This window comes from Prenolepis imparis, unplaced genomic scaffold (genome assembly GCF_030444845.1).
Source record: "Prenolepis imparis isolate NDT839.2.m4 unplaced genomic scaffold, iyPreImpa1.0 SCAF_3, whole genome shotgun sequence".
NCBI classification, from domain to species: Eukaryota; Metazoa; Arthropoda; class Insecta; order Hymenoptera; family Formicidae; genus Prenolepis; species Prenolepis imparis.
Window position 1 is genome coordinate 12,784,134 of NW_028141161.1, and position 105,156 is coordinate 12,889,289.

The 105,156-nt window shown below is 33.2% G+C and overlaps 2 protein-coding genes across 6 annotated transcripts; both read left to right on the plus strand.

Annotated features, from left to right (window-relative positions):
* The first annotated feature begins 2,512 nt into the window (after positions 1 to 2,512).
* LOC145933669 (tRNA dimethylallyltransferase) lies at positions 2,513 to 74,697 on the plus strand. 2 transcript variants are annotated; one of them, XM_083033633.1, is made up of 9 exons: positions 2,513 to 2,686; positions 19,142 to 19,279; positions 20,030 to 20,388; positions 41,470 to 41,605; positions 61,331 to 61,446; positions 72,902 to 72,998; positions 73,705 to 73,818; positions 73,992 to 74,177; positions 74,393 to 74,696. In XM_083033633.1, exons 1-9 carry the CDS (start codon positions 2,546 to 2,548, stop codon positions 74,525 to 74,527), a joined length of 1,422 nt encoding a protein of 473 aa, XP_082889759.1. In that variant the 5' UTR covers positions 2,513 to 2,545; the 3' UTR covers positions 74,528 to 74,696. The 2 variants fall into 2 exon arrangements, with proteins under 2 accessions (XP_082889759.1, XP_082889760.1); XM_083033634.1 differs by lacking the exon at positions 73,992 to 74,177 and having other exon boundaries at positions 74,393 to 74,697.
* Positions 74,698 to 78,124: 3,427 nt separating this feature from the next.
* On the plus strand, positions 78,125 to 97,318 carry LOC145933642 (CYFIP-related Rac1 interactor B). Of its 4 annotated transcripts, none has more exons than XM_083033534.1 (7): positions 78,125 to 78,884; positions 91,514 to 91,650; positions 91,990 to 92,214; positions 93,162 to 93,496; positions 94,462 to 94,541; positions 94,641 to 94,767; positions 95,017 to 97,318. In XM_083033534.1, exons 2-7 carry the CDS (start codon positions 91,566 to 91,568, stop codon positions 95,152 to 95,154), a joined length of 990 nt encoding a protein of 329 aa, XP_082889660.1. In that variant the 5' UTR covers positions 78,125 to 78,884; positions 91,514 to 91,565; the 3' UTR covers positions 95,155 to 97,318. The 4 variants fall into 4 exon arrangements, with proteins under 4 accessions (XP_082889660.1, XP_082889661.1, XP_082889658.1 ...); XM_083033535.1 differs by lacking the exon at positions 78,125 to 78,884 and adding an exon at positions 87,747 to 88,014; XM_083033532.1 differs by lacking the exon at positions 78,125 to 78,884 and adding an exon at positions 90,474 to 90,593.
* The last annotated feature ends 7,838 nt before the right edge of the window (positions 97,319 to 105,156 follow it).

A 105,156-nucleotide genomic window follows, 5' to 3' on the forward strand; every position in this document is an offset into this window, starting at 1 on the left:
ATGCAAAATTAAATATAGAAGCAATTGATTTAATGTTATTAAAGCGCTCGTTGTGCAAAATTAAAATAATAAATAATAAAACGCAACACTTTTATTATTTAGTCTGCGTCACGCTTTTTTCATTGCATTATGTTACAATACATTGTGTTACATTCGCGTTGCATCCACTACATTGTGCTGCATTGCATTACATTGCAAATATACCTATAAGAGTTTGAATTTGCATGACACTCGCGTTGGCGGCGTGCTCATGTGTTTATGTATTACGTTAAATAGTAAAAAATCGAAACGCCAACGTTCACCTCGCCATTTCATCCGCATTGCATTACGTTGCATTCGCATCACGTTTTACGTTATGTCGGCATTACGTTGGCATTGTGTGTCGCACTAACTAAGATTGTGTGTTGCAATTACGTCAACGTTGCATTACGGCGGTATCGTATTCGTATCCCACTAATACGTTGATTTGCTTTCTTATCTAATTGCCGATTTAACATTATTAAATATCGAGAGTGAGAGAGTGGTAACTTTTTGCGTTAACTTGTGCACGCTTATGTGCAACATCATATAAAATCATTAATCTCAGTTTACGAGTAACGCGTTCTTCTATGCCCACCTTTGACAGCAATCATATTTGTTTACATGACGTTTATTTCATAGACATAAGAGAGCGTTCTTAAATTATACATATAATTATATGTCAGATATACAAAGCGAAATATTTGTAAAAATTATATAATGATATGACAGTTTCATTTTTCTTGTTATTACAGTATAATATCTATAACCCAATGGTGCAGGAAAGATTTACTTCATTGAGATCTTTAATTATCTGTCACTGGTAATGGATTTTCGCTTGAATATATATTAGACTGCCATTCATAAAGCACTATTTATAAACCGACTATAACTGAATAGCTGCTTACTACAGAGATAAATGACACAACATAGTTCCGTAAAATCTAAACTGTAGGACTTCTGGTCTTTAGCCAAGAAATATTGAATACATCAGTACGAGGAATTAAATACTAGTAAAGATTTTTTATATAAGTAGAAATACTGTATTATAATTATATAAAAACTATATTAAAATTTTCCCTAATCTAAAGTAACAAAAAATTTGAATAAATCTAATTATTTGTTTAAAAAATCTTTATTAATTTATATTATTAATTTTCTTATCATTGTTAATTACTATTATTTCGAATTTATGTTATTGACATATGGAGATCGTATTGGAATATGAAGAATATGCTAATAACGTAATGTCATTCTTTATAGTGATGATATAAGACTTTATTACATACCTATCATTTATCGAGCGATATAAAAATGAATATCATTAGCATCTCATTGTAATTTCTGCGAATCTAACAAAATATAAGCTTTGGATAGCGCAAACATTTAACTCGAGAATGACGTGCGTCACACAATTCGACACACGTGTCAAGATGCATACGCATATAACGCAACGCACGAATGGTTTCAGTTATTTGCGCTATTTCGCACGTGATATTGCCTTCGCTGGTCACAAGTATAATTATACGCATATAGAATGATAAACACCGCTTTATTTAGCGTGCAATTTTATTATAAATAGTGCTGAAAAAATTCTCACATTTATGTAATGGAATGGTGGAGTTCTTAATATACACAGCCTATTTTTGGACCGCAAAATATCGATTTTATCAAAGATGTAAAGTAGGGAAACAATAATTTTTAACAATTTAAATATATGTTATAATGCTTAAATGGATTACAAAGCTTTAATAGACTTAAAAAATGTATCTTTATTAAATTAATTTAAAGTATATTTAATTTAAAATTCAACATACAAAGCAAATATTTAATTTAGTAAAAAAAGTTTCAAAATTTATTTCAAAAAGGGATATTGTTGCTTCTCTTTTATTCTTGTGCTATGCTCAATTTTCATAGCGGTTTGCGGATACCCTGATGAAGAATTTCCTTATTTATTGTTGCATTATAAATAATATTTCTTATGCAGATCTCTTGGTTTTGTTTTCTCAATACAAATCATATTGCCTTTCGAAATTGACGTCCGAAATCAATGCTATTCGTAGACGTTTCATCATCGTATTGTGTTTCTTATCAAAACCCGCATATTTCTATTATAAAATTCTTACAGTAATTAAAGTAAATTCTATTTGTCTGTAATTCGCGACGAAGGATCAATTTATCAAAATACTGAATATAATAATCTTTTTTAACGTTTATGTGTAATTGTAGTCGCACAGTTCAATGTACAAATTTATAAATACAATGTTATTTCTATATTGAGAATATTCTATATAGGCCGCCCAACAATTTTCCATCGTACTTACACACGGAACATAGATAAGACATTCAAAGGCATCGTCTTGAGTTGAGCGTCGCTCGACGCTGCCGATATTTAAAATTTTAAAATCCACCGCGCAGTTCACCTTCCACATTCCGTATGTGATGGAACGACGGACCTTGGGCCGAGCAGGCGCTCGGCGCAAAGCGCGGCGCATGCGCTCAGTACACCGTGCCGCGATCAGCCAGGATGGTTGATAGTAACGAAATAGAAATGTCGCGTGTGCCAATTCTAGTGATTCTGGGTGCCACGGGTTCCGGAAAATCTCGACTGGCTGTCGAACTGGCTCGCCGCTTCTCCGGGGAGATCGTCTCGGCCGACAGCATGCAGGTAAGGATATTGTATAATGCTCGATCCTCGACGAAACCTCACGACGAGGTTAGGTGAACACCTAAGCACGACTTTCCACAACGTGTTTATCGTGTTTGTGAAAAGCGATGGGAAAAGCGCTATTGTGCGACAAGTCTTGTCTCGATCAACAATTATTTCCATTAGATTTACATATTTATGTGAATATATAACTGTATTCAGAATTTTCCTACTCTCTATATATTTTCAACATTATTGCGTAGTTTTCAGTATCGATGTAATTATACGCCAAGGGTACTAATATAAAATAAGATAAAGTTACAACATAAATCAATAGCGCTTTTCATCATTATTTTTATCAATATCAAGCCTAATGCGGAAATACTCATACATAACGGAAATGCGATTTTCCGAAAATTAAAATGCTCTTCCGTGTATGTCGTGAAATTATATCTCCATTTTTCTAATTTAGGTCATTTTTTTAAAAATAATTATAATCTAAAATCAAAATCAGTATACCTTTGATAGCAAATATAAAAAACACATTAATTAAATTATTTATATGTGTGTGTTTATTATAAAATCTTATTTACTATCAAATAAATCAACTCTAATTTTTTATAATTTTTTTCATGACGATTGTTATGATTTATGACAAACCGATGTCGCTTATTGATAATATCACGAACAAGCGGAAATTACTCTTGTAAGTTAAATCCGTCCTAAGCAGTCTCTTTTTAATTTAATTTGATTTGATGACACTTGGTTGGAGCAATTCGCAGGAGATAGAAGAAATATAGTACTTTCTCTCTTTCTCTTTTATAAATCACGTTTCAACGCCAGTGGCGTTAAGTGATAATAAAACACACGTGAGAAAGCACTTAAACAGTGTTTGTTTTCCCGCGACAGTTATGCATCTCGTAACGATGTGAAACAATATGGTTTGTTTAGTATCAGCATGCCATTTTATCGTTATCGCATTCAAATTAATTTTCGTCATTGTTTTAATAGTGATAATAAATTCATTGAATTATTGCTATGGAAAAACTTACTATTTAAAAAAAAATCAGACCTAAAAAATTTATATATATTAAATAATTAATAATAAATAATATTAAAAAAAATGAATATTAAATATTAAATGATATATTAAATTTAATATATTAAATAATATATTAAATAATAGATTATTTTGCAAAAGTAAAACATTTAATTAGAGCCTGCGACAGATTCTTCGTCTTTGATTCAATAAATCTTTTTTATGAGATCGTAGAATCTCGTGTGCTTCGCGGAAACCGCTCGTGGCTCATAAATTAGCCGTTTTAATTGTCGCACGTATATATACATACGTTAACACACGAGTCGATAATCTAATCTCACGGCCTTGACACAAAGGTCAATCGCAATTGTTGTCCTTCATGTAAATTCATCGAATTCCGTCGACTCTCGACAGGCCTGCCGCAGAACTTCCGGTCAGGCAGAATTTCCGGCGAATTAATAAACGATGACGCTTGTGTTCGGGTACGGTCAAAAGTCAATCTTTTTTATATTTGTCTATTTTTTTATCTATTTTTAATAACAAATCAATTTTCCCTTTTTTTTTCTTTTTACACACATACATATAGTATTAGCAATTAATTGATAAACAATTATAGGAAATTAAGTTCTTGAAAAGGACAGTTTATATAATCGGATTTTATATATAATAATTTTCTCGAATGTTGATATTAATATTTTTACTTCTAACTTAAAAAGAAAAAATGATTTTTAACTAGGAATTTATTTACACGAATAACTAATTTGTATAAAAAGATTTTGCACTAAATTTTATAAATTGTTTCTGGACATAGCTTGTATTCTAAAAAAATCCATTTAGTTGGATAAATGAAAAAAGAATACATGTATATAAAAAATATGATATTATATAAGAGGTTAAATTATTTTTAAGATTTGCCTTGAGCGATGTACTTGGGAATTGATTCTCTCTATACCGCGTTTTTAAATTGAGATTTATTTGCAACTATTCACGCGAGTATCGCTGACATATAGCAGTCATTTTTATTGATATATAAGTTCTCAATACATGATTGTTAGTTTAATGATCTTCGAAGTTTGGCACGTTTTTTTTAAATGTCTCTCTAATAATAAATAAGAACGAATAATGAGAGAAGAGTGATCGTTAATAGAAAATATTTCGGAGCTGTCAATAATATATATAATATTCGTTTTTAGCTACGTTTTGCATTTTTAATTTTTATCTCGCTTTTTAATCTCGATCTTCATATTCAAAATTATATTTTTCGCCCATGAGAAAAACTCTATATAACGTATGTTCGTAGACTAATCGATAGTTTCTCGCCTTCACGTTTATTTCTATATCTTTTTCACACGGAGCATCGGCGGCTCCTATTTCTTTTTTCCACCATGCGTTACTTCATTCGTATATGCATAAATCACGCTTCCGGGCGGACACGGCGCGACGCCCACACACACACACGTGCCGGAAAAAAAATCTACAGATTTCCGCCCTCGCAGATTGTCGATTCGCACGAAACTTGAAACGCGGTCACACTCGGGGAATCGCTATCAGTACCGGGATTGTTCCTTCTCATGGCGAGAACGAGAACCCTTTGGGGACACATATCGCACGACCAGACGTCTCACGAAGATGTCTTTAATCTTCGCATGAAGCCTGGCTCTGACCGCGCCAGATATACATATACATAATAATAGTCATTCATTGAATTTTTACTAAGGAAAGACTGATTGCTCCAAAGTGGAAGGAATCTGGCCTGAAAATCGGATATATTAAAGAAGGGATTACTTTGCATAAATATATTTAATTACAATCTGGGAAAGGTCTTCAATATAATCTTGTCTTCTTTGTAATTAAATATAGAGCGATATAGAGAACATGTGTATAGAAAAGATTAAAAAAGAAATTTTATTCAATATTTTTCCCACCACTCACATATTTTCATTTTTATATTTTTATTTTTATAAGATATCTTTCCTTCACAAGTATCTAAAAAAATATCTAAAGTATTTTTAAAAAAATATATTTTGCTATCTGTTTTTAATCTTTTAATTTTATAACACATGAAATATACAATTAAATTTTATTCTATTCGTAATTTGATAAGAATAGCATAATGTTTTTGATTATTTCCATGATGAAGCCTCTTTCTGAATTAGTAAATTTGAAATTTCATCCAAATACCTAGGAACCTAATTTGGTTAGAAACGGGCCAGTCGGATGAATATACGATGGCCGAAAGTTATTCTCCTCGAAATACGATAGATCGGTCTTCCTGAAATATTCAGCGTGTAGAATTTTAATATTGCTGTTAAGAAGGCGTGCTGGAATTTTACTGAAATACTGGGAGCGAGTCTCTTGCGAATATCCATTAAGATGATTCGCCGGATAAAGTTAGTAGAAAACCCGACAATTCTTAGTGATTCGTAAAAATTTCACGAGATTTTATTGGAGCCTGTCCTTCAACTATTCTGGAAATCATGTCTCATAAAAAAGGTGACGATATAAAATCACAGATATAAAATAAAAGAATCTCAACCGATTTCTTTAAAATTGCGAGATTTCATTGATCAAATTTACACTTAAAAATCATGTCTTTTTCAAGGTCTTTTGCTCGAGATAATCGAGATAATCGAGAGTTACAATCTAAATATAAAAAGTAATCTATTCTATAACACACTAGAATTATATATGATAATTGCATAGCTAATTTCACACTGTAACTGTGTATAAGAATAATTACGAACTATAATTACATAAATCGAGAAACGCATAATTATCTCATTTTGTACATAAATATGCCTTTCAGCAATGTTAATTCGGCATTTTATTACGTGTATACATCGATATACATATACGCATCGATAAGATACCGCACATGCATGTATAACTACGAGTTATGCAGACCACACTTGATATCACATGGTATGAGAAAGTGAACGTTTAGGCGAGACCTTTCATTAAGAATATATACATATACGCGTGGGGAAGGACGCGTTGGCGTTCGGACAGCATGAAAACAGGCAAATGAAAGTATAATTAGTTTATAATTTTGTATAACGAACTGTACAATTCGAAAGGTTAATTGCATTCTGATTACTAATTTAACGTGAAGATTCATTTCGCAATCATCCGAAACGCGTGTATCGTCCCTTTTACGAAAGCTGATCGCGAGTGTCATTAATAAAGGAGCTATTTTATAATAAAATACACGAAGTTATCCTTCCTGAGGCTTATTCACTTTCTCTAAAGATAAATCTGCTTATATCCGGAAGGAGAGATGAGGGAGAAGGGAATAAAAATAGTGGGCTTCAAAATAATGCATTCTCACGAAATGTACGCCGGTAATCTCGTAATACGGAGCGTTTAGAACCACATAATAGCAAATTCGTTGATACTTTATCGCGGCGCTGACCCGCGGAAGGCAACGCACTTTGGTCCTTGAATTCAAATGGTGTTCGTGGTCTCTGGCGAACCGGCTGCGTGCCATGCATGGAAACTTTCGTTTTAACCCGCGAATAAAGCCCCACGTGCGTTACGTGAAAGAGAGAAACAGAATTTGCCGCTATTATCTCTTGCTTTCATGGTTGCAATTTACTTTACTTACTAAGTAAACGTTACGAGTATTTTCAATGCAATCATTAATTAAAAATTATCAGAATTTTTCATTCAATCTTTTTTTCATTCCTCTACATATATGTAGAGCATACGCAAAAAATATTTGAAAATTTATATTAAATAAAAAATGTGTTTATATGAGATATATTTTATTCACGTTTCATGCGTATATTAATTTAAAAAATTAGCAAGATTTAATACAATTATTATACTATTTACAATTATCACAAAATTGTAAAACATTTTAAAAATTTACTTAATATTTTAACATTATTATGGTAATAAAAAAAAATACGCGAATTAATTAAAAATTATTGATGCAATCAATATTGATTTTATTATCTAAATTGAAAGCAAATGGTAAAAGGGGGACAGCATTTCTCTCGCAAAGATCGACCTTGACGGTGATCGTACATACGGAAATGTTATAGTCGGTGCCCACGGAATGCGCTTTGACAGCCGCGACGGTGTGCGTTTCGTAATTGGACGATATGAAAATCGTGATAAAAATCGTAGGCTGCAGCTGGTTATATGCGGCAGGTTCTCCGGCTTAACCGGTTTTAAATTCACGGCGACGCGATGACGCGAGATTTACGAGGCTCTTTTGTCGACGCGGATGCTTCGGGATACTCTCGACAGTTGTTTTATTACGGCGCTGAGTCGCAAGTGCAGCCTTTATCAAGACGTCGAGTGAAACCTCGTAACGATTATGAAGGATTAATGAACGTACTTAAGTCTATATAGCGCTCAAGTGATGTAATTGCCAATTAACATTAACATCATTTCGCGTATAATATTAAAGGTTTATATAGGAGAGATATTTCAATAGAAATTTTTGCATTCGTTTTTTGTTCATGTAGAATTATTGATTTTAACTTTATATACGCAATAGTTCGGAAAAACGTTAATTCAGAAGTGACAGGTGTTCGAGATTGCATCAAAGTCGATTATCGGTAATGCTATTTAACATCTATTTTCGAAATTCGAATCTAGTCTAGAATTGACAGAATCGGGTCAGCTGTTCAATTGAATTCGAAAAAAAATTCTCTTTTGTAGAGAGACATTTTCCAATTCTACGCACATTTCCTGAATCACAAATCTTCTTTCTTATCTCTTATTAATTATGAAATGTGTGTAAGTTCTTTTAAAAATGTAGCGTTTGTCATCGATATTCTTAGATGTCTTGAAATAACGCGAGTTTCGATATTTATATTTACATAAATTACTCGTGGGATCGATAGCGACAAAGATCATAAACTTTCCCGCGTTTATCTGAATGGCGCTTATTGTTTACAAATTATGTCATAGCCAATTTTAAACTCTATATTTTCTGTAAAATCTCGTGTCTGAACGCGGAAGAGCTTTGCGTATATCGCCTCCTACAAATTATTCTAAATTTATCGTATAACACACAACTTCATTTATTTAAAATATTCCATCTCGAGCATTAATTAAATGCGAATACTTGTTACACAATATTACATCAATCTAAAAAAAATGCTTTCAAATATTGAAAAGCAGCAACGAAACCATTTAATCATTCTCAGTTTCAATCTTCGCTTTTTGTATTTTGTCACTTTTCGCCTATAATTTATTATCTTGACATATTTGTATATTTTTCTACTTTAATTGTGTTTAGCGATATATGATCGAGACATTGTAATCATTGAAATGTATAATCCGACAACTGTTATTAATTGTGTACCACGAGAGTATATCTTCTCTTTTCTTTTTGTGCGATGCAATTTGTCTGATATAAAGTTTAAATATGTGCGACTGATGTGTCATCTATTCTGCGATTAGGAGTGCTGAGAATAGATTGTCATACTTCCGGGACTAAGCCGGTGCGTTTGCTCGCGGTGCATTATGCAATGCAATCGCACTCGGAGTGCATTGCCATAATTGTATGATTACTCATATGAGATATCAGTGCTTCTTGGCGCCGAGTGGGATGACGTAAAGTTTTATCTAGAAAAAAAGAGAATAAATCGGTTCTCCAGTATTAACGAAAACTTATTTCTTTTGCAATTATTATCACCTGAATATTGCTAATTACTTTTATTTCAAAACATTCTTACGAAAATGTAGATAACTATAAACATTTGATTAAATTTCACAATTTTTTATATCAGGAATTTTCAGTATTTTTTAACTTTTTAAATTTTAAATTTTGAATTGAAATTTAAAAAATTGTTAAACATTAAATATAACATTTTTTTATCTATTTACATCCCTGTATATTATTTTTCAATTATTTATGGCATAAAAATTATAACTAATATTTGAAAAGGGGGGAAAAAAAAAAAAAAAAAATTTGATAATAAAATATTCACGATGTTGATTCTATACATCGTTATATGTGACTTGTTCTTATCATCTAATTAATTTTAATACTTTATAAAAGTTTTCGCCACTCCTAGGTCGCTTATCGTTACAAAATTAATCAGACTTGAAAATATTGATTACGGAAAATAGAATAATGAGATAAGATTGATAAAATTCGTTTGATCCAATTTGCGTTATCTTGGTGTTCGCGCGCGCATATATGTGCATATCTCGAGATTATCATTTGCAATTAATTTTAACTTTTTTCTAAAATTTACATCTAAGAAAATATAGTTATATAATACAGTTTTTAAATATAAGTATAAGAGAGTAAATATTATTGGACTTAGCAATTATAATTATATCTATCAAAGTCATATATTTTTTGAGCCTGTAATTTTTTTAAATCTTAGACATGCCATACTTATATCATATATAAGAGTTGTTTTTCTCTAAAGAAATGCTGCAACAGCATACGGCAACAATTTCTGATTTATGTCGAGGAATGTCGTGCTTAATAATAATAAGCAGTATAGAACAAGATGCTAACGCAGAAACTTGTCTTGCAGAAATAGAGCTTATTGTTAGCTTCTTGTGTAGAATTCAGTCTATGTACAATTTCATCGCATTGCGACAATTTCCGCGATCCTTCGAAGAGTTTGTATCACGAATGGAGGTTCAGAATAATTAACAATGTGTATGTGTGGGAGGGGGGAAACTGGCGTATCATTTCATGAAAATGCATAAATAATTAAAAGTTCTAATTTTATTTCCAATCTTATGTCTTATCGATAAATCGTATAAGATTAAAGTGTATTATTAAATTGACTCGATTAATTAATTCGCGATCATTAAGTTTTCCTAGACTAGCGAAGAACGATTAGTCGAACGATTAGTATCCTTTTATCAATTTTTATTTTACGTATTAGTAATCAATTTTCTTCTTAATTAATACCATGGACGATACGACTAGTTGATATTATAAAATACTTGTAAAGAAATGCAAAATGAAGAATAGTCAGATCCTTGTTACATTTTATTTGCCTCTTAATTATTACTTTATCACGTTCTGAGATAGACGTTCTGTCAGTGCAGTTAGTAATCATAACGCCCCGTAATAAAAACCACGAGAAATGGTCATAATTAGGAACTTTCAAACTTTTGTCGAGATGAAATCAACAGCGCATTTAATATAATGACTTATTTAATAAATTAATTCTTTTCTTATTGCTGAATTATCTAAGAACGGGTTTTCTAACATTTGTTAGATTTGATAATTAAAATAATTAAAATTTGAAGTGCAGTATGTGTATTATATTTATTAAACAAACTTGAATATTTACTGATAGTTAGACGAGTACGAATAATAAAATATGAATAAAATGCGTATTCAGGAAATGTAAACACATAAAACTATCATAGCACACCTAGTAATCACGCATGATAATTGAGAGTTAAGAAGTAGCATAGCTACATCTGCATCGCAGCAGGATAGAGGCGGATAAGCGATCCCGGGTTCTGTACGTGCATTCTCGCGAACGTATCCGGGCGAGTTAGCTCATTAGCATCGTAGATTCCTGCTAATTATCGTAAACGTCAAGTAGACGTATAGTAGATACATAAACCCCGTTGGTTGAGAATCCGCGAGAATCCAGGGGCATTAACACGGCAAGTTTCACGATTGCTTGGATGACACGCGTGTATAGCTTACACGTGCGCATAACTTTTACATCTTGTCTCGTAATTCTATTAAGCTTGTTCTCGCGCGTATTCTACCTCTTTAATCCGTTCTATTTTTTTTAGAGTATTTTTTTAGAGTATTTCTCTTAAGTAAGGTTTGTCGCAATTTATTGCACGTTGTTATGACGCACTGCGCGTTAGAGATAACTGAAAGATCTGGAGTGATAAGCTTTCCGTGCCGAGATTGAAAGTTATTGCTCTTTTGCATAGCTTTCGTCAAGCATCCGGTATATTTACGTGCCAACTGTCACGTGTATTTGTCGAAGTAGTGTCGATCAAAGTTTACTTGTCACTAATCCAAAGTGAAACTTCGTTTTATAGTATTAGCTATTTTTGTAGTTTTATATTTTATATTTTCTCTGTATTTTATTATATATAAAAAAACACTGTTTTTTTTAAATATTAAATTTAAGATGAATATTCTAGTATAATTTTCGAATATTAATGATTCTGATCTTGATTCTGATAATTTTTATTACAATGAATCATCTCTAACAAATTTTGTTATTTGTATGCATTCGAATTATGTAACTAATTATATATAAATATATATACCTATACGTAAACAACTAGAAAAATTTAAAAAATTACAAAATTAAAAATATTTCGAGGATAGAATGGAGGGGAAAGATCAAAAGTGTGTAGCGGTATGTCTCGCCTACGCAAGTCGATGGTTTGCGCGTGATCTTGGATAATAAGTTGTAGAAGACCGGTTTCTGAACTTGATAAGAGGATGACATGAGAAACTCTTGGATCGGGAACACACGGGGGATAGGAAATGCTCTTCCGCGATGATGATCGAACGAAGACAGACGATCCGATCTCGCAAGAGAGAAGTGAGGCGAGAAAAGATGGGAAAAAAAAAGAGAAAGAATGCGAAGACGAGATCGTATTCGCCATTTTACTCCACCGGACCAGTTTTCGTATATAACGTAATAATACCCCAGTTTTCGTGTAATGTAATAATATCTTAAAGCGAAATACGGCTCTACGCGAAATACTTCAAGGAGTACCAGTTCCTTTCCCGCTCTCTCGGGCTTGTCATATTCAAATTAATTTACTTGAATGGTACTTGCTCTTAATGACCGCCGCACTTGCGTATTTCCGTAATTCCGAGGTTTATCGGTCGCTAAAATTGTAGGGTTGATTGTAGTTCGCGATATGTGATTGGCTGACTGATTAAATATACTTTATCTTGTACGTCGATATTAGCGTAACGAATGATGTTCATTTACAGTTATATTGACAGTATTTTTTATAATATATATAAAATCAACAGCACAATTTTTTTATGAATTTACTTTTAATATTTACTTTTAAATTAATTTTTTTAAATTTACTTTTAATATTTTTTGACAGAAATTAGCTGATTAAAACGTTAATTTGCTAATTAAATTTTAAAATAATAATATGTTTAAAAAATTAAAATAGTAATATGTTGAAATATAATATGTTATAATACCTTATCCTCCATTAATATTTTTTGACAGAAATCAGCTGATAACTGTCAAAAATATTAACCGAATTTAAAGTATATTATAATATATTATTTAAAACATTATTATTTTATAATTTTTATACCATATTATTATTTTAAAAATTAATTAGCAAATTAACGCTTTAATCAGCTGATTTCTGTCAAAAACTATTAATTGAGTTTAAACAAACTTTATATTTTTTTAAAAATATTCTTTTTAATACAAAATCGAGGAATGACGCGCTTGTGTTCTAGTAATTTCAAATTTGTCGGTCATATCGAGTCGATATTTTAGTGAGAAATTTCATTATGAATTTTTGCGGCAGAAATAATTGCTCGGCGTGAATAATGTGCGTCGTGCTCATAATCGGACTCTTGATTTATTTCTTTTGTCGGCGTTTGCCGGATTTTCATTGACTTACACTCACAGTCAGCGGTCCGGTTGACAGCAACTGCTGTGAAAAGTGAGCCGACAAAGAGATTCCGTGCCCCCGAGAATTTTTACGGCACAACTCGGGAACTCTTAAGTGCACGCGGCCGTTTGCATATGAACGTTGCTTAAGATTCCCTGAGTGCACTTCTGAAGCGCTGTTCTACAGTTTCTCCCCTTTTCTTCTAAAACTTTTTGTACTTTACGTGAGATATTTTTGTACAATTATACGATTAAATCACAATCTATATATCGCGCGAATTTTATTCAAATTATTGCTATGCTTGTAACTTAATTAATAATTTTATTCAAGTGAATTTGATTTGACTGTACACAAAAAATATATGGTGTGTCTTAATTATAATTTTTTATATTATACGCTTTATATTCTTTGTTAATATTATTCGTCATTATCTCATTTGTTGTTAATGTAACGAATGCACGCGTAGATATATTGTTTTTCATTCGTAGCAACACAGAAAATAACTTTTAGACGTGAGAGAATTTTTTTTTAATTCCATAGTTCTTCAGAACAGATATTCTTGAATGTTACTACTTACCACTTACTACTTACCTTTACTTTTAAGATAATAATTTTTATAGCATTTTCTGAAGAAATATAAATAATGATAAAAGTATTTCTCCTCATCCTGCTAATATTATAATTTAAAAAACTCGTTCGCTATAAACTCATTGCAAATCAGTGTTATGCTAATCTCGTATAAAAAAATTGTGAAGTCAGTGAAGTATTAAATTGCAAAATTATCCTTTGAAGAGTTACATCAGATCTGAATCCTCGACGAATATTAAAAAGACATATGATAATTTACGAAGTTACGTGAGACGAAATTAAAGTTTCTACTTTACGTGTTTCCTTTAGGAAGTCATTGTATCGCTGTGTCCTTCAATCGAACATCCTGCAACGTTTGCGCGCCAAGTTCGGACGAAATCGCCTAAGCGATTCTAATGTCGCGATGACGACAACGTGCTGCTATGTGACCTACTTAATACCGATTAAATATTCAACGTAGCAAAATCCACGTGGTATTCTCCTTCCTTCTCATTTATCGCTCTCGCAGCTCGTTCAAAATCTATTTCACTAGAATAAATCCTAGTCATTTCTTTCGACAGAAAACTATTTTTTTAAATGATATTTCGGAAAATATCACACAAATATCGCGATATATCGTTTTTTCGTTATTCTATTTTATCTCAGGAAGTTGTGGAAGCATAGAAGCCACTGCTACCACGCGGCTGGAGTTTCTCAGAGGCTTAAATACACGTCGATCGGTAAATCTCGCGTAAATTATTCCGCAATTTGCCGGTGACTTCGATAATTGCCGTTGCGAGCGTTGGGAGGTCTTTCGTGAAGCAAAGGGTTCCTTGAGCGTTATCGATAAATCACGGCGCGGGATATTCTCGGTCCGTGAATTTTTCCCTTTTCGCATCAGGCACCGTTAGATTCGTCCGATTGGCCGACACGATGTGGTTCTCTCTTCCATTCTCTTCAGACTTCTCTAACTTCACGACCTTGAGTCTAAGAAAACGTTCGAAGTTCTTCGGGTTCCGCTTCGCTCCTTCTCGTCTATTTCTGAAGTCTCGAATTAGATTCGTCTAGAGTCTAGAGAACGGCCGCGACTTCCGCCAACGCCTTCTGGAATGCCACTTGCCTGCTGACGAACTGATTATGGAATGACGAACAGGAAAGAAAAAGAGAGAGAGACAAGAAAGATAAATGATATTTCGTTCTTCTTTGAACCTTGAAGTGAGAGAGCCCTGACGCCCGCTCTACTTAAACTGTCGATTAATTCTTCCAGCTAGTATCTTCAATAGTAATTTGTGATTACGTAATAACACTGCTCCGTGATTGGATTCGTATAAAATTAGAGCTGACCATTTTTGATGATACTCGAAATAAAGTTTCAATATCCGTTTTTTTATTGGAAATTCTTTATTTCGTTACGTCACGTCAATTTTCAAAGTCGTGTATTTTTAAAAGTGTTTAAAAACAAAAAAAATAATCTCTCTGAGTGGAGATAGATTTAATTCAGCCTTATAATATCGAAATTTAAATATATATATATGCACCCATATAATTTTGTGTCTTCAATTTAATATATGTAATTTTGAAACTTGAGGAGAAGCATCCTATATAAGAGCTCTTATGATTGCCAGTGAAACAGCTGATTCGGGGTTTACTCGTTCCGATATCTTATTCATCTGTCCAGTTAAAAATTCGAGATCTACGAAGGATTTCAACCTGCGTTCCGTAATGCACGAAAGTGAGTTTCGAGATAATAATCAAATTATAGCATCTTCAATCACGTTTAGAATGGATGACGTGCATATTCGCTTCTATTGTGTCGCATTTAAAGTTGCTAGATACTATTTTTTATAGAATGTCCTATAAATTCTATAGGAATTGTGTCGAATATATAAAAAATATTTTATCAATTTTTATTTATTATAAAGCGTATATGATAATAACAAAATTAATAAATTTTTAATTTTTATATTTAAAAAACTAATTTATTCTTTGTGATAATTTTGCTCGAACATGTTTTATAGAAATACAAATATTAGAAAATATAGAAACTAAAAATAACATTGATAAAAATGACGAACAATGCTAATCAAATTACACATTTATATTTATTTGAGATTATTTTGAAAAATGTGAAAAATTATAATTATGTGACAAAAAATGGAGTAAACTATCAGCATTTTTGATTATTGCATAATCAACAAATTATATTTTTGAATATCGAAGATACAATATATTTATAAATAATTTTATTTTAAAAATCCTAAAGATTATTATATTTTCAGTTTATAGAATATTATTAAATTAGTTTTAGAAATTTTAAACAAGAAATTTTTTGTATTCTCTCTCTCTCTCTCTCTCTCTCTCTCTCTCTCTCTAATTAAATCTATTGTATTAAATTTATATAGTGTTAAATCTCTAATTAAATCTCTTGTTATATTAAATACATATATAAATTGCTTAATTTCTCTATAGATAAATTAACTTATTGTTTATTTAAGAGTATTATTAATTGCAAAGATCTTTATTTCGGTTCTTCGATTGCTTATCAATCACTACATTTATTCGATTTCTTAAACCACTGAACATAAAACAATTTGTCCGACAAGTGGTTGATGAATGAAGGCTAATGAAGGTTGCGAACGTAACCATTCAAGATATCTCGATGTATACCGGAACCTTGGGAACCTGTTTCATCGAACGCATCACGCATCTAACGGATTGCTAGGCTGCCGATTAAACTCTTCACGAAATCGATAGATTTCATTCCATCGATGTCGAAAATGTTTTTCTATTTCAAGAGACGGTGTCTTTAAAAGACTTAATATTTCATCAAATTAATCGTCGTTTGCACGACAGCCAAATGTGCTAATCTTAGCCATAAAAGCATCGTGAAATTCACGATGCGTGCGGAAATAAAATAATTGTTGGCCTCCGAACGATTTAATTATCTTGGTATCACTACCACCTGCGGCTTTAAACTTCAAATAACTTGCGTCATGGATAAGATAATAATATAAGATGCGTGCAGAGCTATTTTGCTTATAAAACGACCGATAGAATCGATAATTATGAGTTTTTGTACGGTAAGAATCGATATAATTTATCAATCAATAATTGGACTGGTGAGCAAAAAAACGTCATTAGGCGCATCAAGTAATTATAGAATTTCTATTGGGGAGTTTTGGTACGTTGGCGAATGATTCTTAGAGATAGTGTGTGTTAGCACGTGTCTGATTTCGTTTTTACTTCGAGTACGTGTTATACAAGTCTTACAATCGTTCTTTCGTTTCCTTTCCTTCTATATCTTTGCTATTGCGTAAGCGAGTCACGCAGCACTGAAGGAACTTCGTTTGGTATAACCGGGCGATTAACGAAGTAGAAGTGATTGAAGGCTCTATTGATCCGCCAAGCACGTATTTGACACGTATTCGATTCTTCTTGAACTCAGAAGAAAGAATATATATAATTGTGCTACAGTATATTTTTTCCAAATTTCGAGAATATCGGTGCGAGAAATTGCTAATTGATTAATTATCAATTAGAACGAAGTCGGTGCAAAGATTCTTCGATTTTTATTAATCTTGGACTATTATTAATCTAATTATTGTTTTACTGTCATAAAATAATTAATTTTTTTTAAATTTAATTTACGCAAATAACTTGATCACAATTTTATTAGCAAATTGAAAATTTTTCTCAATTTCTTTATTTTTTACTTTCATTACAAAACTTTTATTATCTGCTAACGATGGATTATTTTTTGAATTATATATATATATATGGTTGAGTAATTAATTCGTTATTAATTAATAATCCTTCTTATATTGATATCTCAACAACGGCTTCTAGTTTTTGCAGTCGACACCCAGTCTTAGCAAGACTTAGTGAATTTCGAGTAGCAGCTGGTCGATCGGTCGATCACTGTCTCCAAGAACGTTGTCGATACTTCGTACGTGTATTATGTCACCGTGGCACTTCTCTCCTCGACGTTTCATCGCTGCAGAAGCGATATACGTTTCTGATCGAAGCATTTGCACTGACGAGCAAAGTGGAACGAAGGTTAAGGCAATCGCCTTAATATTTTTTAGTCGTGCATTTTATAGACACAATATAGATTTGGCTCGTTCCAGAATCTAGTAAAGTTTTGTCTAGTAAATATATCTCGCAATAAATATTTATATAGAATTTTATACATAGTTGCAAAATTCACAGTGTAATTGAGAATAGAACACTTTTCTTAACGATGGTAGACAATATATCATTTTAAGACACCGCTTAAAAAAATAATATTGATTGAAATTCATCATGTCATAAGTGCAAAAAGATTATTTTAAAACATTTTTTAAGAACTATATTGAATAGTGAGAGGAGATAAAAAAGAAACAGGAAGATTGTTTCGCTTTTGCGCTACACATTGAATCATGTTTATAATCATCACTATTATAAACACTATTTTAAGCTTTCGTTAAAGATTCTTCATTTTATACTTTTCTCGCATTATTTAGGAAATTGTTTTCTAACATTTTTCTCTACGTGGAGGCCAATTTGATTCACGCGCGCAATAATGTCGAACTTATGTTATTTTATTGGAAATCATTGCCCATCCATAAACTCGCTTGTAAATGCAAATTTGATAAATATCCAAACAAAGAAATGTTGATTGTTTTCCATTTGAATCTCCGTCAGATTGTGTTACTAGTACTTAATCTTATTAGCTATGTATATTTTACTGAACTCTTTTCTCGATGCTCGTATAAGAAAAACGCGTTTGTAACTTTTGACTTTGAAAAATGATATAAAATTATACTCATTTGTTGGACATCAAACGATATTAACAATTTCGTCGAGAAAACCGACAATATTAATTGTGACATTTATAAGACTCTAGTTTATGGAAAATAAAAAATAAATCTTTATGAAATTTATAAACGATACTTAAACTCTATATTATTTGTATTATTAGATGTCTAAAAAAATTATAAGTGGGATTAATATATAAATCATGTTAATTTGTTAATTCAGGATTTTCGATCGAAAGCTTGATAAAATTTCTTCTTTCACTTCTCCACTTTCATGCTGCAGGATTCGATTTAATCCGACGACTCTACAGTCGCGTCTGCATTATTCGGCGCATTTATTTCTGGCCCTGAATCACACAAGCGTCGTAATTAACGGAATTATTCGATTTGTCATAATTTTCCATTCATGCGTTATTTATCAGTCGTTACTTGCTACTTCGTAACACTATCTCGCCGGTTTCTCATTATTTTGTTTTTAATTACGGCAATTCTTCTGGTCCGCAGGTGTACAAAAGCCTGGATATTGTTACTGCGAAGGTAACCACGGCGGAAAGACAGGCGGCACCGCATCACATGCTGGACGTCGTTGATCCGCTGACCAACTTCTCCGTAATCGACTTCAGGAACATGGCCTTACCAATTGTAATTTTCACATCATTCTCTTTTCCTTTTTTTCCGGAGATACTGACATTTAACGCGGCGCAATTATTCTAACATTATATAATAATAAGAATGATTATGCTCATCGGCTTATTGTTAAATATCTGGAACATAATTCAAAATTTATTTACACGTGAATTTTATAAGAATAACCGAAAATTTAATTCAGCGCGATAATAATGATTACCATAATAATTTGCATATATTAATGTATCTAGTTTATTCTATCTAATTTAATGAGCAAGGATGTCTTCGTATGCTAATCGTAACATCTCTCGAAAAAATAATGAGAATGGTAAAAGAATCCGTAAAATCGAGATTATCGTAAGCAGATAAAAATCATTAATGGGTGAATCATCCTTCTCTGGGCGTGTTAATGAAAAACGTACAATAAGCGCTTAATGAATCGCAGATGTCGAAAGTGATACTTTTTTTCGTCCTCTTTGTTTCTCGATCGGCACAATCAACTTATTGTTGCGTATTAAGGATTATAATTGCGCCGATTGGATGTTTCTCGCGCGCGGTTTCGCAATCACGATGGGTTCGCAACTCGGTTCGCGCGAAATCGACTTCGTAAAATAAAGATCTTGAACGAAGCCAATCGGAACGCCCCTGATCCTCGCGAAGACCTTGATACGATCATTAGCCACGGTCTCTCGCGCGGATCGCTCGGTCCTGCTTTCGATCGTACTCTGCCCCCAACACTCTGTGTTCCTTTTCCTATCGATACAGATAGACAACTTGCTGGCCAGGAGGAAACTGCCCGTTGTCGTCGGCGGTACAAACTATTACATAGAATCTCTGCTGTGGGAGATTCTTATAGCCGATCCGAAAGGTCCGTCAGTGCAAACCGATTCAAGCGCGACCAATCCGAGCGCATCTATCGAGAACAGATCGGATGATCGATATAATATACGAGTCGGACGACAGAATGGCGATGACGATGATAATGAAGCGGCACCGACGAAGAAGTTGAAATTCGACGCGAGATTATGTGATGATAGCAACGAGGAACTACATCGAAGACTAATGGAGGTCGATCCGGAGATGGCGCGCCGATTGCATCCTAACAACAGGCGGAAAGTCATAAGGTAGGATCCACAATTGTAATTATTGATACAGGATATTGATTAGGCAAATTTCAATATTGCAATAAAAAATAAAATATACTCGACATTTTTAGTCACATTAAATAATTCGCATAAAATTAATTGCAACCGCGTAATATGAAATATCGATTTTACATTGTGTTTTATAAGTGTTATACAATTAAAAATATATTTATTAGTTTTAAAATGATATCTTTTATCTCGCTTCTTATAAAATTAATAGATATTCAAAATGACAGAAATATATCTGAAATGGAATGATTATCGTGGATTGGAATCATGTAACACTATTTTTGACTGATAATATTATTTATCGCAACATGTCAATGATATAAAGACAATTTTGTTCGCATCTGTGATACCGAGCAGTTAATTACGATTAGTGAAATTTTATTGAAATTTGCCACGTAGTTCGTCAGGGTTATTTGATATCCGGCGGTTGTTATAAAGCCACTTGTCACATTATATTTAAAAATAAATTAGAAAATACGGCATTCATCAGGCGGTCAGTGATATTCCTGGCGCATACATAGGCATTAATTTAATTCATTGAATTCATTAGCATTTTTCACTCGAACGCCGTGCAAGTAAGTCTCAAAGCGACGTTCGTTAAAGTCTCAAAAACGTTCCGAGCGTACGAAATCCTCGCGCCGCGATAAAATTCTGACCTACTTTCGATAACGGGAATGAAGCTATAGCTCGCCTCGTTATCGCTTTGACTTCAAGATATTCACATTTTATTGCGACAATATAAATTGAATCGATCATTGCGGAAACGATGTGTTTCATTAAAGTAAAAATCTTCCAGAAATAAGAAGAAGAAATAAATATTCCGATTCGATTAGTTATTAGCCGCAGAGGCAATACATTTGTAAATCTATCGAATTTCCTCCGCATTAAATAATACAAGCAATACAAATCACGAAAATTTTGCAAGATATCTTCAGGTGTATTAACCCGTGATGAAATTTAGCCCGAAAATGAATTGATAAAATTCGGAGAGTAACAGAGATAACGAAGTTAACACCTGAATCGATTTTGCATTTTATAGCCGTTTTGTCGAACGACCAACGTATTCATTGAGTTTTTCTTTATTAATTAGTAAACTTTTTACTCAACCGTGCAGCTTTAACATAACATTTGCAATTTACACAGCGTTATCTGAATGGAATATTTAGGAAAATGTTTCATCATACAATCAATTTATAAAATTCTGACTTAAGTTTGACGAATAATTGAACTGAACCGGATTTCGGCCTTGGTATAAATAAGTAGAGCCTGTGAACTAATTAACGCCACGCGCTATTGTTCCCGTTGAATAATTAATTAATTAATTGATGCGCCCATGAGATGATATTGCAAATAATCTGAGTTCTGCCATTACGAGCAGAGCTTATGCTAATAATATTGATGACATTCATAGTTTTGTAGCTTAAAATTTTGTTAATAAATTTTCCTTGTCTAAAGATGGATTCATGGGATTTGCAAAAAATATTTTAAATTTTTCAAATATGTTTTAAAATTATAATTTAAAAAATGAAATTTTTGGAATTGTTTGTGTGTGCTCACTCTAATCAAATACGTCAGTATTTGATTAGATTAATAATATCATTGAATTAATAAAATAAAATTTAACTACAAAAATGTTGTTGATTCAACAGTATTTTTTTCTCAGTGCATTAGTAATCAAAATTATTTTCTCCAAGAATTCTGGATAATAAATGTCAATATATGAACCATGCACTGATATCCAAGATTATCTGTGATAAATTGGAATTCTGTCTAAATAGAGATGATTATTTTATCTTATGCGTTTTTTAAATTCATGCTTAAATTGATTAATTTTTTTAATAGAATAATTTTTATTATATTTAGCTCTCCTTTATAGATACAGTTTCGACTGTAATTGCAAAATATTTTCTTGCATTATATATTCCATAATGCGTTAATTTTGGCATACGTCAAATTATTTAGAATTTATAATTTAGGAAAATTATATAATTTTCTTCTTATTTAAATTGTTTCACATTTGATTTATCATAAAGTTGCTTTCAGCATTATCTTGTTTATGCAATCGGCTGATAGCATACATACACATAATGTAAATATGTCGTAACTATAATCGTAGGTCAGTGGAGAGTTGCGTGTAAAATCTTCTCATACTTATCGTAAATATAGATACGGATCGATGCCAAAGGACACACAAATGGTGTGACTTTCTTAGCGTTACTTATTAATTTAATAAAAATTAATTTAAAAATCGCAATAGAAAAGAAGTTAAATAGATGTTAAGAATAAATTTCTCCTATTTTGTTTGCAATATAACTTACAATTATAACGTTTGTAATTTATCTGGAATTTAATTTAAAGTTATAGCTTTTTCAGATTATGTGTTTGATTGAAATTGAATTTAAATAATTTAATACTATTTAAATTTTGTTGTTCTGGAATTTACGTTACAATTACAGTTTTATCAAAGTTATCTAGAATTTAATTTAGATAGATTATAATTTTTTTATTTAAACTTCTCTTCTGTTCAGCATCAGAACTTTTTTTTGAAATTTTACATTAAAATTATAGTTGTCGTAAAGAGCTGTTGTAATTTTAATCATATATTCTTCATATGATAAACGATTAATTTTAATATAACCAAATATTATATGCAATCATAATTATGATCACGTAAACCTATTTATAAAATTTACTTTATGTATATGATCACGTTTCTCGTTTGAGACGCGCATGAATTCGACGCAGAAAGGAGAGAGTCCCGGTTTTCGCCGGAGTTCGCTGTAGGTCCACCTGTTACTTTGCCGGCATTTTTCGCAGAATCGGGACTTATAAAGCTACGTTCACAGTTACAGTAATTCGCGCGGCAACGAACGACTCGATCAAACCCTTCGAAGCGTTCAAACGCATATCTCCACGCAATCGTCATCAATCAAAATCTTTTTTCCGCGTTACACGTCGCGATAATTGAAACTACTTCGTGTATCCGTAATTTTCGAATTATGATTAACCGTCCGCGACGTACATCATCAATGAACGTCGAGACGATGCAGAATGATGCATTTCCCCGCGTTCCTTTGACCTGACTTCGGCTTCTGTAGGATTTGCGTGTCCAGCTCCCGATAGATCGATATACACAGTCGGGTTTCCTCGGGTGTGAATGCGACATCGCCGCGCAAGACGATCGACAATAGTCAATTAGAGCAGGGGTAGAGCAGAGGCGAAGCAGAGTAGAGCAAAGCAGAGCAGGGCACGTCTTTTGGACAACTGTTACGCTTTCACAGTATGGCCACCAATGGCAGCTGCGTCTCGCAAGAGCACCTTTTTCCTTCGCGGCGGCCATCCTGCTGCACACTTTCGTCTCGTACGTGAAAAGACGTCGAACCCTATAGAATATTTTGGATCAGGTTGGGTTAGGTCAGGCAAGGATCTCTCGCGCGTCGCCAGCTGTCGTATCTTTCTTCCTTTATCCTGTCACCTCGCTTAACTCAGAGGTTTCAAGTTGTATTTATTCGCCGTGCTTCCGAAGCATCGAATAACGAGCATTCAATTAACCTTCCGGTCGCTTCTTTACATTTCTTTTCGCGATCAATCGCATTATATGGAGATTGCACGAGATCTTATTATTAAGAAGTATGATTTTCTTATAACGCTCATCTTTCTCACTGTCATTAATCATCGTGATATATTTTTTTGACATATCTGCAGTATGTATGGATATGTATTTAATTTATTTTATTTTATTTTATTTTTATTTTATTTACATTATATCGTATCATCTTAATTAATGTGAAATAGTTTTTATTTCCGTTATTATGTAATATTTAATACATTGATCTATTTTATTAACAATCTATGTATAACAAGTTTTTAGATTGAAAATACAAAATGCAAGATTAATTTTACTCTTCGAGAAATAATTTTTTTGTTTTTTTTTGTTTATTAATGGCTCGGATTAGTTTCATTAATATTAATAGCGGTTGGAATAAGAATTTTGGGACAAGCATGAAATATTTATTCGTCGTGTAGTCTTATCATGTAGTCAACGAAACTCAGTTCTCTTGATGGTTTCTTTACGAGGGACCGACATTATTATTATATTACAAACGTTAAAGTGTTATGAACGTCGCTCTTTGCACAATTTGCACTTTAACTTTTTAATACTCTCTATATATGTATGTAATAATATACATTTTCGGCATTATTTTCTAAGGACTGGGTGGATCGATTGCGAGAATTTTTTTTCTGTAGAAAATCGTATAATTAAGTTGTAATCATTCTTGTTTGCTTTTCGATTCACGATGCGATAAATCGAAATGGAACTGGCAAAATGCAAAATTGTTAGAGAACTGTCTGTGGGATATGTCTTCATATATTTTTAAAACTTGAACGATCCTTTTTATACTTTATAGCCCAAGGGAAAACACGGCACTCATAAACCTTAATAGTCTTGTTCCGGAATATTTTTTTTATGTATCGCCTCGTCATTGCCACGGTTCGTAAAGAATCCCTTCCTTTTTGCATCGATGTTTTTAGTCGTCAGTAAGGTGATAAGTCTCATAAAATCAATTTTAAAAGCTTTATTTATTCTAGCAGTTTCTATTTAAGGTTTATTACAAAATGATTAATTATTTTAAAATTAGTTTACTTAATTTTATTTTACATCTCTCTTTATTTTTTATTTTATATATACATTTCTTTCATTTTTTATATATTCCTTAAAATTTACTTTAAGAGACTTTTTTATATTTTTAATAGTGTTTTTGTGAATATATTTTAAGTCATATCTTAATCTTGATGTACATATTTAATTGGTATGATACTTGATTTATTTCTTAAATATTTATCTGTCGAAAGGCAAATTTTAAAGGCAAATTTTATTCACGTTTGTCTGATGATTTATTATAAATCGTGTCGAGTCGAAATAGCACAAAGTTATACGCGGTGTTCTTGGGTCAGAATATTCGATATCGATGAAACGTGATGGATGTTCTTCCTATTTAGTAGCACGGCGAAGAATTTCGAGTCGCTCCGTTTTCGCTCCTTTTTTTGACTTCGGTGACATATTCAATGTCCTCGTCTCATATGCGTGCCTACGTGAACACACGTGGAGCGTCAAAATCACGATTACTCATAAAATAATCATCAGTTTGCCAAAGATAAAAAATGCGAGCTTATTTATAGGCATATCGTGTGACGAAAATTTTGTGCATATATTACGCCAAGAGAATTTTGCAATCGCTCTTCTCTTAACAAAAATGTGTCAAAATATTAATAATTTTGAAATTTATAAAAAAATTAAAAATATATTTTATAAATATAAATAACTTTTTAATTTGTAGTTGACAAGTAATCAAATTATAATTACGCGATAAAATGAGAATTGCAGAAGATGAGAATGTGTGGAAAAGATAATAATATTCACATAATATTTTTCTGAAAATAACAAAATTGTAAAGTTGGGAAATTTTTAATGATAATTATTTATAAAATAGTATTATTCTAAAAATTTCGAAAAAAACATTTAACTTTTAATTTTAACTTGATCAAAAAGAGAAGAGAAAAAAATATAAATTTTGTCCTTTTGCATTAAATATAATTACTTAATAACATCTATCGCTGGCAAGAAAGGATCAGCTGAAAGATTAATTAACAGTAATTTGTCTAACAAAACTAATTTGCAACATATTCGCGTAATATTATATTTAAATATTTAACTCTTCTTTTTCCCGAATTTTTTATCCTTTTGAATTCATTACTTTCCATAAAGCATCAATAACAGTAACCTTCTGTGCTTAACACTGTAGAAAGCGTTTCAATGTTACGTACTTAGCAGGCATAGACAGCTTTACTTATAAATCAGAGAAGAGTCTAGCCGCGCTAAATTGCGGTCTTGAACCGAGAAGATTTTCAGTGTAATAGTAAAGACTGTAAATCAGGCTTAATTTAGCAAGCGTATGGTCGACATGGTTTCTCCGCTCGACGTTCCAAACCACAAAAACCGCTAGCGAAGACTTTTCGTAAGATTCGTGATATTAAGATGGTGATATATAAATTGGTGATATAATTTAATATCTGTGAAGCGTCAGGAATATATATATGCTGCATCGTGCAACAAAAATGTATTTATTACACATTACCTTCTTTTTTTAGAGTATATCGTATAATTTAATCTTAAAATTATTTTTTTTTATTTTAATAAGAGATATAGTAGAAAATGTTAAAAGATCTAAATTTGTTGCAACTTTCATATCGCTATTGATCAAGTTAAAACCGTGACGCGCGCGAGAGAGAAATGTAATTTAATCATACAGTCATATATATTGTGTTATATATTATTATTTTATATATTAATTACGTTTTCTCTCCCTTTACGTGCGCGTGTATTCGTGTTATGTAATTACATAATGTAATTCTGGAAATAAATGAATGGCAGTTATGTAGAAAGAAGATTAATGAGATAATATTCCGCTGCATCCTCGCATGCATTGCAGTAATAACATTTTTTGTTAAGACGTTAAGGCGATTTACTCTTAAAGATAACTTAGGTACACATACTCTTAAAGACAACTTAGGTGCAAATAGACACGACTCTATGATATCCTTTCTCTCTCTTTCTGATAATTATACTTTGCAAGAAATTCGAGCGCAAATGTTTTAATTTCTTATATGAAAATCAAAGTTTTAGGTGCCAAAATTGCTTCGAATAATCGTATTTTTTTCTCTATTTTTAGATTTATTTGCAAACATATAAAAATGCAAAATAATTAAATAGTAATATACATATTTTTTGGTACATGTTAGGCGCGATTTGAGCGACGATATTTTTTATTATAAACACTTACGGAGAAACTTTACTAAATAAGTTGCTAAACATAGTGAGTAGTACAAATGTGCGCGAGAAATATATATCTCGTATTCCAATAATTCAAGAAATTATCTCGAGAATGACCTTCAAGCATCAGCTTCGCAATTCGCATTTCTGAGTTATTTCGCGATCCCACGTGATGCAGCGATCGGGATGCTGCAGAACTTCTTCTCCGCACGGCTCACGCACGCGAGTAACGGGAGGAAAAGAAAGAGCGAGCCGGTTTTCGCGGTAATACTAATTTCACTGAATCAGCACTCGAGATAAGCTACTTGCGCGGGGTCATGATTTATGGCCGCTCCTAAACAAATTATGTAGATCGCGGTATTTGATTAGCGGCGAGCGCGGAGAGCGCAGTAGTATAAGGCCCGATATACAGCGCCATGTGCATGGCACTGATAAAGCAACGCCTTAACCCCTTTTAATGTCTCACATTTATTTGGATTTGTTTGGCTTTTGTTTCGCAAACTTTCTTCGCGCAGCCTCTCCTCTCCCTCTCGAGTTCGCCATCTTATATGCGTATACAATGACATTGCGTATACGATCGAGCTCACCGGTCGTCAGAATTTCGAATTTTTAGCAAGTGTTAAATATGAAAATATTTTCTATAAATTATTCATTTCTTAGAATTTTTTCAATGAGAATTTGTGGTACATTTATTAAGGTGAAGTTCGTAGTATTGAAATCTATAATAATTATGCGAAATTTTCTGTTGATATGGAATATTTCGCAAATTTTTTCGCAATGTCTTTCGAGAAGACAAAGAATGATTCCAAGTTGTACTTTGAGAGATTATTTCGCAAATCCTTCCAGTCGCTTTTTTAATAATCTACTTCTTCATCGCGCGATATGGGTTTAAGACGCGAATAGTAAAGGGAATGTGTCTTTATCGTGGCCGATGTAGCACCATTGACCCCGCCGCTTTAATAAAGCAGCGGGTTTTCGACTCGATCTGTCTGGACACGCCCAGTGATCCTTTCACGCTCCTTTTCCATCTCCTCGTCTCTGCTATCGTCTCTCACCCGCCTATCTCCTTCTTTCTCTTTTTCATTCTCTTCCTCGATCTCTGGCCGGCGTGCGCGAAACAAATTTCGATCATACTTCTACTTCGTCCAGAAGAAGATACTGTGCCGCCACGCAGCCGCCGCCGGGGATCTTCGGAACGCACGAAGTTCCGAAGTAATTAAACAGGTATAGTTTAGGTCGTCTTCACGAATAAAAAAAAGATTATATACTTCGCCAAGACTCGGCCGAGAGAGAAGTTTCGTGCCTCGTGTTACTCGAGTATCGTTCAGATTATTAAAAAAATACAACTTTAATCAAAAGTAACTGATAATAAGTTGATATTCTCTTACATGTGGATAATCGGAGAAATATATAATTGATATCAAAGAATGTACATATAGTATTAATTTTTATTGAACTTTTTCACCAAACTGTTATTGGAAAAAAATGATATATTATTTGCTTTATTACTTTTTAAAAATACAAAATGAAGGTTGTTATTCCAATTTTTTAATATTATGTTGCTCGATTCTTCTCATCTAGATTTTTTAAAATTCTTTATATATTTAAGTTTTTTAAGTAAACGAGTGAGAAATCCTTAAATAATGCATATGAAAATAATATTATCTCAATCAACTCTTTTTTCACATTCTTACATCATCCGCGTTACTATAAGATTTCTCTCAGAAAATTTGTTTGCAAGCTCTTTAATCTTGTCAATATCCTCGAATTTTTCACCGCCCCTTTTAAGCAATATTCAAATGCACGAGTCTGCCTCAGGGATGCGCGCTTTTTCGCGATACAAATCGCCACCGAATATTTCATCATTTCGCTGGCAAGGTAGTTGTGAGCCGCAACTGCAAGCCGTTCAGGACAGACTGTAAAAAAAGGGAATGAAACTGGACGCGTTTCAAAGGAATAGAAGTCGAGATCGTTCGAGGAAAGTAAGGAAGATATCCCGGACGCGATCCGCTGAGACAGGGCCTTGCAATCACTGTTTGAATCTTTGCCAAGTGTTGCCGTCATACTGCAATCCCTCGATAACTTCTCATGGTCCAACCAATTCGGATAGTTTCTTTCGTCTTCAAGACTTCGATTTGTCGGTAGTAATCGCGCGCTTTATCGGCTCGTACATCGCTCTGTAGTAATTTGGTTAAAGATTCGACGAGTATTTTTTGTCAACTAGGTATATAATCGCCCATATGACTGCATCGCGTAATTTTTTCCGTTTGATGGGAAAATTACGGCGATGTTTCTTATTCATGTGATCAATTCCGCATTTTTATCTTTGGAGAAAATAAAAAGGGATGAAAAGTATATATTTTTACGTAAATCTGTCGAAATTGCAGTAGTCTATTTTTTTTAAACGTAAAAGAATTTATTAAATAGAAGTAAATAAATATTAATTTATATTATTCTGATTTATTAAGTCATTCAAATAAGACTGATATTTATTGCTTTTTATGAATCAATTGAGAAATATGAGAGAGAGGTTGAAATTTTGCACAGAAAAATCTATTTCCAAGAAAATTGTTCTGTTATTATTTTATTTTATTAAAATACGCGCATAATACACATTTTCTTATTCTTTGTAGAGAATAAGCAAGAATTTCTAATCAGATACTGTAATAATAATAATAATAATATTATTATTATTATGAAATCTCCCTCGAGACGAAAGCCACAAATGTTTCGGGCGCGATAAAATATGACTAGACCTATTGGGAATAATCAATACTGCCATAAAATACAGTAATGTCTGTGTCATCAATAATGATAGCTGAAAGGTCTTGCAATATGAGTTTCGTCCCTTCTAATGACACAATATCAACAATTCGCGCGCGTGTCATTATCGATGATATTGAGAAACTTTTATCGCTAGGTCCCTTTATTTCGTTCTTTAAAATTTTTCTGATCTTAATAATTTAACGAGAGAAGAATTTTCGTGAACGTCGATGATCGTTATTTGAACATTGCTATTATACGTAGTGTTAAACAAAATCAACTTGGTTCAATTTGATATTTATTGTTTCATAGCTGGATATATTTTATATGGAAGAAAAACGAATTTAAGAATTTTTTTTTGCGATACTTCCCGACTTGGTAAAAGTGTTCGTAATATCGAAGAGCGGCATAAATACTTAAATGATTATAACGCGAAAGATAAGAAAACGACTTTTGATTTCTCAGGAATTATACACGCGCATGTGCACTTTGCGCCTGTGCTTGTACAGATAAGCAAAATTCATAAATCAATAATTTATTAAATCGCCCACCATATAAGGATTTATTTGATTTCGTAAAAGTAAAAAATATTGCCATGTTGTAAGCCAATCGAGCGGTCGTAATAAAGTGCTGGGGAAATGTTAGAAAGGTGGGTGGCACACAACGAACGACACGTGCGTACACGTGTGACGCACAGCTAGCGGACTACTTAAAGCGCCTGTTCCACAAGAAACCGTGGAGGCCTCTCGGTGCTGCACCGTTACGTAACGTTCCGATAGGGCGTGTTCTCACTGATAAATTCCATAACGATCCGAGTATGCGATAATTACGATTCGTGATCGAAAGATCAACGACAGGGAATGACTAGTCGATCAAGCTCAAGCGGTTGAGAAAAAATGAAATTGAGTGGACAAGTTGCTCCGCGTTACTTTATAATTAATTTGAGAAACACGGTTCTGAATCGATAATTTCGAATTAACTTCTTAATGAAAGCGCGATGTTTGTACATTGCTCATTCGCTGAGTTTTCAGCATAATGAAGTATGCAATCGCATTTTGTAATAAATTTCTGATCTTTTCGTTTTATTAAGTTCTGGTCCAGTATCATAAATATTAAAGAAATAAAATTGATTAAGTTTTACGCTTTATTATTTCAAACTTTCGTATGTTTTTATATTAATTTGTAATTGATTTACACCGATGTTTTATTTTATATGATTTGACATGATGAAATATAATAGGTATAGCATATTCGGTATAAATATCTTATGTTAATGGATCTAATTTCTGATGAAGAATCTGTATAATTCATAGTGAATGTTTCAGCGATTTATATAAATATTTAACAAGATTATAATAATAAAATATTTTTTTACGATATATATCAAAATATTATTATAGAGAAAATATGAACATTATTTTATATAACTCTTAAATACCTAAGATTTTATTTGGATTTTATTTGGGCTTCTGGTAATTTGATTTGAGCACAATTATCGACTTTGTACATGCAAGATATATTTGGGAATAATAGCAGCGAGCGCCTTCTATCATAAATCTAAGATTCCATGTATTCCATGCTCATTATGAGTTGCGTTAGCTCATTATTAAATGAAATTTTTCAGTAGCTGTTTATAATAAGCGTGTGTAAGCATGCGTAACAACTCTGCGGTTGAGCTACAAAGCTGGACTGTCAAGTAACTTAAGTGAAATAATTCCAATAATTCCAATTGGCTAATACGCATTCTATTCCTGATTTATTGAAATTCAGCGCGATAGTTTCCGCTTGTATTAGTGATGCGACAATTACGTAATTACGTGATTACAATTAGCTATATGCTATTTTTGCTCTAAATGGTTGGAGGAAATTAAAATGACAATCTCCGCTGTTTAATATTCTAAAAAAAATTGTCTTAAATCATTAGATTTCCAGATTTTAAATATTCATGCTGTAGACGTATGGGGAATTTGGTATTTCATGTACGTTTCTTCGCCTATTACAAATCTTTCGTATTTATCATGCAAATATTTAGATTTTTAGCGGATTATAATATGCATATTAAATAGAATATAAATAGAAAATTATATAAAAAAAGCAATAGAAATAAAGAATGTTATTTTATAGAGAAATATAAATTTCGCGTTAGAAACTGCGCATTCTTGTAAAGTACTATTACATAGTCGGTAATATTATTTTTCTTCAAAAGTATTCCCAGGGAAATATATGACATTCATGGCTATCCGTTAATTCCTTTATATGACAGTATTCACATACCATTCAGCGCAATTTATAAAACAGCTGAGAGTAAATTTGCTTGTTAAGTTGGCAAATAATGTTGCTAGGAAATTTATCCGTATATGTCCATCTTATACATGTTCCGTTTAACCTTGCGGTCAAATGATAAATTGCATATCTTAATTTATTCAGCGAATAATTTTTATAATTCGCCTTTTTATTCTCTGTCAAATTATAATGCCGTACAAGCTTTCCTTTCGGCGAAACAGCAATGAATTATTCAAGTTTATCGCTACAAAAATATTTCAAAAATTCTCACAGTATTCATTTTTTCTCTCTATAAATAATTAAATTTGTTTTTGAAATGTTTATTATAATTTATGCGACACCAATATAAATTAACGCGGCACGAGAGCGTCAAATTTACATCACTTTTGAAATAAATAACACGATAATCATATTTTCAGATAAAAATGATGAACGACATCAAAGGAAAATTTGTTTATAGCGGTTGACGAAATTTTATCGATCGATATTTTTCGTTATATTTTTACATCATGTCCCATTACACATTGTATGCTTTATCTTTATTAAATTTATCTTTATTCTTAATAGAATAAGTTTGCTGTCGATCTGATCGATTCGATCACCGCGCATATGTGATAATTGATAATATATGTCACATAGCTTATTAGATATATTTTATCATCTGAGACTTTCGCGCTGATGTTGAGACATAATTATGTATATTTCGCTATCATGTTAGGCCAGATTATTTTCTACGCTATATCTTGCTCCGCGCCGAATTTTAACACCGTGTCCGATAACTCTTCCTTCGATAATTTCACCGCTTCCTTTTCATCTCACTTCGCGCCGCTATGTAGAAGGACGCTAAACATTTATGTTCACACCGATGGTGCCCGGTGTGAACATAAATGGCCGTAATATATCGACCTACCTCGAGGAAAAAGCCAGAGACCAGAGAGTCTCGCAGAGCCCGGACGCTAGCCTGAACCTGAACGTTTATTAGCGTCGGGACCTAAATATGAACAGGTGGCCTATACCTTGTTTGACTATGAATTGCCGGTTGTCGATGATAATGATTGGAAGTAGCTCGTACACTCTCTCGGAGCGCGCGCGTGTTCGCTGATTAAAAAATTCCGTGACGTCTTGAAATTTTTGATGGCCAAGAGAGAGTGATAAATATAAACTTTCTCAAAATTAAAGAAACTATAGAGAGAAACAAATTTTTTTAAGTCTAAATTAATTTTTTTCCAGCGAGTGTATAATGTCTCACAAATTTTTGCATATTTTAATAATAAGATAAACGTCAAGTAAATTTTTTAACAACGTAAGAAATATTGTGTTAATTGACATTTGAAAGAAATCAATTTTCATATATGAGGAACATAAGTAATCTTGAGTTCACTAACTCTTGCCTCATTTTTCTCATTACATCTCCTATATACAAAGATTATAGTATATAATTTCTCAAGTTGTTAAAAATTTGCTCTAATTAATCGAAGTTTGCTCTAATTAATCGAAATATATAAGCAGGAAATTTTGCGACAATCTGTAAATCAATTTTGCGAGGTAAAATGGCACAAGCATAATCGTTTCGCCTATTCTCGTGATTTCAATTGCGCTACATTGTGCTACATTGTGCTACATTGTGCTACATCCAATTCTATCTCTCGAAATTTTCTTATTCTCTCACGCGACATTCGCGGCTCGTCGGATTCCCGAATAATCGTGCGCACTCGACGATGAGAATAGTCCAGGGTGTCGGCAAGGGAACGTGCCGACGACGGAAGCGCCGTTAAACGACGGCACTATTATTGGAGCGCGGGTGGAATTACGTTACGCTTGTCTTTTATTAGATGACGGCGGTCCCGCCTTTACCGTTCTTCGCACGCTTCCTACTACTCTCGAGTTCTCGTCGAGACTCCTGCGGGATGACTAAGCTCTGTGCCCGTGCTCTCCTTTTTGGCAGTGCTCCAAAACTACTCTCCGGCGAGAGATAGATTTTACCCGCGACTCTCTTCTTTTCCGTCTCTCTCTTTCTCTTTCTCTTTTTACTCTGGCACAACCTTGGCCAAGCGAGTACTTCTGTCATTGCCACTTGAAATGAAGTACCTCGACGAGATTTTTTTTCGGCGAAATACGCCATAGGAAAACAAAACGCCGTTTCGTTTGCCTTATATATAGGTAGGCAAGACGATTCAATATCAAAAAGACAATTTCCACTCGTGTCTAGATTTCGTTGTCCTGACATTCAATGTGTGACGTATGGTTATTTTCTTATACTTTTATGTAGAGCAGAGAATATCTATTATAATGAATATATCATGTGATTACTATTAATTCAGAATCAATTTATCAATTTATTAATAACAAAACTGACGCAAAGCTTGTTCATATTAATTATACGTCTATAAAAATATCTTATTTTTGGGAAAAAAGGAAAGAAAAATAACTGTTGCATTCGTTATAATGAAATTTTTAATTTTTTTACGTAGATTTTTTCACACCACTAGAGTAATACCTGCATGTAATTATTGATAAATGCAACGTTGGTTGCAATATACTATAATAAGATGCTCGGAAATGAAAGGTTATGCTTTTCTCTTAGCGCTGCAAATTTTAACTGCTACAAATAATTCACGAGTAAAGGGAAAGATGCTAATTTCATTGTGTGCCATTGTAATTTTCACAAGAAGCAAATCTTCAGGGCATTGGTTTTTTAAATCTGTCCTGTCAGAACAGATACAAATTCACATACACGAAATATTCAAATTCAATATTCAAATATTCAATATATAATATTTTAGCTAACATAAATAGTTAATTACGAAAACTCTGCAGAAAGAAAATAAAAATTTTACAATAAATGAATAAAGAATTTTTGACAGCATACCTCCTTCTTTTTTAATTAAAAGGTGAAACTTTAATTTCTTGAAGATTGCAATAATAACTTTTTTAGAACCTTTTATTCAATTGCAATAAAAATAAAATATAGATAATAAAATATTATAATAATATACATTATTGTGATAATATAGCATTAATAAATTCTTGTAGCTGGAAATGCAGTTGCAATACTTTTTATCGGTGCTGTTTAATATCATCGAACGTAATCGTATCAAGAACGTAATTTCTCTTCTTGTTATGAACGTGAAAGTTTAAAGGATTATACGACAAGTGCAATAAGTGTAATGTGTGCCACATGTAGCCGATATCAAATCTCTCTTTCTCTCACACACAAAAGGATATCTCCTCTCTTTTCTAATACTCTCACTTATCAGATCTTATCACTCGCACTTAAAATTTAGTTATCAAAGGGAGTAGAGAAATCGTTCAATAATAATAGTAATGGGAATATCACTACATATCTGCCACATACATATATTGTATCGCAGCGTTGAAGTCCATATCCCGTACGATTTATGGCAACAAGTTTACTTGCCTATGCGAATGAAAATGCGAGTGGAAAGTGGCCTTTTGCTGCGCGGAACGGCTCGTAAAATTCTAATCTCGTATTATCTCTGTGGCGTACATATATATACGTATACGTTCTCCTTACATATTTCGCCTTTATGTGTTTCGTTCGCGCAGTGGCGGCGAGCATGACGATGTTGGCAGATTGAGCGAAATCTAACGCAGGGGAAAGTACGACGTAACGAGCCGCTCGCATTTGGTGTGTGTGTGTGTACCTATCGCTAGATTTACGCTGACCCCATTCCGCCGTCCCAAATAGTACAATGTGATGCAAAGTATGTATATAACATCGTTTGCTAGACGTGCTCGACGCCGATCGGAAATCGGAGCGTGCGGGGGCGGCGATCGACCCCGAGAGTGTAGGTATCGTCGTCGTCGGTGGCACAAGTAACGTGAAGAATAGATGATCGAGCGACAAGCGACACGCGCGTGTTGCTCGACAGCACGCGAATTTTCAGCGACACGCGGATATTGTTTCAGACGTGAACAATAGTTGATTTTATTTACCACGATAGAGATAGCTCTGGAACTTTAGATCGACCGTATTCGTTCTAACTCTCAGGTGAGACTGAACAAATCTTGTGAACATCTGAATATATCAAAAGGGCAAATTTTTTTAGTACTTTTTATCCGATCAATTTTTTTTCATAATGTCAAAATATTGCTTCTTAAATTATTAGTATCATAAATAGAGCGAATCTATATATTTATAATAATACTAATAATTTAAGAAGCAATATTTTGACTTTATACAAAAAAGGCTGATGGAATAAAAGATACTACAGCAAAAGAATCTAAATATAATTTGAATTACGAGTTCTCTCGTTTATTTTTCACTCAAAAAAATGGTTTTGCAATTGTAGCAAAAATTTTTTAGATTCAAAAAATTAACTGAGGTAGACAAATGATTAGCACATATTGCAATATCGTATATATTTTGCACGTAATCAATCTAAATGACAGAGACAGAACTAAAAAATTCTATCTGTGACAAACGATAATTCTATCTGTGACAAACGATATTCTATCAGATACAAAAAATAGCGATAATTTTTGTTGCGACATCTAGACTTTTTTTGCGTGTTAGACAATCAAATTATGTTTGTTCGAGAGAAAAGTGTATGTCTTCTTTGTTATAATTTAATAAAAGAAATATTTTAGCTTAGAAGGTATCATAGAGAAATGTATCGATACGAAAGTTAATTTTACTAATTCGTATATCAATTCAAATTAATTTATGCTAAAAATACAAAGTAATTCTCGAAGTGTAGAGTAACATGCGTAGGAGTAATGCGCGAGAGGTATCTTAAGATTGATTTCTGAGAGAAAGTCGCCTTTTCCATTCGCCATCCATCGTGTTTTCCAATTCCCGTCGATTACACGCCGCTAAGAATTACACAATCGACCGGATTTGCGGCCCTGGAGAAAAGCGGGAGACTCATAAAAAAATAGCGAATCGAAGCCATGATGCGGATCGGAATCGTATCTTATAGATACTCGATTCAATTTTTTTACCGCGACATCTTCCGAACGATCGTCGTTGCACCTTATTGTCAAAATGATCTGAGCATATGAAGTATATATGCAAATTTATCCTGGAATTACATTTCTAATTTCAAATTTAACGCGATAGCGCATTCTGTGTTAAATTTTTTTGTGTACGATTTTTAGAGAAATCTGGACCAGGGAGCGATACGGGGCGAATCTTAACGATAAAGTCACGGACGTGTCGCGATATCAGTATCTTACGTTTCGTAATGAACCGCTTTAATTAAAGCGAAGATCATTTAATGAGGACCACATCAAATATTTATCTTTATCCGAGCGGTTCTCCGTTGATCTTCTTGTCCGGTAGATAGGCCTGGATTCGCCTCGATAATTCGGCCGATGAACCGCTTAAGCTCTCGTGTTGCTTCTTAACGTCTGCATACGAAATTTCGTATTTGGCAAAGATATCTTTAAGAAACATCGAGGTGTTTCGCACGACCGACAAGACGATTCTCAGGATTCGTTCCATCTTTTCGCTTCAGCGACTTTTCAGAGAGAGTATAGCTGTGACAAATAATAATTAAATCGAAAAATGCAGCATCATAGTCGCGAAAGATTCAACGTATAGAGATTGAAGAGCTAATATTCTATTTAATAATTATAATCTAATATTATAATTATTATCTAGAACATCATATATCGTATTCGAGTAAATTTTCAAAGATGACAATCGGAAAAAGGCAATAAATTTTATTAACAAAATTTATTATTTCATCCCATATATGTATTAGCTCTTAAATATATTCTTTAATTTTTAATTTTAATTTGATTTTGAATAGGAATTTCTATTTAATAATGCTTTCGGAAATATTTTAGAAAGCTTAATTGAAAGCATATTTTAAAGTGTAGAATGTTAAATAATTCACATCGTGTCATTTATAATTAAAGTCATTTTCGCATGACCTAAAATGAATTTATGAATATCAACTGTCTTTTCACTCTTCAAACTTGTCAATTATTCCATATTACAATAATTCTACATATAATATATTACATTATGTTATATATATATATCAATTATTACATCGGTTATATTTGATGCTTTGAAGATAATAGTATTATGTATGATTTTATTAATGAACGTATCATTTTATTATGTAATGAAAGAGTGTTCCAAATCACTATTCTGTTAATGTTTGCGAATTACAGCCGTTGCATGTAAGAATATTTACGATTCATCAATCTTTGATAATACGAAAAGTTGTCGTTGTTCCATATTGTAATGCCGATTGTTGATGACAATAAAATTGCGCGACTTATTCGAACGAGCAGTTATTGACGACTGTTACTTTACAAGCCATCAGACGTGACATTGGCCCGCCTGATAAGTGAGTGGGTGGGCTCTGACCCATTAATCGTGACGGCTTGATGAAAGCTACGGATTAATTATCGTCGGAATATCATGCCGGATGTTTAGGGTCCAGTCATTCTATAAATTCCGAGAACAAGATTAGCACACACGCTTCAGATTCGTACATCTGCCATTTCATTATATATACATATGTATGTGTGTATTATTTTATAAATAGCAGAAATTAAGATAAAAAATATGAAGACCACTAATTCGATTTAAAATTGACATTCTTTTTTTTTCTCCGAGTGGGAAATATTCCGAGAGAGAAAGAGAGAAGAACTTCATCAGCATTATATATTCCAAATAAAAAAAAAAAAATTAAAAAAATTTGATCCCCTTCTCCGTTTTCTCATCGATGGCAGATTCCCGCGAGCGATCGGATTTCGTCTGCCGGCTTATCAGAAACGTACCATGAAGTGCCACATTGCGCTTGCATAACTTTGCACGATGCGTCGTATGTTGATTCCGCATTTTCATAATGCTTCGCGAGAAAAATCGACGATGTGATTCGAAGACGACAGCCGCTATTCACGCGCGTGCCTTCTTAACACGTCGCTTTAACTCGCGTTAGTTTGAATTTCTTCAGCAGACCTGCCTACTAAAGTCGAGCGTCTGAGATATGCGAGTCGTGGAACGTCACTAGCAAAGTTGCCGGACAAGTTTAAATTGTCTTACAGAAAGGAACTGCGAGAAGACTTTTAACGTCGTTCCTTTATATAGTTGTAAAGTTTCTTAACTGTTTATGTATTTCACGGAAGTTCCTGAACAAAACATGCATATTTATTGGAGAACGATCTTTTTTTCATAGAAAAATATACCTATATTCTACAATGATTGCACTGAATTTTTTGAAAGTGATTCTCGAATATTTTCAACGAAAATTTTTGCTCTTAAAAGTCAAGAATAAATCTTTAAATAAAATTAATTATTACTTCAGTCAAAATTATGTTTCTTGATAAAATTCGTTGCGATTAAATGTATGATAATTGAAACCAGATTAAAAGGTAACACAATTACTTTCCAATGTTAAAATTAAAAGCAATGATTTTTTTATAAGCTTGATATTAATTAGCTTAATATTAATATTAATTATTATTTATTACGATGAAAAAAATTATGCATACTATTATTTCTCTTCTCGTGTTCGTAGTATGGTATCTCGGCTCTATAGCCTAATCTAGGCCCTAGGCCAATAAATTTTATCCGATTGCCAGAGACATTCGGGTCATTTACCTCGTTCGCGGCGCCATTTCCTCCGCAGAGCGATGTACCGTCGGTCTAATTTTCATCTTTTTCCTCTTTTTTTGTCTCTCCCCCCCCCCAACCTTTAGACGGACTCGCTTAGAATGCTGACGACCGCGTCACGGAAATAGAAAGCGATGCTCAGACCCGACGTCGTCGATAAGTTCGCCCGAGTTTAAAGTCAAGTTTTGAAGCTCTCCCGGGATCCGTTTTCCCGGCGACGATGACGATGACGACAACTCACAGTCACGGAATTAGGCAACCCTCATTGTCGATCAGAGTAGTCGGAATCTGCTCGTTAATTCTGTAATAGCTTTTGCCGCAGGCTTATAAAGAGACTTTTGTTTCTACTATCACCGACCAGCCCGTGTCGACATGTATTTATACACGTGACCGCACTTGTCAGAAATGTGTCATACTCTGTCGCACGTCCCTTCTCATTCAGTCACACTATTCTTTTCGCAGACAAATGTTTAAGTCTGAATCGGCTAATCAATCATGCAGCATCATCGAGATTTAAATTACAATGATAATTCATAATTAATTTGCATCGAGCATGGTATTTATTGAAACGCGATAACTCTTAAATCTGCTTGGTGCTAGACTGTGTATGTTATGACATTTCGATACCGGATATTTTAAACATTGAGATAAGAATCGCGATATTATAGTGCCCGATAAACCGTGTAATTAACATGGGCGCAACGATGACTGTTAATTACGAAGGCGAAGTACTATTATACTTGGTATTTTCTATCGTTTGACGAATTTAACGAGTCTTTAATAATCCAGTTTGCGCTTTCACGTGAGACGCAGAGATCCGCGATAATTTATGATATTTAAATGGCGGAATATTCCACTATTTGTCGCGCCCAATATAAAATTTTGGGAGTTTGATCTCGGATGAACTAGGCAATCCGGCCGAAGGACATCGAGATGATCGCCAATTTTGCAAAGTGTCTCGCCACGGTGATGAAAGTAACGTCGGACACGAGTCTTAAATTAAGTAGTTTAGTATACTGGATGCTTAAAAGCTAAATAGACATGCATTTCTACGGTCGATAAATTTACGAGACCGAGTCGGCTCGCTTTTGAATATGAACATGTGTTGCACCCATAAAACACACATTTATTGATGTAACAATAAATAACATTACTAAATTCTCTTATCGCATATAATTCTCATGATTTATATATCTTTGTATTCGCCAGTGATAGCGAATATATTTTTAATCTAATTTTTCAGTCGTCTCTAAATGTAACACTCAATTAAATATATTTTCTAAATTAAAATTATATATATTATTAATATATTATGACGATTAATAAATCGACGATTAATATATATGTGTGTGTAATCCTTTTAAATAATAATATAAATCACTAATATAATTTTCTTACATACTGGTTTTCATATCATAATTATCAATCTCAATACGACATCAAAAATTTAACATTTTTCTTTACGAAATTATAAAAAAAATGTTAAATTTCATAGAAAAGATAAGTCGGAACGGCTAGGATTAAGATTCTTAAAGGCGGAATTGACGGAAGATTTTCGATTGAATCTGTGTTACAGATCTTTGGAAGTTTTCCACCAACACGGAAAAACACATTCTGAGCTTCTGAAAGCCCAACGTACCATCGGTGGCTGCGGATTAGGAGGACCCCTCAGATATCCAAATTCCATTATCCTGTGGCTTCGCTGTAATAAGGTACGTGCACGTGACCACGATCTTTTGATACATCAGATTTTCATATACGTCGGTGAGATCGATATCAATGTACTATTGTCACAGACAGACCGTATGATGTATTACCGAAATAACGAGGGAACTATTCCCCTGTTTGAGTTTACCATCGCGTTTCTCAGAACATTACTTTTCACAGTCTGTCTCTGTCAGTATATTTATTGGTTTTCGATTCGTTCTTCCCTTGAGCGGAAATCTCACGATAATATAAACGTTTGGGTGAAGTTCATGGTTTAGAAACTCTACCATTTTCTAAAACTTTAAAAAAAGTTTATATATTAAAATTTCTAATTTTTTAAAAATATGTGACGAGAACGTAATTTCGGATAAAACAAATTGTGGATAAACAATTCGACTCCGATCATTGATTTAAGAAGAAAAGGCATTTATCATCGTTGACTATATAGTACTATCTCGTTGTATGTAGTAAAGTTTATTGTACTCGATATGTCTTGGGGCTCTCGTTTTATCGACGTCCTAGAAGCATCGTACTATTTGACGACGTCATGTTCAGTGCACCGTGATAAATATTCATAAATATCATTTTACGAGTGCGATAGAAATATCCGAAGGACGGAAATTATCGCCGTTTACATAAGAATTTGCGAAAGTGTCGCCTAAATGTCGCGAACTTAACGCGTTAATCGTTTAAAATTATATTCGATGCAACGTATTTTTTTATTTTCTCGATTTATTATCGTGACGCGCTTGCAAGTTTTTCTTTGATTAATTTACGAGGGCAAGACTGACGATGGACTCTGATATTACTAGTTCGTTTTCCTTGATAAATGATAAAGTTTATCGCCTTCTCGAATGCCGTTCGGTCTATTTTATCGTCGCCTATACGATAGGTCGAGATAATCAATAGTGCTACTTTCAATGCTGCAGAGATATTTTGTTCGGCCTACCGTTCTTGAAAGAAATCACTGTCCCCAAGGATTCTCGCGGCAAAAATTACGGAGAACGTTACATGGCCGAGCTCTAATCTATTCTATAATTGCTTATTTTAACTCGCGATATCAGAATTACGCTCTTATCAAAAAGTATCACCATTTCACAACGTGAATGTATTAAATTATGCGTGCTTCGAATGACATATTTCGAAGAAAATATAAATTATAACCCAATTACGAGGTGCTGGCATTGATTGCATACCTTGTAAATTTATCGGATTTAATATGTAATTACGTTATGTAAACGGGATTCCGGACAAAAACGGGCAGGGACTTACATTCTAGGCAGCGAGTTATTTTCTCCAGAATGTTTATTGAACGTGTAGTTTAAAAGTTGCAGCGGAAGTGCCGATTGACAGCTACACTGTCATGAGAGCTATCATTTTTCCAGTAGCGCTTTCCGCGTTATTAATTGATCTACAATCGTTCTGCTACACCGATTCGCTCGTAAATAGAAAAACAATTTAAAAGATACTTTCTGATAATAAATATCAGCTTTAGAATTGATTGCATAGATATGATATCTTGCTTTTTATTTGCTACGATATTAAGTTTTCCGTACCTTTTTGTAAGTATTATGCTTGTTTTAAGTATATAGCACGTTATATGAACTTAAGTGAAATATGGTTCTACTTATTATTTCTCATATGCGTGTACATAAATGTGAGTATCGTAAGCATGTGAGCAAATTGAGGTTTATTACTTCGTACTTATTGTAGTATATATTTTATCGTTCTATAGAACGTAAAACAGAAATTAAATAATTAATGAGTTTTTATTTATTATTTTTTTATTGATAAAAGAATAAATATAACATTTTATAAATAAAAGTATATTTTTAATAACATTATATTAAATGCAAAAACAATATATTGGAATTTTAATGAGTTCAAGGCATTATGAAAAATTATAAATCACAATTGCTTTGGTAGAAATTTATAATATGTTTATAAATGTTAATATAAATATGATCAAGATTTTTATCGCTTAGTACTTTCTTTGACTAATCTTTGGACGTTTTATAAATACTCTTCATCTACCAATTGAGTAATAAGAGAATCTTCATAATTACGTAATTACATATCTACTCTTGTTTCACAATCATAAATTCGGTTTTATGTAATCTGAAAAAACGAAACTTTTTGTAAAGACGACATTTCCATTCCGCAGTTAAACTACCAAAATTACAGACATTTACACAACACGCGGGGTCCGGGTCTTAATTAATACATGAATTGATTAATCTTCGTCTCTGATGTTCGAGCGAGACTCGTCGTCGTAAAAGTAAAAGCGAAGCCGGTGTATGCTAATATCATACCGGCCGTTTCAACGCGATGTTCGATTCGCGGTCTGACTGACACAAATACCGCGTGTTCGCTAAAAACCACCGTATCCCAGATATTGCGCGAAATGAACGATCGATTACTTCGGTTGATTTCGAAATCGGAAGTCGATCCCTCGGCCTTGCCTGCTGCACCGGTTGAGAATTTCTTTAGCCTACGTTTACCGCAAATCTGCAGTCTCGAGACTTTCCCTAAGAGCGTTAAGTAACAGAGTGCGTTCCCGGGTAAGGTCCCGTTCACACCATATTTCTCAATCAAATGTACTACGCCGCACCGTAATGTGGTGGAGAATGAATGGAGTTATGCTTTATTTTGCATAGAACACAGAGAGACAGAGAAAAGAGAGAGAGGGAAGAAGAGAAAGATTGTTATTTTATGTAATTTTATCATGTTTCTACTATTATGGATATACATTTTATACCGACTGTCGATTGCCATTAACAAAATATAAGTATATACGGTATTAGTAAAGAATTATTCTGACGAAATATAAGATCGAGTTAAAAACGAATTAAATTTTATCATTTTCATTTTATTTTAATTTAATTTATTTTTGGATAAGTTTAAAATGTTTTCCAGTAAAATCTATTTAAAATAAATTTACAGAGATAAGTATCTCTATATATTTTTTTTCATGTAATTATGTTAATTTAAAACGTGAGCCTTAGCTTAATTTAGAAAGTGTCTAAGTGTCAAAATTATAAAATAATACAATAATTAACTGTCAGATATAAAGAATGTCTACTGAATAATTTATACTATAATAATGAAACATAATGCATTGCTCGCGTGCTTTGCGACGTAATATTTTTTATGAATCTAATCTTAAAAAATAGAAGAAAATAGCGTAAATAGGACGTAGTTTGTACCTTGCTGTTCCATGGATCACTGACTGCGTTTCGCGAGTAGCCGCACTGGAATGCTGGATTTTTTTGCCATGGTGCAACTACCCCCTCTTGGCTACCTTTCCATCGATCCTTTGCAACCACTTGCATATACGTGTGCATATGTACGAACACATACAACATCGCATATCGAGAACTTCCGCCCCTTCTCCATTGGGCACTCGAGAGTGAGAGGCGATACGATTTGCTTTTCCCGTTATCGGTTGCAACCGCTACCTTTGATAGAGTGGATCGATTAAGTTCTCTCGCGCAATCGTGGATCTTATTGCCTAGATTAGTTGCAAAATTGCGAAAGGGCCAGTGATTCCGAAAGATAAATTTAGATTCTTCACATATACTCGTGCTTGTATAAAATAAGAGATAATAGATGAAATAAAATAAAATACAAATAAAAGTAATGAGAGAAAAATGAATAAACATTGATAGAAAATTTCTCTAAAGAAAAATTATTTTACGGTTGATTCCTTTGTGTTAAAATAATAGAAGACGCAGTTGAAACCATTGTCATCGACAATATTCAAATATTATACAAACTATTTATCAACTCCTTATCATCTCATTCCACAGACATCTGGCAGTGTATAAATAGCACTACGCCAAAATTATCTCTCAATTCTTTGAATCACTAGTTATAACTTAGGAACAACGTCGTGTCACTCGGTCATTAACTGACATCTCGTGTCTCACGTGTACTTTTTTACTTTATCAATTTTACGTTTTTTTCTTGCAAAATTTTATTTAAATGCCTTATTAAAATTAAATGCATCAAGATTATACTACAATATATCACATGTGATATATATATATATATATATATATATATATATATAAAATGTCTCGCGTTTTTCAATATTCTCTTCTTTGTCATCTCTTTTTTTTATCGAGATGTCCAGTACGTTTCTCCATTTGTATAACGAAAATTTTGTATTGGCAACAGGGAAAGTAAGGAAAATCGGATTTTTCATAAACGCGGAAAAACTCGATTTTAAAACCACCGAGAGAAAGAAAGAGACTAACAAGATTTATTACAAGATGGGATATTTAAACGCACGTAAATGTTTGCATTTAACTTTCGACTCGGTTTTTCTCACATATCTGTTGCATATAGTATTGTTTTAAAATAGGAAGGAAATATTCATGACAGCAAACATAATCGAAAATACTGCTTAATAATTCTAGGTGAATCAATTTTCTTGTTATTTTCTGCAATGACAAAGATCTTTATTTGAAAAATATCGCGAACTTTGAACTAGATAAGACCTGCGAACTAGACAAGATCGTTAACTCGGCGATTTTATTTTACGAGTCATTAAAGTCGACGAGTATATATTAAGCAATTTTGCGTCGAGAGCGATAAATATACGACGGTATGCCGCATTTCGTCCGCATTGCGGGTGAGAAAGCGCGGCGGAATAGCACGAAAAATTCCGGTGACAATAAGAAGATCGCGAGAATTGTTTCGGGAAAGTCCCGGACACGATTGCTAGATCGGTGTGAGCAAAATTTATACGAAACGATTTTTCTTATAGGCGCACAAATGAATCAGAAAGATCGCGAAGTCGCTCGCAGCTCGTTGGCTTATCCATTTAACGGATTATTAAGTCTCTTGTTCTCTATGTTCAAGTATGCATAAGAATGAGCGTATCTGTAAAATAAAGTCTTAAAGTAGTTTAATGAAATATAATGGAAAGCTTCTTCGAATATTATCTGAATAAATTCATATAAACCTTTGGATTGTTCTAAATTTTTAATATTTTTAATATTCTGTTTTTAATATATTTTTTTAAATATTATTATCAGTTTCAGCATATATCTTAATTTAAATATGTATAAATGTATCTGTGCATTATATATTTTTTTAAATAGAATTTAGTATCACATTTTATTATTTAATCAATTAATCGGATAATAAAATATAATACTAGGGGTTTCTTTAAAAATTAATATATTTATTACGTGTGTGAAACATATCGAAAAAATTTATACTTAGCAGAGATTTTTCTTTTAACAAAAAAAAATTAAATTATCCTTATGTTATTTACAATGTCTCGACTTCATTTATTCGTGTAAAATAGAACTGTTTGTCTGTTATTCATATCATTGATGTTTTCGCATTCAGTTTTCATTTTCATACTTTATTCAGCGACTTTATTTCTATCCTGTTTTTCCTTTCACGGAAAATTCACGGCCGCTGCAAACGTACATGCTTTGTGTCTAATATCGCATTTGTTATTTATTCAATCATCATTTAACAAATGCATGAACAGAATACAAAATTACACTTTAGTGCGAAAATATGTGTATAGTTTTGCATTCATCAAGTATTGAATTATTTACGTTCGAGGAAAACCCGTTCGTTCTAAGTCTGTATAAATTTCTAGATTATATAGAGAAACGAGATACACATTGATTAAAAAAGATATAATAAACATTGATAACAATTGAGCCAGAATTTTATTTGTGTAACGTATCTGACCAACCTAAATTTGTTAGATTTATTAAAGCTTTAGATAAGTCTTATGACAAGATCTTATTACGTTGACATTATGTTTGATAATTTATAAATTTATTAATATTAATTTTATCAGTACTAATTTTATCATAATTAAATTTAAATAATTTTTATATTATATTTTTATTTACAATGTCTAGAATTCATTTACTGTTGTAAAATAAGAGTTGTTTGTCTGTTATTCATGTTGATTTCGCACTAAATTTTCATCCAGCGACGATTTCCTTCATGTCTTTTCCTTTACGGAAAGTTTACGGCCGCTATAGACGTATATTTTTCAGTTTGTCTAAACAATGTCGCGCTTGATATTTATTCAACGATTTAACGGCCTCATTTTTAAATGCATAAACAGAGCGCAAAGTTGCACTTTAATATTATGAAAATATATGTAGTTTTGCATTCATTAAACATTGATTTATATTGAGGAAAATCCATTCGTTTTAAATATGTAGAAGTTTTTAGATTACATAAGGAAATGTGATACACATTGTATGATTAAAAAAAAATATGATGAACATTGGTAACATTTGAGCCAAAATTTTGTTATTTGCATAACGCATTTAATCAACTATTTGTTAGCTTTATTAAAATTCTAAAAGCTCTAAATAAGTGTTATAACAAGATTTTATTATACTTACACTATATTTTATGAGTTAATTTACAAATTAATTAATATCAATTGTGTTAATACTAATTGCAGAATTAAATTTAAAATATTTTTATATAATGAAACTGTTTGAGAAAATTCGCGTAAATACATTTAACAATTAGAAGACCTGAGTTACATTTTATTACTTAGAAAATTCTGTTTTCTGCTCCACGAAGAATTATGGAAGTAACTTCATTTCCCCAAGTTACGTCTTAGTTTCTGTTACGAGCCGTATTTTAAGACTTATCGTCCACGCAGACGCGAATAAATTATACAAATTTCTTAAGGAATTAGATTATTCCTTCTCCAGATGGGGGCATTATAAAATAGCATGATAATTGCAGTTTTATTGCATGTAAATTAATTGTTTTTATTAAAATCTGTTATATCTTTTTAATTAATTTTTTTTTTAATTAACAGTGTGCATATTGTATGTTACATGTGCGTATAATAAAAAAAAATACTTTACAAATATATAGGTACCTATACATATATCTTTGAAATATTATTAATGTACGTTTTTTTTATTAAATATTTTAGATTGATTACAATACTTATATTTAAATAATTACATGAGTTGAAAATATTTGAACGAAGTAAAGAGACGATTTTCATAAATAAGATATTAATTTTCGCTAAAAATATAGAAAGAAAATGGAGTTTATATAGGTAACAGAATTGTATAAATTTACTTGTATAATAAGTTTATTCGCGACAATATATCTTCATTATTATCGCTGATATTGCTAGTATTATCGTTGCAATACATGGTGTGCGAAAGGAAAATATACATAAATCAAAACAAGTGATTTGTAAAATGTTCGCGAGTCATAAAGAAAAAAAAATCAACTGCTTGATATCAGCTCTTATGGCTAGATACGATCGATGTACGAAGCGTAAATGTACGTTGAAAATGACATCCGAAACGGCCGAAGGCGTCGTGCGCGACGAGCGTAAAATTCGTCTGACTCGAGTCGGTCGTCGCTACTTTCTATAGCCACTTACTGAAGCCCACCTATATAGCACGTCTGCTTCAGTACGTAGCCTCGCGTTGCGAACGTGTGTACTCATTCCCTCCCGTACGTCTCTTGTACATGCATCGGTAGTAGAGTAGGGAAGTTCTCGTAGTAGTGTGCACGTGCACCGACCATGTTATTTTTATGAATGGCTCGCCGGCTACGTAATCTCTACGCGTGCATCCGCGTCACCTAGAGTGCCGGCCGGCGTTTGTTAGAAAACTGAATGAATCGGATCGTGCAATTTTAAGTACATTCAATAATTTTGTTGTTATTATTTTTTTACGAATTAATTTATGACTTTTAGAATTTCCAAAAAAAAATTTCATTCAATTTTTATTTTGTATTATTAAAAGGCTTTTTAGTATTTTAATCTATAACATGCAATTTAACTTGATATAAATATTCAAATTTAATTTTTTAATGAAAATATGTTTGCATGCTTTTAATTAAATATTATTCTTGTGATATATAGAGCTTTATAAAATTATATGTAGAATAAATAAATGTGTTAATAATTTAAATATTAAGCAATTAAAAAAAAAGATTTGAACAAAATATATCGACTAACAAGTACTCGTATCGGTTTCTCTTATAAAAAATTCTGCTGTTTGATCATTATTTTAAAAATAGAAAACCTATTATCGATAGCATATTCCATAAAGTGCAGCTCTACACGAAACATCTGCTAAATATAGATATTCTATGTCCGATATTGTGATGTCTCTCACGGTGTAAAGAACACGAGAAACTCGCAGATCGGTCAACGCAAATTATAAAATGTAAAATTATATAAAATTACATCTTTCGCTCGCGAAGAGAACGCGTTCATCTGTATCCCAAACTTTGTCGGACGCGTTTGTATGGGAACGTCATTTTGCGTGTCCAGAAGAGACGAGAAGGAGGGAACACGCTTCCTGTTATCTAGAGGACACCGCGATGGGAAAAGGGTCATCGAATGGCCCTGAGTTCGGGGTCATCCGTCTCGGAGGATGTCCCGACGTTAATTAAAATGTGCCGCGCATCTGGCCGCGTATGCCGTTTCTCTCTCTTTCATATTATTTCCCTCTCCTCTGTCTTCCCCTCTCCACCTCATCAGCCAAGTTTCATTCTTCTTGCGCTGCAACTCTTTACGCGGGGTATGCATGCGATCGCACGCAAGCGAGAATCGCTTGCGATTTTTAAAGCACCCGGGGAGTGTCACTTGGATCGCAGCTGCTGACTCGTCTAAGCGACAGGTCGCGATATGCGGCCTGAGGATGTGTCGTCACTTCCTGCCACCAATCGACCGACCGATTACCGAGCGGCCGGCCGCTATGCTCTTCGAAGCAGGACGGGGAACACGTGGTTTATGCCTTCGACGAGACCCGATAGTCGCAAAGTTTCTCGCAAAAACGGAGATGGTCCCGATATGCGACATGCGCCCTTGAGACATCGCGACAAAAAGAGAAACACGGTCAATCTGCTTTTATTCGGACAATTAAATATTACGATTTCTCGAGAGATTTAAAATGTAGAGAAATTAGAGATGTGATAAAAAAATAGAAAGATATTAGGCGCGTTATTTTAATTATTAATATTATAATCTATTAGCGACTCGATTAGCGGACGAAAAGAAAAACTTATAAGCATTTTGCAACCGAATTCGGAGCACTAACGTTAAACATTTTATTTATTTTTTTTTTTTGCATATGATGTTCTTTTCTTTTTCTGTCGGAAATACACGCCCCATAAAGCAGATTATTTGTCATCAACTAACTAATCGTATCTAGCGGAATTTGTTGAGCTGCGATGAATAATTATATTAGTGTCTTTATTGTTATGTATATAAATAGGGTTCATTGTTTTCAGACACGGAAATAAGACACTCGCTCGTACGAGTCGATTCAGTGCCGTCCAATATCTTTTATTGCCGATAATAAAGCACGAGTAAAGTCGGGGATTGTATTGCCGGTTTAATAGCAAAGAAAGGCGAAGGTCACTCAGTAAAACATTATCTTTTGCATTTTATGCGAGTAGTTTATTTTCTTTTAGGATGATTATCTGTCACACTCTTGCGTTCTGTTCCTAGACAATTTTATTATGATAGACTGAAGAGATAATGATGATATATATATATTGTATATATATATATATATATATATATATATATATATATAAGAATAATTATCATGTATAATTTTATTACTAAAAATTAAATTTCTTTGTCATACATAATGTATGTACGTAGCTGAAAAAAGTATACACGTGTTATATTGTTATCAAATATGCGGTAATATTTATTACAATATTAATTGCTTTTAAATTTTCCGACAGATGTATAAATGCGATTTGCATCTATAAATTTTTGGTTTTCTCCGGTTTTCTCTCGACTAGTCGGCGATAAAATCGAAAAAAGTGGTATAAACGACAATCTGAACGGCCAACTCTACTGCTCTTCTCAGCGGGAGTATCCTCAGAAATTTATTTCTCGCATTCGTGCGCTATTTCGCAGACTCTAGTCGTAATTTCTGGCCTTCGTGGCATTTACGTTGGGAAACGCGTTAAGTCAGAGTCCACGACCAATCCGCTAGTTTCAGTCATTTTCAGTTTAGTAAACTTGAAAAATTTAGATTGAGAATTTAGCTATTATTAAAGAATTAAATAGAGTTAAGAATAAAATAAAGAGTTACGCAAAATTATGTAAGTAAATTCTGAAAGTAGTATTCTTTAACTCAAAAGGATGATTAATGTATATATAGAAGTAGATAATTATATTATATAAAAGAATATTTAATTAAAAATCAATTTTTTTTTATTTTTCCGATATTATACAATAGTCACAAAGATAAAAAAATCTCACTGAAACGAGCAGTAAATAAACCAAAAATTCAGTCGCCATTTCAATTTGCCAACTGGATTATTCCAGACAAAACTCGACACGAAATATGTCTGAAGGGGATGCATTCTTATCGTTTTCTTATCGAATCGAGTTTCCTCATGTTGCTCTTCAAAGGAAACTCACAGAACGCATTGCTCCTCAGCCGATGCTCCTCTCGTTTCTTTTGGACCAGACCGATTGAACTTGCTTCTCTTATCGCGGTTTAGCGAAAATCTTCCCGGAAACCGCTTGTGCCTCCAATCTATATCTCAGAATCCGGGAAGCTGTCGATAGAGAAACCCATTAACAAGTCCCTCAGTCGCGAAATCGAAATCTTCCGTGGAGAAACAATATAATTTTACAGTTCATCCAAAATAATTTATAATTATCATTTCGAATTTATTGCACATTATTTATTTTTTTTTTTAATTACTTATTTTTAATCACTACATTTTGTGTATAATTCATGATAATTATATAAATCTTTTTTTTTTTTAATGAATAATTCAATATTTTAATGCTTTGTAGATATATACAATACTATATTTAATTATACAATAAAATGATAGTACAGTTGTTGAATGCGGCTCTTTTTCAAATACAAGCGAAGATTTGCGACGATCGCTGCAGCGACGACTAAAATTTTCGACATGCCGAGTGTCTTTTAAAATTAGACGAGCCTCCCAGGGTGTTGGTACCGCGGTGTGAATGCGCTCTTAATACCATGGTGGGCGCTATTAATAAAGCAATTATAAGGGCTACGACCGCTATTATGATTACTCGGTTACGAGTCTTTTTTGCATGCAAAATTTGCACGTGTTGTCAGAATTTAAACATTTTATCAGAACATCATATTATTGTGCATTAATAATTGTTCGCGTAAGAAAATGTTTCTTTTTAATTTTTAATAGAGTACAACTATTTACATTGCATTTCCCCCTCTCTCTTTCTCGCTTTTTTTGTAATATATATGTATATGTATATAGGGACAGAATGATAATTTTTTTAAAGAAATATTTTATATATATACATATATATATATATATATATAGAATACATCTTTCAAATATTTTTAAAATACATCTTTACCGGAATATGTCCTTATTTCATGCAAATTATTTCTTGATCCAATTATGTGAAAATCAATAAATACAATAAAATAATTAAGTCAACCATCTCTCGATTTAATATCAGCGAATAAGTCTGAAAATTTTCCTGTCTTTGGGACCGAGGGCTGCACGTCACGTGGGGGTCAGAAATCGCTCATCTCGGGGAAGAGGGTTCGGAGAGACGAACTTTCCCGCGATTCGGGAATAGCACGCGGCGTCAGCTTTTTCTGTCACCGATCTTCTCATTCCCCGCCTCGCTTTTTATCGGCCGCGTCTCGCATGCGGATCTGACTGCGCGGTGGTTTTATAGATACCATGGCACGCACGGCATTTCCGGCAACTCGACCCAGCAACGATCGAATGCAGTCGGGGATGGTGACGCCGAAGGCGAACGGGAGAGAGAAAGAGATCTGGAGGCTGTCGCTTTTTTTTTTTTATTCGACTCCAATTCGCTGTAAGGATGAGCGAAGCGGATGATGACGCGAGTCGCGGCGAGGTTACGACCGTTCGTACAGTCGGGTGCATTAACGATGCGTTCGAGATGCTCTTGTATATTCGACTGCCAAATTTTTTTAAGTATTTAAAAAATGCGTCTCCTTTTTTTTATTAAGTTTGTTGTACGGTTCAGCCACTTTATGCACAACGAACAAACAGAATCGATGAGTTGTGTGTTGTGAAGTATTTATGAATGCGAACGCATCGGATAACATTGATGCATCCGATTGTACGCACTAGTACGCATGCAGTCAGCGGAAACCACGGGAAGGATTATCGCCCAGTGACAGGGGGGTATTTCTTTCCAAACGTTCGTTAAGAGCTAAAAGCCATTTCTTGTCCCCAACACCGGCTATATATTTCCACCATGTCCGCCGAATCCCCGGAAGCGGACGGAATTAAAACGGTGATCTCCTAATCTGTGGGTTCTGGTTGTGAACGTGAAACGGAAGTCTCCTAAATAATTAATCGAGTATGCAGTTTTACTTTTGGTATGGTAAGGAGATTAGTTTCGGTTATATAATGAATTCAAGTTTACAAAGTTTTTTATTTCTTTTAACCATTACAATACAGCTAGCTAACTTTGTATATTTTTCTTATTTCTATATATTTCAATAGCAGAGAAAGTTTTTTATTATTTTTACAGTACATTGACCCGAATAAATTATTTTATTATAAACTATTGTTTTTTTAGCGCACAAAAAATAAGGAAGAAAACTTTGCAAATATTAATTTAATATAAAAAAATACAAAGGAGATTAGTTTCGGTTATATAACGAATTCAAGTTTACAAAGATTTTATTTCTTTTAACCATTACAATACAGCTGGCTAACTTTGTATATTTTTCTTATTTCTATATATTTTAATTGTAGAGAACATTTTTTTATTATTTTTACAGTACATTGACCCGAATAAATTATTTTATTATAAACTATTGTTTTTTTTAGCGCACAAAAAATAAGGAAGAAAACTTTGCAAATATTAATTTAATATAAAAAAATACAAAGGAGATTAGTTTCGGTTATATAATGAATTCAAGTTTACAAAGTTTTTTATTTTTTTTAACCATTACAATACAGCTGGCTAACTTTGTATATTTTTCTTATTTCTATATATTTCAATTGTAGAGAAAGTTTTATTATTTTTACAGTACATTGACCCGAATAAATTATTTTATTATAAACTATTGTTTTTTTTAGCGCACAAAAAATAAGGAAGAAAACTTTGCAAATATTAATTTAATATAAAAAAATACAAAGATTAGAAGATAAAAAGAAAAGCAATAATTAAATTATATTAAATGTTTTTTAGTTTAAGGCTAAAAAGTGATACGAAAATGGTCACGAATTCATATTACATAGAAGATAGAAGGCCAGTATTAATTAATTATTCAATCGTGCATACTAAAAATAATCTTCCATATTAAACTCACAAATGAATAGGATAAAAGAACTGACTCATGAGTAGAATTCGAAGAAAAATGCGGTGAAAAAATGCGGATGAATATTGCAACGACTCGATTATACTGGAAATTCCATTTTTTTTTTACCTCTGAAATCCACGATAAGAAAGGAGATGAGACAGCTGCGACTGACAGGTATCTTAAGACCGATATCGTTGTGTACAAGATCGTTGCGTTGAAAGCGTTCGACTAATAAAAGCGCTTCAATTACCAGGTGAAAGACGGGCGTTAACTAGGTTCCTCCCGCCGTTCGCGATGCGGTAGAACGTAGTAAAATTAAATAGCTCTCTTGCACCGTAATAAAGTACGAGTTTCATTCCGTTGAATACTACGAGCAAATGAAGTCGCTAAATGTCGCGCCATTAACTCATACATCGCGTCGGAAGTTTATGTGCGGCGTGCGTGAGATACACCGTGCGGATTTTATTTATCAGAGATAGGATTACATATAAAGATAGAGTATTCCTCGCCCTTTGTAATTGAATGTGCATGATAATTCTAAGCCTTCGCGCTTGAACCCGCTACATATTCCACTCCTGTTTCTGATGAAAATCGTATCATGATTTGATGAGACAAATCTAAACATCGGATAAATTAAAAATTAAATAATCGTGAACGCGTTTTGCTAATTGTATGTTTAAAAGTTTCATAAATTTTTTGCACGCATATATCGATAGCAGATGAATCAGCTGTTAAATTTCTCGATAATTTTTGATTTTGACAACTATTAATATAATCGATTAGCATTCTTTCGTATATGATTAATTAACTTTCTTACAGTTACGATTATGAGTAAATGGTAATTAATAAATTAATAAACTATGCTGGTTAGTAAAATTAATTTGAGATATTTTTTTACAGAATTTGTTTTGCTAGCATTAGATTCCATTATACTGCACGCAGTATTTTTTGATAGCGGAGTAATTTCTGCGTTCTTCTTAGAATTGCGGTTCGACGTTAGGGACTAGAATCCTTTCGTGTTCGTGCCCTTGCTTGTTAATGCCTTGGGTCACACATACATACATATACGCCCGCACGCACATATGGCGGCTTCTTTGCCTCTCTTTTTCTATCGTGCCGCCCCTTCGATCAAGAAATTATGCCCAGCGGACCTGCATGGAGTTCGCGAAATAAAAAAATACGTGCAAACCTCGACGAAAATCGGAGATGAGTAGGAATATTATTCGAAATATATAATAAAGACAAAGAAATTAAAAAGAGAAAGAGAAACATTCTTTGCTTTTTGTACAACAGTAAAAAGATCTTCATTTATCTAATGTATTTTATTTAGTTCCAGTATTTTTGTGATTATATCAATTTTATTTCACGAACATGTAGTTTCAGCTTCAAATTGAATATAACATTTAGTCGAAATAGAAGAGCTATTTTTTATATAAAGATAAGAATCAGGAGGTGAGAGAATATTATTTTCATTTCTGACAACTTTATTCAATATATTGTCTATTTTAATAATCGCGATCGAGGGCGTGCGCGCGAAATTACGTTTCTATTTGTATTATTTTTCGATCTGGTAAAGGAACATGTTTTACAAAGCCACTTAAATGCGCTCTTCGCTCGATATTATTAACCGACCCATTTCGATCTCATTAACTGAGATATTTATTGCCTGGCTGAAAATTTACACACTTACCTTTTATGTCTTCTTGCTTGCAAATCGATTTTCTCGATAATATATAAGACAATTGAGGCTGTGTGCTATATTCACATTGTGAATTGTCCATTTTAATTTTATCTTCGTTATGAGTAATTTTATAAAACTGTGGACGATTAAATGCAGTTATTGCCCTAATATATTACATTATTAATGTTTTAAACATGTCTCAATTCTGTTTTATTTCACTGTACAGAAAATAGATGTACTCCTATTCTTCTTATTATATGTATATCGATGTGCATCACTTTTTAATTTTTAGTTATTATAACGAGATTAAGATAGTACAATCTTTTTTTATTTAATTAAGGTGTACAATCTTTTTTTCATAAACACTCGTTATTCTTGCATAAAAAATATTTCTGCTTGTTAAACTTCTAACAGAAATGAGTGAATTATACATATATGAACAAATTTTCGTGTATTCCCGATATATGATGTATGATGCTACTTTTTTTTCTTTTGTTAACGACGGCGTCACTTTTTTTTCATCTCGCAGCGGTTCTTTCTTGCAGACCCGAAAATGAACGCAAACGATCAGATTCGCACGAAAGCGTGGCCGATGCCGTGGGCATGCTCTCTCGATTTTCCACGAAAATCATTTGTCTAAATTACAGGATGAGTCTTTCTTTCTCTCTCTCTTTCTCGCCTGTTTGTTACTCGTAACGTATTATAGAAAAAAAGCTATGAAAGCGGCATTTGCGTGCCACATTGTACGCGATCCCGATGATTCTAGAAAATGTATTATCCGCTGAAAAAATTCAGGAGATCGCAGACAGAAACTGGTCAATGGCCTTACCGGAAACTGTTCCAGATTCTTCGCGGACGCACGTTTGACACTTACGAACAGCTAGCGATGAAATGAGAGAAAAAAATGTTATCCGTTCTATTTTAGAACGGAATATAGGATATGCTTATTTGCTTGAAATGTTAAAAGATGTAAACGTCTAGAATTTCTTTATCCTTTTTTTCGCCATATTTTCTTGCATGATACATAAATCACTTCAAGACATTAATAAAATGTAAAACATAAAATTATACCCAGATCAATTTGACTTGCGTCATAAGAAAGAAAAAAACCGATAAGATCGTACTAAAAAAAAACGCGAGTCGCGAATCAACATAAACACATTGCATCGCAACTCGGAGATGCCGGATAAACACGAAGATGCTGTAATATATATATTTACATATACGAGACGAGATGATCGATGCCTCTATAAACGTGTCTCATAGTTATGACAATATCGTGCATATCGTTATCCTTCGCCTTGTCTCGGGCGATCGAAGGAGATTGCCCGAGGATTAATGTCGAGCGTCGTCCTTCGAGTTGCATCAACGTCGCGGAATTCACATCCGTCGCGTGCGTCTTTTAGCCGCGAGTTTTATCCGCAATCGTGTCTTATCCATGTGATCTAATCGCGTATTCCCGGTAGCGTCGCCCACACGACGACGACGACGACGGGACCCCGTTTGTATGCACGCGGTTACCGAATCCGCCCGGGCCTTTGACTTTTTCACCTCCAGACGGGATCATTGATTTCGGCGAAGGCCGCGGCGCAAAAACGCCTAAGCTATTTGCGGAGCGTCCGTACACCTCCCTGGACTATCGAACGTTTTCTTTTGTTTGTATTCCTATTAGCTCATGCGCACTTTCGATTCATAAAACTTACACTGAAGATCAGAGAGGATCTCTTCAGTAAACGTTTGTATATTAATTTAAATACCTCAAGAAAGAAAATATATAAAGTAACAAAACTGTGTCTTGCAGATCTATATTTCTAAATTTATTATCACATGTAAACATAAAATTGTACGTGTATCTTGTATTCTGTATTCTGTATTCTGAAATTTTTTTGTTCACTCTTCTCTTTCTTTTTATACAGAAACATCAAATCGTTTTTTTTTTTTTTTTTTTTTTTTTGAAGGAGAGAAGTATCCCTGTCATCAATTTCTCTGTTTTATAATTGCATTACTGATAGAGTTATAAATTATAGAAGCTGTTCTCTGATAAAGTGTCAACGATTATAAATCTTTTACAATTGTATCTCTTTACATTCGACACGAGAGAAATGAACGCCGAAATTCAACACAGATACCAATCTCAGTGTTACTCGCCATGTCGCACGCGAGACGTGAAATCTGTCATGAAGCCGCGAGCATGCACGCGGATACACGTGGAATGTAGTTGAACCGCATAGTGATCGCATGTACCATGTAGTCATGAAATATATGATTTTGGCCATCGGCTTGCGTCATCGACGGCTCGTCGCGTTCGAGCATCGCGGCTCGCATGAATGAAACGAGAGGAGGAGAGAGCGTGCACGTATATATGTATGTCGCGCGTGCTCTTGCGTGTGTAGGCGCGTGTAGTGCGAGAGGCTCCAGCATTTAAATGGGATTTAAAGCGAACGCACAGCCGAAACGGGTTGCGGAGGTCGCGTTTTAACCATGAACGACCGTGAGAAACGATTCGGCGTCGCTCTTGAATTATACGCGGCGCGTCTCCGTTACGTTTTATAGCGCTATAACGAGCGCTCTCGTTCAAATCTCTTACACAATCGACGATTCCCGTCCGAACAATGAAAAGAGACGCCGACGAAAACGGATCAAAGTCTCTATGAGGTCCGAGACACAAATTATTTTCGTCGTTTAACAATTTTTTATTTTTAATTAATCAATTTTTTAATTGATCGCAATAATTGCTTGCTCTATAAATTCTTGCTAATTTATTGCAATTATTGCAAGCAAAGTTTTCTTTTTAGAATATATATTTTTTGTAAGATTTGTCCTATAGGCGCGAAACGTTTTCTAATTATTTCTAAATTTTAATTGGATTACGTATAAAATATACGTTAAATTTATTACGTATAAATCATCGGTTCTTCTTTAGCAAATCCTTTGCCGTCCTATTACTTTCTAACACTCGGGTGTGTCTAATTTTGGCCGGTTGATTAAAGCGTACCACGTGCTCGAGGTTCGCATGGATTTCGCAATCATAGCTTGCCAAGCGCTTATTTAATTACGAATGTTTGCTAACGATAGCGAGTCTGTTTCGACTCTTTACATTCCACAGGCAACGTGTAAAGACATCGCTGTAAGGCGCTTTATTTCGCTGCTCCCATTATCGCCACTTAATCGTATTCAGCCGAGCATTTATTATTATTTATCGGTACTTATCAGTATTATTTTATCATTAGTGAGAATTATTAACAACTGAATCTAATTACTTTAAATTTTACGGTCTGCGGAATGCTTGTTCGGCCTCGACTCGGGCATTGACCAAGGTCTTCGAGCAATACGATAATCTACCAAACGTAGAGCTAAAATTGGAAACAACATATTTATGACTAAACCTCTCTCGCGTGCCTAATACGATTACTTGTTGCGTAACAAGGATCTTGTATACGCGGAATCTGTTGTAGCTCTCTGATTCATATTCGCGTTTTTTACGACACGTTAGATAACTGAACCGCGGAACCGCATAATTGCATTTGACATTGGTTTACGTGCAGCCATATATATGCATGCGTTTAACTGTATTTTCTCGACATACATCTCGATTCGTTTGATTTTAGACTGTCTCATCGAAAATCCGATCTGAAAATTTATTTACTCGATTACGAAATGAACAGCGCGCAATACAATATCGTTCGATAAATACTTTTCTATTATCCTCGAACACGGCACCGCGATGTTATTACACGTGATCGTTCTTTCATCGGTATCCTTTGTACATTATGTTTATATCAGGAAAGAGCGTAAACGAACACTTTTTTTGCGGACTGTACGTCATGAGTGATGTATCGGCCACGCAAAAGCACTCAAAAATCTTGCCGGCTTGCCGGGAATTTTGCACGGCTCGAGGACATGCCGCCTTCTAACGCGCTTTTGCCATTAGCGAAGGTCACATAGATGAGAAATAATTGCAAAACTTCTCAGGTGGCTATCAAGGCCGCCGAATTTTTTTCCCCTTCTAACGGGACGGGACCGTGTTATTTCTGGTGTCGTTGAACGGTCGATCGATAGCAAGGTCCGGCCTTGGTATTGAGCCTACATATTAATCGATCTTTCCTTCACGGTATCGCGAACCGAACGGGGGCAGTCACCGCGAGATGATTCTGATTCATTCGGCAGTGCTTTGTCCGATCATAAAACGATAGGTGCCCTATAAATACCATTCTGCGAATACCGGGGCATCTGTGTATAGTAATGATAGATTCGCGAAGTAGTACTTTCACAAATTTGCCTAGTGCTGTAAAAATTCCGAAACTCCTTTTTTTAAAACACAGTTAACGATATTAATTACAATATCGTTAAGAAAGTAATTACGTTTAAATTTCTAATATATAAATCTCTGCGAATTTCTAAATCTTATTTATTGTATTATTCATTCCACTATACATTTCTAATCCCAACAATGTATGACAAAGCCGATCGATTAAAACCCTTATTTATTATAAATTCGGTTATGCCGGATTGTGAAAGGAGCGACTCGAAAAGTCGTACGATAGAACACTTAATGTCCGGAATGTTTTATATGATAATCACTATGTTCACACACAAAGACTCAAACAGCTAGGAAACGCGGTCGAGCTAAAATGATTTCGAAACGTTTACAAATGTTTCTTAACCGGGCGAGAGATATCGCCGTGTCGGCGTCGGTGTGCTTAATTAATAGGGGATCCCCCTTTCTCCAAAATTTTTTGCAGAAAGTCCTGGACGACAGACTGAACGACAGGGTCGATGGCATGCTGGAGGCCGGTTTGCTGCAGGAACTACTCGACTTTCATCGCAGGTACAACGAACAACGGATTAAATCCAACACGTGAGTGCACCTCTTAATATTACGTATTGCGAAATTCGATGCAAGTTCAAGGATTCGCTGTTCCGTCGTCTTTTCTTTCTTTTTCCCTCTTAATTCTCTCGTTTTTAGTTTAGCAGCATACGCATATAAATATTTAAATTATTTATTTAAATCTATTATATGATCTCTTAACGTTGATATATTATAATGACAGGAACTAAATATAAAATTTGTCTTTAATTTATAATTTGTACAATTTTTTTATATTTATCATAAATTTTATTAGATGCTGATTGTGACCAAACAAATGTTTAAACATTTGGAAATAAGAATCTGAGAATAATAAATAGGATTATAAAGATACTTGTATTTCTGAAAAGTGGGAATTATAAATTATAAACACGCGTATCAATTTGTGATGTAAATCATGATGAATGTTTAAATATCGATTGTTGTTAATACTACGAAAGAGTATTTAAAAATATTATGTGAATTATAATGCGGGACTTTACTGAGTTTGATCAGTACGTGTCTTAATTAGCATCTTTCTTCTGAAGAAACTTTGCGAACATAAACGAAGTTTCCTTATTGCAAATAGAAAATGTAAATGGAAATGCGTCAAGGATAACGAGTGAATCAGTATGCGAAATTATAGAGCTGATCGTGATTTGTGGTGGTAAATGAAATCTTTCGACTCTCGTTCCAATACATATAATTCTATTCATTAGATACGCTACTTATTCTTAACAGACAATTTTATTTCCTCTTTTAATTATAATAGAAATTCCGATAAATTTCTTTAATAGTATTTTATTTTTGGAGCATATATATATACCCCGATTTATATACAGGTCAAAAGGGGTTATCTTTATTCCTTTTATCTATAGATCTTTTCATCAAATTAACATCTGCTCTGTTTTGATGAAAATGTGGCATGCAAATTTTAGCATATTATATTAGATGCCTTGATAATAAGCATTTTGCATATAGATACAATTTTATTATTTATTTTGTATTTCCGAAGATTGATTGTAAATCGATACCAAACCGATTGATTAACAAAAATAGCTTTTTATACAAATGTCAATTAGAAATTGATTAAAAAAAATGAATAAAAAGATGAACTTTAATTTTGGAATATTTTATATATTCTTTTCAGGCATATGAAATATGCATGAATCAAATGAGTCACATATTATCAGAAATCAGAATTATAGTACTTCTTCGTACTAGCACAATAATAAAAAAAGTCAGATTATAATTGATTTACACGACAAATATATAGATAGAAAAAATATTTAGTTCATAAATAAATAACCATGAAAAATACAATTCTAAGATAATATATGTAGATTTTCAATTACGGTGCCTATTTCAACTAAAAAAAAAATTCGATTAACCTGTTTTAAAGACAGATCCTGAAACCTCTCAATAAAAATTTGTATAAATAAAATATATGAATACCAGTAGACCATCTTAAATAAAAAAAATTGCTAGTATTATAAAATTGAAAAATTGTTAATATTATAAAATTGAAAAAAATTATTTTTTGCAAAAGAAGGAACATACACAAATTCGATACTCTCCTTTTCATTCGGTGTCGACTTTTCTTACCATCATTGTAGTTGAAGATTAAAAAATTGAATTTAATTTTCATCGTGAGTGCGTGTCTTATCGAATGCACGCACGTTTGTACGCGTACCGTGTCGACGCTATGCGTGTCGGCAAAGTATACGATCTGACGACTGCTCTTATATCGCCGTTAATGCGGACATGCTTTATGAATGAAGCCTACACGCTTCGCCTTACTCGTTTCCGGAAGTTGCGGCCGGATGTCGGTGTGAAAATAAAGGAAGTAGCCAGCCGCGAGGAAAAGCACGGGCGCGCGATTACATATGCCCAGTGTTGGACCGAAAATTAATCACCATTTAATGAGCTACCTCTACCCTCTCGTTCTTCCTCCTCCCTTCCCTTCAAAGGAATGTATATGTGGCGGTTAGATAATCGAAGTGTGGTTTTTCCCATAACCAATATCGATTCTAGATTTTCACCGTCTCAGAAGTAAAGGACGTGATAGTGCGGAATGATAATTACTCCAAGTATCATGGTATTTGAACGACGTAATTAGCAACTTGACTGACGTAGGGATAGACGTATTTCTCATGTGCAAATATGTGGTTAACTTCAAGGTAAATGTAATCAACTCAATGAAAAAAAAAAATGTTTTAATTTAAAAAATTACAGTTTGATTCACACACAGCAAAAGAGATTCGAGAATTTCAAAATTAAACATATTCGTGTTTATTAAGCGTTAATTAAGCGTAAATATTAAGAGTAAATTCAAATGACGTCAAGTTAATCACAAGTGCGATGAATATATTATTCGGAGTGCAAGAAACTGCATCATTAATTATAGAAGTGCAATATTGGCGCGATAGAGCGAAGTAGATATAGGAGCGGCAATATCAATTATTTTATTACAACCAATGTATTGATCAGATGTGACAGCTTAGATAGATTATGAGAGAATGTAACAAACGATATAGAGTAGAGAGAGAGAGAGAGAGAGAGAGCGAGAGAGCAACGAGAAAATATCACGTGTCGCGATTACGACAGACAGATCGGGAGGGACTGACTGCGAAGAAAGTTGCGGTCTGAAAACTAATTATTTTATTACAACCAATAGCAATGCGCCACACGGGTTATAAATAATAGCGTGGCAGAAGTTCAGTCGCGGAAGAAAATGGTATCGATGTAACTTTCTTGATCGCCAGCCAGAAGTTAGTAAGAAATCCTAACAGTCACAAAAGACATTAGTTAGTTTTTGAGTTTACGTGTAACTATTTTCACAACGTGCAAGAAGTTGCGCCGTTTTTATAATTTAGCACGGTCTAGGGACTTAAAATTATTTACTATATAGAGATAAATTTAAAAAAATTTTAATATATATATGATACACGAATGTGCAGAAAATTAAATTAATTAGGATTATTACTGCTTAATCTTCTTTCTGTGAATATATAACAATATCTCAGGAAATTATTCTGGAGTGGATTCTTTGATAAATTTGTAATTCAGCTTTTTTGATAATTTATCATTTATACCATAGACATTCAGTAAAAAAAAATATTTCTTCAATCGTATGAATCTCAACTAGCAAAAAGACCTCAACTTTTTTCAGAAAGAAAGATATCTACGACTCTCTCAGTACGATTGCTTTATCCATTTCGCATATTTGATGAACGAACGTAACTTGACGTTCTCTTTTCCTAGAAAGAAATGAAAAGTAACGCATATCACACGATAAGATAATGTTACCACTTTGCACAACGTGTCATATTATATATATACTGCACATTTTTGCCCGACGTATCGTACGTTCATGTTGATGCTTATTATATATACAAGTCGAGCATCTCTTACATATTGTTTTCTTGACAATTTTATCGAGAAGATATAATGAGATTGTGCAAGGAACCAGGAAGTTTTTTAAAATGATATAATTTAATTGGACTGATATTAACTGATATTGCCAATTAATTTTTTCTATTAATGTGTCTTTGCAACTATTATATATAAAAATACTATTCAGCTACCTATGCATGCTTTATTTATGCAGCATCAATGCAGTATTAAATTGGAACACACATATTTATTACGGATTCGTTAAATTTTGTTGTTTAACGGAGCAATTTTTAAAGTCGCACGCAAACAAACAAGTCGTTGCATTAAATCACGGAACTCTGCGGTCGGTCGCGGGTCTTGATTCTCACAATTATTTTATTCGCTGTGTTTCATGCCGCGAGAGAGAAAGATCCGACCAACGTTTCACACTGCGTCATCGGATTCCGCAAGAATCTGATATCCCGTCGCGAAATATTTCGCTTATCGTTCCTATGCGCGCGTTTCCTTCGAAGAGAGAATCAACGCGAAGGGAACCTATTATTATTAGCACGCGATAACATCCACAAAGTTTGCCGGTCGCGTCAAGTTGATTGATCGTTCTTAATTGATCGCCCCAGCATTTCGAAAATGTTCGATATAGCGGGCGAAATTAATTTAAGTAGCCTAGTTTCAAATTTGATACATAATAAAAATTTAAATAAGGGAATGGGAGAGGAAATTGAGATTTACGATTCACTTGAGTATTTTTAAAAATTAATTAGAACATTAATATAGGACGGTAAAATCGACTTTTAATAATTTGTACGAAATCAACTTTCTAAAAATCACAGTGATATAATTTAAATATAAAGAGATGACCTGAAAGAACGATTACATGCATGGGGAATATATGAATTTTACTATCGTTTAATTTTGCTTGCAAAACACACATCGCATGATGATTGCAGAAATTTTCTCGATTCTCCACGTGCTGCGTGCTGTAAGTCTATCTTACAATTTCCTGCTGTCAAAACGCATACTCTGCTTTCGACATAAACTCACATAAATCGATGATTGCTCGAATCTGGGTCGATCGTTCCTATCGGGCAAGCTTCGCGGCGATATTCGGCATTTTCTTCGCTCGCCAGGATCTGTGTTATTGTATGGTGATAATAGCGGGAAAGTCGTGTAATGCAAATAGAAGGGCATCGGTCACGATCGCGTACTTACACGCGGATGAGCCGCCTCGAGCCGCCTCCTCCTCCGAGATTTACACGTTGCGAAATAGCTTCGTGATCACGCGGCGCAGATGGAATTGTAACGAAGAAAATATAACACCCGCGTGTGGGGCAATCATATTAGAAATCATATTAGAAGTCTCTCGTGCTGCAATATACATGGGCTTCTCTTCTTCGCTGATAAAATTAATTAGAAGATTAATTGATACCGTCATACACGTGTTTTATCGCTTTGGTAATCTACGCGGTGATGTAAAATGATTATTATAAAATTATCCGCGATATCTTTCATTATTTTTTATCTCTTCCTTATTTGGAGTTTCAGAGGTTTCTTTAATTAATATTCAATTATTGGTATATGTTATATGTTGATGTATAAAACAACTTTGGAGATAAATTATCAAAATTGTGCCAATGTGAATATTACGCAACATATTATAAAACAGTGAAAAAATTTATATCATTTAATTCTACACTAGAAATTAGACTTGAGTTATTTAATTGCGAATAGCAGTATTTAGCAGTTTATCTCAAAGCTCACCATTCAGATTCATTTTCAAACGTTAATAAATAAATTAATAAAATTAATCGTACAGCTGTATTATAATCGGTTAGAGACCGGCGGAGAGAAATCGCGCGAGAAATGAGTAATAGAACGAGAATCACTCCGCGCGATTCTTTCCGGCTGGAAGGCGCGGTCGATCGCGTTCCTCGTCGCATCGCGTGCGACGTTCCTCTTATCGGGGTGCGGTTATATAACAGGATACAGCGTTAGGTAGATCCAGTCTTGGTTATCAGTCGCAAGCGTCCGCTTCTCTCCTCGCGCACACCACACTACCGGTACGGTTTCGTGGGCTCGCGATTTCTCTCCGCGTTGGCTCGCTGGCGGCGATACTACTTCGTAACTTTTCCCACCTTATGGCGGATAAATTTCTTATCAGAAAGAAGGACGCAGCGCCTTCCGCGATCGACCCCTTATTATATATATCGCCCGATACCACCATTATCGTTAATTATTGCCGTCCGCACGCGGTGCGACGATGCATCCGCCAGGATGGCTATGCAAATTATAAGCCGCGGTGCGGCGGTGCAATTTGCGATCGCTGTGCAATCGCACGTGCAACACGTGGCACGTAACGAGAACCTGGTCGGCTGGATTGAATTAAAGATTGAATTGAAGAGATGAGAAGTAAGATCAATTAGATCTCCAAATATTCTTCGTGTTTGCATGTTTATTTTTGACGATCAAAGGCGTAAGGATGATGCCTTTCAACAGTAGATTAAGATAAATAATATAGATAGCTGATCGAAAATAAATGATCACGTATAACATTATTTTCTCATATACTGATATGAAATAATTAAACTGAAGATAACTGATGGTATCGCCTATAAATGTTCCTTACGTTCTAATAACGATTACACAATCGGATGTAATAAATGATTGTTACGCACTGATCTTTAAAATATGACAGTATGTGAAAAAAAGCATAGTTCGATGTATTTTCTTTTCTCACACGTAAAAATTAAAATAAATTTATAAAATGCAGCCAAAAGTTACTTATTATCTTTTTTTTTCTAGCACGTGAATGCTGTAATGATTACACGTAAGATATCGCGATTATTTTAGGCAGGACGTAGAATGTTAGCGGTTGTTTTAGTTTGTGTCTAACTAATTCTAATAATGGAAATTTACTCGGAATTTAAACTGTTTTAACGACAATGATATATGTCAATAATAATTATCTGCTAATTTGAATCTCAGTGATATCTTCTTTCACTCTATCTATTAATAGAGAAAACAATAAGTATAGGTTGATACATATAATGTAATTAAGTCAATTTTCCTGAATAAGATAGTCTGCTGCAATCTAGCGGAGTTAAATTAAACTGCCAGTTCTTTCTTGAGCAGGAAAAGATTATATAAGGAAAGAAATAGTATTTAATTAGTTAAGTATTCATTTGACCTAGTTAAGCGATAAAAAGAGTAATGTTTTAATTTTATATTGGAAGAAAAACTATAAGAGTTCTAATTAGATTATTTTCTTTAAAAAAAATTTACATATGTTAATTATGTTATGATTGTTAAAATTATGATCGATAAAAATTAGAAAAAATGGATATAGATTATAATTAAGCAAAAGACTAGGGATGAAGGAAGAAACATCAAAAATACAATACACACAAGATATTAATGTTTGCTGCAATGTAATGAAAAAAATTCATGATGAAACAAAGTTGTTGGCACGACTTCGTAAAGTATAGATAAATCCTTATCGAGTCTTATCATATATTCGGGTTATATTATAAAAATCCAATTTAGAAATAATTGAGGTAAGATTGATAGATAGATATGAATAGATAGATAAACTATCGATTTGTAACAAAGATGGATAAAGGGATAATCGATTGAGTTGTAATTGCTTTCAAATGTTTTTTTAATCTTTGATATTAGTCAGTCTTACATCCTTCATGACAATCGATTATTGATAGATCAAATTAAAATGTAAAAGGAGTATATTCCAAATATTCCAAATGTGTCAAGCGCGATTTTTCCTCGTTTTATTGATACTCCATAGATATTGGAAACTTCAATATATTTCAAATGTCCAGCTGCATATTCTTTAATAAATATACGACTTATCCTGCCTATAAAATCAATAGGTATCTCATTAGCCTTTCTTCTCTCCGAAATATTCTTCGTACAATTGCTCGATATTTTTATCATTATAAAAATATAATTCTTATTTATATCAACTGGATATTTAATAAAGAAACGTCTCTTCATCGTTAAGTCTTCGATAAATCGCGAGTATAATAATCAAGATCGAGTTTGCCGCCACTATATAAATGAAAATTAATTGTAAGTATTTTCTGTGTTATATATTCGTTTGCCAATTACTTTTGACAGTATAGATAACATTGCGATAAAATTGACACGTGGGCTTCTCGTGATATATCGTTGATGATTATCATATCAATCACGAGTAACTTTCAGCGCATATTATGTAAATAGATCTTTAAAAGAATTTATTCTCTTTAGAAGATATATATAGGTATATATATATATATATCTCTCTCTCTCTCTCTCTCTCTTTTCTTACTTCAATATCTTCATTAGAAATTTAGTATTTCCCATGATACTCGATTATTTCGAACAATTGCAATTATAATTTGACCGCGCATAAATTTATCGTAGATGCAGGATTAATTCCGATTGCGCATAAAAGAAGATACGATTTGTTCGATGAATCACAAGCAATGATCAAAGATTAAAATGTTTGATCTCTCGATGCTAATTTCCGCGGTTTCGCAAGCGAGATGAGCATAATGTTTGTCGTTCGAGTGGACGATCGATTGCAACTATGTCGAAAGAAACTATCATATAATAGTGATGGACGATCACCGCGACAATCATGCGTCAGAAAGTAATACGGCGCTATTGTATTACGCTCTGTTAACCTGCAACGATGCTGTTAATGGCGTAATCGTGCGCAATGTAGCATACATAATCTTATTATCGTGACCGCCGTGGCGAGCCAGCGACATCAATGTAGATCGATCGGCCTTGGATTGAAAGATTGGAGGATTGTTGAATACATCACTGAACCCCTCGTGTTACTATCGATCGCCTCCGGCCAAAGTTGTGTCGATTTATAGATTTATCGCCTGTATCCGAAGAGATTTAAAGAAAGAAAATTAAAATTGACTGAGTATATTTTTTTAAATTTTTTAAAGGAAGGTACATTAAATGTAAAAAAATATATTTAAAAAATAATTCTACAAGAATAAAAAATTTATAAAATAATGAGAAGAAGCAACGAGCAAGAGAGAAAAAAAGTTGCATAATTAAATGTATTTTACCCTTCCTCGAATGTGAACTCTTCAATTAAAAGTCTATGAAAGTTTATCGGTGAAAGTTTATCTCGACACAGATTTTTATAGTATCTCTCAAACTTTCATCTGTATATTAATGTGCGAGTATTAATGGATAATTCTTGGGAAAATTTGTCGCTCGGAGCTTTTATTTTTTTCGCCGCATTTTCATGACACATACATCATTGGCATATAGCCACTTTGATCGCGATAGACGTCGAATAAGAAAAGTATAAGCGGAGGAGAAAAGATAAAGCGTGCTTCTGTTTCACGAAGAACCATAAATCCTGGCAATAGCGCCGGATTATCTCTCGTGGCAATACCTCTGTATTTCGCGATAGAGAAAATGTAATATTATTCGCGTGCCATATATATATATATATATATATATATATATATATATATGAGCTGCCTGGCAACAAGTTGTAAAAATATTTTAGTGTAGTTACGGAACGCGCGACACTGATTGCTGACACTCTGTCGTTATCTTAATTACAAACTCTAGCACTCTGTTACTGGCGCACAAGTGCTATCATTGCTGCTACCACAGCTGTAGTCTCTGTCGTTAAATATCATCGTGTGACTATTATCAGTATTTTATTATTATTATTATCGTACTCGCTTCATAAGTAAAAATGTTGAAGTTACTTAAGAGTATGAAAACGAGTCTTGTTATTTCCCGGCTAAGATTTTATGAATAACGTTAATCTAGAACTGAATAACGCTACTTTCTCCTACTGATATAAATTTATATGTGTGTACATGTCGCAAAGAACATTTAATAATAAGAAATAGAATAAATATTTACACTAGGATAACGGTTTAGCCTAGAGTTCGAAACTACACACAGCTGCTAAATCATTTTATTTTACATCTTTTATATCCTTATATTATTTTCACTGTAATTTCATTATAGAATCACTTTCTTATTTCTTGTGAGTTTAATTTTTTATTTACGTAATAATAACGAAAATGAGTTTAATCGTCAAAAGAAGTTCACGTTTCGCAAAAAGTTTATTATCAAAAAGCAAATATGTGCGTTCGATGCTGAGTGTACAAAATGTGTGAGAATAAAGTACAAGAAAAATGTAGAAGCTGCGGATACGTTGTGTCAACAAAAGACAAGTGCAAATATCAGTCTTCGAGATTCGAGAGGTGAAAAAATTATCTCGATCCATTTATCCGATCGATTTTATTCGCAGCGCAGACGTTGCGGAATCGATTTCGAGGTTTAAAGAATTGAAATACCAGGGCAGCCTACAAAAGCTTTTGCGGTGCGCGGTGCGCGCAGAGCCGTGAATCTAATTTCTCGACACCAGCATTTGGCATTGACACGTGTGCGAACTGGCGAGTCACGCCGACGATAGCCGGCTTTTTTGTCGCAATATAAGTCAACGTTACGCTGTCACACAATTGCTAATCGGACGCGCGTGAAAAGATTTCGCGCGCAAAATGAAGGCTTATCGTCGATCTTCGACTAGGATTGCATTCGAACGTAAATCAGCTGATCTAGACGACTAAGAAATTTCCAAAATATGCAGCTGCTATAGAATTTGCTGCCGAAATTGGCAATCTCGTAAAATTTATTTTGTTAAGTATTATTCAACTTACACATACATAATCCGGCGACATTGGTGTTTTGTACACTGGTGTTAAAGTAAAACAACATTGATCGACGGTCACCGAATTCTGTTAACGAATTAATCGCCGGATGAACGGCGAAGGATTGGTTTCTTTCAAGATTCAGCTGTGATAAAAATTATGTACCAAGAAAAAACTAAATAAAATCAGAAAACTCGAAATTCGCGATATAAATGCGAGATAAATATTTCGTATTAATATGACTCATAATATCGCGAAATAAAAAAATAAAAATTATATATTTCCATTAGTTCATTATTACTTTGTCCATTCAATGCCAAAAACGTTTTATATAATTTCACTTGTACAGCTTGTTTCGATGGCTATTTAACACATTAGCAAATTGTATCCGAGATAATGATACACTTGTAAAATTTATGATCGAACTTTAATTCGATTAACAACACATGTAAGCACACGCCAACACACTTTCAGATGATATTACATTTTATACTATACAAAGTTGTAATATGATGACCATAGTCATAAATAAAAGTAATTATCAGTGTTATCTTTGCACTTCCTCTGCCCTGAGCGACGTATGGCGTTATGTAATTATAGCTATCGGACTACTAAGAAGTCTGAAAGTCTCTTCATGTAATGTTATCTCTGTGCGATATAGTTTATCTGGTTTTCAAACCGACTATTGCAATTAATTTTAGACTTTAATCAGTCTTATATACTCTGCTTATTAATCAGCAAGTACGATGATATTTTTTAAAATATTTGTTCAAATATGCACATAATTAAAATTTCTAATATTACACATTCTAAAAAAATATATAAAATATATAAAGTATTATTTAATGTGTAATTCAGTAATTTGAATTTTAATATTTGTCGCGCAAACATTACTCGCTAATTAATCTCATTCGAGATATTGGATGATTTCAATATCCTTTTCATTTTAAAACGTCTTTTTACATAGTGAAAAATTATTCATGCTGTCGAAAAGTCATTTTGCGGTACATTGATATGTTTATATGTACTTCTCTTTTCTTCATAAAATTAAAAACGTTTTACATATTTTTTTGTTATTCAAGATATACTATACATATTCGTATTAAATAGTGATTTTAAACACAAAAATTTAAAAAGCTATCCGCATTTAAAAGCCAACAAAAATATCACGCGCAATTTGTCCAATTATATACGATCGCATTTGGTATGCCAGGTACAATATCCTGGTTGGAGGTCAGACGAGGGATCTCGGTTAATCGATTAGCATTAGTGGCGCCTTGACGAGACGGATGAGGGGGAGGAAAAGGGAGGAAGCATGAATCCTATCGAAGGTAGGACCGGTGGACGCGATCTAAGAGAGAATGTTTGCATTCCAGATTACCCGATTACACCAAAGGCATCTTTCAAAGTATCGGTTTCAAAGAGTTTCACGCTTACCTCATACTATCCGAAGAAGAGCGCGCGAGCGAGAAGGTAAGTCGACTGTGGCAGATGGCTCGTCATCGGTAGGATATGTCCGCGTGATCGTTTCTCAGCAGCTGTTTCAGTCTCGGGATCCCCAGGCTCTTTTTCTGCACCATTAAGGTGCACCGTGCGATTTGAGACACACACACACACAGTCTAGCTCTGTGGTCGTATTGCTCTTCGCGGTGTCTCGCGAACCTTTTTACTCTTATCGTTGTACGAATGTACGTCGCGGCTTTTTACGACCTTTTCCGGTTTTAATGTCATCAAACTGTTCGGTGATATTCGCGAGGAAGGAAGGATATTCGTGAAAGAAAGATCGTACGGCTGCATATGTCACGTAAAATTTTTATTTTTCATTTTGAATGCGCACACATCGATAAATATCTATTTTATAATTATTATAAAATAAATTTTACAATTTTAAAATCTATTTCTATTATACGCACACACATGTGTCAAAGAGAATATTTATAAAATATTTTGTGATATAATATACGCACTTTAAATGAGACATGTTTAATTCATTTTATTATTTTTTATATTGAATGCTTATATTAAATAGTCGAAACTCTGTCATGACATAATTTACATGACATAATTTACATATAATTTCGTAAGCCGGTTTCGAGTAAAATTATTGATGTGATTAAGTTAACGGCAAAACTAGAAAGGAAACATACATAACGTATAACTATTTACTAAATTTATATAGGGAAAAAAATTACTGCAACAAGGAATCGATGATTTAAAACTCGTCACGAGGAGATACGCCAAAAAGCAAAATAAATGGGTGATGAACAGACTGATTCGACGTGGCGATCGACAGGTAATTCATTTAACTCGTTTCATTCATTAACGACGTACATGTTCACACTTAAATAATAATTTGATGAAAATAACTCAATCTCCATAGCTCATCGTAAATCATTTTTTTCGCGGAATACATAAGTAACTAAATTCGAGGGGGAAAGTATATAAATCCTTTTTACTTTTTTCGAGGTTCCTCCTATTTATTCTTTAGATTGTACCGACGTGACGAAATGGGACAGCCGCGTTCTAGAACCCTCAGTGGCGATCGTTTCCGCAATAATGCACGGTGAAAAATCCGAACAGCGACCATTGAATGAGAATTTCGAGAACCAAAAAACTACTGATAGCAGCACGAACACATATCACTATTGCGAGGTAATAATGAAAAAATTGCCGCATTAATTTTTTTTTATTCTAAATGCAACGAATTATATTGCGCAAATAATATAAAAATTTAATTATCCTAATTAATGTTAAATTTTAGATAGAATTGATATTGAATTGACGCTGAAATTTTTAATATCTTGTACTTTTTTAAACAAAATCGTATTGAATGCTTCTAAATAAAAAATTTTTGTGTATTGTTCCAGGTATGTGAGAAAATATTTGTCGAGGAGAATCAATGGCAGGCTCATTTGAAAGGAGGGAAGCACATGAGAGTCTTGAAAAAGAAGAAAACGGCGGAGAAAGCACAAGCTCAAGAAAATCGATTGACGAATTCGTGACACGTATCAGTTTCGCTATAAAAGTGCGAATATTCGTTTTTGCGTTTATATCTAGCGCACGATTAAACTATCAGAACTGTGATTATACTCCTAACAATTTATAAAGAAGCATTTTACAAACACAATCATCAATGTAAATAAATTACAACGTACGAAAAATAAACTTATATTCTTAAATCCGACGAATTCTAGTTACTAATCGAAAAATACAAACGTCAGTATCTCTTCGCTGTGGTAAAAGAGATTTCTGCCACATTTAGTAACTCACCTTCTGAGGGTATATTCGCTGACTACCACATCTCTCATTTCAAGAACAAAGCAACAAGAGATAAGTTACCAAGTGAAAAGTAAGGTAAGTCATCCCGTCGAGATATTATAAAAAATTGTTCGCTTTAAATAAATATTCTGTCAATTGAATAATTGAAGAGCACTGAGAAATAAAAAGTAAAAAGTACAGTCAGTTTCTCTCAATATAATATATGAATTGAACAGTATATAATATATGATTAAACAGTAATAATTAGAATTAATATTCCGCAACGCGTTGTTTTTTAAATATGTCCAAAGAATGATATTAGAAACACGTAATGTACAATAAATCGATAATCAATTTTATGGTTATCAATGCATCAGGCAAACAGTTCGAATGGAACACAATGCGAACTACAAGCATAATACTCCAATTGTAGTATCGCATTGAAATGCGAAAAGATGTTCTTTCAACTACTGGAGCGAAGTTGATTCACACACAAATAAACTCCTTTCAATCCTCTAATAATAATAATATCGATTACATAAGCTGTTATGTAACAATAATTCTCTACGAACGTCATATTATAATATTTTGTGCAGAATCTTCCTTTTTAAATATAAATTATATTTTATGCAGTTAAAGATGATATTTCTTAACGAGTAAAATATTATCGCAATAATATCGCAATAAATAACACTTTCGCGATAATACAGAATCAGAGATAAGGAAAAAGATTATAGAGCACACTCATCGATAATTGAAATTTTTACAAAATTATTATTAAAACAATTTTTTTATTGTCATAATTTCAAATGTAAAGTCTCAAATCATTTTTACGAGTTCTTTTAAAATTATCGCGATATCGCGCGTTTTTTATTGACCCGCTGACAACGTCAGCTATAAGTATGAGCGAAAGTATTTTTTTTATATGCATACATACACGTATGTGTTGTATATTCAAGAGGACACATGCTTTGGTTGCGTGCAGTCCATCGCTTACCGAGTCATTGTACTCTGGCACGCACTAATCGCTATTATATGCACATATATGCACTTTGCATTAAGGTAGGTCGCTGATGCATGTCGCCGAGAAGCACTTTCGAGTAGGAAGCGACTTCTTGTTCATTTCACTCAGCTCACAACTCGGAAGGTATTTATTTTGTAAAAGCGAATCTTTCGTAGCTAATTGTGTGCGCGAGTCTAGTAATTCTAAATATCTATGAATCTAATCTTTATTTTTGCCTCTATAAAATATTTTTTCTTTATGAGTACACAGTGATAGACTAGACTTTGCAGAACGAATTATCGTTTCGCGCATGAAGGATAAAATATTCGTATGATAAAATCGCTTTCGTAAATATAACGAAGAGTCAAGGATTATTTATTTGCGTGTAAAATTAACGCGAATAAAAATCCTTGATTCTTCGTTAATATTTCTGTCATTTAATATTTCTCGACGCGAACGAACTTTGATTATTGCATAAATTGGAATAGAAAGCCGGTGGAACAGACGACAAAGCGCTACGGCAGATTCGATTTTGCACAAAGACACGATTCGTCGTGAAGTAATTATTACACAGAATAATGCTCGCTTGCAGTCTCATGATGTGTGACTCACAAAGTTAAAACAAAAAGAGCCATCGATCGCGCCGCCTTACAATGAACAACTTGATCACCTTGTATCACTTTTTGCTAATTATACGATAATGCCAGTAATGAATGAAAAAATATACAGTTTGTATATCCTCGACCGCTCTATGATTAATTTATGTATCCTAAAATAAAATGTGACTTTCTCCGATTTTTAGGTATAGTAAATTTTATTGAAAAATTATACCTTTGTACGTTTTTTAATAATTTTTTATAAATTGGAAATATTTATTGAATTAATTGCACGCAATTTATTATCTCTAAAATATATTCTTTTACATTATTCTAAAACATAACTTTTCCTCTTATATTTATAAATCTTTTCGCGAGATTGACACTATTTTTAGATTTGGTATTTGCGGTCTTTCTTCCTTCATTCTGACGTCCAACGAACGAATTCTCGCATTGTCGTATGCACCTGACGGAAACATATGTGCAGATATTTACGCGTCAGCTGGACAATCAGTCTCACGTTTGCCGCTTCATGAGTCATTACCCTTGTAATGCGCGATTCTTATCGTTGGTGCACTTTTTCGCGATGCTCATCCGTCAATATATATATATTATAGTTATGCACTTCGATAAGTCGATCGAAATCGATCAACTGTCAGATAGACGCGCGATTAAATCTTTTTTTAATATTGCTGATCGTGGAATCACGTTTTTAGAAATTTCTATAGCGAATTTTAAAATAATGCCTGCTTAATAACAAAATGATTGTGACAGCTGCAAATACGTGTTTATAAAAAATCAGAGAAAGTAGAACGCGATTTCAACAATGTAATATTAATAATAATTTATATTAAAAGTGATATAAGAATTGGATATTTAAAAACTGCATTTCAGAAAAAAAATAATTATAACATTTGAAAGCACAGCATTAAAATAATAATAATATTGTCCGAATATCTTCTCGAATAAAATATATCCGGATCAGTCTTCGTAAGTTCTGCAAGTATATTTTCAAATATACTTTCTACTTCATCTGCAATCTACGCAAGCAAACAAATATACAAATCGGAATTAAATTCAAACGTCAGTTGAGATGAAAGTGATTATTCCGGTAATGTAAAGATATTTCCATAGTGATAAACACTCAACAATTATAGAAAGAGATTAAGAAGAAGAAATCGCTTTCTAATGTTATTTTTCTTTCATCAAGAGAAAAATTGGAATTTATTCCGAACATCCTCCGTAATATCTTCAGAAGTTAATGATCTGTAGTTGTGCAAAAAACTAATAAAGCTAAAAAAAGCCTTTAACTTCTATAATAAAAAAAAATCATTGCGAATATGTTATAATTTTTTTAGAAAAAACCATTAGAATACAATAAAACAATCTTTCGTTTATTTTAATAAACATTATGTGGAGTGAAAAATATGAGAATTTCTAATGAACCACATAAAGCGCTCCAGGAAAGCGATATTATTCAAGATGCATGCAGTTCCTGCGATAGAATCGTAATTGGATAAGCGCATAGTTAGATAATATAATTAAATATAAGACCGCAGCTTCTCTCTGCTATGTCTACATTGAATTCCCCGTGCAATTGCAAATTTCTGAACAGATCAGAGAGCAGATGATACTCTGTTACAACTTAACGATGTTGTGAATCCACGCTGTGGGAGGCAGTGTGACGTGTTGAGAGTGGGGGTCTGGCTGACTGGTCGGCCTCAGCGAAACTGTCTCGGCGTTTGCTTTGACAGTAATGTAACAACCTTGGTGAGAGTCACGACGCGCCGTTCGTCTCAAAATCAACGAGAGCTCATACCTCATATTTAAAAAAAAATCGATCGTCGCGTCGCGTCTCGTCACGAGGGGTCGATTCGCACCCCCCACTCGCAGTTACTCGTTCGAAAGTTTTAACGCGGTATTAAAGCAACGCGCCTCTCTCGAATCAGTCTTTCATCGCACTTCGAATTAAAGACATCCTCGTTGAAATTTGTGAAGAGCTCCTTCCAAAATTTTTCTTTTTCTTTTAAAGGGAAAGTTGACGCAAAAGTGCAAAATTTATTATTGCAAACAATTGGTGCAATCTGTTCTTTCTTTGCGAGGGAGAAGCAGTAATCGATCAGCTGATCGATGACTTTAAACGTTTGCGGACGCTGGAATAAATAAAGAAGAGATAAAATCAACTGTGTTTTTCTCGTTTGCTACAGACGCAAGGGCACTATTATTACGATAGTTTACGAGCGCATTATGTGTGGTCTGTGCGCGTGATAAATATTATCTATGTACGATAGGAATTACTTTGCCATAGGCAAGAGTTATCCTTTTCGGGAAGTGTCGGTGGCGGTTCCTGTTCTCTCCGGAAACATAAGCATAAATCAGCTAAGGAGAACAATGTTGACGGCGCTCCTCTCTAGCTCTTGGTAAAAGGATCTCTCATCGTGCCCATCCGTTTAATAATTCGATCGTTAAGTGATGTCACGACTCGTTCCACTTCGTTAAAAGGTAAACCAATTTTTCTCATACACTATATATATATATCCTACTCAAATATTTTATAGTTTACTGTTTGGAACTAATGTTTGGATTGTATTTGTTATGATTAGGACACGCACGATTCAGATAAAAATATGATATATAATCACAGGCGGATATAATATAATATATAACACATGTAAATTATACAATATGTAAATTACTTGATAAATTTTAATTATATTCTCTTAGATTTCTTTATCGAGTATTTCTTTAATCTGCTTATAAAAATATTAGCTATGCGAAGGTAAAACTAAAATATTAGATTAATATTAATGAAGACTTTAAAAATTTTTTTTCCTTTTCTATATATGTATTATTATGTATTCGATTAAAATGTAAATTACACTTTTATCAGGACTTCTAAACCAACTTTTAACTTTGAATTTAGGAAGAATAGCAAATAATATCTAATTTATTTCACGATCAATGGCTTGCATCATACACCTAGTTCATGTATGTAGTCATACACACGTAAATACAAAGTAACTGAAACTATAATTATATCGATATTAACAGGAAAAGCTTCCGTATGTAAATATAACAATCATTCAATGCCAAACAACGTAGTGATAAATGCAGGAAATGATTCACGAACTTGAAATTGTACCTCTGAATAATAATCAACATATTGCTCGATAATCTTTGCTTAAATGATTTGCGCACGAGGATTTACTTGTTGGCCTATCTTTCCTCAATTCCGCAGTCTGCATATCGCACGATTTACAGGATCTGTATGTAACGAACTTTCGTGGAATTAATTTTCACATAGAGATAAATTCTAACACGTTCGCTCAGACATGCGAGGGATAAGGCACGAAAGCTAAATAAGTCGTTATTTACGGTTCACGGTTCGAAATTGCAAATTTTATCCTTGTAACACACTATACAAAATTAATATATAATTATAAAAATAAATAATTTATTGATAACAATTTGATACGTCAAATTAGTATAGTGATAAAATAAACATGTTTGTTCGGAAAAATTATCTAGAACGTAACTGCTTAAAAATGAGTGAAAGGATAATGCATCGCGAGAAATCGCATTGCGTTTAATTAATACAGTAGTAAACCGAAATTTATCTACATCGAGCTATTTATCACGTTCTTTGCGGCCAGCTCCGCCGCGATATCTCAACGAATTAATTTTCGCGCGATGCACGTAATGTGCATGCGCATTATTTGGCTTTCACATAATAAATATATTACTATCGATACACATGTTAGCATTTTTATCTTTTTTTTTTCTTTCAAATAATAATGCTTATAATTGCCGATAGCGAATTGCAAAAACAAAACGCGAGTTTCAGAAGAGGAATTTTTTTCATGCGATAAAAAAATATCGCGAAATTCTCAAAAAGAGCGAAATAATTTGAACGAGATCGCGTATTTTGGCGATATAACTATTTCATTTGTTAAAACAATTAACGTCACCGATGACGTTGCAACCGGAAGATTTTTCTGTTAGTTTGCTTTCCTGGGGGCTTGAACTTGGAAACTGCTTGACGCATAATTGTCAATAGTTAGTCAGCTGTAAATGTAACCATGATGTAACGACAGATGTCATATTTTTATATTTGAGACGTATCTCGATCTTGTTTCATTCTCGTTTCGTTCTTGTAGGTCTTGTTATTATTATTTCGGTTTAACTTATTTGATTTGAAATATCGACGGAAAACTTATCTATGAATATAAAACTTTATTTCTCTCTTTATAAAATTATTTTCAATCCTGCAAAGAACATCAGATAGATGTCGAAACATTTAATCACGAGTGGATTTTTTACTCGACATATTATTGATCGGAAATCGATAGTAAATTACTTAATACTGTATCGGTTTTTGCCGTTAATTAGAGCATGGACTCGCCTGTCTACAATTAACAATTAAGTAGGTCATTCGATCGTTCGTTAGGAACGCAAAAGGGAAAGCGTAAGCGCAGTTCATCAGTTGCTGATGGCATGTTTCATCGATCGGATGATACTATCGAAGATTCCGCATCGTATGTGTCTGCCGAAAATCAACTCTCCAAATTATCAAACTCACTAATTTTCCACAGTAATTGAATTTACTGATGATGAAATCAATTTGGTAAAATTAAGAAAATTTATTTATAATTATGTTAAAATCAAAAATATAATAGAAATCTTTAAAATTTAAATTCTTCTATATTGTTTTTTATAAAAACAAAATATAATCATTTATAACAAAGTGTAAGAATCATTTAAAGAGTAATCAAACTTAAACATGTAAATAAATATTATAAATAAAAAATTACAAATGTTTCTCTTCTCTTTGTGTTAGATAGAAAGTAAAAGATAAATATGTGTTTTAAGCTTAATATGACATATATCTTATTATTTTAATATATAATATTTCAATGCTGGAAGATATACTTAATATACGTCGAGATTAATTATACAATTGTTGGCGAACCTAATGGAAAAAATGAAAAACTCTAGAAAAATCAAACAACGCGAGATTAATGCGTTGAATAATCGCGCAATAATCGACAAACTTATTAATTATGACGAATGCCATAATGAATTAATATTGGAAAATGCTTTTAAACGTTTGTTTGATGATTTATATTTGTCAAATATGGAAACTGCTTGAATGTGAAAATCAAAAAATTGCCAGTGGACTTTCGATATACGAACTTTATCAAACAAGATATTTAAATAAAATTAAACTAAACGAGATGTTGTGGTAATTCATCGTATCAAAGAAGATATAATATCTGCACAATTTTGCATTAACATAGAAAAATTATTCTCTTAGCAAGTTTTATTATTAAAATTAATTTTTTCTTATATGTACTTTGATTGAATTAAAATTCTCAATTAAATAAAATAGTTCGAATTATTTTTTATATTTTTTATATCTATAATAAAAATAATATTGTTCAATAACATTACGCCAGATATATAAAATAAAAGATATTTTATCTACTTGGCAACTGTAAGATAAAGGCAACTATCACAGCGTTACGTCAAGTGCTAAATGTTAAGGATACTGAAACGGAATCTAAAATATGATGTGTACATGTACGTGAAATTAGACCGCAGCGACCGTGCGTGCATTCGGACTTCAACATTTTATAATGCCATGCATTATTGCCATGCATCCTAATTGGGCATTATTTTGCTCCAATTAGGAATCTACTTTGTGCCGCAATTTTCGATTTTCTGGGTTAAATCTAGCATGCTTGTAATTTATTGCTTTCGTGCTTAAGACGTTTATGTGATTTCAGGTTGGTACTAAAATGACAACGACTGCTCGTGATACATATCTATAATCTAAATTATAAAAGCGTTTCTATATTGAACGAAGACATTGATACATAAAGTTTTTTTTTTATTTAAAAATTATTATTCTTAATTCATATGTATAACTCGAGTGAATGTTTTTATTGGAATCTTTAATTTGGAGTCTTGAATTTTTATTGATTTTATGTGATTTTCAATGGAAATCATTTTTTTTCATAATTTATGAGAAATGCTCGCGCTGATCGCGAGCATTTTTCGCTTCTCCATCACTCCACTTTCGCCTCGTCGCTTCTTTCCTGCTTTCATTTACAATCAAACGTACGCCGATGCTCGTTGACGCATATGTGCGTACGACCAGAGGGGGATTTTACTTGGAGGTTTCCTGTCTTCGTCCGGGATATGACGATATCCCCCCTGCTTCGCCAATGGCGTGAGCATCAAGAAAAAGATTTCTAAGGTTCGATTCCTAACAACCGCAGTGGCGTAATAGTCATTTCTTCGAAAATAATTTCGTAATAGCAAGAAAATTATTTTCGTTTGTAATCTACAATATTATAATTAAAAATTTATATAAAAAAAATATGATTAATGTCAACTCAGTCTTTGATCACAATTTCTTACAATATTGCACGTATTAAAAAAATTAAGTTACATTAAATAAATAGCAGAAATAAACCTTATTAATAATTACACTCACACTTTATTATATAATCACATATAGAATATTATATCAACTTCACAAACAATGTGCATTCTTCTAGCGCATTCAATTTCGCGATTCGTACGTTCTTTGAACTCATTGTTTCTTAATTAATTAATAGTTTCTGGCGTGAATATCTTCTTGGTAATTTTGTCGTTCTCATTCTCATTATTGTTTAGTTTCTAAGCGTTTAAAAAACAAACACTAGTGATTGTCGTCGCTACGTAATTGTCATATAGTGGACGTGAGAGAATTTCTCGGTTAGGAAGAAATTAAATCGCATAATATCAAGTAATAATTAAACTAAAGCAATAACACTATCAGATAAACCTTTTGCTCTCTCGAAAGATCTTTACGAGACTTACAAGAAAATCAACTTTGATCTCTTTCTCTCTCTCGTGGTAATCCTTTTTTATCTTTATCGCATTTATCCGCATTTTAAACTTATCAGTGACATAAATAAATTCTCCTCAGGGATATCCTCGAGGAGATATCTTTCTCCAGAAAGATTTCTACCAGCAGTCTACTCCTATAGCTGGACAGTCTTTGAAAAAATATCACCTAAAGTAGGTTACAATATCTCTCGGGATTCAAATTGCTATCTAGAGCCCGCAGGAACCGTGTAATTTGCCTTTTCGGCAAATTGAAGCGTGTGATTACTCTCTCTTTCGATTCGAAACCGCTTTTATGGGTATATCTTCTGGAAAAAGTTGGTTGCTTCGTTATCGGAGTATCCTTTGTATCTTTATTTATCGGACGGCGTGTTAAGCTCTAGTCTTTGGATCGTTAGATCTCCGCTCGTCAACCCCGATAATTAATCCGCATCATTAAAGAGGGCAGGGTCACACCATGAGAGGGAAACTGGCAAGGCACTCGTTTACAGACATCGTCCGCAAAGACGTGCTTCGGCATATCGCGCGTATATAACACTTAACGAGGCGTCATCGTGTCCTCGCAAAGCGTTGCTTACGTTCCTCGATGTGACATTTAAACCACGTGCATATTTACCATATTAAGCGTGCGCGCGCGCCAATACATGCTGGTGTTCGGACACGCGTGTCAGGGCCGCACCAGTCTCCATCCGGACTACTTCGTGACCGGGAAAAACAATTTTCGTGGAGATAATTGTATAACGAGTTATTTATGAAAATTGAAGATTAAAGCAATTTAATTTTCAAGACACAATGAATTTTTATGGATGATCAACAAAGCCAATTTGCTAGATTTTTATTTCGAAGCGAAAATAGGTACAGTGAAAAATCTCGATTAATTAAGTAATTAAAATAACAACTGATTGTCTCGACAAATTTTTAGTCCGTCTTCCTAGCAATAGAAGTCATTTAATAATCATACATCTTTTCAGACTAAAACTATTAAAACCTACATTATGAAGAAATCTTCCTTTAAAATTTGATAGCTTCAGATAAATAACTGCATATTAAGCTATGTCATATATTTATGAATCAATATTAATTACGTTGCGATGCAATTTTTCTTAGCATATTATTTAATATTAAACTTTTAATTAACACAATGTTCATTAAAATAATGAAGCTGGAATATAGAAATATTTCTGATTCTGGCATATCATCTTTAAAGAGACATGACCAGACTTTTTCTCCGCGTTTATATTACAATTTGTAGACATAACGGTCTTGCTAAAGATATTTTTTGTAAAGTTAAGCCTGATGACATTTATATCATACATAATGCTGTGACGTGCTTTGGCAAAAAAGATGATTCCTTTTTCTTTTAGATTTGTTTTATATGACGAAGCTAATTATTCTCTTTTTATTATATAAGCACGTGTGAGTTTGTTACGTCTCTCACGTTAAAAAATTGATTGATAATTATTGAAATATGTATGGCACAAAATAAATTTCATTGCATATTGCATATGATGTTATTGAGAGGACTGAAAATCAAACAACTGCATATAATGGTTCATGATAAATGTGGGACATAAATAAAGGGGAGATGGCTTAAGGTTTGTAACACAAAATTATTGCGTCGCATCATATGTACAAGAAGTGATGTCAAGTTGGAGAGTTGTGTATGATGATGGGGAGATCTCAATTGATTTGCTGGAATTGACGCACAAAAAGGCCTTTAATAGGCGTCGATTATCCTCGCCCACAATTTCCGACGATTATCCAATCGCGGTATTGAAAGAGGTGCAAAAATCTCGTCGCCACAACGACATTTAAACTATTGCAATTGTGAACGCACGTCGCAGCAAATATATACAACAATCCTAGCAAAGTGACACATTTTACAATTAATTGATCGATTAAAATAGATAAATTTTCCAAGAAATATTTAAAAATACGCAACGTGTAATAAGAAAATATTTTTAGCTTTTTTAAATTTTCATATGTATCTACTATATATTCAAGTCAACAAGAATAAATGAGCCACATATATGTGATATTCAAATGAATGACATAATAGCAAAGCTAACGTCTAATCGCATGAGAAAGAAAAATGATTCTTTTTATATATGACATCTTCATAGACTAAGACTTTTTTGTGATGTTCAATACTATAAAATTCACAAATCTGAGATAAATCTTCCTTTAAATAGCCAAAAAACATTAAATCATTTCTAAGTGAACTACTTTTATATAAAAGGAATCAAGACCCAGTTTTATTACTATTTTGAGTTAAAGTCATTTTGGGAATCCATGTCCTGAAAACATATACCTACAATGTATATTAAAAGGATTAGTATCAGTTGTTATCTTTTATAAATAGTATAAAGATAAAGAACGAATAAAGTCGATAGCAAGCCGATATTTTTTTACTCGTTTGTTATTTCTCTATATAGGGATATAAACGTATAAATTAATGATCTTTGATTTAATAATTATTAATTATTATCGAATTTCAAGCTTTGCTGAAGTTTAAGTAATCTAGTATAATCAAATTTTTTTAAATATATTATATGAAAATTGATTTGCATTTAATTAATTAAAAGGATTTTTTTTTTAAATATTTAGATTAAGTCGTACCGTAAATTTTATATATTTATAGCACCACATTATCACATATTCTTCTTTAGAAATTTTTATTTTTGACGGAGAGATTTTTCATCTATAAAAAGTCATACCTATAATTCTCGTTGTCATATGAGAAATGGAATCGAATATCGATTATAAGGGAGAAGTCAACGGTCATGGAGGACCTTTGCGGGAAGTCCTTTGCGGGAAGTCTCTATATCGCGGGGTGTCTACGCTGTATGAAAAATCGAAGTCTGCCATGTCGAAAACGTCTGTTTACGCGACGAGCGTTGACCCACAAAAGCATCGATGCGATCTACTGCGATACCGAGCGACGCGAATGCTAATTCGATTAGCTTCCCCTCAAGTGACTCGGTCCACCCCGAGCGACGTCGATCGCCCTTACATGACGTCGGTGTCACCCCGTTGATCCGTGAAAAGAGAGCATAGTAATAGTACAAGACACGTGGAGATCACTCGATATATTATATATATATATATCCATTTGTTCCGCACGTGTGTATCAATCTTATTATTATATCCAAGATAATATATAATCACGCGAAGAACATCGATTCATTTGAACGTCGAATCAATACGTCGCAATGCGCTATAGAATCGATAAAGTCTGCCATATTTGAGGTATCATTATATTCGTTTCTATTATTCACCGTTGATAGCATGGTACCATTTCTCTGATATTGAGGATTTCGTTACACGAAAGTACACACACACTCATACACATTTATCACCATATAGTATATTCATCAAATAGGTCGATGCTTGGTCGATACTTGTCTCAATTTCTGTGAAATTCGTGGCAATATTACATACATTCAAAGCACAGCTTTTAAATGTGTGAATACTTGTCTGTTCTTGGAATCCAGAATTATATAAAGGCGAAGATTTAAATTTAATAATTATGTCACGAGATTGAAACTAACTAATTATTAAAAAGAAATGCAAGGAGATGTATATACATATGTGCAATATTTTGCGTATTTCAAACAGAAAAGGAGAATACCTAATTTTTTATTTTTATTTTTATTTCTTTAGTTATTTTATTTTTGTCAAAACTGTGTAGAATAATTTACTTTTAACATCGAATTTTACAGTACATTCTCTAATACACAAATAAAGTAGCCATTAAAAAATCTTGTCTTTTTAATGCTATCCTTATTACTATCCTTGGAAAAATATTATATTAAAACCAATTATATTAAAATCAATTGTTAAAACATAGTTTTGAATTTGGTTTTATAACATTTACATTTATTCAAAAGCTATTAAATTAAGAAAAAATGTAAGATTTTTATCAGTTTCTCTGTTTTAATGTCATAATTTTATGCATGCTTTGTTAATCTGCAAAATTACCCTTCCATAAAAGTTAATGAAAATTCCAAACGCGATTCTTCGGTTCAAAATAAAATAAAATAATTCTCTAAATAAGTTCTGTAATTTATTGTAGTACGTTTATCGGGGATTCTATAAACAGTCCTCATCATTTTTCGCAATTTCTTCCCCATAATTTTATTTCTTTAATCATATTATATAGTGATTCAATTTTTTTCGTTTATTTACCAGTTTATCTTCTCTCGCGTCAGATAAATTTTACTCTGCCAATCGCTTTTCTCCTTTCTTTCTGCTTTACTTTACCGCTTCTAAATTTATACACAGGCGGGATTTCGATACACATTTTGGCAACCAAACCTCCCCTATTCAGCGCCATCTCGTCACCCTTTGTACGAAGCAACCCCCATCGATTTTCCGCGCCGCCGCCGCCGCTTTACCAAATAAGGAAAGGACTCGAACCAACCCCCTCTCGAAATCTACAACATGGCCGGTCGCCGGATGACAGTTGTTGCACTCGCCTCGCCTGCTCGTTGACCCCGTTGCGTGATGCATTCCAGCATCCCGTACGGCGTGCACCTGTCGGTGTCATGTGCTCGCGCCGTCGGCGCCGATTACGCCGCGATTCCGCGACGGTGAGCGCGTCGAACCGTCGAACGTCACGCGATTAATCGTACCGCACAGAATAATCCCCGACGCGTTCTCGTAAAATCCTGCCAGGACTTCTAGGCTCGAGTTCCTCTACGAACGAGCCTGCCGCTCCGTTCCGTTGCTTGTGAGAGTAGGTGACAAAATATCGAAACAATTTCTAATTGTAAGAGCTAAAATATTATTTGATGCAGCGATACATCTTACAATAGTATTGCTCTTGTTTACATTGGTCAATTTTAAACAAAGTCAAATTAAATCTTTATATATTAATTCTGGATTTTAAAAACAAACGAGAAAATTAAATCAAGAAAAATAAAATTAATAAAATTGAACGTTGAAAAGTCTGATGAAAAATATCTGAAAGTTTGTGTTTTCTGAAAAATTTATTTATCTATAATATGCAATGCTATCAAGAGTGATAATTTTGTTCATCATACTTCGTTGGTCATCAGTCAGTCAACGAGGCGTTTGAAGTTTTCAGTGTGCAGGTTCTTTGAACTCTGTTTCTCATCGTTCGGGAATGTGTGGGAGTTTTTGGCATCGAGTGCCGGATGACCGTTTCGGATAGGTCACGGAATTGTTGTTTTGAGTGCAATAGTCTAAGAGTACCCATTCGCATTGGATTGTTCGCATACACATACGTAGTACTTTTATTGCGGATATTGGCGTAGGTAGATGAAACGAGGTAATATTGTGGAACTTATTCATTGACAAGTCAATGAAGCAGCAGGTGCATTATACGTTTTTAATTGCAAAACAGCGCTGAGGCTTTGGAATTTCGCAACGACGTAGTCAGCTGTGTGACTTTTAATTACGATATAAATAGTTCTTTTTGTCTCAAGTTGAATCGCTTTTATTGCCTTTTGTGTCTGTTGTGTGTATTAAAGAAATAAAATAATTTTGAAGAAATTATGTAAAATCACGTAAATTAATATTTTAAAGACAAGCGAAAAACATTAATAAAATCATAACTTCGCTGTAAAATTAATTTTCTGGAATCGTAAATCGATATTTTAAAGTTACTTTTATCATAAGTAATATTCGGGATTACGTTTGAAAAGAATTACATTTAGTTCTCTTAATTGATAGAAATACTGTGGATAAACTGAAAAAAATTTTAACTCTTATTGAGATGATAAATTAAACATGAGATTTAAAAAAATATCGAAGCTAGGAATATCATATAAAGTTTTGATGCACACGAGTTTATAGTTTTCATTTAATCGATATTCTGACAAATTGTAATTATTTTCATTGCAAATATTTGAAGTATAATAAAATATATATCCTGTTCGTTTTATTGTAAATTTATTTTATGATAATAATTATCATATATATATTAACAATAAGTATATGCACCTTTAAAATTTTTAGAAAGAGCGCAATCTATTTCTGTTGTCAATTAAATTGTCATTATCAAATTAATAAAAAAATTGATGATTAAATATACCGAAACCGATTTCTAATATTTTAGATTTCAAAATTTAGAACGTACGTTTTTATCATATTTTTTAAAAACATATATTGTAAAAAGGAAACACAGAAATAAAATAAAACACAAATAATTACGCATAAGAGAATATTGCAGCAGACACATGTTACTTGTTTCAAATGTTCCGCACTGGAGAATGCCGGAGGAATGTCAAATGCAAACATTTATTTCACATTGCAGTTCACAGTGCTATTTACGTTGCACATTGATATTACTCATAGCCGTTGATAAAATATGCAATTAATCAACATAGTTAATTTACGGCACAGCAATCGGTTTGATGACAATAAATGCGATCTTTTTTTAATATGTACGCAATATAAATAAATATAATAATTGTTTTCACCTGTAAAAAATTATTTTATTTTATTTTAATATTTAATTTATTAAATTTAAACTTTTCGTATATTTTAATACTGATATAATACAATTCATACACACGCCATTATGTTAAAATTATTTCCTTTTAGAGATATATCCTTTATAGATTTATTCATCCAAAAATCCAGCTTGTATTAAATAATTAACATTTTAGCGAGATTTTAGTGAAGCTTTTCAGTCATAAAACCTATTAATATTATTTAATATTTAATTAATATTTAGATAAAATAATATCAAATCCGTAATTAATTTAAAAAATTATGATTTTTAATTGCATAGCATAAAAAGCCCATTAACATTTTTTAATTTTTAATTATCATTTAGATGAAATAATATCAAGTTCGTGATTACTGAAAATTAATATTTACTTTTTATAATTAGATACTAGTTGCTAAAATCAACGAATTGCGTCGACTTATTTCGCGAATTTGTATCCCAAAATATCTTAGACATTTATGTAAATAAAAAAAAATCAGTTTTCAAGAAAACTTCAAGCAATGCACGATATACGATCATATTTTTGACGAGAGGAATGCGCGAGAGGCTTGGCGGCCGAAGATGACGAGCACGAAATGTGCTTTAGGTCCGAAAATAACGTGGCCGTTCGTTGGTACCGCGGAATCTCGTCGTTTGCAATTTTAGAATCCGTAAAGCCGATCGTCGTTCCCTCACACGCAAGTGACAAGTATACGACGAGCTTTTAGTCCTCTCGAACGTGCCACTCTCGTCGTGTGTCCTCCTCACGGCGCGGTAAAACTCGATCGCGACTCGTTCCCACGTGAGTCATCGTTGGTCCTCATCTACGACCGAATGGAGCCCCTTCGCGAACGTTTCAGGTGAGGTGAGGGTCAGCGGGGAACATCTCGTTCGCGGAAATTGATCAACCGGATTCATCCCCGAGTTGACGAGTTCGACGAATTCATTTGTCCCGCGATATACCGGTACGGATACGCGTTAATTCGAGCCGTCCAGGCGTGCGCATGTATATCGTCCGTATGGAATTAATGATTCGAGTGTAGAGTGCAGAGTGTGAATATATAGGCTCAGGCTCGCCGACCAGAAATTTCAATTTCATTGTAATCTCGGACTGGTGACAAGTTACCACTGGTCAATCCGTACTTGAATAGGAATCCGATCGTGCAAACGTATCTTTTCGTTCGCTGATTAAATAAATCTCGGATAAAAAAACTTTCGTATCTCCTGTGTAATTATTTAAAAAATATAATCCTCGTGAAATCTCTTTGTTGTGTTTTAACGAGAACTCTGTATATGAAGTGTGTTAGAATTATTGTATGTGCAAGATATTCCAAAATTTGCAAAATTAATTCCGGTTGACGAATTTTAAATAAATTCTTTTAGAGAAAAAATTCTCGAATAATATAAGTTGTTTACATACTTTTAATGATTTAATGAATAGATTTAATGAATAGTTAATATCTTGATAATTTTAATTAATATTTTAAAATAGTATATTTAAAATTATAAAACTTAAATAAGTGGGAAGATTTTATTCTGTAATTATATCTTATAGAAACTTTCTTACTACATAAAAAAACATTTGTTTTCACTCACTTATAATATTTTATATAATTACAAATTGCTTTCAAATTAATCAAAACTGTAATTTTAAAAAAATTGTTATATATAATGCTGCAGTTATTATTATTACTAGAGTTGATACGATTAAGTGATTACTTGCCATTTATACTACGTAAAAACTCGCGCATGTAAATTTACACGTTACTTTGTCTTACAGATGCCTTTCACGTTGTAAAGTGACCCTCGTCGAGAGAAGCTGTACACTTACGATGGGGAAGCTTTTGAGTCTTTTGGCTCGAGACGAGTCTACCTGTTGCACGCCTCAAAAGTACGACGTCTTCTTAGATTTCGAAAGTAAGTCGTATTTATTTTTCTCACGAAGAATTTTAATATTAATTGTTAGTATTGGTTTTTACATGACCTGTTACGTATTAATCTTCTTTTCCGAGAGAGAAATAGAGAGAGAGGGAGAGAGAGAGAGATTTAATCTTCGAAAAAAATATTTAAATATATAATATATACTAATATATAATTATAAATATTTATTTTATAAAATAACGTTTAATCCATAAAATAATATATTTTATATATGATTAAAAATAGAATCTATAAAGCTTAATAAATTCTATATAGCGAAAAAATATATAAAATATATTGTGTTCGATAAAATCAGTTTGTACTACTTATTCTCAGATGCGCAGCCATCAGATATCGAACGCGAGACGTTCGAAGCAGTGCAAAGGGTGCTGAAAAATTCAGAATCTATTTTGGAGGAAATACAATGTTACAAAGGGGCCAATAAAGAAATCAGAGAAGCGATTTCGGCACCCACAGAGGAATGCCAACGAAAAGCTTATCTGACCGTAGCACCCCTCGTCGCAAAACTCAAACGATTTTATGAGTTTTCCTTGGAACTCGGTACGTATCATTAATTACATTAACGATAACAGTTTTCTATAAATAGGGCAAATGTTACACTTCGCTTCTTGGAGGTTCAATATCGGTGTAAATATTGGGAAAACTTCAATCTGCACTTGCTTTTAGCCACATTTGTGACGCGTGCTTTTCATTAGTTAAGTATTAATATAGTTATCGGAGTTATTTCATAAAATAACGTATAATCCATAAAATAATATATTTTATATATATGATTAAAAATAGAATCTATAAACCTTAATAAATTCTATATAGCGAAAAGATATATAAAATATATTGTGTTTGATAAAATCAGTTTGTACTACTTAATTCTCAGATGCACACTGTGAGAAAACATTTCGGAGAATACTGGTCTCGTTATATTTAATTTATTTTTTTAGTGAAAAATATTTGTGAGCAAAAGTATACAGTAATATTAATGTTGTAATATTGTACGATAATATTAATATTGAGTATATTTAATTAAAATTAATTAACATTAAGAATATTAATTAAATTTAATATTAATTAATATTAATTAAGAAATATTTAATTTTCTATATTTTTTGTCTTTTTATTTTGTCTCATTAATTATTCTTTATAAAAAAACGCCAAAAGGAATTATCGCCAACAATTTTAAATTATTTAAAATATTGATTGGTCATTATATTCAAATTATTGATTGGTCATTATCTCATTTTTTATTATTATCGTAACTGATATTAATTTTCAATTATTAATATTGCATTACATATTGTTTACTTTTGTATATATTGGTTATATAATCTTCTGACACATAATCAATACTAATCATTTTAGTATGGATTAATTTTCGCATGTATTTTGCGGATATTTATTTTGAAAGCATTGTAAACAACTCCGATGCTTCGTATGAATAAATTTCGATAATTATCTCAATAATCATTTCATTTATTTATTTATATGTGCAGAAAGGGTTGTACCGAAAATTTTGGGGCAATTATGCTCGGGAAATCTCTCACCAACGCAACATCTGGAAACGCAGCAGGCCCTAGTCAAACAATTGGCAGAGATATTGGAATTTGTATTGAAGTTTGACGAGCATAAAATGAAAACGCCGGCGATCCAAAATGACTTCAGTTACTATCGGAGGACGTTGACAAGGGCGTCGTTGGCGCGACAGGACAACGCAGAGAAGGATCTAGTTGTCGGCAACGAACTTGCCAACCGAATGTCCTTGTTCTACGCCCACGCGACACCCATGCTTCGTGTTCTGAGTCACGCGACCATTACTTTCTTGATGGACGTAAGTGGTATCGCTTCTCTACATTATTCTCGTCCGCGCGGCCTCCCATTGTTGCCTGGACAATTATTGATCCGGCCAGATGCTAACTGATGGCAATTAGCTGAAATTCTGCGGTTATCCAGGCGGTTTCTCGACATATCGCTTAATTATTCCTTGATTAGAAACTGTGTTTATTGCAAAATTATATAAAACATATATAAAATTGTTTATTTCGTTGGCATTAAACTCTTAAAAAAAATTAATGTTAATAATTGTATTATCAATTATTAATATTAGAAATTATTATATATTAATAATAAAATTTTTTAAAATTATATTTAGAAAAATCTGTGGAAAACAATTCTGATTTTATCTTCAGTAATATAAAATCAGAAAGTAAATTAAAAGTTATAGTAGAATAACATATCGTCTATTTAATTCGTTTAGTAAAACTATTTTGATCACATTGACAACGTACAAAGATATTTTTTAACGTTGCAATAAATCATCAGTTTTTGCTCGCATTGATTGCGATGACAAATATCCGCGTTACGTGATCGACATGCAGTACAATGGTAAGGCAGACAGAAAAAATTTGTCCATGAAAATAATAGCTCTGCTGGAGTAGGAAGTTGACAGATATTCTGGTCTGCGATTTAAATTATCCGAGCTCTATGAACTACATCGATCAAACAAATAAATATGGCATGACGGACAGATGTTTAATGTTATGTACAAGCTTTTAATTAAAATCGATAACAAAGTAATAATGTAATATTGGAAGTATCTTTAAACGTATAATAAAAATATGTATTTTATAATGAAGAACGATGTTTTTTTTAAATATAAGCTCTGCAACAGAGATATTAAAAAATGTGAAAAATTATATAAAAAATATTCGTATATATTTTTGAGATAGAAAAATTTTCCTCTACTTTCAATAATACGTTTAGTCTTCATAAAATTGACTTTCGTTATTTTTTTAGAACGAAGACATAGCAAGAGAAAATATAACAGAAACGCTTGGTACAATGGCAAAAGTGTGTCTTCGAATGTTGGAAAATCCGTAAGTACTATTTCTATCAAAATGCAATCAGAGCTTGACTAAGAAATTCTTCTGAATAAGAATTTCTTCGAAGTTAATTTGGGAAATATTTGCTCTCAGGAATCTGTTGGCACAATTCCAACGAGAAGAGACTCAGCTCTTTGTTTTAAGGGTCATGGTGGGTCTAGTGATCCTCTACGATCATGTACATCCCCAAGGTGCCTTCGTAAAGGGTTCAAATGTAGATGTGAGTATCACAAAATTGCAGCAAATCTTTAACATAATATTTTTGGAAAAAATTCTTAACTAAGCATTAGTACAATGCTTCTACGAAATTTATCGACATATCGTGTGTTAAAAGATTCTAGAGTAATTAGTTATAAAAATCCGACAATATTATGTAGAAAAATATTTGTTGTAAAATTTGCAAAATAAATCTCGTTTTGTTCATATTTTTTCAAAGACAATAACGATTTTATGTGTCATAATCTGACAGGTCAAAGGCTGTGTGAAACTATTGAAAGATCAGCCGCCTTGTAAGAGCGAAGGCCTGCTGAACGCCCTGCGCTATACTACGAAGCACTTGAACGAGGAGAACACACCGAAAAACATAAAAAACCTGCTGGCCGCATGATTACCGAAACAACGCGGCTGCTGCATCAGAAGTTGAAGCTTGCTGAAGCCGCACTTCTTCGCAGACACTTCTCGAACGACCGTCTTTGTAGCTTCGAAGATCTAAGAGTCTCTCATTCGCGCATAAAGCGGTCTTCTTTTCCGCGCACATCCGGTTTGACGGACCACACGCGTGTTCTCGGAACTATGTCGAAAGCTGCCCGAAAACTGCCGAGATATTCGAAGTCTTCGAACAAAAAAATTATTAATCGACACGTTGATATAACGATCGAATCCATAAAACGATCGATCGCGCGACGCGTTCCTTTTATTTTCCTATACTTGTCTGAAAGAGATTCATGTGTGTGATTATATTACTTATTATTATTGCCGATATTATATATTATACGCGAAACAAACATTATTGTGTCGCGGCAAATCTTCCAAACTTATAGAGCATTTTCATTAAGTATTTATAGCATTAAAAGTTTTCATTAAGCTGTTTCTATTAGCGAATTGCGTGAATTTTCAATTTACAAAATCTTTTTAACGATAGGAAAAGTTAAGTAAAAGTCGAAATAAATTTTTACGGCTAGATTTTTGCGCACAGCGATCGTTTTTTTCTTGATGCAGCGTTTTAACCAAAGTCGTTTATTAACATGATTTCCGCCCGAACAGGACGAGAAGTTAATTAGAGCATATCATAGTGTATTTAGGGTAACACAGATTATGAACTTTTTGGGGTGTTACAAAGAGAGCTTTAATCACGTTACAGATATTATGGAGATTTTTAGCTCTTGTTTTCTTTGTTGAATGGCGGGCGAGATGGTGAATTGTGAAACTGTGAGGTGTTGTAAGTCGCAAAGTCCAATACTGCCGGAACAAATCTCATTTTATCGATATAATCCCGTATTTCGAAAGTATCCTGAATCTAATATTTGGAATGTATCAATTATTATTGTGTGTGATCTAAAATCACATTTTGTAGCTTTTCCTCTTATATGATTGAAGAATAGGAGAACACCAAAGATGCTTTTAGTGTTATAGCAAAGTTGTGAAAACGGCAGATGTGATTTATTATTATTATTATTACTATACCACATTATATTATTAATATTCTTATTATAAATGATCTTATGAAAGTCCTATTTATAGTAACCAGTAAATTCGCGTGTGCCGCGATATATGTCAGTGAGCATCGTCTACATATAAATACGGATGTACAAATGTAATGGTCATTGCGCGATAATTTGTTGTATTTCCTCGTAACACACGTGCAACCATACATTTTAAACAAAGTCGATTTAAATTCCGAATTTTTTGCATCAAGGAATTTATTACGGATTTATCACGAGAATTATTCTTGGGTATTCAAATTTTTTAAAAATATTTATTATTTTTGGAATATTATGTTTTAATGGCACATTATATTTTATGGAATATTATGATTATTAGATCGGTTTTCGATCAGTTATATATATGCGATTAAATTTTCGTTTGCTTTTTTTAGTATTTTTACAGGCTAAAAGATTATTCGGTGTTCCAATTTCCAGTGATAATTTTTCACTACCATATTTTTTTTATATGATTTTTGAATATTCTGTGAGAAACAAGTATCAGAATTTAAAATAATTCTCTCTAGATATTACAATTTTTTACTGTCATACTAAAGAAAAATTTGCGACAAACATATAATTAATTTTTTTTATATATATACACATGCATAAATATCAGGAAAAATTTGCAGAAATTTTTGAAATGACTTTAACACTAAACATCTTGCACGTTTTAGAGATTAATATTTTGAAGACTGCTTGCCGACGATAATGTGAAACCTTGTGTGTAAGTATTACGTAAAAATTAAAAGTCACACATTTACATAAGAAACCATGAAACGCTCATTGGTAGCGAACCTCAAACACTCACGACTGTATATACAGATTGTTATAATATATTAACGACATCCACAAAGATATTACTGTTACATTGGCACTCCATTGTAACAAGTGCCCTGAATTATTGCCTTGGTAATTTTTAAGGAAAAGATATCGAACACAGTATTCAGTTAATTTTACATTCATTGTGCTTATTTTGTAACATTATTCGATGTCAATTAACACGAGAAATATTATTATCGCACATATTACGAATTGTACTTGAATTAAATTAAAGTCCCCTGAAACCCATGAGATTTGTAATTATTTTAATGGTCACTCTTTTTCTCTGATGAATCAGTTCCTTGCAATAAATGTGCACATTATGTGCACACGATAAACGTTATATATAATACTGTCTTCATCAGAATCTTCCTTCCTGCAAACATTACTATTTTATAAAAAGACTACTATTAATAATCCGTTCGACAAATAGAATGTGGATATATTATTGATATTGCTGACTCTTTTTCATTAATCTATGCATTATTTCAATATACATATCTTAACGACGTTAAAATATAAAAATATTGATAAAAATATTGCACAAATTTTAATAGACAATATTTCAATATTTTATCCATATATATAAAATTATTATATTTTATATCTTAACGATATAGTTGACATTATAATATTTTCAGAAAAGATATCGATTCAAATATGTTATTTCACATTCAAAACTTTAATTGCATAAAATAATTATGGATTGTTAAGGAGAAAGAGAAAATAAGAAAAAACTTTTTTAAAATACTTTTTTTATATCTTTTTAAAGTTAATATTTTTAAAGTTAAAATGTGCAATTTTGCATTGATATTGAAATTGATAAGTATATTTCAAAAGGTATCTATTTTTACTATAGCAGATTATAGAACTATTAGTCGAATAGAGAAGTTATCTTTGCATAAAGATTATATCTTATCAATAATTGATACAATATTATCAATAATCAATGATGTCACAAACTATTGTATCATCAGTCGATTACGAAAGCAAAGTTTTACGTAAAAAGATCATGACTTTTTCAAAAGAGGGAACATGAGAACTGAAAGCTGCTATCACGTGACGCCACGACGGTGTTATTAAGGCGCAATTCTTTAAATATTGATTGAAAGTGGGTTGCAGTCGAAGGGTGGTGCTCGGTAGAGGCTATGGGGATGAAAGTGGAAGGTGGAGGCTGGTCGAACTGGCGAGATGAGATGAGAAGGTTGACCGAGAAGGGGAGACCATCTATTATATATAATAGGCGCGGTCGCTATCTCTATGGATCTTTTTCATTATAAATGCAAGGCATAATGAAAATAAATTTTTAATTATCGACTCACATAGCAAAGTTTGATTAAAACGGTTTTTACTCGTACAGATTTTTGTGAGCTACTAAGTATTTACGTGAATTATATTTTTAAATTAATTATTCATGTGCTCTACAATCTACAATTCTGCTCAAGATTATGTTTATTATAATATTTGAATAATAATGCGTTACAATTAAGCTCGGACGTTTTTAACACTAACAATGTTAAAGCTGATTCAGTACTTTCAAAATTTTTCTTAATATATCAATTTGTAACAAAAATGCATACGATTATATTAGACATAATCTTGTTTCGATATATTTTTTTAAAACAAATTAAGATATAACACACTAGTTTGGAAAAAATATAGATTGCCGAAGTAATTGGTCACAAAGTGAAACTATTAATGATCAAATATTGTTTTTATTATCATATATGCTCCGTATATATTATCCAAAAATTCAAATTTTTCTATATTATTCTATCTTATTCTTATAATCTGATGTTCATATGATATTATATAGGAATAAATAAAATATTTCTTTACTATGAATTGCATCTTCGTATCATTCTCGTATTAATAAATATAAATAAGATGCAAACAACCTGTTTATGATTATCAAATTTTTGTTAATAAATGGGATATATTTGTATAAAAATTGTTCGCGCAAAACCAACGAATTAATAATCGCGATTCCTCCCCGAGAGCGGCCATGTTTTCGAAGGCGTCCGAGAATGTCGCCCAGCTTTTGTTTTGCCTTTAGCACGACCGCCACCGCCATCAGCACCACCCTTGTAGATTTCTCCTCCGCTCATCCCCTGCCGCTACGCACAATCCAGCGACCCTCTTTTTTTCGGGCTGGATGCTGTAGAGCGAGAGAGATGAACAGAGGGACCCCTATGGATTTTTTTTCCGTACCGCGAGAGCAGCCCGCTCTTCTCCGCACCTTCCCGCTCGCAATGTTTTAAGGGCTGCAGCAACGCCTGGCAGTGGTCCTAAAAAAATTCAACTTCCAATTTGTAAGGTTGGCGGTCTGTTTAATTGCGATATCCAATTCCTCGCAATCCATCTCTTTTTTCTTCCTTTTCCCGCCCATCTTTTCTCTCTTTCCCTCTCCCTCTCTCCTTTTCTCTCTCATCCCTCTCGTTCGCGGTTTTCAAGGCGTCGAGATGGTTCATAAGGGCTGCTCGCTCGTTAATCTTCCGAGTTTTTTTCCTCTTTTTTTTTGCCATTTCAAAATGCGACGTCGCCTCAGTTGAGAATAATAATGAGACTAATCCGCTAGACACACCTCATATATTAATTCCTCGCACGGAGCTCTCTTTTCGAGTCGGCCACTTGAAAGTTCCGACGATATAAATTGCGGTATTTTTTAATAACGATAATTTAAAAGGAAAAAAATTAATTTCGAGAAATGTAGAAGGAACCAATCTATCGGTCATACGAAGAACAATGATTTCTGCAGTACGTCAAATATTACACTATTTCTCTCTACATACATATCTTTCTATTATGTCCATATGTTTCTATTAAAATATGCAGAAATTTCTGTATAATGCATATATATTAAATTATTATCATCATATAAAATAACACCAGTGAAAATAGATGCATATTTATTGTTTAATGCAGTTATGCATAATATTTTGCGATATTAAAAAGACAATTGAGTTATAAAATATAATTTATTTAAAAAGTACTGTTTCTTATATTCTATATTCCTATGTAAAATATCATATATTCATATTATATCCATTTAACTATCATTAGAAAATTAAGAACTTGACAATTATCTTGTTATTAAGAAATAATAGTATTATCTATTTAAAAGTTAAATACATCGAAATTATCTCTTTTCATTTTATATAATCAATGACACAATATATTGATAATCTTTTAAAAGAAAGTAGCAAACGACATATTCTCACGCAACTCCGAATTTGTACCAACACGATTTTCATAACAAGACGTAACTGCGTTGATTTGTGATCAACTGCAAAAAAAACTCTACTCAGCGGGCAAGTATAATACCGAAGTTTACAGTTTCGGTGCACCCCTCGCGTGGTTAAATCGTGCCACCCCTTTCTGTCCGCTATGCGGGACATTACGTAGCCTACTTCGGTGCGGCCGGTCTAATTGTGATATCGCTTTTTTTCCTCGTTCGACTTTTTTCTTACCTCTTTTTTTAGCTCATCGCGTCCCGCTTGCTCTTCCGCGCACGCGATTTTTTGTCCGTTATTTTCCCGCCACCCGGTAATTATGTGGGCGCGGCGGACCAAACAAGGGAGAAAGCCGACGTGGCAAGGAAAAAAAAGTCGTTTTGCATATTTAAATCCCGCACGTAGGGTGAGCGGAAAAGGGTAGCGAAGAAGCGCGAAGAGCGAGTGAAACAGGATGATGGGGCGAAAAAGGATGCATTCCGAGCCGAGCAACCCCTACGACGACGAAACGAGATGGAGAACGGCGAGGGCGCGTGCGCCACGACAATAGGCCGTGTTTGCACACCCGAAAATTGGCCGACGCAGAAAAAGCGGCGACTGTCTCGGCATGAGACAAAAACTGTTTGGAAAGAAAAAAAACAGTCAAAGGGGAAACGATTAATCGGAAGACACGCGGTAACTACCACCAATGTCGTCACGCTGGCGCTTATTCAAAAGGATAGTTTGCTTTTGAATTAGACAATTACGAGACGATACATCCCAGAGATATTAACAAAAATTTTTTTTATATTCTTTGAGACCTTTAAGATCGAATTTTTATTAATTTTTGTATTGAATTAGATGTTTCATGTAACATTTAGAATGTTTTGCGATTGTTATAATTGCGATTGCAATGTCGAAGGTTTGTAATAAATATATTTTTTGCCATTAAATTGTAATAGATGTATATTATACATATGTTTTGCTATATTATTTAATTATATAATAAACATACAAATATAAATTTATAATTATAAATTGATTATTAATCAATAATAAAATTTATTAAACTGTTTTTATGAAAATAAAACATTTTTTACGATTACTTTCTATCTCGAAAATTTCATTAATCTGTAATGAATTAAATAATGTTATATTGTAGAATTAATTCCTAGTTCTTTTTATAATAAAGTAATATTATTTGTCATCTCTGCGCTTAATGGTATACTTTTCAATCAAGCCACAAATTGATTAGAATCGCGGGAATATTTTTTTTCCAGATGCTGTCGACCATAATGCATCACGCGTATCGACATGCTAGAAAATACATGAACATAGGCTAGCATTGATCGCGGGGATTAGTCGGATCCAATTTTCCGCGGACGATAAATTAGAATTTATGAAATGAGCATGAAAGGCGGTGCGCGAGTTCTTCGAGGGTGAGCTCTCTCGTGAGAGAGGGAAGTCCAGTTTCTCCCTGCTATCTACGAGCACCTTCCTCACCCCCGCGAAACTCTCGCACTCTCCCTTTTCAACCGGAACTAATAGTTTTTCCTCTGTTTTTTCACACGATGCCCCGCGGTGCCCGACAGAATTGCATCGTTCTGGTCGTCAGCAATTTTCGTGCTGACTCTCATAAAAGTCGTCATTATATCTGTTGGATGGAAGATAATTTTATCCTCATAATATAACTTATATTTCCCATATGTGAAAAGAAAGAAGTAAAGAGAAAGAGAAGATATATTATACATAAATATATATATAAAATATTTATATATTATCTTTTATATAATAGTTCAACATAATTAGGGACATATTAAATTTTCTGTTAAAAAAACTCTTTTATCTATTTTATCTTAATTTATTATATAATTATACTTAACTAAAAATATCAAGAATCTCAATATTCTTTGTTTAATATTTGATTTGAGTCTGATTTGTTCTCTTGTATATGCTAATATATAGCGTATTTTGTATATTGTATATTGCATAATTATATAGAGCATGATATAATTTAATAATAATATCACAAAAAGATTACTTATACGAAATTTTGTTAAATCTATATTGTAGCTATATTTACATTGCAAGATCTTATTTCTCAAACAATTAAACATTCTAATTTCGAATATTTTTCTTTTCTATATATAATACGATATTCAATTTTAATTCTTTTTTTTTAATTTCTTTTCTAAATCCAATGCGATTATGTTCACCAATCATTATGGGGGTAGCACATTGAGAACACTCCATTTTGGAGCGCGGAGAACTAGTCGATCCGTTCGATAGACATCGAGGATCGACAGATGTTTCCCATTTTTTCACATTCCCTCTCCTCTCTCAACGGAACACCGTTATTTTCGCAAAAAAGTACCCCGAAACCGATCGGCCGCTTCCGCACACACGTGATCATGTCCCGTTTCTCGAACGGATGTTTCGTCGACCGATCGTTCCCTTTCGAGGGGTTCGGAAAATGCTTCGTCGAACAGCTCGTAAGCATCGATCTCGCTTATCGTTTTCTTCTTTTCAGTTTAGTAATAAGTCATTGCGTTGCATATATCATATTGTATTGTGTGAATAAATTTTCGCACAAGTATACTCTATTTTGAAATTAAAATTAAGAAAGCGTGTATATATGTACATAAAATAGAAAAATTAATATTACATAAAATTGTTAAATTTTCTTAAAATTAAAAAAAAATTTTTTATGTAGTTGCACGCACGTGATACGTAGCAATAAGAAAACGAGCACTAAAAGTCCTCGTAAAATGACTCTGAACTCTGACATAAGACTCCGCTTTTGGTATTACGCTCTTCACAAAGGCATAGTGAGCAACTTAGGTGGCCATTATTTTTTTGACGGAGATTATAACGACGTTTGGTCATTTCCCGTGATGGTAGCCGTGTAATCCTGTCGTGATACACATGGGGACATTCGGGACTTTTCCTAGAGAAAAAAATCCTAAAAACCATAATCCTGGATGGACAGGAATAACGAGTGTTTGATTACGGACACTATGGGGCTTCGAAACCACCCAGCGACTGGTAATGTCCGGGAATAAGGGGGTTATAGGCAACGTGAGAATAAAAAAAGCTGGGGCACGCGTTCTTCGGGACAGCGTTTTGTGCTTCTGCGTCGTAGGGACGTCTAGAAACTGACATTAGGTTGTCATTTCATGATTTATTATTTTAAAATTAATTGATTTATCTTTTGCGAGTAGTAATGAAAGAAACATTTTCCGAATCAATTTTATTGCTTTTTTATGTTTATAATTAATTAGTTAAAAACTATTTATTATTATGTAATCAACGTAATAATACTAATAAACAATAATATATAACGTTTTTTATAAATAATATGTAATATAATTAAAAATTTATACTATTTTAATATTTGTCTTAATAACTTTAAGCTAATATTTATTTTTAAAAAATGTATTATATCATAGCTGAATTATAAAAAAATAATAATTTTGACAGTAGAAATCTTTATCGTGTGCAAAACAACTACACGAGAAATATATTTCCCTGCCTATAATAATATATTACAATGTTCATGAATTTATATTCTACAATTTTGTGAATGCGTTTCGCGATCATTTCCTATCCCTCGCTACTAGTAAGTAGGTGAGTGACCCCCTTCGGTTTTTATACAAGGGTTTTTCCTGAGGGGGAACTTTTTTACTCTGAGGGGCACCCGTGCCTGGGGTAGAGTTCTTTTTTTATAGACCAGCATCTGTACCCTCGTGGCTAGAAGAGAAAAATTTTTCAGTCAGCCAGTCACTCACCTGGCCTACTTCGGGACGGTGAGTTCCGAAAAATTTCATTTCGCGCTTAATACAAGTTTCGTGTATTTTGCGAGTGCAATTTGTGAACACTTAAATTTGTGCTTCTATCAACGCCAAATGTGTAATAGAAACTAGTGCGCAATATAAATGTTACGAGAAGAGCAATGCATTGATATGTATATTTTGTGAAAATTTTCAGTTATTTTTTATAGTAATGCGTTTTAACAATTTACATAAATAAGTTGTGTTAAGAACACGTTGTTTGTAACAAATATATTAGTGGTAAGTTCTAGCAATAAAAATAATTAATTAAGTATAAATTAATACAAAATTTTAACTATAAATCTTCAAAATAAAATATTACAGAAAAATAAAATAACCAAAAAGTTCAAGTAGCGCAAAAATATTTGCAATTATAACATTCAAATATATAATGTATTTTCGTAACAGTACTCCATAATACATTAAAGAATACGAAATGCACACGTGGAGCACACTTTTAAAAAAATTTTAAAAGACATTCACAATTCATATATCCAAGATTGAAAGTTTCCGATGTATGAAGAGAGGACAAAAGCGATATGAAAAATTCGAGACACGAGGGAGACACAGATTCGGATCGGCCGCTTTTTATCCTTCGCCTTCGTGGCCTTTCCATTAAAAAGAAAACGCTTTTTCCCGCGCCCTACGCTCCCCCGAGATTAAAACATTCGCGAGCGACTCGTGAACTCGTTTGTCGTTTATGCGCGCTTTCGTCCCTCCGCTCTCTATTTGACAAACGATCCTTTTCTCTGCTCGTTTCTCGCAACGAGCCGCGTAACGAAGCACCGAGCATCGTGCAGCTAATTTTCCGCAATTTCTCAAAAAAGGAACGTCGACGGGACCTTGCCTGCGTCACCTCTTAAAACTCACCCCCAACCTCGCCGGAGAGTGAGAGAAGAGACGCCAGAAAAGAACAAGAAAAAAAGGAAAATGAGATAGAGATAAAGTAACAGAAGGAAAAAGAAAAAGAGAAAGAAAGAGAGGAAGAGAGAGGGACAAAGAAAGGCCAAGAGAAAAGAAAAATAATCTCTTATATACGACGCCC

Bases quoted from the DNA above. Each gene is read 5' to 3' on its own strand.
- LOC145933669 (XM_083033633.1), top strand. From the start codon at position 2,546: ATGGTTGATAGTAACGAAATAGAAATGTCGCGTGTGCCAATTCTAGTG. The intron at 19,280-20,029 runs GTAATTTTCACA...CTATCGATACAG, and splicing joins GGAACATGGCCTTACCAATT to ATAGACAACTTGCTGGCCAG. The intron at 61,447-72,901 runs GTGAGTGCACCT...TTTGCATTCCAG, and splicing joins CAACGGATTAAATCCAACAC to ATTACCCGATTACACCAAAG.
- LOC145933642 (XM_083033532.1), top strand. From the start codon at position 90,568: ATGGAGCCCCTTCGCGAACGTTTCAG. The intron at 91,651-91,989 runs GTAAGTCGTATT...ACTTATTCTCAG, and splicing joins CGTCTTCTTAGATTTCGAAA to ATGCGCAGCCATCAGATATC. The intron at 93,497-94,461 runs GTAAGTGGTATC...TTATTTTTTTAG, and splicing joins CCATTACTTTCTTGATGGAC to AACGAAGACATAGCAAGAGA.